The following is a 113,535-nucleotide window of genomic DNA, read 5'->3' as shown; positions in this document are numbered from 1 at the left end:
CAGTTGCTTTGAAAATGAAAAACATTATTTGCAATATATGCAAGTTGGGGATGTTCCACGTTAAGGGTCTAAGCAGGGCAGGAAATTTAAGAAGAATATTATGGATGGGCATGGGTTGTTCTAAAGCCTATTTTATTAAGGCCATTTATTTATTTATTTAGCTAAGTCATTACCTTCTCAATGTCCTGGTCAAACACATACTTTGAGCTTTGGCCCATGTCTAGATTGAATTCAAAGGTTCCTAGACAAACCAAACTATTAATTATGACTGTGATTCAACCTTATGCATTTCATAGCGTGTTCCTTATAAGCTTAGTTAGATTTTTACGTAAGGGGTACTCTTTTTGAGCTGAGAGTCAGTGAGGCTCATGATAAAATCACTTTTAACTTCCCTTTAAGAGATCCTGCGGGCCCCCATGGACATATAGGCCCACGATTAGTCAGGCAAGTCTTTTCATTTCAAGGGAGAGAGAGAGAGAGAGAGAGGGAGAGAGAGAGAGAGAGAGAGAGAGGAAGGAGGGGGTTGTTTTGAGCGGAGAGGGGGTCACCTTTTGTGCAAATATATCAGCCAAGTAGACTGCCACCAGCATCAAATTTCCGTGTGTGTGTGTGAGAGAGAGAGACACGAAGAGTGCGCTGGACTCATTTTCCAGAGTGAGCGAGCGACAGAGAGTGAGAGAGGTTCAGAAAGCTTTGGAGCGTTTAAAGAAGAAACGACTTGCTGCTGTGCAACATTTCCACTCTGTTCACCCTTAAAAGACACCGTAAATACATTTTCCCGAAAAAGTTGGAAACGCGGCCATGGACGGGATAACATACGGACGCACGCTGCTCTTGTGCACCTTGCTCCTCTGGGTATTTCAAGGTAAGTGTCTTTAGTACTTTCCGTTATATTTTAAACGGACTCACTCCTGATTAACTTTCCCATGCTGATGACAGCGTGCTGACAGGATTTCTATGCCTTCGGGCTGAAAATGTATACTTTCTTTTTTTTAGTAGGGGAGTCCGACTTTGAGATGTCCGCCGCTTAAGCCACAAACCTGTCTGTCGGCTGCGTGCCGCAGCGGCTTATTAAGTTCTGAGCTATTTCATTAAGTTTGCCGTGTCTGTAATTTATTGTTTTTTCCTGAGAAACCGTAACCGACGTATTTACAAATGAGTGAAGCAGGACAAACCGAATCTAGTGGAAACCGGATTTATTCCCGGTTTAGCTTTGCACCAGACACAGGTCGCGCAGTCTCGATGAGTTGTTCACTAACGGGATGTTGCGTGTTGCACCTTTGGCTTTGTGTGGATGTGCGGGAGTTGCATTTCTGCAGCTAAATGCACTTTTTGACTGCGGTACGTTAGTTTGATGTGCTACCCCCCCCCCCCCCCCCCCAAAAAAAACCCCGAAACCCGACAACAGCAACAACAACACACAAACAAACAAACAAAACGCCCCCCAACAAGAAAAAAAGATGTCCAAGTTCAGATAAAGTAGCCTGTAGCTGGAAGAGAATCTACAAAAAGCTTTAAATCCTCTGATCACTTCAGTGAATCTCTTACCCTGGAGTGAAAGTCATAAGCTTTTATTGTGAAGACCATGTTGCTCCTCTCTTATTCTGTCTCATTCACGTCTGGCTGCTGCGGTGCAGTTTCCAGCGCTTTGATGTCTGATCTGCGGGATTTTCTGTCTCCTGTGTTGGCAGTGAGCCTTACCCTAAGCACCCCTAGGTGCTGCCAGGGAAACTAAGCCAGTTTAAATGCAACTTGATTTTAGCCTTGCATGTTCTTTGTCAGAGAAAAGTTTAGGATTGTGATCAAAGCCCATATTTCAGAGAGATGATGTGGAGCTGCATCAGGTTTATAGCTGTTCTAAGTGTGGCTGAGGCGATCTCTCCTCATATCACTGTAATATTTCATTGCTTAATTTCCTTAAAACATCGACTACATCATGATTTTTTTTTTTGGTATTTCCCACATGCATGAGAAAGGTAGAGGTGTAGTCAAGAGTGGTAGCTTTTTGGTTGTCTATGGCAATAATAGACATTGTGGGTTCAGCACTTAAGATGACCTGAAGGATGATGGTTATCTTTTTGTCTTTTCTTACACTCTGTTTCCTGCATCACATCACAACAGTTGTGCTTTGCTGTCTGTTTGCCCTTTATTGAGCTTTAAACAGGTACCTACAAAAAAAGTGCCCTGTAATTAATGAAGTAAGTAGTGCATCACGCATCAGGCAGCTGTGCCGCATTGATTTAAAGGCTTGGCTCCAGGTGCTGTGCTCCCCCCTACCCGCCTGCCCCGTTCCCTCTGTGCCACGCCCTAGAGTTGCTGCTGGAAGGTCTGCTTAAGTCTGAGGATAAATCTTTCCTTTCCTTTTTTCCTTGGAGGTAAAGTTTGTCGAAGTTCTCTTTTTCTTTGTCTTTCTTTTGGCTTGGCTTTGTCTAATAATACCATCTTGTTATCTTGGGATTGTTTCATACAGACCTACATTCTCAAGTCTGCTGTCTCTTAAGTAGAGATTGTGCACATAGGAGAAGTTAAACTTTAATGCCAGTCAGGGCATTTCACTTCCACTTGCATTTCCATTTTCTACATGCAAGCAGTGCAAGCTCCAACTGTGTCAGTGGTGAACATGGACCTGAGCTAAATAGAACAGATGCACAAATATAAACCACCCGGTAGTCATATTTTATAGTTTGTTTGAGACTGTTCGGGCATGGGAAAAAAAGTTATCTACAAATGGTACAACCACTCATGATAGCCACAGATACCATGACAGCACCCTCTACTGACTGTAAACATTTTGACAGGAACAGTGAAGGAAGTGAGGAGTTACAGAACTTCAAAGTGTGCAACGAAGAAGGTCAGAGAGGATTACAGTCACTGGAAAAGTTGGACTATTAAAAGATATCATAATTATTTCTGAGGTTAAAATGTAAAAGGACAGTAAAATTATTCTTTTGGTAATGATATTTATTTCTACTTTTTTTCTATCACAGTCTGAGTGCTAAAGACGGATACAGTTTATAGAGGCTTAGGATTTATTTATTTATTTATTTTAGGTCTTACCATCTATGTGTACTGGAGCCAACGGGCACCTCTGCATTGGATGTGTTGGATGCACATGCTCTTAGTTTACTCAAAAGGAAAAAGGCCGTATGTATGGGCATGCCAGTAATTATTTAAGTGACACATGTGTATGTGTACTATGGCAGCCTGGATCACCCTTAGGTGCTCAGCATGCTGACGCCCTGAGTCATATTGACCCACTGACCCGTTCACTCACACATTCCTCCCGTAGGAATCAGCATTGAAAAAATTTGTAAGTCTGTTGGAAATTAGCAACACAATATTTACAGCTGAGACAAAAAAAAGCAATTAGAAAAAATGTAATTGGTGAAGTTAGTGTTTTGTGTTATTGCTTTTGTAAAATATAAACAGTAAAGTTGCTGAAGTTTAAGGCTGTTTTAAGTATACTTACAGGTTATAGCCTCCCACACCCCCCAATACCTCTAGAAGACACACTCTGTGATGCAGAGTAAAGAAAAGCAGAGTTTAAGTCAACAGTGCGTTCTTTGTGGTTGTGTGTATGACAAAAATGATAAGAGTATTTTTTGTGGGAATTTACTGTAAATGTTTGTCTCAACTTTTTATCTGTGACCAACCTGTGGTGTTAGAAAGAGCCTGTGGTGTTGGTGTTAGAAAGATGGTGGTTGACTTTCTCACACTATGCTTCCTGCAATGTCTTTCTCTGGCATCCCTAATAGAAACAAATGCAGTTTTCATGAATTAAAAAAAAAAATCAGAATCTGTCATTTTTAACCAAACATTAAGCTTTTTACCTTGTGTTTTCTTAAGTTCACTTACTTTAATGGATATTTTATTTCCAATTGGACCCTTCACGCCTCAAAAAGTGCCCTGTAATACAGTATATTTATAGTCAACAGTGGCTTCTTAGTTGTTTTGTATATGTCAAAAATAAGTTTATCAAAATTTGTTAGTGGGTATTTGCATAAGTTGTGTTAACACCATAGCTATGATCAGCCAGTGGTAATTTAAAGGAACATGTGGTCGTGGTGCCCATACTCTTTTCATCCTTTCTCATGCTGTGCTTCCTTATTTGGAGAAAAAGTTTCTTAAAGTTCTGTTGTCAGTGTTTTTGTGTTGTTTGTGTTGTAAAACACACACATTAAAGTGACTGTAAAGGTTTTTTTTTATCCTAATGAAAAGTACTGTGGGATTATGGTAAAAACTACTAAAGATAGTCAAGATGGTTACGAACAAGTGAAGAGAATCATTGTGACAAGCATCAGCTGAGTTCAAGGTGTTATCCCTTAACATGTACGGTCAGCCTCTTTGTCTAACACCACCCTAATTCCCACAGTCATTTCCTCACGTTTAATTTCTGTGCCCCCTGCCAGACCAGCTTCAAAAGTGCACCCCCTGCAGTGATGTGTAATTATTATGGTATTAGGTCAGAAAAAGAGCCATTTAGCCGCAAGGAGGTAGAATCTAGAAGACCTTTTTCACGGCTGTCCTGGGTCACTTGGTTTGAATTTTGAGGAACCACACGCTTGTATCCATTCTTAAATTTGTGAATCCTACAATGGATATGTTTGCACTGAAAGAACCCAAAAACATAGATACCTAGTTAATGTGCACTGCACTGAAGTCTGATGTTCAATACTGGGAAGAAGCAACATACGTATCTCAGTGTCATTTAAGCCTCTAGGGGTGGTGGGTTTGGAGTTGGAAGGCTGTAATTATGATGTTTGGGAATATATGTGTCTGTGTAACAGTAACGAAATAAATCACTGATGGAATGAGAGGCATACCTGTGGACGCGTCATAGCTTGCCCTGCGATGTGTGTGTTTGTTTGTCTTCACCTCAAATTCTATGGAGGACTTCCTTTCTCACTTTAAAGCCCCCTCTGACCACAATTCACAGGCAGTAATCCACATATAAACAAACAGTTAAAATGCGCTTTTCACCTCACCATCTCGAGACAGTTTTATAGGTGAAAAGCTGGAGACTCTTCACTGCCAGGTTGCATTCTTGTGCTTTAAATGGATTTGACTCAGTCGAACAACCTCTGGCCACAAATTGAACATTATTCAGTAAAAGTAAAGGGCACATTCAGGTTTGACTTGTGGTTGGAAGTCCATTTAGTAATCACTGGGTTTAGAGAAGGGAATTTTAGCATGCCCGCTAGTGTTTATAATTCGCAGTGAGTAAAACGTTAAAGCCCTTTGCAGCAGTTCGATAGGGCGCTAATGTTAGCTCGTGAGCTGGCACTCAGCCCTGATAGTCTACTGGGAATCTACAGATGGTAGACTGTGTGGTTAATCTTGGAAAAATCAGTCAGTAAGAACGAGAGAAGGATGTGGCTCGCAAATGTAATGGAAAAGTTTTTTGTCACTCTCATATATAACAAGAGTGTCAGAATGGCAAGGCAAAACTGTGATTACACACACACACACACACACACACACACACACACACACACACACACACACACACACACACACACACACACACACACACACACACACGCAAACAAACAAACAAAAGGTCTGTTTCTCCAGATTTGCTTTGTCTATGTTCCCATCTCTCTCACTCTATAATCATGTTTCTTATTACTTGTCTCATCTTTGTATTCCTCTGTCTGCTTTACATGCTGTCTTGGTCTGGTTGGTCTTTATATCTTGATCTTTATATATCTAAGTCCCTGCATTATGACTTATAAAGATTTAATGTTTCTTTTTTCTTTATTTTGTTGGTGAGGCTTCTGGTTGCTTTTACACCCATCTCTAGAGCTGTTATATGACAGATTTTTGGCCACTAGACACGTCCTTGTTTTGCACTTTCCAGTGCACTCATTTCAGTAATCATGTCTGTCTCTGTCACAGTTTGCATTTGAATATTTATTTCGATTTGTTTTAGTAGAAAAATATTAAAGCTACTACTTTATAATAATGCCACAAATATTAAGCAGTAACCAATGTAATCATATGGTTTGGCCTGTTTGTTTTAAGGCTTGCCATTAGTGGATGTGTAAAGAACGAAGGAAGGAAGCGGAGAGGAAGGGTAGGATGGAGACAGATCAAGGGATGGGATGAGAGATGATTACAGCTCACTATTGTCTTGCCACTGTGTAGTCTTGTTCTTCTTACCCCAGGGGAGGAAGTTGACAGCAGTGGGTAATTTCAAATACAACCTTGAAAAGAAGCACTTCCTTAATTGTGCGTCCTTGCCTCAAAATGTGTATATGTGGTGGCAAATTGGGGCTGGCGGTTGCAATTCAGGGTTGCAGCAAAATTGAAAATTCACACAAAGCTTTTTCAAGAGACGAGGTTAAGTGCTACCAGTCCATTTAGCACGAGAGTGCCGGAGCAACATGCAGATAAAAACCGTTATGTCTCACTGTGTTTGGGGGAGGAAGGTACAAAATAGGAGCAATGGCTTGAGCTCTTTTATATATCCAGTGTTTTAATCTGTGCCATAAAACAAAAACGAGCTACAGTCATTTGTTTCTGCCACACAACATGGATTCGCAAATCCTGTCCTGTGCAGTAGTTTTCGGCAATCAAATAGCAGCCAAGAGACAGATAAAACTGACAAAAGTGATAAAGGCAGAGATAGCGGGAGTAAGATCAGTCAGGCTGAGTGTGTCTGGATTGACGAATGCCAATTAGGAACGGGGAATGTCACGGAGAAAGCCTGCATCTGTGGCCAAGAAGATCATTTTCTTGGCAGTGGAGAAGAAATCCTAACCCCTGTGCCCCTCCAACCTTAAAGCCTCCATCTGACTGTTGGCTGGCAGAAGGTCCTCAGGGAGCCCCGCAAGCTGTTGCTTTTCAGACATCAACAGTTGCCTCAGCAGCAGTTGTTGAATGCAACCCCTCCAAAAAAGCCCTGTCACCCCCCTTCCTTCACACACTAACACTTGGGGTCCATTACCACCTTGTGTCTTTCCATACCACTGGCTTTGTCTGGTATGGCGAAAGGCGAGAGTAAAATTGTAGAACTGGTGCTGTGAATGCACTCGGAACTAAACTTGGTTGGTCTGTGGTTCATTGTGTATTTATCAAACATTTTAATAAAGGCTACTGAAAAATGAGGGTGAAATTTTACACACTTCATGTGCCACTAAAGTATAGTTTTCTAAATGTGGACAGAGACCTGAATGGACCCCTCTCCCAGGAATTGTTTCGAGGGTGGGGCTGCACTATAGTGGAGCCTCGAGGGATTTTTACTTCTTTTATCTGTATCACATAATGATAAGAAGGAGATGAGGGTGACTTGAAGTTCAGTAGGTAACTGAGTTTTTTCTATTTACTCAAACTTCTCCGGTGGTTTTCCCAAACCTCAATGAGTAATCTGTCTTTTAAGCCACATTTCATGCCCTATCACCCTGTTGCATCTGTCAGAACATTCTTGTGCCCCTTGAGTTTAATCTAGTTAATGGTTAAACACCAGTGGTTAACCTCTCCAGTATGATTGGTCACTGTTTGACAATGAGATCTTATTGCTTTAACTAGGCCATGGGGACCTGGGAGACTGGAGTAGTGAACATTAATCCTTTGCAATGGGAAGGAAGAGGTAAAGCAGAATGCGGAGGAGGGGGAGGGGGCTTGTGGAGGCATCTGTGGGTTAGGCTCAGAGGCGGTGTTTGTGTTACACCTCTAGCAAACACCTTTGTGGGTGTTTGGTTCTTTGAATTGGATGTTTTCTATGACTTCATGCCTTTATGTGTGAGAGCATGTTACCTGAGAGCAAGTCCATAATATAGTCACTGAACAGCTCCAGTGTCAGTTTCAGAGGCTTTGAGTTAAAGAATTCACCTGAGGACATAGTTGGCCTTTGTTTTATGGAGGCTTTACTTTACTAGAGCGAAGCTGAAGCATCGACCATAACACTTACGTTTTCTTTGCTCCTCTCTGCCTGTGTGAACTTGAGTTTGAAAGAGAAGAGTGGAGGAGTAACGTTTCAATGTCCTGACTGTTAATGTTCTCCGCAAGTCCCATCTTGTGGAAGTCTCTTTTGCTCTGTTGCATTTCTCTCTGGAATTTGGTTGTCAGTCTCTTTGCTGCTCTCGACTTTAACTTCTCTACGTCTCTCAAACTCATTAGTGTTTCTGATCCAGTAACCTCTTTTTTTAATATTTCATCCATTATCTGTCTATCAACCCCATCAGGACCTAATACATGCATCCTTTATCCTCCTGAGCATGTGTTGTCGAAACATCACCACAGCTCAAGCAGAATGCGCCAATAGAAGCAGCATCTCTCAAATCCGTGGGTTTTCGGTGCAGTGAGGAAAAGGAGTCATTTTTTCTATAACTGACATTTCAGCTAATGACAATATTCAAACCAGAAGGGGTTTGACTCGCTGAGCAGCAACTTTCTGATTTTGTAACAGTATTTGTAAAGTTGCATCAGTTTGGTGCAGTAGCAGAGAGCATTCATGCCCGTCTTTGTTGGCAGCGCCGAAACTGAACCGTGTGGGTTTGTTCCCCGGTTGCCTCCATATTTGGGTAATACAAGAGGAGTCAACTTTCATGTTTTCATTTTTTATTTAGTCTAACAGAAAAATGTCCAAATGTGTTCCTGGCCCATATGAATATTACATCCAAAATCAATAGCGTTCAATTGGGTTATGACTCCATCGGCTAAATGACTCCCCAATTGCATGTCTGTGAATTCTTCGGAACAACAATCATGATATGATGGATAGTTATTGTGGGTATAATGGCAGACTAACATAGTGCCTAATTGATTTAGTCTCTTGTTATTAAGGACTAAAGTAATTATATTCCTAGTAGTTTGCCGCAAAAGCATCTCGCATTCTGCCCCAGCAGGCATAGTGCAGCATTAAGACTACATTTACTTAACCATTATTCTTACTGAATTATTATCAAGCGGTTGGGACCTAAGCGTTCTATGCACTGATGCAGTAATTTGATGGAGCACTTGTGAATCATGAGACTGGGTATTTGGTCTTTGAGAGAGGCTGAGAGGTCTAGGATAGGAGTTTGGTGGACCTGCTTTGATCCCATTTCCCACTCACACCATCCTCACACACTCATACTCTTTGAGATTTGTCTCCGCGGAGAATGATGAAAGATATGCCAACTCTTCATGTTGATTAGCAGTCTAGGCGTGTGCACTGCTCTTTGCGTGTATGCGTGTGCCTGTGCATTGAAAGCTGTGTGTGAGGGTGGGATTGGTTAATGGCAGGGGCAGAGAGGACACATGTTCAATAATAAGGCCTGACAAAGAGGGACAGGCAGAGGGAGGGATAGAGGGAGGATGGGAGGATGATGGAGCATTCGGTATGTCAGTGCTTTTCATTTTCATCGCTCCCTTCTTCTTACAGCTAGAAATCAATATTATGATAACTAAAATATGCTCCCACATTGAACTTCATCACAATATGATCAATCACGTAACAAAAGCAGACTGCATACACAGAGCTAAGCATATAAGGGCTTATTTTGCTTGGAATTATTGATTTAAACTAGGAGTGCAACTACGAATTGATGCTGTAATCATTTAATTGCTATTTTAACTATAGCAATATTGAAGAAAGACAAAAAAAAGTTATGATTGCATCTCTAATTTGGATCTGTGCATAAAAGATGACATAATTTATCATCACTTGAATGATAATTATACTAGTGAATACAAATGAAGCTGCATATCTCAGCTTTTTATGTGATCTCTCCTACACCCTGGATTTGTAGACCTCTGTATGTGAACAAGTGTACTTAATCATCTTTTTTTCATACATTGTCCTGATTAGAGGTTATGTGACATGAGAGGTTTTTAGGCAGTAGTAGTAGATAGTAGTAGAGTAATAGCAGAGACAGAAGCTATGAGGCAGGGTAAGATACAAGTGTATTCCACTCAACCGTTCACACATGCTGTAGCTTTGGGACTCCTCAGAGCTTCACTGTGTTATGTATTTTACAAGGAGGACTCTCTGCACCTGAACAGTGCTACATTGTTAAGGCATTCCTGTAGGCTGTTGGAATGCAGGTATTAATACTGGGAAGATTACACACATAGCAGAGAGAGAAAGAAAGACAGGGAGAGAGTCAAGGAAAGAAAGGAGGCATGTCGAAGAGAGGAGGTGCCGAGTAAAGGGAGCAGAGGAAGGCAGCAGGGTTGCTCAGTGAAGTATGGTACTTACTGAAGTATAGTTGTAACTATGTGGGAGTTCATGTCTAGAATGCAAACCACATTAACAGAACTAGTAGATGTGTGTACATGTCACAAAGGGGAGAGTTCGCGCTGGGTGTGGGGCCAGACGTTGCTCTGTGTGTGGGCACTCGTCACTTGAAGCAGCTAAAGCTGTTAGAAGCATGTGAACATTACTGCAACCCCAACATAACTTAGAATCCGGACTTAACAGAAGTTATAAATAGGTGTGTGTGTGTGTTCAATCCCATGTCAATGGCAGTACCAGCTTGTGATGGGACAGTGGTGAGTTTGTAGGCAAGCCCACACGAGAATGCAGAAAGGGTCCTCAACGGCTTGAACAATCCCACTTTTTCTTTTCTCTTTCATTTTCATTCTTGATTCTTACTGGCTTTCCCCCCATTTGCTTCAACATAAGGAAAAAATTTCTTTAATCTTTTTTTCTCTCTTAAGGATGATAGCTTAACTTCTCTCTTTTTGATCAGTGATAGTTTATTTTATTAGACTCTGTCTTTTTTTTGATTTACAGTGTATCATACGACGCTGCAATGGTTGTGGCTCCTAGTTTACCAGCTGGTGGTATATGATCCAGCCTGTCAGAGAAAAAGCCTGTTCTCCTTGGCAAGGAAGTTAGCAGGTTAAAGCTAGCCAAAAATCTACCATCTATCACATACACCCTTTTCTGTAGCCCCTCACCCACATACAAACTCTCCACCTCGCCCCATCTGTTTGTGTTTGTGTGTATGTGTGCCTATTTGGCACAGATAAAGGGGCAGTTGGTGTAACGGTTCACAAGAGCACCAAAGCCCGGCCCACTATCGGCATGACAGGGCAAAGATAGTTAAGGCTCAGGGTGCTGGAATAAGCAAAGCTAATGCTAACTCTCTGCTTATATACACTTGGAGGTGCTTCATGCTAGGAGCAGTTTGAGGAGATCCAGACCTTATGGTTATGATGCTACCAGCCAAACAATGTCATGCTTGTCTTCCTGCTGCTATCAGCCTGCTCTCTCTTCTCCCGCCTTGGTTATATCCAAGTATCAAAGCAGTACTGACTGTCCTTCACTGAATAATCCTCCCCTTCTACCCACTTCTTCCTGTTTTCCACTCTTTCTTGGCTTTCTCCCAATGCACAGTTAGCTAGTTTAGCAGGAAGGAGGAAACTGGCAGTGGGTACAGGTGAAGCAGAAAGAACCGTACAGTCATAGACTTAAGATTTTAATTGCACCGGCTGTATCTTACGCTTTCACATTATCTCTTTTTTTTTAATCTCTCCTATTAGCCACCCAGGCCTTTTTGCCTGTTTCACCTTCATTCAGCTACTTTTATGTCCTCATATCTTTTCTTGCTACTGCTATCATCATTGGTAGTCCTTCAATTTTGTTTCGCTCATTTGACTTTTTACACCACATCCCAGTGTCAGGGCCTTCTTCTGCTGTTTCTCGTCATCTATTCCCACTCGACTATGTGGTCAGAGCCCCTGCAGTGGATTATCAGTCAGTTGACTCACAAAGGGCAGCTAAAGCCTCCAGTACAAACATGAGACAATATCCAAATGATTGGCTGCTTGGCTCTGGACCATGGAAACAAGCTGCCATATCAGGCTGAGCCAGGCTTGGTCCACAGGTCTGCCCATAGACCACATTATGCTGTAACACTGATACACTGTAGTGTTTTTCTTTGTTTGCTGCAACTGGCTTCTGGTGTAGCACAATCCAAAATGGAATAAATTATCAGATGAATATAGAAACTGTGATCGATTGCTTTTACATGCAGTTATAATGCGTATTACTGAGAGGTAGAGTTTACTATGCGAAATTCATGTAAAGTAATTACAGTAATGGCCAGGAAGGAAGAAAGAGGAAGACAGAGAACACAGAAGAGATTTTGTGGATGTAGTGAAGGAGGACATGCAGTGGGCTTGTGTGACATGAGGGGATGGATGGTAGGGAAAGCGTGAGATGGAGGAAGATGATCTGCTGTGGTGACCCCTAAAGAGAGCAGCTGAAAGAAGTCTGGTTTTTTTTCAGTAGTTAATAAGGGCATATTTAGCCACCAATGAGTCCAGCAAATGTTTACCTCCTCCATCTTTACTAAATAGAAAGGTTTCCCCAAATTGCTATAAACTCTTTTTCAAGTAGCTGTCCCTTAATTTTCTGTTAATTGACTATTCGTTGCAGCTCTAATTCGTGTATATAAACTATATTCTGTTCAGCTTCCATATGTTTCCTGGTATTTGTGAAATGTTAGAGGTGAAGCAACCAGTTGGTGTGATTCATGACAGGAAAGGGTGGTGAGCATCTGGGTGCTAGTATGCTGAATGTATACTCTGAGTATAAAACCTCTTTAATCTTAGGAACACACTGTCCCCAATCTTTCGAGCCATCTGCCTTCACTTGTGCATGGCTAAAACTTAAACTAAAGTGTTACCTCCATGTGTCTCCCTGCTACCTCAGCCTGTATCTCACAGCTCATTATTGAGACACATGGTTGGCCCCGCTTCCCTTCCAGCTGCATTTCTGCTTAGAGATGGATCGCTGAAGTCATGGAAAATTCTGGAGGTCTAATGACAGACAGCTTCCACGTCTCCTGTCCATCAACTTAGCTCACCTCTCTTTCACATTCCTTAGGTCACACCTGGTTAGTATTACTTGCTTCTTCAAGGATTTGACAGATACCCCCCTCTTTCCTCCTCATTCTACCCCTGCCTTATACCTGTATGGACAAGCTTTTACTTGCCAGTGAAAACCTCTCTCAAACACCCCATCATAAATGTCAAGATTTGCCTTTCATATGCTTCATTTTTCCTTTGATCTTTAACTGCAGAATGTATCTAATTATAGGTTTTACAACAGCATGCAGTTCTGTGTTTTTTTCTGACATACGGACTCAAGATACATTCTTTCAGAAAACCTCCCAACACTGTTAACTCAAAATATAATCATGAAAACAATTCTGAAAATGTAAATTGAATAGCTCCCTCGTGATCTTGAAAGCAGTTTTATCAGTAAAGTATGGATGATGACGAGTCGAGATCCGGTAAGGCAGCGTCATCACCTTTGAGTTTGTTTTATTAAAATGAGTTCAGTTGCGTTACGTCTGCTTTCCCCTCTGCTCTCCACCTCCCCCACCCCCATTCCCGTAATGAAAGGAATAGCTAACAGCTATGGATATAGCCAGAAGGTCGCAGATGTCTGGTAATATTCAGGATGTATTTCATTTCACCCCCTTCTCTTAATTTTCACTTCAGTTTAGCAATGGGTGATACATTGCGCTGATTTTCATTTCCCATATGTTGCTTTCAAAATTAGCAAAACATAAAAGCACTTTTATCTTTTTCCATCTTGATCGTGGTTGTTATCTCCAGTCCTTTACCCTTTGTTTGACTCCCTTTTCTCCTCCTTGTTCTTTAACCATTCATCAATGCTATCTTCCTTCTTCTAGCATCACATGTGTTCATGTCACTACATCACCTGATTCTTAGAGGGGATGGATGGTGCCAGGGTTGTAGAGGTGTCGATAGTTGTTCTTCAACACCCCTGAAAACTTACAGAAACCTCCTTCTCTTGGATGTGCACAGCAATCCTTGGCTTACAAACATATGATGTTTTATTTCCTCCATTATGCTAAACAACCAGCACTTACGATGCCCACACGGACCATCTGCTTCTGTAAAAAACCCAAAGCAAGCCTACTGGGTCAGAAAGCAGGATTTTCTTTCAGGCTAAGAGCTTTATATTGTAATTTAACAGAGAATGTGTTTTCAAGGAAAACAACGATAGTCAAAAATATATTTTCTGGTGTTGTTGAGGATTCTCAGACCAATATTTAATCACTGAAAGTTAGTGTTCATTAATATGACTTTTCTCCACACTTTAATTAAAGAAGAAGAACAAATCACTCTCCACACAGTCAGCCTCTGTGGTATGCTGCAGCCATGATTAAAGTGATACAAGGACACCCTGACACACTCCTTTCATATGCTTCATTTTTCCTTTGATCTTTGTATCTCTGAAAATTAGCTTCACATCTCCAGGCCAGTCTGGTGTATTTACTTTAGTGTTTTTTTCCTTCCTGTCAGCGTCTGTCATCTCTGTAATCTCTTCATGAAATCACTCGAGTCATTCTAACTTCATAAATGTTTTGTTTTCCTTGATATGGTATCTTGCATGAGAATTTGAGACAAACGTGGATGTTGCAAGAAGAGATGGGATGTTTGTTTGCATCTGATAACAAAATGGAAAGAAAGAATAGTTGGTAACGATCATTTACTGTCACACAGTGTCGCATGGCTGTCACATGTTTGCACGTCTTTATTTCCTGTGCTTCGTGACCCAAAGATACGTGTTGTCTGTACTGCTACAAATTACAGAAAAGTAACAAATCCTGACATGATAAAAAGCTAAAAATGATCAAAATGATCAAAAATCTAATGATTTATTTTTAATTATCTGAAAATAGTCAAACACACTTAAGCTTTTAACATTAAACGAATCCCCTCCCCCCCAGTTAGTTTCAACCTTTCAAAAATGAGCCTAATTTTAGATGATGACTCATGTGCTAATGTTGCTCTCATGCACGCCATTTTCTATCAAAAGAGAAAGCATACTAAAGACCACTATACTGATGAAATGTCTGTGGCAAACAAAGGCCTTGCATAATTGTACATTTATATGTATTGTGTATTCATGTTATGATTTGTAGTGTGTGTTTGCTGTGTTTTTGTGAAAAGAAGCACAACTCAAAGGGTCAGAGATCCATCTGGTGTGAAGATCTCATGGGAAGCCAAACACATCACACATCAGCATTTGACCTTGAATATGTACACCATTAAAAAGACGAAAAGGATTAATGGTCCTGTGTTTTATTCTGCGAAAAGCAGGCCACAGGCACCGTGTTATCACGGAGAACTGGCATAGAATAGGTCCAATCTGTTTTTGTGTTGTCTGGGTTATAAAAAGGGACTGCGAATGCTTTGTGGTTCAAAAGCATGGTAGGGGAGCAGAGTTTGGGTTAGACATTTTTCATTGACATTATTCCGTCTAACCTTCTCCCCTCTCAGCCTCTACTCACTTCCCATTGACCAACCAACATTCATCTGTCGCATTCTCTTTCCATGACAACACCCCGCTGATTTGTTCTTTCTTTGACTCTTCCAGCAAACTCGAGAGCCCTCACCTGTACCTCCCCCTCCCCCTGTCCACACATTAGCCCCGCAGTATCTTTGTTTTCCATCTCCTGGACCTGCAGGTCTGCGCACGTTGAGACACGTGTTGTTTTGTCTCTCTCGGGTTTCACACATTCCAGATATTATCTCCAGGCTCCAGTTAGCTTATCTAAGGAAAGGCGGTCAATCATTTGACAGACAATGATAGATTGCGCCCTCTGAGTCAAGCCTGATGACTCCAGATGAAAGGCCTGCCGAAGGGGTGGCCTTGTCATGTTGGACAGTCGTCTAGTTATCATTTCAAATAACTTTGCTCTCCTGTTGTGGTTACTTTCCGATTTATCTCGCAGACTCACCAGAAAAGTGTCCCCGAGATCCGTTCAAATTAAAATGAATGATTATTATTTAAATCTTTGCTTCATTTGCCTAATTATTTCATCTGTTGTCTCCCATTTCTTTTCTAATCACATCATCATCCAAGCTATGAATAATAATTTAATGAAGCATTAATGAAAGTGAAAAATGTACGGGGTAGCAGATTGGAATTTTATGAGGACCGGAATAATGCACCTTCTGAAAGTCTCTGGCGAGCCTTGATGTGTAAATGAGTAAGACATCAGTGGTGCCTAAGTCAGAAAAATGTCCAATTTATGAGAAGTGGCTTCATAAAAAAATCAGAGCTTGAAATTGAAATTATTCATGGTTGACATTTCCTCGTGTTTCATTCTGCCATTTTAATTTTCAGGCTCTGTCGTTACAACCTTGGTTTTATCAGGTAACTGGCCGACAGTGTTCTCATTGTGTGTTTATTTCTGTCCCTGTGCGTGCCACCGTGTATATATCCACCTCTAATCCAGCCTTGGGCAGTTTCTGTCCCCTATAGGCTCAGTGTCAGCAGCTCGACTTTGATGTCAAGCCACAATTTATTCGTCTGTCTCTGTGGATTCCCCTGTTGTCCACATAATGTCAGGCAATCAATAATAATGTGACCTACCTATCTACTCTTGACTACCCACTGCTCAAGTTATTCACCCCACTGGCTGCACGGTTCCAATCTCTGACCTGCCCCTGCCCCTGAAGAAACCCCATATTCCCAATACTGCTTTTACCAATAATGCCTGTCTAGCTATGACAATAACCTATGTGTCTGTTACTGTGGTAACATACAGCCCTGTAAAGCAAAAGCGACCCCCTGCTTCTCTTGTTTAAAAAATAGTCTGTTCCTAATGAAAACAGATCAAGTCTGGAAGAGTAAGAATGGACACGGGGAAGCATAAAGAAAGTGAAAAAAATCTAATCAAGAGATGAACAGCTGCTTGTTCATGAATATATTTGCCGAGCCCACCATATTCCCACCCCCACCCACCCCAACTCTTTCTCCCTCTGTTGAACCCCCACTGTATTTCTGAAGAGCTAATAGAGAGTGGGAGAAGACAGGTGTGCCATTATACTGCAGATTAGCAAAGAATGCTAGAAGGTTAAAACAGTCTGCCTAACTCAGATGTGCATTTGTGTGCGAGCTCATATTCCTCTGGAATTGCATTAAAATCAGTGTGTGTGTGTGTGTATAATACATGATCTGAATGCTTGTCATGATATGTATGCTTGCCCTGTCCATATGCTGAATGATATTTGAAATATGCTCACTGGGTGTGTAAATGTATGTGTGTGCGTGTGCATACCACATCTTTCTTCCGTCTCCTTGCCCTACCCATGTGTGGCTGAGTGCTAGGACCTCGCTATCTTCTAGTCTCCAGCTTATCTGCTTGCCTGTCTTGGAGTGTTGGTGCAGAAAATAGAAACTACTTAGTGGGAATTCATTCTTTTTTCCTTTCCTTGTTTGAAATATGTCCTTCACATGCAGCAAAATACCGTGCAAGAAAAAAAAAGTAATGCAGTGGGATGTGAACAGTGATGTGGAATGCTTTTAACTATCAGTAAGGCCTTTTTTCATTTTTATAATGAGTTATCTGCATGAGAAAACTGTTGGCATCAGTTTGACTCAGAATTCTATTTGGAAAAGCAGCCTGCATACGAATGAGTGTGCAGCTACTGTGTCTCCATCCATAAATATGTTGCAGTTAGCTATGTGTGCACATGGCCGTGTATATTTTCTCCTACCACCTAACGTCTTACAGTGTGGTTGTTAGTGGGTTTTTCCAGTTCCCAGCCTCTCAGCCAGCCTAACACTAGCCAGTCAGTCAGCCATGTGGTCCCTCTCCACTCTAATTAAACTCACCGTGGTTCCAAAGACACAACCTCTATGCCAAACTTTGTGTCAGCTGCTGCCAAAACCCGTGCATGTACGGGTGTGTCAGAATGAGAAAATGGAGAGGGAAGAGTGGTGTTATAAGCACATTTGCTTCTCTTTTTACTTAGTCAAGATGTAGTAGAAGAATGTGCCAAGGCACAGGAGGACCAGTGGAAGAACAAATGGAAATGTGGGAGTAGAAACAAAGAAGGATCTACAGTAGACAGCACATTCAAATGATTGCCTTATGAAGGAAAAGAGGGAATTTAGTGGATTTAGAAATCAGGGAGAAGAAGGAGGAGGAAAATGATGGAGAATAGTAATTAACTCTGAATTATTCTATCTTTGAGGGATCAGGGGGATTAATCGAGGCTTTGGTTTGGATTCTGCACCTTTCCCTCTGTTGCACCATGGGAGTCTGGTTCCTGTATGCAAATGCGTGTTTGTGTGTGCACACATTTTCTGTGTGCATGCCCGCATGTGTCGTGGTGTAGTCCAGAAGGCTTCATGTGTCTGTGCCAGTGGGCTTGTGACCATATCTACCAGCCACCCAGCCAGCCAGTGCTGGTGTGTGTATTGATGTGTGACTTTGTACCCCACACTTACTGAAGTTCATCCAAGCATTATAAGTTAATCCGCCATAATAGGCAAAAAAACAGAAAGTGGGGGTCATGGTAGGTAGGGTTGAGGGTGGGTGCAGGGCATTAAAACATAGTGAATGTGTGTTTCTTTGTCTCTGTGTATGCATAACAGTCTGCTATGTGTGAGGTATGTCAGTCAGGAGAGTGCAGATTCAGGGCTAGACACATCGTTTTAAATCCCAGGTTTATGTGCTGTTGGGACAGCAAGTGTTGATAAGCCAGTCAGGAAAACAGCACGTCATTCAGATAAAATCATGACTTTGGCTGCCCTAAATCAAAGCTATAAATCCCTCCAAACATGCTAAAAAAAATGTTTTTTTTTCTCAAGTGACTAATTGATCTAGTAAGTAGAGGTGAGGAAGACAAGTTAGAGTCTAGTGGTTTTGCTGATATACTGCATGGAGGTCAGCAGTGGCAGTGAATTTTGCCGTTCTTAAGGAAACAACAAAACATATAGTGTGCCGAGTCGAGAGTCATATATTCCGAGCACGAATTGAATGAGCTCACCTTTAGCCGAGACTCGCAGTACCTCTTAAACACCGAGTGTTTTCACTGTCAACATTGTATTAGTCTGTTTGTCCAGACCATGAAGACCTAAGAAGAGGGAAGAGCTGAAGGGCAGGTGAAGGGTAATTTTGTGATGGCTGAGGAGTGGAGTTAAGCTTTACCCAGCCTGTCTCTGAGCAGTGGTCCATTCTCTATATACTGTTTCTCACTATCTCTTGACCACTGCCTTTCTGCATTTCCTCATTTTCATTTTTTTTGTGGTTCTTCTAGAAATTAAGATTTTCAAGCTGTTATCGTGCACTTTAGTCAGCTTCCAGGCACAAAGAGGCATGTGCCTTTTAAAGCTGTCATTACCACACTTTTGGCTCTTTTCTTTCACCTTCACCCTATCTGCCTTCCAGTGGGTTTACCCATTCCTCTCTATCCCTCTATCTGCTCCTTACACGCAGACTTAACCAGCCTGCTGAGCACGATGGCCTGTTTTTAAAACACGGAGCAATGACTGGATAAGAAAACAGCAAAAGGATAAGGGACGCAGAGAAAGAAAAGAAAAGAGGAATGAATCGAGGCGTACTCCAGCGGCCTGTTATCTCATTACAGCGGTACCTTTCTTGTCATGCCCGACTGACTGACCCCCTAAGGAAGACTCTCACCCCCCTTATAAGACCCTCTTTATTCAGCAAGCGCACTCGTATTTCAGCTTGGACACAAAGACGGGCAATTCTCTCTGGTTTTTGAGCCGTCCACACCAGATTTGTGCATCCTGACTTAGCCAAGGAACACATTCAAACGTACACACAGGCACATAGAGCAGCCTTTTAGTCGGCAGTTATGAAATCATGCTTGCAGATAATGGAAGCTAATAGAGAGAGTGGATATCCATTTGTTCCACCATTTTCTCCCTATTCCAGCCCTCTCGTCTGGTCCCATGTGGGTATTAGGAGAGGAATTCAAGAGGGAACTGCTGTCAGCTAAAGTAGTGGAAATGGTGTGCCTCTCTCTTGCTTTTCTATCTCTTCTGCCAAAATGAAGGCTCATTAGAAGTGAAGGGAGGGCTGTGTCTAAAATGAAATGGATATAGTGCTATTCAGCACTCCTACAGACAGACAGAGCGAGATTGGGGAAGAAGACTGTGAAAGATGTGAAAGACTTAGACAGTTCTCCTAAAGTGGAGCAGAAAAGGTAAATGAACACCCCCTGAATTTAATCAGTAAAAGCAAATGTGGAGAAATCGTGCTAAACAGGCTAACTGCAAGATGCCAGTTTCATGTGAAAATGAAAACTCCTCTCTGGTGTTTTCTGTTCACACATCCATCCATCCATCATTCATCATCCATCCATCCATCCATCCATCCATCCATCCATCCATCCATCCATCCATCCATCATCCATCCATCCATCCATCCATCCATCCTCTCCTGCTTATCCAATCCAGGGTCACAGGGGGGCTCAAGCATATCCCAACTACCATAGGGTGTGAGGGGTACAGACTGGACAAGTCGCTAATCCAACACAGAGAGACAGACAACAATTCACAGAGAACTCACATTCATGCTTATGGGCAATTTAGAATTACCAATGAATCTAAGGGGTACCTGGGGAGAACCCAAGCAAACACCTGGAGAACATGCAAACTCCTCCTAGTAAGCAAGTTGGACATTTAATCTGACAGTTTAAGTCTATGATTTTAAAACCTCTGTTATCCACTGGTGAGGTCATTTGGAGTTTACGTTTAGACAATATGGTTGTTCCCATTGTGCAGTAACACATTGTTTGCAGCGTTAGTTTGTCTCGTATTACGTTGCACATATTTATTAATCACTGGAGCCTCAACTGATGTTAAAATTTATTATCAGAGAGGAGTGTTGTCATCTTCACATTACTGCCAAAACAGCTTTCAGGTTAGGAAAGCTCACAAAGAAGATTGCTACGCGAGCTCTAGCGTCTTGCTGTTATATACCCACCGTGTTATTTGTTGACTTCAGCTTGTGCAGTGTGTGCATAACCCATCCACCCAGGAACAGAGCCTTTGTCAGACCAACAAAACACCTGGGTACTACAATTCAGAAAGAAATGATAGGTGGAAAAAAAAGGTGACGGAGGGAGGCAGTGTTTGTGGAAGTCAGTTGTTGAGATGTGAAGGGCAGGCAGGTGTGTTTATGTGGGTCTGTTTCGCTGTTTGTGAATGTTACAGTATGATACCGTAAATAGGCTTCTGTAAATAGACCGTGAGACATTCGTCTCCGCGCTCAGAAGTAATTATATACACATGGGTTTTCAGGACAACCTGTTTTAGTCTTTACTGTGTGTGTGTGTGTGTGTGTGTGTGTGTGTGTGTGTGTGTGTGTGTGTGTGTGTGTGTGTGTGTGTGTGTGTTAGTTAATAGGGTCAACAAGAGAAAGACCCACAAAGAGACATGTTGGCTTTCACCTTTTCCTCACCGTACAGCTTATCTTGCTTCCCCTCTCGACCACAGGCTTCTGGTATCTTTTTTCTTGTTTTTTTTAACCTTAGTCAAACTGTAAGCCATTGTATTTTCAAGGACCCACACATATATATAAACACTGTAATGGCAATGTTCAGGTGGGGTTTTTCTTACAGTAAATGAGCATAAGAGCCACTTTATGCAGAGTATTTATCTGCAGAGTATGTTAGGAAATGACTTGCAGAATGAATTGATTAAAGGATTGAGAGAGAGGGGAAACGGGAGAGACAGCAGAAGCAGCAGCACTTTGTCCTAACCCTTTTAGTGAGATTAACTGTAGTCTTAATGTCTCTCCCCTTATTTATACTGAGTCAGCCTCTCCGCCCTCCGTCTCTCCTCTGTCTCACAATGTGGCCTGAGTGCAAAAGGCAGAGGTGCCAGCAAGTTTTCATTTTGGAGAAACAGCTTCTTTATCTGGAGTATGACATGTTGTGTGACATGAGTGTGTTCTTATTCTACTTTGTGTATCCTACATTTATACACAAGTAATGAAGAAACCAGGTTTAGAAGAAACAGATATTATTAGACATAGATATGGACAGAAAATGTGGGGAAAGAGGGAAGCTACATGCTGTAAGAGCTTACCTGGCTGGGGTCTCAGCTACTTTGGGTGGGTGGGTAGGTAGGGGGTTGCACCTGCTTGTGGTATGGAACCTAACCACTTAGCCCCTTCAGGTTGGCCTAGAAAAGCATATTCAATATTTAAAGCTCTACCTTATAACTTAAAGTGCATTTCTGGGCTGCAGACAGAAGTCTCGATGTCTCTGTGTCACAGTCGTTAACCTCAGCCATTGCTCCCCCTAGTGCCATTGGTATAGTTCATATGTAGGATGTAGCTTAACTTAACATAATCCAACCATTTTGTTTCTGCTAGCTCCAAACAGTGTGGATCCATGTGTGTTTTGGCTTTAATAAAGAAAAAAGGACGGACGGCGAATCCTGGGAAGAGTTTTCCTTTAACCTGTTATTTTATTATTTTTTTCAGTGGAACACTGAAAATGATGGGCCACAAGTCCCCTTTAAGAACAAAATGAAGCCTTGGTTTTCACTTAAAGCCTTGATTACCAAGGCAGCACTGTTCACGAAAACGGAGGAATAAATTGTAAAATACATTTGCAAAATGCTGAACAATGGAAACCTGATAAACCATGAGTAGTTTTAAACAAAGCTTACTTCTAAGAGTATGGTATTAAACTGTAGTTCTGCACACAATGTTGTGGCACCTCCCCTTTTGTTGAGGCTTTTCTCTGAAATATGTAAATGTATCACATTTAGATGTGAACTTATCATTTTAGACCACATTGCAACTCATGGCCATGTGACTGTACAAAAAAATATATAGTTGGCCAGTCATAGTTTGTACAAACAGTTATGTTTTTGCTCCGGATAAAGCTCTGCTCTCTGTTATGGAACTGAGGCAAAGCAGGCATTAGGCACTGAGATTTAATAAAAGATTCTAGTGGTTACATCAGAGGAAATGTGGGCTGGAGCTTGACTCTTGCTAGAGACTAAAACTCAGGACACAGGATAAAATCAGCCTGCTGTGAGTCACCCACTTAAATCACTATAAGAGCCGTACATCACTCTGCTTTTGCTGAAATCTGTAAAAGCACATACACAAACAGAACATTTATAATACTCCAGTTTGCCCCTCATGATTGTCAGTCGCTTGTCATTCATCCATCATCTTTCCAGGGCTGCCCCATCCTTTATGGGATCCTGTGAGCAATTTATAATCTTTACTGCCTCTCTCATCACTGAATGCACCTCATTAGGATAGCCTATTATGGACGCCAGCGACATTACTGACAACATATGCAAGCAGATTGCTTCTGCCAAACACTGCATATCATTTTGGCCCATTAAAGCAAGTCATTTACCTTAATAAATAGGTAGAGGCAGAGTGGAATTGGAAACACACAAGAGAGCTTCTCCTTCCCTCACTTTGTCTTTCTCCCTCTCCTGCACTTCATTTTTAACTCCTCCTTTTTCTCCTGCGTCTCCTGCTTTCCCTCTTCCTCGAGACCCTCCAGCTTTCTCAACTTCTCATTCAAACTTTGCACCACACTGCAGTCAAGCTCCTCTTCTCATTTTTTTCTGCATATCTCACCATTCCTGCCTCCTCTCTCATCCTATGTATACATTTTATTTTTGCCACGGGCTGTGTTTCAAGAAAGGACAGGAATAGCGGGAAAGACTGGGAGACGGTGTTGGGATGGGGGTGGTGGGTGGGGGACAGGGTATGTTAATTGGAACGCCTGAGGCAGGATGGATGGAAGAGGGAGAAGATGGAAAGGATGCCCAGATTCGGAGGCCCCTGAAACATTAAATATTAACACCTTTTCTCATCTTTGCCCTTTTAGTGACATCCACTGATTGGGTTCTCTCAGAGTCGATCGGGACACACATACACACCCACCCTCTCTTGCCTTACACCAAATTGAGTTCCCACTGAAAATGAAAGGCAGCAAGGAGGAGACATACTGCTGTAATTGGCGACCCTCTCTGTTTTGTGCCCTTTGATTCAAAAAGTAATGAAATCTACTTGATATTTTTATCCAATCTTGCACGTATTTCTTTTTTCCCCGATATTAAACCCCTAATGCGAATTCTGCTAGGAGCAAGACACTGGCCATTGTTGTGCTAACTCACTCTTAATGGAGTCAGATATAATGGTACAAGATTGTGTCAGCTAAAAGACATTAGCCTTATAAAAGAATTAGTCTGTATGAGAGATGAGTTTGGTTTTACCCAGCTAACTCTAATGGGGAAGGACACTCAGAGAATCCTTTGGTTTATCAGTGAGGTGATGTATCAAACCTACTTTTGCAGAAGCCCTTACACAGCACTTAAACTCACAAGACTCATGCATAATAGCTCTATTTATAATTTCTTTGTAAGATTTACTGGCTTTGTTCTAATTTTTTTCTTATATTTTTTTTTACAATTGCCTCTGCAGAAAGAGGCGTAGGACTGCAGTGTCAGCTCGGCACATTCATATTCTGCTCATGCCCTGTCTTTTGTAATTTTTTTTATATATATATAACATGGCTTGTACCTTCTATCCTCATCCTGATTTTCTCCTTCTGACTCACAGGCTCATGTCGAAGAGGACAATCACACCACCTCACACACATACAAACATGCTCTTATTGACCACATAGCTCCAAACTCCTGTGTTTGAAAGGGGCTGACTTCTCACCCCGTTGCCGGAGCAGCAAGACCGACAAAAGGGAATCTTCCAGCACACAAAAGAGAGAGTGAGGGGCCGACCTTGTAGCCCTCTTCACACTGTTTGTATTGAACCCCTAAACTGCCGCAAGATGACACGACGCACACACTAGTAAAGCTTTGATTTATCTGTCGTAACGGCACCCACTGTGATGCTACCTTTTTGCCCTCCACTCCAACCCTCTCCTACACACAGGCAGCTTGGAATGTAGAGTAATCAGACTTTGTGATGACTGGGGGCTCTGCATGTTGCAGCACTAAGTTGGATGCACCCATGATGCAAACAAGGCTAACTGCTATAAGCCTTGTATTTGGCTCAGCTGCATTACGTCAACATCAAGTCCCCGGGAAGATCAGACCTAAACTAATTTCCATGTTCCCTCCTTACTCTGTCCTCTGTCTCCCTTACTCATTTCAAATGAAGCTCGACCTCTGAATCCACATCAAGTGAAACGTGTTTTAAGTGCTAATCACTTCAGCGTCATTGAGAGCATGCCTTGGACTTCAGACGCCAAAGATAAAACAGATTTTAAGCAAGAAGGCTGATGCTGCAGCCCAAGAGAGGAAACAAATTAAGCTAATGCAAGAAAAAAGTTAATAACAGGTCACAGAAATCTTATTTGACATCTAAAATCTGTCTTCCCTTTACAGGCTCTCCTTTGCCTCCCCTCTCATAAAAAAGTTGTAGCAACCTGAATGTGTGTGTGTGTGTGTGTGTGTGTGTGTGTGTGTGTGTGTGTGTGTGTGTGTGTGTGTGTGTGTGTGTGTGTGTGTGTGTGCTTGGGGTGTGGGAGGGTGTGGGGGTTATGTTTTGCTGCAGGGTCCCAGGTGTGAATTGTACTTCTTCTTAGGTGGTACATCAGTACAAGCCCAGACAGGAAGACAGCAAGGCATCTTCCTATCCCGCATGTCCGGATGTTAATATATGGCATCTGAATATCCTGGATCCATCTATCTTCCTTTTAATCAAGACCCACTTGAAAACCCGTACAGATACAACAATCGATAAAAAACACGAGCACCCAGATGCACCAAGCAATGAAATATGAGCACTAAACATATTATTGTGTTTGACACCAATTAGATCAGATATCATCTTCGAGGTACAATAGACCTCTGCTATCGACCCAGAGTTATGACTAAGGAGGCTTTAAACTGGGTTGTGAACGGTGAGATGAGATTTACAAGACTGAAGGTAAATCTCTGGTTGCTGTAATTGGTACTTGAGTGCTGCTGTCTGTGTAACATTGGCTTGAAACAATCCTCAAAGAATAGTTTTTTGCCTGGGAATTCTTGTGAAGTTCATTACAGTCAATCCCTGGCTTTTTGTGTTTTCTTTCTTTCTTCTTCCTTTTTTATTAGGAGCTGCTGAAGAATTTCTATCAATTCTTTGGTGCATATTCACTGACAGACCATCTATTTTAATTTCGAAGCACAGTTACAAATTGCAGTTGCAAATTAATCAGGCATAAAGGAATTTGTTTAGAACATCAAGTTCTTCTGGGACTCTCATGAATCTTCTGTTAAGACACTTGAAATGCTTTCATTCCCACTTGGGGAAACGTCTTTCTCGTGGTATGTATCAACACAGTGGCGAACACAAGTAGCACAAAAAGAGCTACTTGCTCTGCATGCACTGCAAAATATCTGTGTTAGTACATCAGAGTATGAGATGTTTTGCCAAACTGATTTACATATATTGTGGTGAGAGCAGGGAAAGTAACAAGACATGTTTACTTTTTAGCGTTATAGGATGTAAAGCACTTGGAGAGAGAAAAAAAACACCAGCAACATTTATGGCCATATCGCTCATATAATAACTGTCCTTTGACCCCAGTATTGACTCTGACTTCACATTTTTTCTTCACTCTATTGTATTCATTCTTTTCTTCTCCCTCATTAATAAAGTAAACCACAGTGGGGAATCTAATCACCATCAGATTCATATCTGAAAGTCTTTCTCAAAGGTCAACACTTAACAGAAATCCCACATACATTGCAGCACTCAGTCAGATCTAGTATAGATACACTTATCAGTAGCAGTTACCAAGGAGACAGACTGAGAATCTGTGCTGTGTTTCTGTCTGTTTGACAAAAAATAGTTTCTATTTTTCATCACCTTGGTAGCTAAAAGTTTTACTTCCACAAACCTTGGGTTGCTTTTTTCTTTTTTTTTGATTGGCAGACTTCCCCTTTCTCTCCCTGCCCTGTCTATGGGGCATTTATGGTTGGTGTGTGGGACGTCTGTGTGGGATGTGTGTCTGCTGTGTGTGTTTTGCAGCAGCTGCTGCTCCCGTGCTGCACCTGTTCTTCTCTCATCAGTCAGGCGTTGACGACTCCAGGCCATACAAGGACCCACCCCGACTCTGGCAGCGTGACCCAGCCAGACCCCTAACAGACACGCACACCAACACTTACCACACACATATATATTGTGTACCCATGTCACAATACATTTAAACTCTTTGTATTCACTTTAGCTTTTTTATATCTGGCCCTCATGGGTAAGTTTCTGACATGGATTGAATTTGTCCGCCAAAATGAAACTCACCGAACAAAGTGAATTTCCAGAGCAGGGCCGACTGTTCCCTGGTAGCAGATGAATGTGAGAAGTGAGCGAACATGAAGGGCGCTGTAAACACACAATTTGAGTACGATCCAGTCTGCAACATTAACAGCCAATATCAGTATCACTGAGCTGAGGGAACCCTGCCACACACTCTGGCCTGTGTGCTGCTCACACAGTATTTCTGGTGATAGTGTCCAATTCTACTATGTGTTGGCAGCAATTTTTTTTTACCTCTTTTAATACAATTAATTTCCATCACTGATACAAAGAAGTGCAGTCTTAAGTTGTAATTTTTTTGCTTTCATTCCTTATTTCGCTTTGTGATAGAAAATGAGACTCTTGACTGAAGGTTCAGTTGAACATTAATAGTCTCTAAATACACAAAGACCCAACAACACAAGCCACTGTGTAGCCTACAGCTTAGCTAATGAAAAATGCATGTCTCCTTGGTAGCTACAGTACTGTACATTCTATGTACATGAATATGAACAAGAAGAGAATCAGCTGCAGTTTGTACAAAAAATAGAAGAAAAGTGTAAAGAGATGGAGAAATATTGCTTTCTATTGTAAAAGCTGCTGTTCAGTGGAAAGTGAAGAATTATAGATGTGGGTTTTTTTTAGTAACCTTGTGCTGTAGGTGACTCTGTTCTTATGACATTGATGGCAGTGTCTCCTGCTGCATGCTGTTTGCTTTGCCAACAGTCAAACACACTAATCCTGTTAGAGGCCAAGGATGTTTTGGACCACACACATTTTCACAAACACACACACCTTTTTCCCCCTGTTCCAACTTTATACTTGATTCCTGATGATCTTCCTGCACATTTTATCACAGTGTTGGCACCAGAGTTAATGTCTCTGACACATGTTAAGTGAAATGTAATACTGGCATCATCCATCAGTCCTTACCCAAGTAGAAAGGTAGGCAAGCAGGTGCTACTAGTAACAACAGGGGTATAGTGTCATCAAATAGTAAGGCTAGTTAGTAAATTCCAGTGATTCCCCTGTAGATTAGGCTAGTTTTGAGCATATACTGTCTCTTCTTCCACTTTCTTTTTCTCCACTCTCCCTTTCTTCTCCTGTCATTATTTTCTTTCTTCTATTCTTTTTGCTCTCATGCACAGAAAAGACACATAGGCAAGATTGTGCATTGGGTATTAAAGAATGCTCTTTGAGAATGAGGGATAAGCAGAGGAGTGTCGAATAGAGAAAGAGGCTCCTGGTTTGATGTCCAGAATGCGGCAGTAGGTGAAGCAAAAACAACAGAGAAAACGAGGACAGGAGAAAGAGGATCCAGCTGGTTCTTTTCATAATGAGGGGCACCCACTTGTGTGTGTTTGTGTGTGTGCCAGTGTGTTAATAACAAGTGTATAGACAAGAAGTAGGCAGAAAAACAAGTTGAAGAAAAGGGCAAAACGAGGCAGACACATAGCGTTTCACATTAACTTTTCAGTAGATGTGGGACTCTCTGGATATGCTGCACTCCACCATGATACTTTGACTGCAGACTTGATTTCTTTTTTTTTCTACACACAATGTGCTCAACTGTAGCTTTTGGGGCGGTTCAGTTGCTCATACATATCACATGCATTATAGATATACTGTAAGAGTAACTGTGTGTGTGTGTGTGCATGTGAGAGTGTGTGTACAGGTCACAGTCTGACCGTCTTGTTCCCATCTGTCTTTCTATCCGGTCATGCACCCCATCGCACACCACCTCACACACACACTTTCCTTCTCTTTGGCTAAATCCGATTATCTAGCCCGCATCAGTTAACGAGACCCCCATGCAGCTAGTACTCCCTCAGACAGCCCCCACCACTCTCTTTCTCTCTCTCACACTCACTCACACATACAGTGACAGCCAACTGCCTATGTTTCTAAAAACACAAACACTCTTGCGCGCACACAGATGCTGCTCTAGGCTCAGATTGGACAGAGGACTCTCTAATTATGCTTTAATTGCCTATCTCTGTCTGTCCAGCTGCCTCATGTGTAAAACACAGAGCAGGAGACCTCCCTCTGGACTCAAACATACTGTGAATGACACCAAAGGATGCATTTGAAAGAGAGCATGACCGAGAGTAAAGTGACAAATAGTTGGAGGCAAAAAAAGAGGTTGGCATAGGGAGAGGGGCAGGGTACCGATGAGCTCTTTTAAGCTATAATATTCCTTCTTCTCTTCCAGTAATCCTGGCTGGACTTTTTTGTTCTGGGCTTTATGCTAACGCTTTTACACAGGCTGTTTCGACAGATAGTAGCTGACTATTATAGTCGCATAAAATAAACAAATAGGGCTTTTAACAGTACTTGAAGTAAGACTTCAGTAGTGGTTATTTCATTGTGCCTAGCAAATTTATGATAGTGCTATAAAATTGTCCACAGTAATGTTACAATCACATTAAGGAAAACAGCAGTTTGAGACCATGACACAACCAAAATTATTGAAACTGTGGGCAATAAACTTGCAGTTTCTCTGCCTTTAAAATGGTTACATTAGAGACTGGGACTAAGTCTATAACTGCTAAGATGACAGTTAGTTGTCATTATAACCAGAATACAACCAAATGGCAAACAGTTGAGTTGAGTCTCTTGTTGTGAGAAGGCACGTCACACATGAGTTGTGCTCGCTGACACAAACGAACTCAGCTTGTTTGCAGAGTGTTGGCAAGTCTGCATTTATAAATTAGATGGCAGTTAGTTGCAGTTAGTCAGTCCAAGCTGGACAACAGGGACAGGCTGCCTTACACCAGGTCACACCAGATCACAATTTACTTAAACATTTTCGGGGATACTGCAGTCTGCGCCAAAGTGGTGGCCAGGCCAATGAGTGTTACCATCCTTTGAGCCATGAGACTAACGTGGATATTAGCCAACCAAATCGTCCAACCAGCTAAAGACCTGGGCTCTCTGTGGATCTGCCAGAAAGTCACTTGATTTAATGTGGTGTGTTTGAGTGTGTGTTTTTCCCATGCGCCACTCGACGGGACTCTTAAATCCTGAGTGCTGTCTGAAAGTGCTGCACTTCATTTACTCACGCATTCTCGTACATTTGCTAGTCTGCCTCGCTGTTTGTGTTGGCGCAGAAACAGTGGATTTCTCTGGGCCACATCCCTCTTACAAGCTCAGAACATGAGACTTGGTTTGTAAAACTAATGTTGGTTCATCTGAGAGCTGCTGAGTTGACCAACCAAAATATTTAGTGAGAGAGAGGGATGCTGTATGGGACTGTAGAGGAAAAAAAAGGATAAATATACATGAAAACAAGCATGGGGATAAAAATAGATCTAAGGCAAGTGAAAGAGGAAATGCAGAGGAAGTGAGTCATTTCATCAAAATGTCAGCACGTAACTGACCTTTGACCCATGTGGTGAATCACGGTATTTGACCCCAGTGGAATGTGTCCCACTAACAGACATGCAAAACAAAGAGCAAACACTCTGTGTCTGAGTACTTACTCCACCACTATGTTTATCTATATGTGCTCTCCATCTTTCCTTGCATCCTTTCCCCTCTCTCCTCACAGTAGACTCCTAACAAGGTGACCATCGCTCAGCTGCTCTCATCTCTCTTCAGACATTTTGAGCAAACACTCTTTCATCTTCTCCATCTGCATTTCTCCACGCTGTTATTAAAACTAGGCTGTCAAACAGCTCTGATCCCCCAGCAGTCCATACTCTGCACTCTTGGTGCTTTCTCACAACAAATGAATTATTCAGCTGTAGATTTTTTGGTCCAGAAATGGATGCAATAATTAATTTATGATATCATAAAAAATATTGGGGTTGGTTGTTCATTAGCCATATATATTCCTCCAATTTTAATATTAATTTGACTCTAGATCTGTAGCATCAGTACTGTGAGAAAAAAATGGGAATGTTTCTTAGGAAGTGTAGCTAAACAGATAAAGTCTAGACATTTAGATTTTTGGAATGTCATCCGTATAACTATTCTTGGCAAAATATTTTTATATGATATGAATCACCGAGTGTCACCCAAGTGACATTGTCATTTGTTTCAATGCATTAAAGCTTCACAATCACAGCAGTCTGCTGGCATGTGTATGACGACCGCTATATGATTTATAATAAAGTATTTGCTGCACTGACTTCATTAGCAGAAATTGAGCTCCTTTCCTTTCCTTTCTCGTTCTTTCCTTTCCTTTCCTTCCCTTACCTTTCCTTTCCTTTCCTTTCCTTTCCTCTCCAGCTCTCCATTAATATCCGTGCTTTTTTCTAGCCTCTCCTCTGAGGAATGTGTTCTAGTTGTCACATTGTTTGTCCATAGCTGGATGTGAAGAGAGTTTAAAGAGCTGTACTATTCCTTATCCCCACAGGAACCAGTCAGGGTCCTTCTGTTCCCAGCTGCATATTCTCGCATAAAAATCTGGGACACTGTGTGTATCCTAATGTCTCTACTGAATGTAGAACACTGACAGTGCCAGTCACCAGGGATTTATAGCTTCCCCCTTGGTCCCTTAACAGCTTCCACTCCTGCTGATACACCTATATGGGAGGACTGATACTTGTAGCTTGCAAGTCCTGCATTCATTAGCTACTGTAGTCCGGATTTAATGATGTTGAGATATACACCTAAAGCTTACACATTGGAAGTGGTTAAGAGATATCAGTTAAATACTTCTTTTAATGTCAGTTTTACATAGCGTATACGCTTAAGATAATAATATTTTGCTGTAGCAGATTGTGTAATTCTTGGTGTCAGTTGTCATCTCTGAAGGGATTCAACTATGTGTAACTCTTTATAATATTGTCTGCAGAGGGGGATCAATGCATGAGGGAATTGTTCGTGGCTACATTATGTGTTTCCACTAGGCATGTGGTAATCATAGACTACAGCTTTTTGTTGCTGATGTTTATGTGAGTGCTGACGAGTACAAAAAGCCCAAGGTGCTTCATGAAAAGGTCTGTTCTAGTGCTGTGTCCCTCACGGACATTACACGTCTGAGCCTGTTTCTTGTAACACAGAATTTGAACAATCAGAAGCCCTGAGGGTTTTAAACAAACACAGAAGCCTTCAATCTAATAACATATAGTGGTTTTATAGTTGCCTATCTTTGAGATGACTGCTGTGCAGTAGTGTAGCAGTCCAAGGGATAAATAATTACTGTAACTGATATGTATTTGAGGATTACCAGACCTCACCAAGAGGGCAGCAGAAATTACAAGAAATATTTATATGCAAAAAAATGATTTTTTCTTCAATCATACAACAATATTATTGCCGTAATATCACATTGTGTCTCTCCATATATTTTGTAAAATTCTGCTACATGTTGCATTTTGCAGTGATCCTTGTTCTTTTTTCTTTTTTGTGTGTTCTTTTCAGTCGTAAGCAGTGGAAACGTGAATGTGGTTGTGAAGCCTAAAGTGGAGGTGTTAAAGGAAGAGAATGCCTCACTGCCCTGCACAGTCACCCCATTAACAACTGGCACAATTGTTGAATGGTACATTGTAAGTAATTTCTAGATGTTCATTTTCTTCCACAGTTTTAACATTTCTAAATAGCAAAAAACAAAACAAAAAGAAAAAAAAGTGACATTAGAGCTATTTTGCACCCAAAGTTTAAAAGTAATGCTCTGTGAAAAAATACAATTTTCTTGTTCTTGTTTCATCTGACTTCTATCTTCTTATGTTCTTCCTTGGAACCATCCATTCAGGATTTGGGAACTAGAACACGTATAGCTTTCTGTCAGGGTAAGGAGAAAAAGGTTGACCCTGGCACCCCTCTGACAGATCGGATCAAGATTGGAGAAGACTTCACTTTGACCATTTCCTCTGTTAAACCCTCTGATGAGCTAAACTTCACCTGTCAAGTCACTGACCCTGCTGGGTCTCCAGATGGTACCACTTCTCTGAAGGTCTTTTGTAAGTTTGCCAGTGCCCTTTAGCCCTTTACTTGACCTCAAGGTTACTCCCTGAAGTTAAGTTTTCATTTAATTGTCATTGCCACTAATGTTTATGACATTAATATATGAGATCTGCATTAATGCATACTTTGATTACGAGGTAGCTTAATTGTATCTCATGCATGTTGCTGATTTGAATTTGTAAATATTTACATTACGCCCATTCTATATATCTTTAGAAAAGTTTTTATCATATAGTATAATTTACCAAAATTGTCCTTGAAGAATATCTTATTTCTTTCACTGCATGTAGTTTTTTGGAGCTTTCTCCAATACTTGAGATTACCATTTCCTTTTGATAAGATCTCCAGAGTTCAATTAACCACAACCTAATCACTCTTGACACTACTGATGAATAGTTCAATCACACGTGTCATTTCTAATATATCTCTCCTTTTAAAGAGTCCAGATTTATCACTAACATGCCGCCAGCTAATCATGGTGCAGACTACTCTGTCTTTGCCCCTCCAAAGCACCAAAATGAGTAGGATTCACTGGTATCTGGATTAAAGGGAGAAAAGGGGAGAATATGCATTGTGAGAGTGACAGAATAGCCTTTTGTTTAGTGATCAGTCCGCTTGAAGCTTTCAGGTTATCCATTAACATTTATGCACTCAGAGGCACCAAAGTTTAAAAAAATCTCATAAAATAAGCTATTAATTGTGAGAACACCAGTGTTCAACAATACCTCAATAGAGTGTTATTTGACAAAGGACTTTGAGGTGTACTTAAGGCCCACAGTACTAAGAAAACAGGCTGTCTTATAGAATAGCAATTATTCTTTGTTCCCATTTGACCATTTGACTCATTGGGGTTGAGTTATAGTGTGGCTGCCCTGGCTTAACTTAATGGGACTGAGTTATGAGGTCTCCAGTGGGTTAAGCTGCAATAGCCTGGGGTCGTTCTCTCAGGAAACTTACAAGCTAAACATTTTTTATTGGCAGAGTTGCTCCCACACAATGAATCAAGTCGTCAATGTGGATCTAAATTCATTTCTGTGCATCTGGCATGTGGGAATGACCAGAGTTTAAAAATACTGAGTAATGACTTAGACACAGAAAGAAATCTACTGTTTATTAATATAAGTGGATAACAGTTGCAAGCAATGATAAGCTGACCTTGACGTAAGTGAATACTCACACCTGTGGTTGAGTGTGTGCACCAGTGTGTGTCCAACATCAACATTTGGTTGATGTTTGGTTGATGTTTGACGCTTACATCAGCAAGTGTTAGCCACAAACTGCTTAATTTGTAGTGTGAATGTACTAAAACAAGAACCATTAGCAGCAGCGTTATATTGCAAGAGTAGTGACGGAGCAGGAGTCAAATGTAAGCATAGAAGTAACAGTTGAGCGTTTATGCGCACATACTGTTTGTAAAATGATTTTCATTAAGGGAATCATAGTGTTGTAATTGTAACTTGTGTTGTCCTTTTTTCTGTCTCAGCTGCGCCCGAACACCCAAAACTGACAACATCTCAGGCCATCACTGCAGGAATTCCTTCTAGCTCAGAGGTCTGTATGCGTTGTTTGCACATTTATCGATTCTGACCAAAAATACATACTCTCTGATAGCTTTTCCATTGTCGTTTGTTCAGGTCGGCACCTGTGAAACGAAGAATGGGTTTCCTCTTCCAAGAATTGTCTGGTTCAGAGATGCCAAACCCCTTCCTGAGGTCAAAGACAAACAAGAGAGTATGTGTTCTTTATATATATATAGATATATATAGATATGTATATATCTTCACCGTTTGCGTTCATTTGTAACCTGATCTGCTGCATTCCTTTAATTTTAGAACTGTTTTCCCTTTTTCCTTCCTTCCTGTCCGTCAGAAACATACATGGTTGCCAAACAAGTGAAGGAGACTTCGGGTCTCATCACTGTAACGAGCAGCCTGTACATGCAGCCCATGAAAGAGGACAAGGATTCGGAGTTTTACTGTACTGTAGAGTACAGCATGCCGGGGAACAAGATCGAAACGATGGATTCTAACCGCATCAAGATCAACCTAAACTGTGAGTGGTGGGCGCAGGCCGTTTGGGAGGGTATCCAGTCAGAGGTCTTTCCCTTCCCTCTTGTAGTTGGGAGGAATTGCATTTGGTTTATGAACTTTGGTGACATATTAATTTATTCCAGTTAGCAAGAACATTTTAAATCAGATATTTTAACCACATATAAATTTTTATTTGCTTCACACACAAATTAATTCATAATTCTTCTTGTGTAGGAAGGTCAATAGTACATTGTTTCTGCAATTTCTTATTTAATTATGTTAGATTCTGTATATATCTTTATTGTGCATCAATCGATCCACCACATGCCCTGTTAGAAAGTCAAAAGATATAGAAATATTCACTTCTGTCCTTATACCTACATCAAGGTGATGAGAATTATATGATAGAAACCCCATTTAGGAAAAAGACTCAGTTGGCTCAGGAGGAGGCACTGGGAAAGCATTTCTTCTGGAATGCATTACTCATTTATGATTGATGATGTATAGTGTAACAGTGAAATGTAACCACTGAAGGAATTTTCATCTGTTCCATGTCTGTTCTTCTCTGTCTAGATCCTTCTGACAAAATCTACTTTTCGCTGTTTAACACAAGTCAACCAGTCAAAGAGGGTGATACTGTAACCATGAAATGTGAGACTGATGGGAACCCCCAGCCTCCATTTGAGTTCACTAAAAATGTATGAGATCATTTCATGCACACATTTGATAAAGAAAAGGCAACATTTAGTTGCAAATTTGTTTCTCTACTGCAACCTCTGTCACCCTCTTGCTTGGTTTTTACTCGTAATTCCTGTTTTTTAATATTCAGGGAGAAGAGGCCCAAGGTAAAGATGGTCTTCTCATACTGAAATCTGTCAAGCGCTCTGATGCTGCACAGTACAAGTGCACAGCATTAGATTTCGAGATTGACTTTACCTTGGAAAAGACGATTGCCCTCACTGTCGACTGTGAGTAAGCCAAATACACATAAAGACACACACATTGCTGAATTAAAGAGGGTTAACACACAGAAAGAACAATGCATCTCCGGTTTGTGTGGTTCTTCCCATGTAGGAAGCCTTTCTTTTCATCAGTAAATCATAGAATTAAAAGGTTTCCATGGAATAGGCTCTAATGAAGTTCAGTCAGCCGGCTGATATCCAATTCAATTTTTCACACTTCATCTGTTACTTTAATGTTATCCCAAGCACACTGTTTAATCTGATCTTATCACACACATTAAGCAGTGATAACCTCGAAAGTGTATGGAATAGGCTTAACTTGGGCTCAAAATGGGCTTGACTTCAGAATAAGTGCATTAGCTTTGTACTGTTGTTTAATTTGAATTGGCACTTATTTAACACCTCAGAATGTGTAGAAGGTCTATAGTTTTCAGTCGACTCCCCCCCCCCCCCCCCATCTTATCTTTAATTGCTCTCTGTTTTCTCTCTGTCAGACATTGACCCAGTAAAAGTGACACCAGCTGTATCTAAAGTTGTCATGCTTGGAGACAAAGCAGCATGGCAGTGTAGGATCAAGGCTTCTCGTAATCATACAGTTCAGTGGAAAAAGGTGTGTTTCATCATTTTCTCAATTTTTCTTTCCTTTTTGTTGTAAATAAGTGTGCCACCCCCCCCCCCCCCCCCCTTTAAAAGAGTTGTGGTATTTGTGTGCATTCTTTCTGTTTTTCACATAAAATCAGAAACACCAACCAGCCTGGCACTATGATTGATTGTTTAGCTGACTTGAAGCTTGATACAGGTACAGAGTCAACATTAGGACAAAAGAAATCAATAAGTAAATAAAATCCTCACATTTCCAATAAGTTCTTTCTAAGCATGCTCAGTTTTTAAAATGAAAACTTGTCAGTGTCATACAGTAACAACATTCACCAAGTCAACAAGAATTCATTCCTTATTTTGGCTCAATGCACCGACCACTGTATTAGACACACCAGTTAATGCAAGTGTCCAATTAGCCCATCGCACTCCTTTAAATTAGTGCATGTAGACAGGTAGACATGGTTAAGACTACCTTCTGAAGTTTAAACTGAGCATCTGAACAAGGAAGGAAGGTGGTTCAAGTGTTTCAGAAACTGGTGATATACTGATTTTTTCACAAAAATATCCAGTCAGCGGCAGTCCTTTGGCTGAAAATGCCTTGTTGATGTCAGAGGAGTGCCAAATGTTCACATGCTCCCTAATATATCCCACTGGTGCTATGACAGAGAGATAATCAGTGTTATCTGCGTCACATCTGAGTGGTCATAATCTTATGCTTGCAGTACACTGCTACTACATATGCAGTTTCACTCTGTTGTGGATATTTTCAGTTTTACGGTAGCAAAAAAACCTTGTCTTCCTTGACACAGAAATTCATAGTGATAGCTACAGCATGCACAGCGTCTTTTCTGTCTTTAATATGTTTAAAAACATTTTTTTATTTACAGATTATTTGTTCTCGATTGTCTATTTCAAGGATCTGGGTACATTTAATACTGTAAAACTGCACATAAATATACCTTTGGTGTGTTTAGTCTTCATTCCTGTTTCTCCACTTGTGATGTGCAGAGTGCTCCTCCAGTGTTAGGTCTGTTGTTGTAACCTATGTATCTATTGTTGTGTCTCTTGGGTGTGATGGAAACTCGCAGGCAGCTGGTTTTCTGGGCAGAGAATGTGTTTGTTCTTAGAAAGATGAATTCCTATGAGAAGAAGTTGAGAAGAATTGCAAGAGACAGGTTCATCATGGAGGACTGACTTTGATTTGTTATCACTGCGCTTTCAAACAGTGTGTGTGAAGATTCCTTTTCTGCTTTCCCATCACAGTGGTGTGCCATCAAATTAGATATTGACAGCGCTGTTCTACTCACAAAAAAAAAGAGCAGAAGCATAATATTATGAGTCCAGTTCTTCTTCAGTGTGCTTGTGTTTCTGCAGGGCTCTGAGGTGCTGTCTCAGAACGGGACTCTGTCAATACAAAATGTTTCCTATCAAAATGCTGGAGAATATGTTTGTGTTGGAGCTGTTCCGTCTGTGCCAGGACTGATGTCCCAGGCTAGCGTCAACCTCACAGTCAAAGGTAAAAGTGCATGCACGAAACAAGTACACCCACACTCACAGGAACACTATAAAACTTTATCTCAGAGTAAATAGAAGAATTTAAGCCATGCTGTAGAGGCTGTCATGTTTCTCCACTGCTAAATCCGTTAAGGTAACTGTAAGCATTCTAGAGCCTACTATTTGGAAACAAAAGTGGAATTCCAACTTCATTGTAAGAAGAGTTTATATACTATAAAGGATGTTCAGCAAGGCCAGGCATTCTTTGAGCTCTTTGGCTTGACAAAACCAAAAACTCCAGGTAAAATGAGTAGTATCGAGATGGTCATATATCAACTTTCTCTGTTTCCTTCTCTCTGCACACTCAGAGAAACGGGGTGTTTCACATGTCACATGACTCTTTTTCCCTAAAAAAATGATCTGCATGTGTGCCACCTACTCAAGTCAGAGCCAATATCAGATGATGACGATAAAACGGTGATAAAAATCTATAAATAATGCAAAAAATATTACAATAAAATGTAATACTTCCGCACATAAGACAAGAAATTAATGCTAAATCTTGGAATTTATTGCACACTGCAGTAAAACAAACATTTTAATTCAAGTTAATTATTTTATGCCAAGTGTGCTCTTGGTGCTGATGTTTATTGCTAATGTAACAGCCAAATTAGATGTGCCGATTAGAGTCTCACAGCTCATAAAAGGAGACCAGTCTGTCAGAAGATCAAAGTGAAATAAAGTTTGTTAATTGAACAGTGTAAAAGAGACATAGCAGTAGGCAAAAAATACATGAATGGCTTTTCTGAGTACATCTACATTCTAGTGACAGTGTGACACAGATGTTTTCACTGCTGTAACTTTACAACTGGGCATCTTTCTTGATCTAAGGTACAGCTTAACAGCTTGCACATATTAAGCGCATTCCCCCAGCAGGGAATTGTATGTAAAGCATGCTGTAAATAAAAACATTTGTGAACACTCTGGTACTAACCACGTTATGTCTTCAGCAAAAGTTGCCACGATGATTCAGTGAGGTGAAAATAGAGCCTTTAGAATGACAGAAAACTCTGACTTTATGCTTGATATAGCTCACTAACTCATGAACTCTTGCTATGTACTACACACTGAACTGCTACCGCTATACCAATACACAAAGTATAATAACAGTGGTCAGTGCCAGAGTGTGCAGCGTATTGTTTTGGTTAGAGGAAGGAATTGGGAGCAGCTTGGAAGTAGAAGTTGAAAGGAGAACTGAGGTATAACTGTATGTGTTTAAGGTTATGCAGCATTGTTCACTTTGTTTACCCATGACATTCTCATTCCCTGTCCAGGAAAGCCAGTGATTGACCCTCCTGCTCCTGTGAAGGTGGGGAAGGAAGGAGACAAGGTGACCCTTATGTGCGTAGCATACGGTGTGCCTACCCCTAACTTCACCTGGCAGCCCTCAGGAGGAGAACAGGTAGACATCTGAGTCAAGCTGAGAGAAAAATGAGTCTTTACAGTTTACAGGAATCAGTAAAATGAATGTATTGGAACTCATTTGGAAATAATAGTAAGGCGTATTTCAAATGAAAAGCGCCCTGCTACTATTTGTGTTTCCATTAGAGTCAATATGAGAAGATTAAAGTGTTATGTTTCATAACGTATTAAGATCACTCTTGGTAGAGTACTGTGTAAAACTTCAAAAGCTCTACTAAAAAAAAAGCGAAAACAGCTTTTAAGAAACTTGTAGAGGGAGTACGCCTTCATTATTAAATATTACATAAACTGATAAAATAAGATAAAACGTTAATCATCTTTTTGAAAAATGTGATAATGTCAGAAACTAGTAGGGATGTTTGGAAGATTAAAAATGAGAGCACAACTAATAATTTTCATGAGCAGATTTTTTGTTTGTAAGTGAGAGGTAGAGAGAAATATCACATATGAGAAGTTTGTTTAAAATAATAGGAATGGGACTCATAAGACAAGTGGATAGTAATAATAAAAGAAGAATTATACTGCAAACTCATATAGGCAAAAGGCAAAGAAGGATTTTGACAAACGACACTAATTTACTTTGGCCTTTTTCCTTTATCTCTCTTCCTTCCTTTTTATCTTCCCCTCCAGTCGATAACAGTGAAAGGTAACAAGTGGGTGAGCACTTTGACCCTGAAAACCACTGCTGATATGATAAATGGCGGGGTGACCTGCGAGGTCGAAAATGAGCATGGAAAAGATATCACGGTCTTCCCACTTTCTCTCGAACAAGGTCAGTGTAACAAGCTCTCTTTCTCCACTGGGTTTTCCTCATTAACCTGAAAATGTGATTCAGTTAAAAAGTTGCGTTGGACATGCAGAACAGATGAAACCAGCGTTCGCTGTTTTTAGTCAAATTATATTTTAAAACTTACCAACAAAAAAAAAAGTTGCATAGCATAATCACATATTCAGTAATTAAAAAATAAGTGTTTGGAGATTGGCATATTACCAAATTAAAATGGAATGCACTGCTCATTAGTTCTTCTTATAAATACTTACATGGATGCAGTGAGGAAAACTGGATATCATCTTCAATTCTGTAAAAGCTGTTCACTATTGAAATGAAAGTTATGGCAAAAAAACCAAATGTTTTTACAGTTAGCCAGTTGTGGATATGACATATATTTTGTGTACGTGACCAAATGGTTAGTCTTATTGTGTGTGTACACAAAGGGAACACACAGAATAACGCCCAGAAATTGCAACGATCCGTGCAGCCACAACACTAAAACTCATTTGTATGTCATCTTCATTGCTATAGAAGTGTCTAGGAGTAACATTTAAGATCTAACACAAGTAGTTATGAGTGAAGAAAAACTTGTAAAATACATTATAACACATAATGATCTAAACTGACAAATTTCTTTTTTTATAATTTCATGATTACAAGTCTCTAAGGTAACACAGTGTGTCTTAATGCCATGCCAGTAACTTCTTAGCCTGCTAATAACATCAACTACAGTCTGATCTTCTTTCACCTTTTGTAAACTGCATCTACACCTTTATAGCTTGCTTCTTTCATGGTTTGCTTTTTAAAATGGGCTCTCACTAAAGTTATTGATAATAAAGCTGTAGCTGGTGCCTGAATTGCTGTTTTACATCTTCGTGATCTCGCTTTTCTTGTTTTTTTTTCTCCTCCTCTCTTTTTGCAGTTGGCAGCTCAGCTGAAGGTAGAACCTTCTCCCTCCTCCTCTTCCTCTCCTCCCTTCTTCTCTCAGGACTCTTTGTTGTACAGACCCTGTAATTTAGAAACTCCCCTCCATCCGCTTCCTATTGCCCCAGCCCTTCCATGTCACACACACACACACACACACACACACACACACACACACACACACACACACACACACACACACACACGCACGCACGCACGCACTCACACACACACACACGCACACACACACTCTCCTCTGCTGTACTGTAACCTTGTATATTTGCCCTCTTAACTACCGAACACTGTGGATATTGTACATTGTTATTCTTCTTCTCTTGTCACCTTTGTATAATGTCTGTCCTATATTTTGTGGATGGTACTAAAAGCTTTTGTGGCCCCTTGGGGACAATAAAGGATTCTATTCTATTCTGTTCCTTCCACTCTTCTCTTCGTCTCTTTACTGTGTCTATTTGGTCACCTCTTCTTTCCAGCTGCCTTCTTATTCCTTGCTTTTTCTGCTTTTCTCCGCTCATCCGGTGCTGTGTGTAGATTAAGTAACTTTAGCTAAGTATCTTTTTAGTGGTGTGCATTGTGTGTGTTGTGGTTGTTGCTTTGCTATGCTATGGGACTGAGAAACTCTTTTTCTCTTAAAGTGCTGCTTTCTGGAAACCCTGTGCTAACGTCAGGTCTGTATCGCTAACCCTATTGACATGTGTATGGTGTTCGTCTACAAATGTAAGTTGCTGTGTGTGTATTGATGGCTGTTTACACACACAAAGGTTTTATGTATCTGTGTTTACAAGAGTTTTTGTGTATCTGTACTTGTATTACTGTAGCTGAGAAGATATGCTTCTAGAGAAGTGAGAATGGATAGGTCCTGTATGAAGTATCACACAATTCAAAGACCAATCATGAATATTTTCCTTTTTGATCAGCCTGCTTATTTCCTAAATAATTTAATGTTAAAAACTAAAAAAGCTGCCTGCCAAAATGTTATCGAGCATATCCAAATGCCATTGTCTAATAAACAGGCCCCAAACCCCCACATTATGAAAAAGCGAGTAAAAATAATAATTAAAAAAGTGATAATTTAACAAAATAGTCATGAAAATATTCAAATTAGTTAAAAAATGTATTCTTTGGGAACATCAATTGAATTTTATAACTTCGGGATTCAGAGAAGACTTCATGCATCCTACTCATTTTCAACATTTTGGTGGAAATGTTCCAGGTTTCCTTTTTTAGCATACACAGGAAAGGAAGCATCTTTGACCTTGTCTGTAAGGACACCACAGACTGTAATATCAGGCTCACACTGTAGCACTGCAGTTTAAGTTAGAAAAGTACTAAAAGTACTCCTGCCAACATTTTCCTGGGGATATCAGAAAATCAATACTCAGAACCAATACACAATAACATTTCAAATGCCCCTCTGTAAAACCAATGAATAATTCACATTTTACTTGCTAATGATGTGTTGCAGGTGGGCAGATTTTTTTATCCCTTGGACAGTGACAGGAGCAGAAACAAATATAGTTTTCGATTATGACTGGATCTTAATAGGCTTCAGTAATCTTTGTAGGGTTAGTAATGTTAGCTTGAGAAAACTTATTATAGCATCATGTCTTCACAAGTACAGTAATACAAGTGTAGGTGGTTGGGTGAGTATGTTCAGTGTTGTTTCATTGCTCTCATTAGCTGTCTAGTATTATCTGCGTAGACATAGGCCCTGTTTTTGGGTCGCATCACATTTCAGTCATTGCATTCAAAAGATAGACTAACCCCACATCCCAATCCCCGCCCCTTATCCTCTGCCCTCCACCTTTCCAACTACCCATCCATCAACTGTCTTCACCTGGACTCCATCAAATCTCATTCTCTCACTCTCTATCTTCCCATTCTCTCCCTCCCATGATAACACCAAATCAAATCAATTTCCTTCCTCTTTCTCTCACCAATCAACCACCCCTAACGATGCCTCTCTCCCTACCACTGATTTTTTGAAAATCGAAAACTCTCCATTCCATCCTCACACCTCCTCCACCATGATCAATCCTTCCATGATTCCCCTAAACATCTGCCCTCCAATCAAATTTCCCCAAACTTTCCCACCAACCCTCCACCTCGCAAACCTCCCACCTGCCCCCCGACCCTCCCCCCATCCCTCCTCCCATATGTACTTCCATTGCGGCACTGTAGCTGGACAGGGAGGCTCCAGTGCGGTGGTGATAGCTGTGGTGGTGTGTGTTCTGCTCCTCCTGTTGCTGGTTGGCCTCCTCTACTGCCTAAGCAAGAACAACAAGCTGTCTTGCAGCAAGAAGGACCCGAAGGAAGTGTGAGTAGAGATCAGGGACAAAAGGGATGGGAGGGGGGATTAATAATCACATGAATCAAAAAACACTAAAAGTCAAAGTGCTTAACAAGTTGGAAAATCTGTAACAAAAAAACAAAAGTGTTTGGTTTGCTCATGCCAGAATATTTGTTAAAAAGACTATAGATATCTATTTGTATGCACTGACGATGTTGCTGACTGCAAAATACATCTGAAGTTTTTACAATATAGAATACCAACTTTCCTAAGCTTGTTTTCATAATCCTTTTTAATTGCAAATGTGCCATCTGTCCTGCAAGAATAAATTTTCTTTTAAATAATCAGAATATCCTGATTAGCAGCAAGAGCAGGGTTTCTTTTTCTTTATTTGCTTGGAGATTTGACACAATAAAGTACGATTTGTAAATGTTAAGTTTGCAGAATAGAGTTACAGGATACATACATTTCAGGTCCACTGGGAGAACTGCATTAATACTGCACAGGTTTATTTTGCAAACAAGTTGTCGGACTGATTTGTTCTTGTCTACATCCATTTGTAAAACTAAGCAAATATTCGCCCCAACAAACACTTAACTCCCCGATTTTTTCTTTTGTTTTCACTGTTTTTTCTCTATGCCATTTCTATTTCTAGGAACTCTGGAATGACGAACAGTAGCGTTGTGGTGGAGCTGAAGACAGACAAGCTCAATGAAGAGGATGGTCTCTTAAACAAAAAAAATGCAACAGAACAGGTTAGGCCTATAGAGCCATGAATGTGAATTGAGAATGGTACAGCTGACAGTTATAATGGCTGAGCAAGTAAACACTTGACCTCTACATTTTATCTTTCCTAAGAATTTAGGTGACTTTGTCTGATTCTGCATTCATGAGTGTGAGTCACACAACAGAACAATAGTGGGCAGGAGCAAGTCAAGGACAATTCAGCACAGTGGATAAAAACAAAGCCTTTGCATATTTTGAGAGACTGTTTGCATAGAAATAAAGGTTATTTTCAGCCAGTGTCTGTGGTCAGGCCTCACTTTTTGCTGGAAACATCAAGAAATGTTAGTGATGTAAAAGCCTCTTATAGTAATTTAAACGGGGTAGTGCCAGTATTCCTCTTTGTATTTTTAGCATCACCAAGGATGAGCACAGTCCTGCAGACATTTACTAACCTAAAAGAATCCTTGATACCTGGTTGACATGACCATGAGCGATACAGTCACCAGAAATCTCTTCACACAGCTCCGTCATTCTGATTGAGTGTCTAAAGTCAGTTTTAGTTCAAGGGAAGCTGGCTTGGAAAAGTGGTTCCTCCATCGTGATGTGGTGTGAAAGCTGCGGGGAGTCATCTAGAAATGTCATCACAAATATAGAAAATTTCATCTTTAAATTTACTGTAGTGGCATGTGTGACTTGAATTTCAAAGTCTTGTTTTATGTCACTTTTGAAACTGCTGACAGCAAACTGGATGACATTTCATAACTGCAAGGAGATATCAGGGACATTTACCTTTGCTTTTGAAATGGATATAACAAGAAGAGAAGAAAGATGTAAAAGTCTGTCTCTCCATACATAATCAAGTTAATATTTCTTTACTGAGATGCTATTAAAATATGAAAAGAGCCTTCGTGCCACAGATGCACTTCACTGGATTCTGAAAGTAAATCTCGACTTCTACATTTGACAAAGGATTTTCTTACAATGCCAAGTAAAGTAACACAAGTCTGTAAAAGTTTAATAACACAGCAGTGATATCTCGTCCATAAAAAGTGGTATTTTGTGATAAAATGTTGTGTATCTTATATTTATCTGTCAACTCCAAGTAATAAAGTTCTCTGAAAATACTGCAAGATATGAAAAGAAAACATTACAACATAAGGTGTCTATTTGGCACCAGTGCTGTGACTGTGGTTTTGGCAGTGGCACCAGAGGTTTCACTCCCAGTGCCTCACATGTACACTTTGTAAAAATAACTTGTTAATTTGCAGACCTCAGCCCAAGTCCCAATCTTTAACCTAAACTTAATCAAAAAGTAAAAGCAGGTGAAATCTGAAGTATCCTTTCAAACCCTCCAACCTCCTATTGAATACTTTGTGTGCATCTCTGCTGACAGAACAGCACTATTCAATGCCATGCAGAAGCAAATTTAATGAGTGTTGTAAAACCATGGGTTTGGTTTATGCTTTAGATTTAGATTTCATCCACAAACCAGGAAAGCTGCTGGATCTTTTGGGCACCTAGCTGTAGATATTTCTGATACAACGTTTATTCGACATTCAAATGATTTTACGCTATTGTCGTTGTTGTGCCGTGATCTAAATGAATTAATTTACCAGCAATTAACTGTTGAATAAGAAGAAAAAAAGAATATGTATGAAGAATTTAGGAAAATATGGATTATTTTTCCATTTAATTGCATTTGATGTGGACAATAAATGCATATTTTCTGGAAGTTGTCAAAAAAATAGGCATGTTTGTTTCTTGTTGTTTTTGCATATTGGTCATATTTATTAAGTTTTGTCATTTCTCTCTGACAGTGATAAAACCAGATGATGAAAAAGGCTCCCAGAAGGATGAAGCGAAGAGGACAACAGGATATGAAGACAACAGGGCTAATTTTTTTTTTTTTTACTAGACTGGTGATATTAAAGTTGTGGGGGCAATGAGAGGTGGAGCAGGGACATGGGTGTAGGTTGAGCGGTGTGGCTGCTCAGCATGTTCAGCATTGGCTATTCTTGTTTTACAACCTGCAATAGCCAAGTTGGGTGGAGTTTTTTTTTTTTTTTACTTTGCCTTTTTTTAAAGATAGAGTTCTTAGACCTCTATCCAACTTGTGCTGCCGCAGGTTTAAAACGATACATGTGCGAAATCATATTCTGACAACACTGGATAATTCATTAATTTACCAATCATGTCTTTCACTCCTCTGCAGAAAAGAGCTGTACTAAGAAGTATGATTGGCACATGCTTAAACACAGTGACAGAATCTTCTTTTTCGCCCCAAAGGAAACCTCAAATTCATTTTCTTCTAGTGTTAGTCTGCATTTAAGCATAACACTGAACAGCTTTTCTGTTTTGGAGTCTGCAGTTAAAATATCTTTCCTTTCTGCTGGTAACATTAGGCAAAAATACACCCGGCTGTTACTCTGTTTGATTCACCTCCCTAACAAGCTATGATGTACGCTCACATTTAATCCCCGAGCACACTGTTTGGCACTCGTAACTGTCGAGTTTTTGTTCAAAGAATCTCTGTGTTTGCATTAGTGTTGTTTAATTGCAGTTTTGCCACCTGTGACTGTTTATACATATATATATATATTTATATATGTATGTCTTTCAGTATCTCTAATTAGCTTTCAGTAGAAACAATCCAGGCTTTTAATAACACCAATTCTGTCTCTAAAATTGCTTGCCTTTTTTAATCTAGCTGAAAAGCAACCAAACAAGCAAGCTATTAGGTTGTACAAATTTGTTCCTGCCATTTGCAGCGCACTTGTATATTATGTCAGTATACCAACTGTTCACTTGTTTTCCTATGTGCTTGTGTTTTCCTCTGTAAATTCAAATAATGCTCACTCTGCCTATCAAGCAGGAGGAGTACTGTGCATGATGTGGAGTCCAAGGTGTTTGTGGTTACTGAGTTGCCAGCAGTAATGGCTACTATTTATTTCTCAGTGTTTCACAGCGTTTTGGTCCCCTACTTCAGGATGAAAGCTGGGGCCAGTGAAGTGAAAACTGAGGAACAGCACAGCACACAGTGGTTTTGCTCAGAAAGCCCAGTTTTCACCAGAAATTGGTGTAATTTGGTGAAATGGTTGACAATCTCAAACAGTAGCCCGCTGTGCTGTTGTTTTCCCATGACAACAAACTGGGACTTTGAGCAGCTGCGGTGCACTAGTCGCAGATTCACCTGTTGGGAGTAATCACTTGCACAGGCTCACTCTAGTTTGAAACAGGCAGGGGAGGGAGGTGTGGGAGAGACTGGGGATGTTCTTGGGGTATCTACCTTTTATTTTTTACCAAATGAAAGCTTTTCAGTGTCACAGCAGATGTGTCTGTGTTTAGGTACGATGTTTTTGTTTATCCCCTACACTGTCGGCAGGCAAAAAAAGGAAAACAAAAGCTTTGATAAAGGGGTACATGCCCTTTTACTTTGTTTTACACTGGAAGTATTGGCCTTGATTTATATTTTTTTTAAAAAGGTCACCTCAAACCACTCTCTGTGCCCACAAAGCTCATTGTGTTTTCACTGTCTGTCTGCTGATCTTACCAAAACATGTTGAGTGTTAGCAACCCTGTGGGGGCAGGTGAAGATAGATAGTTGATTTCTTTTTTTCCCACTTGTTTTATATCAAAATAATATGGTACAGTATAAAAGTTGTTTAGAAAGGGGATTGTCAATATTTGAACTACTGAGTTTTTTTTCCAATGTGTTTCCACTCGCTGAGAGAAGAGAATTTTTTTTTTTTTTAGATTCCATTTAAATGGTTTACTCTTCTCTCTTTACTGTATACTGTATATTTTGTGGTACATTGTTGTGACGTGTTGATGTATCTTTTTATTTTGCTCCAGCCATGTAGAGTTTATAATGAAAAAAAAGAAAAAAAAAGAAAAATTACCCCATTCACCCAAATATTCTCTGTGTTGTTATTCCTTTTTCTTTTCTTTTTTTTTTGCCTGTCCTGTTTGGATCTTTAGCCATCAGAATTGTTGTCTGAAGGCCAAGAAAGATGCCCAGAGGATTTACTTTACCAAGTGGATCATCATGGCCTTGCCATATTGGTCCATTTGATTGACCTTTATTATAATTATGTATTTATTTGATTTTCGGTTGTTACAGACGGGACAGACATGACTGGGGGATAGGACTGGGAGAGAGAATGAAAAAAGAGAGGGAGAGAAAGAAAAATAGAGGGGAGAAGAGATGGTGAGAAAGGGTGAAGAAAAAAAAGAAAAACAAACAAAACACGTGGATCACCTGTATGGAGATAAAAAAAAAAAAAACAGAAGAGAAAACAAACATAAAAAAGCAACATAATAAATACAACACCATCACAATAAACTAGCCAAAAGTAGATAACAGTAGATACTAAATATTACATGTTATTGTGCAGCACGCAAGATCGACAGCGCACAATGTGCTTCGTGGTAGCAGGCAGGAAGGGTGTAGTTTGTGTCAGTGAACACCCGTGTGTACACCCGTTTGCACACCTGTGTGGATCAGCACGCTTGTATTCAAAAGGTTTCTCCATGTAACGATCTGCTAGGGAGTGTGGACGCTATAGCCCCGTCCCCCAGGGCATGAAGCAGGTATGGAGGAGATCCAGGCCCCAGACATCCAAAGGCCCCAGCGTACGAGGGCCCAAGGTGGACCACCACAGGGGCAACCGTGCCACCTTCCTAGGAAGAGCTGAGGAGAGCCCCAAACGAGAGGTCACCCAGCAGCCACGGAGCAGAGGCCAGAGGGGGTTGCAGTGACGTGCCCGAGGGATCTGCCAGCAGCCAGCTGTGCCAGAGAGGACCGGGCCTCAGGCCCAGAGGCCTGAGGGCACCCCACCCCCCGGAAGGGGCCCAGCCAGGCCACAGGCGCCAGGCCCCGCCAATCGGCCACCAGGGGTGAGTTGGGACATACATGAGCGCCCAGCCCCAGACACCAAGAACCACCAACACACCAACGTCTGACGGCATCAGCCACTGGCAGGGAGTGTGGTGAGGGGAGAAAGGCCTCCATACCTTGGAGAGCCTGAGATGTTCCCAGAGAGGTGTAGTCTAAGACCCAAGCTGACACAGACGAACAGGCGCACGGAGACACAAATGTGCATTCCCACCCCCATATACACAAACAAATACTCGGCACTCATCTGACATGGAGACAAACACAGATAGGCACTGTACACACATTCACACTCCCCAAACATACTCTATATCCCAGGTCTGGGTACCCCCGCCCCCAGAGGGGCAAACCATACCCGGATCCAGGAGATGTAACCCTTCTCTCTGGGGTGGAGGAAAGCAGTCCGCCTCCTTATCTGCAGTAGCAAGGAGGCCCCGCATCCCACCCCTGACGGTTAACAGAACAGGGTGAATGAAGACCCCAAACCTTCCTCCACCCGCTCATATGTAGTGTTGCTGCATGCTGTTTTACAGTGCATTTAAAACACAGGAGGGCATGGTGCTTCCTGCCAGAGAGCAGCACGGCTCCTCCCTGTGTTGTTATTCCTGTCATTGCAACATGTTTCCAGGTCTTCCAGTCCCTTTTACCCCTCAGCTGTAAAAGGCTGATGGGGTATGCCATCAGCTGGACAGGTGGGCAGTGTGAATACCTAAGTGTGTGAATGCGAGGTGCATCATCGGTTCAAAAGTCTGAAAAAGGTTTTCTGAAAAACTGGGATGGAATAACTATAGGAGTTTGAAATTGATACAGTAGTGTCTATACCAGGGCTGCCCAATCCCAGTCCTTGAGAGCTACTATCCTGCAGCTTTTAGATGCATCCCTACTCCAACACAGCTGAATCAAATGGTTTGATTACCTCTTCAGCATGCCATCGTGTTTGGCAAAGGCCTGATAACAAGCCATTCATTTGATTCGGGTGTGTGGGAACAAGGATGCATCTAAAAGCTGCAGGACGGTAGCTCTCGAGGACCGGGATTGTGCACCCCTGGTCTATACGGAGGCTAAGGGCTAGCACTGGTGGTCACTGGTATTTTTGGAATTTGGATTCATCACCTTTTATGACAAAAGTAGATAAAAATTGTTTTTTTTTAAAAAAAAAACGTATATATGTTCTAATAACTAAGAAAATGTTTGAAGGACGCAGGTCTGGCCATATAACGTGCCAGCTAAAATCCTTGCACAGCATTGAACACCATCTCTAAAATATTCACACACCAGAAATCTAATTGCTCTTGATGTAATTCATCCGTGTGTTTTTTCTTGCACTTCCTAGAAGATGACATCTAAATTGATTCCTAGCTTGCACCCAATTTTAATCTCTTTGATATAACCGGCATTATGTAAATTTCCCCCACATTGATTGATTCCATGATTTGTTGTGACAGAGCAGACAAATCGAGGAAGCCCATGTTTTGCATCAATAACTGCTTTATGGATGAGCTTGCTGCCGACTTCATGATGCAGCATTCTGTCGACTCACTTTTATACTTGGGAACCAGTTTAAATGAATCCATCAATCATCAACCAATTGCGGTGCAGCTTTGTTTATAGATCAGTAGCACTTAGTAGGATGATTCTTATCAATAGCGGCTATAATGATATATCAAAACCAACCATTAATCAAGAGTGAGGAGGGGAAAAAAAATGCTGGTTCATTCTCTTCATTAAAAATCTCATCTCTTAGCTTTTGTAATAGTGTATGCTAACCTTGTATTACCTTTTGACAGTTTAGCCCAACACCGTGCATCTACACAGCCTCTGTGCTTGTGGGCCTATTAGCGCCATTGTTCTGACACGCACCCACTACACCACTCGTGTTCCATTAGGAAATTAAAAGTCTCCCATCAATGTGACCCGCTGAAATCCATCTGTGCTTTGAATACAAAGTAGCGAAGATGGAGACCAGCAGGATAAGAGCACAGGTCGACAGGAGAGAATTAGAAAATGCAAGTAAAGATGTCAGTGTCAGTTTGTGCTGATGTAATCACAAGCTCTAAAGGTCCAATATGGATTGACAGTATTGACATAATGCACATTTTTCTACCGTGCTGTTTGTGTGTGCACTTTGAGATCTTCTTGTGCTTTATTTTACAAAGAACAAGTGGATCAGTGCTTTTCAGTCTTGCTAACAATGAGGGGGGATTACGGTCACTCCACCCAGTGTCCTTTCCCTTTTCCCTTATCTCTTGCTCTGCCTGCTGAGAGTCTTCATGCTCCCTTCACTGGGTTTGGTTACAGTAGCTTTAAACTGATTTAGTAATTTAGTGTTGGCCTATTGAGGGATGACAATCACTGTCTGTCCCTTCTGCTTGCTCAGCCTGGATCTGATGGCCACTCGGTAGCATTGGGTTGGTCTTAGCACTTTGGAGGACTTAAACTATGGAAATAATTCACTGCTGTTACATTACTTCCATAAATATTTTGTTTTATAAGTTGCTTCTGTATTTTCAGTCAAAAACGTATATCTACTTTCACTTTTAATGACATATACATGTATATATATATATACATATAAAAAAATTTAAAAAAAACCAGCACGCCCCTGCGGGCGGTTTATCCTTCAAGCTCGGGTCCTCTACCAGAGGCCTGGGAGCTTGAGGGTCCTGCGCAGTATCTTAGCTGTTCCCAGGACTGCGCTCTTCTGGACAGAGATCTCCGATGTTATTCCCGGGATCTGCTGGAGCCACTCGCCTATCTTGGGAGTCACCGCACCTAGTGCTCCGATTACCACGGGGACCACCGTTACCTTCACCCTCCACATCCTCTCGAGCTCTTCTCTGAGCCCTTGGTATTTCTCCAGCTTCTCGTGTTCCTTCTTCCTGATATTGCTGTCATTCGGAACCGCTACATCGATCACTACGGCCGTCTTCTTCTGTTTGTCTACCACCACTATGTCCGGTTGGTTAGCCACCACCATTTTGTCCGTCTGTATCTGGAAGTCCCACAGGATCTTAGCTCGGTCATTCTCCACCAGCCTTGGGGGCATCTCCCATTTTGACCTCGGGACTTCCAGGTTATACTCGGCACAGATGTTCCTGTACACCACTTGGTTATGGCGTTCCATGTATGCCTTGCCTGCTAGCATCTTGCACCCTGCTGTTATGTGCTGGATTGTCTCTGGGGCATCTTTACACAGCCTGCAACTGGGGTCTTGCCTGGTGTGATAGACCCCAGCCTCTATGGATCTTGTACTCAGAGCTTGTTCTTGTGCTGCCATGATTAGTGCCTCTGTGCTGTCTTTCAGTCCAGCTTTGTCCAGCCACTGGTAGGATTTCTGGATATCAGCCACCTCCTCTATCTGCCGGTGGTACATACCGTGCAGGGGCCTGTCCTTCCATGATGGTTCCTCGGAGGAACCATCATGGAAGGTGGGCAGTCTGAGGTACACCTGTGCACTACTCATGATGTCAGATCAGCATCCTGATGTGGCACACCTGTGAGGTGGGATGGATTATCTCAATATAGCAGATGTGCCCACTACCACACATTTGGACTGATTTGTGACCACTGTTTGGGAGGGATGGTTATATTGTGTATCTGGAATGAATTTTAGGTCTCTACGTCCATCCCATGGGGAATGGGAGCAGTAACAAAGGTGTTGCGTTTATATTTTTGTTGAGTGTATATATATATATATATATATGTGTATGTGTGTGTAAACAGGAAAAACTTGGGTTGAGGTCTGGACTTCTGTTGAGCACTCGGTCTACAACAGCCATTCTGTTGTAGATTTGATGCTGTGCTTGTGATCATTGTGATCATTGTCCTTGTGATCATTGTCCTGTTGCATGGTGTCATTTGGGCCAAACTTTAGCTGCCAAACAAATGGCCTAGATTTGACTCTCCAGTACTTTGGTATACATAGGGGTTTATAGTCGACACAAGTTTCCCAGTTCCTGTGGCTGATGTAAAAAAAAAAAAACAAAAAAAAAAAGCAACAACACATAAATCAAATTGGTAAATCGTGTTTGTGCAAATGTGGTCAAACATCTCCACTTTGGCTTATCTTGTGGTTTGTTCAGATGCATATTTGCAAACCCTAGCCTCAGTGCTGCTATGTGCTTTTTAAAGAAGAAATAATTTCTCCTGACAACCTTTCCAAACAAGCCATAATTTTTGGGTCTTTTTTATGTTTCATTTTTATTTATTTATTGACTTATTTCTGCAGTTTCTCTGAGCCTTGCACAGCCTGATCTTGAAGTGTATTTGCTGTGGTGTTCAGTCCTGGGAAGATTGGTGACTGTCTTGAATGTTTTCAACTTATGAATGATCTTTCTCACTGTAGAATGGTGGACTTCAGATTATCTATAAATGGCCAAATAACCCTTCCCAGATTAATGGGCAACAACAGCAGCTTCTCTAGAGTGCTTGCTGACATCTTTCCTGCTTGGTATTATGATAAGACCCATCTAAATACTGCAGTCCTCCATCCAAAACGTCTGCATTTCCTGAGGTGCTCACACTTGCTGATCATCAGTTCATTAAGTATAGTTGATTTGCTGGTATTTGTTTTGTTAATTCCTATGGGTCCAGTAAGATTGTACTATTTTTCTACATATTGGCTTCATTTTTTAAAATAAATTGACATAAAAAGACACAGTGTAAACTTGCAGTGTTTTCTTTTTACCTGTATTTACCTTTGTATTAATTCCCTTATTTATTTACCTTCCCGTAAAATTTACAGTTTAATGTTCATTTTTATTTATCTATGCAAAACTCCTGCATTATTTCCCCCATTTCTTTCCCCACAAAGTCCCTTTTCTGATTTATTGTATAACCAGTAACCCATTCAAAATATGTCATAGTTCAGCTGAGAAACTGGACAGTTCTAGATGGAACCAGCATAGCCATAATCTTTCTTTTTTTTGGCAGGTTTGGTCCTCCATACCGTTACGGTATACAAAGACATAAACAGACATACACTGCGTTATTCAGCACTGTTGAGATGAATCCAGGATGAACAAGACTCCAGTGGCAACCTCACCGGCGATATGTGCTCCATCATCCTGCATAATCAGCAGCACACATGACCCCCCCAGAGCAATGAAACAAGAATAAGATCAGCATGTATGTAGAGATTAATAGGGGACTGCTTGCACCAAGGGAAGAAGATAATTGATAGCGAGACTTCAAAAAGCAAAGAGGACAAAGGGGGGGAGAAAGGTAGATGTAGTGAGCTGAAAATAGATTTAAAGGCAGGATGGGGTGGAGAGTGAATTGAAGGGAGGAGATGGTGTAGTAGGCAGTTACTGCTAGGATGAGAGGAAATGAAAGTAGTGATTGGTGATGAAGGACAAAACAGGATGCCTTGTAAAGAGGTCATAAATCTACATTGGCTCCAGGCTTTAAACAAATATGGGCTTTAAAGGAATAAGGGGGATAGGAGGAGGAAAGGAGAAAAAGCATGATAAAAATGAAAGCGCTTGTGTTAAATGTTTATCTCTCACAGTCCTAAGGTTTAATATCCTGTGTGGCCTGACTCTGTTTACTGTCTCGACGCAATGATGAGTCACAGAACGTAGAGCTGGTACCTGTGTATTAAGTGCGTGTGTGTGCATATACTTGTGTGAGTTTGCATTTATTTGTTGTATTTCTGATACGCATCTCACCAAGAGAAAGATTTGTTTCATTGATTGTATCAGCGAGCGTGCTATTAAGCCAAATAGCGGCAGATCCCCCGCTGCTTGAGTTTCAGCAAGCGTGTGAGTACGTGTCACTCAGCAGAGCCGGACCACCTGTGGGATGTTTAGTTATTAAGGCACAGCTGGTTGTATTTTAATTTTAATTGGTTTGGCAATTTTGTGTTTAGTGTGAGGGAATGAAGGACAAGTACAATAGACGGAGATGAATTTCCAGCTGAGTTTATGAGCTGAAAACAATAAATATGTAGAATCGATGTGTTTAAACAAAGGTCTATTTTGAAAATTTCACTTTCTCTATGTTTATCTATTTTAATGGAATGTTGTGCTCCATGAATCAATCCATAAGGGTCAAAGTTCACTTATATTTTTCCATGACAGCCTAAGTCAACTTCACGATTTAGTGCAAGTATTTAGACAGAAGGTCAGGACTATTTTTAAGCAGAACTGCTTAAACTATTGGTCCAAAATGGAGCGAGAGGGAGCGCCCTGAGACAACACAAATCCCTCATGTGAAATAACTAATGGCGGTCTGCGATAGATAGTCATGTACTCTTCCTCCTTCGGAAAAAAATATTTTGAATCTATAAGCATTAGAGTCTAAAAGCCTGGGGTCTGGGATGCATTTTGCAGCCCCAATTCACATTTTTCACTCAATTTTTCAGTTTAACAACTTGAACCATTAAGCATAATTTTATATTATTACCTTTAAATAAAAGCAAATGTTAGGAGCACACAACTCATTACTATGATATGATAATAACCCATTTTTACCTCAGATAATTTGTATGTGCTTTATAGAGGTATTAGGCTGCACATAATAGGAAAAATCATGTGCTCATGTTATCTCATTATTATAAGGTTCTGACCCCATTAATATGATATTACTTTTTAAATCATACATACTGCACTGTTTTTTTTCTCTGATCACTTTGGTTGTCACCTCATATTTAAGTACTTGGTGTATTAGTATTTAGCTTAGTGTTATTGCTATTCTTGCTTATTATTGTTATTACACATATTTTGGCTTAGTATTAGCCAACTAGTGAGATGAATGATTAACCTGGTGTATTGCTCCCTCTCTGTTGGAGGAGGGAGGATTCCAAAAGCAAAGAAGTTCAGATATCTCAGGATCTGATGGTAGGATGGAGTGTGGGGTGGAGTGCTGCATTGACACAGTGTTAACAGTAATGTAGGCCAGACCTTTGTAGTGAAGGGAGAGCTGAGCCGGAAGGCGATTTATCAGTCAATCTTAGTTCCCACCCTACATTCATGAGATTTTGGTAGTGACCCAAAGAATAAGGACACAAAAACAAGATGGCAAAAGGAGTTTCCTCTGTTGAGTGCTTGGGCCCAGCCTTAGGAGCTTGGTATCTGGAAGTGAGCTCATAAAAGGGCCACTGCTTGTTTGTGTCAAAAGAAGCAGGTGGGGTCGTTTGGGCATCATCCCCCCTTTAGAGCATGGAAGTCAAATTCATTTTACATCAGGGCCACATACATCCCACTCTGATCTTATTGGGCCACACCAGCGAAACTTCCATCGCTGTCAGCGTAAAGAAGCTGAACTGTATATTTAATGTTTAAGACATCTTAATATAAGAAAAAGTACAATTTCAACTTTGTGTCTCAGTTTTTCCTCCATGATTAAAAATGCTGCTGTAATAAACGAAAAATCTGTTAGCATGACTCTTTGGGCTTAAATTGTAAGAAATAAAAGTTGTAGCTGATTGATTAACAAACAAAGAAGCAAAAGCTTGTCAAAATGCACAAGGAGGAGGCCTTTATCAGCAGGAAAAGTTGTTAAATGTATAAAAATAAAGTTAAAAGTCCATAATGTATGCCTTCATTCACATTTTCCATCCAATGGACCAGATTGGAGTCTTTGCTGGGCTGTTTCTGGCCCGGGAGCCTTCTGTTTGATAGCTCTGCTTCAGAGGATCTCTGGGCACATCCAACTGGAAGGAGATCTGAGGCTAGGCCTACAAGTCAATGGAGAGGTGATATATTTCACTTGGCTTGCAAGCACCCTGGGATGCATCAGAATGAACTGCAAACATGTACCTGGGGAGAGGGATGTCAGGAGTACCCTGCTTACCCACCTACCACCATGTCCTGTCTTGGATTTGGATAAGCAGAACATGAATGAATCATCCAGACTTACTTTTTGTTAAAACAAGGCTATTACTTGGTTAATCTTTTTGGCATATGTATATATTCGTTGACCTAATAATTACATCTTTATCATCACACCAATAACCCACAGTTAGCCTCCATTTTAAAACCTATAAAACAGATTATCTTTAGAGTAAAAACTCATAATAAACTGCACTAAGACTAGTTTTCCAACACACTGAAATACTGAGTAATGTTTTAAAATACTTAAAAGGCAGCTCTGTTAGTATATTCTTACACATACTTGCTGGGGTTAAAGAACTGCTGAGAGCAAAAAAAAAAATCCCCTGGGAAAGAGTCAAGAGAAAGAGAGAAAGTAGGAGGGAGTGAGAGAAAGAAAGCGAGAGAGAGGATCAGAGAAGAAAGTTGCTGTTCAAAAGAGGGAGAACAGCCCGAAGGAACTGAAGAGCAGCTGTTGAGAGTTTCTCCTCTGAGAACTTCTTTACATTCTACAGGCTCCTCCCATCGGCTAACATTACAGCACGGCAGCTGTCTGGAGAGTAACGCACACACACGCGCGCGCTTGCACACTTGTGTTTTCAGTGATCGTCTGCACTTAAAAACACATCAGTGCACACAGAAACTGTACTTGTGTGTGCTAAACCAGAGCTTCTGATATGGCATACACACCTGGAGGGAGGTGGACCTGTATAGCATAATGAAAGACTCCCATTTGACCTTGTTGCTCAACACTCACTGCAGATACATATAGAACACACACAAACACACACTTTCCTGAGGCCAAACACGCAGTAAAAGTGATTGCTTTTGCATCACCCAGCAGCAGAATGCCAGCTTATATCACTCCATCACTCTCCTATATCTCCTCTTTCCATTTCCATTACACATGTACATGCACACACTCACACTGAAAACTGCTTGCTGCTCTTGTGTGTAAAACAATAATAGCAGTGACAATCAGAGTAACTTACACCTTATAATTACTATATGCTCTGCTGACTTACCGATGAAGCTTTGCAATCGTATCCAAGCATGTTCTCCTTTTCTTACACTCGTGTATTCTGTCTTGTGTATCTTGCTACCATATTCAAAAAAAGGATTTAGTGTGTGTGTCACTTTTTTTTAAGCAAGGGCAACGGTGTTGAGCGAGACGAGGATAGGATTATTTATACCCTATTTTCCATTTTCAGTCTCAGCCTGTTTTATGTTCTTTCACAGCTGTGACCCTTCCCACTACCTTTACCTCAATGGAAAAGAAAAAAAAATACTCACTTCCTAGTGAAGAGAGAGCCCTTATTATTACAGAGCCAGAGGGTCTCTGCCAGCAATGGAAAAGACAGGAGTGTTTATCACTTGCAGCTCCTGTGTCAGTGTGTTACCACTGTTAAGGTTTCTTTTCTCGCCATCTCCAGTTTGTATGTAAGTGCACTGTGAGGTCACTGGTATTTCTCCCAGCTACATCCTTATCAGCTTACTAGACCGTTCTACTTTATTTGATGCTGGATCACAGGGCACAGCTCTGCATAAGCTCACATATAGAGGGGGGAAAGGGCAATGTATATAAATGCAAGACTGAGGGTTTTTTCTTCTTTTTTGATTTGGGAGATATTTTGCAGATTCTCAAATATTATAAGAAGCGTGAGTTAGAGTCATTTATTTAACTTTGCATTCCACAGTTTCTCCTACCTGCTCCTTGCACTGCTTTGCCGTCTCATTTCTCATGCCACAGAATATAAATGCACTGTATATATTTCTTCCTACACATATTAGTCACAGCCTTTGTGCTCTGTGAAGCTGTCTCTTCTTAAATTTTGTAAACTGTATGAGTGTCAGCTATTTTTCTAACCACTTGCCGGGTGGGGTCTAACATTCCTTGCTAATTGTGTTTGCCCAACACCCCACCCTCCTCTCAGAGTGTGCATGCGTGTTTTTTCTTTATGCTTCATTGTGCAAAATAATTTAGAAAATTGCCAACAAAGCATCCGACCTTTGGCTGCGGTAATGAAAAAGGTCAGGGTCATATCCCTGGATGTTTGTCCCATCATGAATGTGGCACTGTGTCTATAAATCTGTATATTCTTTGCAACATTTGCTCTGCTGGCAAAAGATGTGGCACATTATTGATTCAATCTATGCCCAGCTCATGAAAGATTTTATATTTGCCGTTTTAGCCCCCAGGGGAACAGACTTTTCCAAATGGAAAGCTATTGTTGCACAGGAAAGGGTGCAATTTACCCTTGTGGCAACAGCAGTAGCAGTTTATATAAAATAAATAGAAGTCGGCTGTTATCGGTGATAACATGGCGGCACAGTTGTACAATAAAATCACAGGAAAACGCAGTCTGCTGCAAATATGCTGCATTATAGATGTGAAACACAAATAATGCTGATGTGATTGTTATTCTGTGACAGGAAATTTGCTTGAACTGGCCTACAATAACAGCCCAACTGAGTAAATTTCTATCTTTTCCTATCAGCAAAAAGAACCCAAATCAACAATATCTCATTCAGCATGTTCATCTTTTATCTGGCTGTCACAAGATGCCTGTTTTGTTGTTGTTGTTGTTTTTTAATCAGAAATCAAAACAGCAAAAATGTAATCCGAATGCACACTCAGATAATTCATTTTAAATGTTGTGGAACGTGCTGTTTTACATTTTGTGAGAGATGTTTTGCAGTTGGTAAACTTGTATAATTTGGGAAAGGATTTACTATATTTATTCTTACATTGGCATCTTTTCTTATTCTTTTTATAGTCTACACCTATTGGTTATTTGTTTAAATCAACTGCTACAGACTGGATTATGGCACATTAAGACATCTGAATGAATAGTAATATATAGCACATATAACTGGGGAAAAGGCCTCACCAAGCCATGGAACTTGTCAGTTAATAGATCCATTTTTATGAGTCTCTGAGAATGGCAGACTATTTTTAACAGTGGTTATAATTCCTAAGTAGTTAGAGGTTTTTTGTAAAAACCCATTGGATAAAAACTCAAAGTGTTCAATTACATATTGAGTGTTTGATTTAAAACCCATTGTGGATTTTACTACAGAAACTGTGTCTTTCTCCAACAAACTGTCAACTTAATGTTGTTTACAGCAGGACCACCCCCGTCAAAAACTCCTGAAATCACGAGTAACAATCATTTGTCGAACATGTCTTTTGTTAACTTTCAAAAATGAACACAATTTGTGGCAGTTCCAGTCCTCCGTGGATGTCTTTTTTTCTGCAGGTCGGGACTTTCCAGATTTGCGGTGATATATGAGTCGACTTCTTTGTGACAGACCTTTCAGAGAGCCGCAGCATAGCTCAGGGGAGTTTGTCGGGCTTACCTGGTGTTAACCATCGGACCATTATGTATGTGGTGCTGTGCGTGTGACACAGTTTGTGTGTCTGTGTATGTGGAAGGTATGAAATTACCTAATTGCTGTGGTATTCAGCAGCTCATACAATAACATGTTGCATATTTGTTGATGGATGTATTTTCTGCCTTGTTGATGTAAAGCGTGCCTTCAGGTAAAGCTTTTTTCCCTGTATTTCAAAGGCACATGTACATTTTCTTCCCTTCGGGACACACTTACAAACATGAAACAACACGTTCTGGTTTTCTACAGAAGTGTTAACAAACCTACCAGAGAAAGAATGTTGCATTAGAAATACAGTGGGGCAAAAAAGTATTTAGTCAGCCACCGATTGTGCAAGTTCCCCCACTTAAAATAAGATAAGATAAGATAGAACTTTATTAATCCCTCGGGTGGGTTCCTCTGGGAAATTCGACTTCCAAAAAAAGCACAGCAACGACCGAAGTTACAGTTACAGAATTGTTATATATATATATACACACACACACACACACACACACACACACACACACACACACACACACACACACATATAAATACAGAGACAAATATAAATAAAATATACAAAGGGGATAAATAGAATAAATAGGAATAAAAAATAAAAATACAAGTGAATTGCACATTTCAAGTATTGAGTCTATTGCACTGTTGACTATTTACAAAAGTATTGTACAGTGAGGTGAAGAGGCACTACAGCTTAGTTGTTCCCCCCTCCTTCGTCCTCCTGTTTCCCCTCCCTCTCCCCTCCAGAGAGGAGTTAAACAGCCTGATGGCGTGTGGGACAAAGGAGTTTTTAAGTCTGTTAGTTCTTGTCTTGGGGAGAAGCAACCTGTCACTGAACAGACTCTTCTGATTGTTTATGGCCGTGTGCAGAGGATGCCCAGCATTGTTCATAATGTCCAGCAGTTTCTTTAATGTCCTTTTCTCTGCCACTGTCACCAGAGTGTCCAGCTTCATGCCGACCACAGAGCTATGACAAATGATGACAGAGGTCAGTAATTTGCACCAGAGGTACACTTCAACTGTGAGAGACAGAATGTGAAAAAAAAAATCCATGAATCCACATGGTAGGATTTGTAAAGAATTTATTCGTAAATCAGGGTGGAAAATAAGTATTTGGTCACCTCAAACAAGGAAAATCTCTGGCTCTCACAGACCTGTAACTTCTTCTGTAAGAAGCTTTTCTGTCCCCCACTCGTTACCTGTATGAATGGCACCTGTTTGAACTCATCATCTGTATAAAAGACACCTGTCCACAGCCTCAAACAGTCAGACTCCAAACTCCGCCATGGCCAAGACCAAAGAGCTTTCGAAGGACACCAGGAAAAGTATTGTAGACCTGCACCAGACTGGGAAGAGTGAATCTACAATAGGCAAGCAGCTTGGTGTGAAAAAATCAACTGTGGGAGCAATCATCAGAAAATGGAAGACATACAAGACCACTGATAATCTCCCTCGATCTGGGGCTCCACACAAGATCTCATCCCGTGGGGTCAAAATGATCATGAGAACGGTGAGCAAAGATCCCAGAACCACACGGGGGGACCTGGTGAATGACCTGCAGAGAGCTGGGACCAAAGTAACAAAGGTCACCATCAGTAACACACTACAACGGCAGGGAATCAAATCCCGCAGTGCCAGACGTGTTCCGCTGCTGAAGCCAGTGCATGTCCAGGCCCGTCTGAAGTTTGCCAGAGAGCACATGGATGATACAGCAGAGGATTGGGAGAATGTCATGTGGTCAGATGAAACCAAAGTAGAACTTTTTGGTATAAACTCAACTCGTCGTGTTTGGAGGAAGAAGAATACTGAGTTGCATCCCAAGAACACCATACCTACTGTGAAGCATGGGGGTGGAAACATCATGCTATGGGGCAACAAAGGAGTGGCTCCGTAAGAAGCATTTGAAAGTCCTGGAGTGGCCTAGCCAGTCTCCAGACCTCAACCCCATAGAAAATCTGTGGCGGGAGTTGAAAGTCCGTGTTGCTCGGCGACAGCCCCAAAACATCACTGCTCTCGAGAAGATCTGCATGGAGGAATGGGCCAAAATACCAGCTACTGTGTGTGCAAACCTGGTAAAGACCTATAGTAAACGTTTGACCTCTGTTATTGCCAACAAAGGTTATGTTACAAAGTATTGAGTTGTATTTTTGTTATTGACCAAATACTTATTTTCCACCCTGATTTACGAATAAATTCTTTACAAATCCTACCATGTGGATTCATGGATTTTTTTTTCACATTCTGTCTCTCACAGTTGAAGTGTACCTCTGGTGCAAATTACTGACCTCTGTCATCATTTTAGGTGGGGGAACTTGCACAATCGGTGGCTGACTAAATACTTTTTTGCCCCACTGTATAAGATCGTAAAAAGGCTGAATGCATTGCTGTGTATCCATGGCAACGGCACCAGTCTAGTGCAATGTGTTTTTTTGTGTTTTTTTTTACAGAAGTGTGTGATGATTACAAGTGAACTCAAATGCAGTCCCTGCGGGGTTTGCCTTTTTGTATGCAGTGCTTCCTTTTTTGAGAAAAACAATTACTGAAATCCATGTCTGTCATATCACTGAATGTGTGGGCCTATATAGGTGTACTAATGCATTAGCAGAGTGATCACTGTTTGATCTCTTTCTTCCACGTCCCAGTTTAAGACAATACGTGATCACTAGATGCACTTCCATTACTTCATATGTGCAGTTGCAGCCTCATGCACAAAAACAAATATGATCAGTTATTGCTCGCTTTATTCTTTTCATCTGAAGAAAAGTTGGTTTTTATAACACAAAACCACATTGAGGCTTTTGTTTGTGCTCTTGTGCTCTGATAAACAAATGTGAAAATAATAAGTAAATTTTTAGTGCAGGAATTGTTTTTGAATTTTTTGCCAAAGCAGTGATGTAATATTGCAACTTGAACCCATGCTGAGCATATCCAACACATGGAGATATTGTTTTTCCTTAGAAACAGTTTTATATCGGCTTGCAAAGAAACTTTATTATTTGAATACATCTGAAACCTCTTCACTGGAGCATTGGCTAAATGATTTGTCATACCCTCCATCTTAGAATTTTAAATAGGTTTTCCCTGCAGCTTAAATTGGATTATTTGAGGCAAGATTTGGTCGCACTTTATTGCTTTTCTAGGGGAAAACAAATCGATAACAGTGTGAATAATAAATATCATTGTCTATCATTTTAGAGAAACAGTGGCTTTGAGATGGAAGTATATTTTACTGTTTTTGTTTGCCTATGTTGTAGCTTTTACTGAATTCTTAAAACTTAGCATTAAACTGGGTTTAGTCAGGAGTTGTGTATTTGCTGTTTTTGGGTCCTACTGCATTGGTTTTACCTTCTATAAAACTGTTTAAAAACAATGATTAAAGTTATTAGGGTGCACACAGATTTAAAAAATGATTATTAGGAACAGTCAGATTGTCAGGTCTTGTGTTTAGTAGTATTCTTTTAGCACTCTAGCCTGAATATTGAGTCTCTGCTTTTATGTATTCATTCATTTATTTGCAGAGCACTTTGCAGCAGCATTTACTAAACTGCTCATGTGCACATGCTCATTTAAATTCACAATAAATTCCAGTATAAATGTTTATGTATCTTTCTGTCTGTCTGCCTCTCTCACATGGACACCCACACACACACACACACACACACACACCCACACACACACGCACACACACACCAGGGTGGTGGTTTTGTGTGTAAGGGTTGTGTTTTTCAGAGGCTATAAGCGAACTCCCTGCTTCACTGTCATGCTAACAATGATGCAGGGAGTGGGAGAAAAGCTGAGTGAGGGATGTTGTGTATGCGTGTGTGTAGCAGGTTGGAGACTGATAGCCACAACATTCATTATCCCATCAGCTCCCTTAGTAGCACCATTCACACACACAAACATATGCATTAACAAAACATGATTTTAATCACTTATTCGCTTACTCATCCACTCTTGGAGACACGTCCCACACCTTTGCCCACACCACAGCCCACACATGGATGTGAACACACAGACACACTGCTGCCGCTTAGTGTGCCGTTGTAGCTATTAGGCCTGCATCATTAAAGCTCTTCAGACTAATTATCTCCCCCGATGAGCCGAAGGTCTCAATGGGGCGACAGAGAGAGATCCAGCATGATTGACTTGGCCTATGCTTTTCTCAATGAGCCATTAGTCTAGTGCAAGGAAACAAACACACACACACACACACATGTACACACACAGGCTTGTGCTAATGCACTCCATGTCAGCTTACCATATTCATTTACATCTCTGGGAAAAAGACCTGTCAGTTGTAAGGAAGCGTAATTACATGATGGAGGGATGTGAGTGTGAAGGTGTGTGTGCAGTGTGCACTTTCTCTCAGTTTGTGAATGTGCAGTTCAGTGCATGTTTGCCACTTTTTGCTTCTCAGGAGCCAGGTGCCACAGGGGAATGCAGAGAATGTAAGCTGGCGATGAGTGATGGTGACAGTTTGCCAGAGAAACAGTGCAAGGGAGAGAGAAGTCTTCCTTTACTCTACAGATATTGTACCCACCACTGATAAACTCTGTCACACCCCAGGAAAAAGATTCCCCCATATGAATCATTGTTCATTTTAATTCCCTCATTAATCAGTTTATACCACAGTGTTTGGGCAGTTGAAGATGATATTTGTTTTCAATGTGGGCCAGCCTTGCATGCATGAGTTATGAAAGCCCCGAGAGAGAGTAGGAGGTAAGGAGGACCTTTTGAAATTGGGAAATAATTTATAGAATGTAGCAGGGAGTATAGCAGGAAAGACAAGTGTAATGGTTAACTATTAATAAAGGTATGCATATTAGAGCTAACTGGGCTTAGAGAAACAATTCCACAGTCTGTTAATCAGTCAGTGATATTTATGTTACCTGGACAACTTCTGATTGTGTTGGCCTATTAAATTCTAAGTGGGAGAACAGGAAGGTGCATTTGACCTCTTCAGGCCAGGAAACTCCAAGATCTCAAGTATGTTTCTGTACAGCAAACAACTTTGCTACTTTTAAAGTTAGTTGCATTATGCCATGGTAGGAATTGGTTATGCAGTTTTATTTATGTATGTGTGTTTGTTTGTGTGATTTTGCAAATCCCAGTGATTGTGATACAAACAAAACTGAGAGCTACATAGATGACAAGTGGCTGCTTAGTTTACAGGCATTCTCTCTGGAATGAAACGATGTCATAATTACAGATATTCATCAACTTTTTATTTTGCCTCGCTGGATCCAAATTTGAATTTTTCCTTTAGTTTCTGACCAGGTACCTGCATTCACATCGACTCACTAATGAATATAATGCTAAACCTAAACATAAATGGTAAATATGGTCCTTGAACTGGATAAGCGGAAGAAAATGAATAGATGGATGCTAAACATCACAACATTAGCTTTGTGACTGTGAAGATGTTAGCATAATTACATTAGCAGTTAGCATAAATTACCATAGTCCCTGTCCCTTACCATAGTCGCTAGCATTGCTGTGGATTCTCTGCACTGTTAAATTCTGGATAGAATATGGATATTTGTACCTTAAAAGATGCATTTGGCTCTTATCCAGCATAATATTTCAGGCATTCCTGCTCTACTAGAGATTTATATGCAAGTGGTTTAAAGGAAGTACATTTCCTGAGGCTATTTGACCCATTAACAGTAAATCAGTAACGTTAAGGTTGATGTTGTTTTTAGCTGGTTGACCTTGTAATATATGCCATATATATATGGCAGCACGGTGGCACGGTGGTTAGCACTGTTGCCGCACAGCAAGAAGGTCCTGAGTTCAATTCCAACATCATCTTTCTGTGTGGAGTTTGCATGTTCTCCCCGTGTTTGCGTGGGTTCCCTCCGGGTACTCCGGCTTCCTCCCACCGTCCAAAGACATGCAGCTTGAGGGGATAGGTTAATTGGAAAATCCAAATTGCCATTGTGTGAATGTGCGAGTGAATGTGAGTGCGAATGGTTGTCTGTCCCTGTGTGTTGGCCCTGCGACAGACTGGCGACCTGTCCAGGGTGTACCCCGCCTCTCGCCCTATGACAGCTGGGATAGGCTCCAGCGCCCCCCGCGACCCTGAAAAGGATAAGCGGAAGCGAATGGATGGATGGATGGACCTTGTAATATCTCAACATGTTTTTTTTTAAAAAAAAACACACTTTTAACTTTTTAACTTTTGACCTGCCACATTTAGGGTGCAGTGAAGTAGTCATTAGCTGAAAATATTCTAATGCAAAAGGTTTTGTTAGTAGACGCTCATGAAAAATGTTGTATTATCTTTTCTGTTGCATGAGTTTACCGAGCCAAGCCTAATGTTTGCTTTTAATGACGTAAACCCTCTGTATATATGCCCGTTAAATCTTACTGAAAGACCTTGATTCTCTTTATTTGAAGAGAAAATTGAAGGTTGAAACTGGAGTTTACAAAGAAGGCGCAGGGTGTTTGCAAAAGCACATATGATAATCTGTTTCAGTTGACAGAGAGTTCAGGTAGCATCATTATTGATGCTTGGTGCTTCAGATCTTCAAAACACACCAGAAACCACGCCTTGTTTGGGGGTAGGTAGACTCCAAGCCTACAGACTGCATGTTATTTAGCATTCTGTGTAGAAAACCACCTAAAATATATTTGGTGTGAAATCCCATGGGGCTTGAGGTTTGCTATATTGAGTATCCAGCCTGAGGGAATAAGTGAAGTTTCTATTGTATCAATTACAAAGGCAATTAGTGACATAGCAGCTATTACATCAATTTGGTTTCAGTCAAATCCCCCAACATTACGAACAATGGCTATCCAAATTGAAAGAAAGAAGCAAACACAAACAGCGGCTTCAAATCCCCATGCAATTAATATCACACTGCTTTCTAAAGTGACATCTCAGCTACCAAAGTCAGCCCCCCAGTTTGCTTTCTGTGTCCCACTGAGGTGGGAAAAGAGAAGGAAGGAGGGGATGAGCAACGGGAGGGAAATTTTAAGAACAGATGGCAGAGTGGCCCCTATGTTCAACTGCCTGGGTGATTATGGACACAGCTGTCAGTCACTTCACATGTAAGTGTGCGTGCGTGTGTGGGTTTGATTTTGTGTCAGTACTTGTGTCTTTGTGAGTGTATTTTGTGTGTATGTGTGTGTGCCTGTAACTCCCCCATGTGTTCTCCAGTTTCTTTGTTCTCAGTGTGTCTTGGTAATGTTGCATTGCAGCTGCGTGTTTATGGCTGTACATATTTCTGAGATATTGGTGTCTTGACAGAGCTCAAATGCCAGATCAGAGTTCAGGCAAAACATTGCAAGGAATGTAAGATTCAGGTCACCTGTCCACACTTTGACAAGCTCTCTCTCTCTCTCTCTCTCTCTCTCTCTCTCTCTCTCTCTCTCTCTCTCTCTCTCTCTCTCTCTCTCTCTTGCTGTGTGTGCTTCTTTATTACTGGGCTTTACCCCCATCTAGTGGTGCTTCATGTTACTGCCTTTGGATCAGTTGCATAATGAGCTGCACACCTCATTATCAGGCAAAGTAAGGTTCACTTAATTGGATTTTAGTGTCATAAATGTAATTGCAGAGTTTTTAACATGTAACTGTACAGTTTGTTTTCAAAGTACAAAGTACATTTCAGTCAAAAACATAAATGTCTGCTTGCTCTTAATGACATTATGTTTACTTAATAGTTGGAAATTATTAAGTGTTAAATTGGTACAATTGCATGAAATTACGTTTGTTGGTCAGTTGTGGCACCACAGCTCCAGCAGTGAGATATAACAGTGGGATGGAGTATCATTATTATGACTAACAGTGCAATATGTACAGTTACAGAGCCAGCAAATGGAAGAACATTATAATGCATGTATAATCATGTCCCCAACCACCTGACAAATGTAATTTTAACATTTGCTCCTCTTTTAACTCCGTAAGAAAAATATATGGCTCTTTAGCTGCTAAATGTTCCACTATAATCACCAGTCGGTTTGTCTGCCTGCAGTTTAGCACAAGAAAGGTAGTGCAGTGTGAATTTATCAGATCAAAAAAGCTGTGTGCTTCAGTTTAAAACTACAGCAATGGGAAAGTGAATCAAATGCTATGGACTGTAAAAAACATAAATAAAAAAAAATGTTGATCCGAGGGAGCGGAACTGGGTTATAATTCTCTTTGGATGCTTCACTATGGGCACCATCTTTCATATTACACATTACAGAATTAGAACTGTCATTTACTTTGATCTATTATTGATATAAGTATTGACGAGCACAGCTTTAAGTTTATGATATTGAATCTGTTTTTTGTTTTTCACAGCATCAACATAACTTTCATTTTAGGGTAATGTTCTCCTCATGGACCAAAACAAACTCGCACTGTCATTTGTATAAATCACAGGTCCAGTTTACTGCTGCTATTACATAACAACAGAGGTGGATTTATGCTGGTGAACAACACTTAGCTGTGGAAAAGTTGCTGAGGAAATATATGTGATCATTTGTACCAAATACATATATATGAAATGACTGGAATGGGAGCTTCTGGACTGGATCAGTCACTGATCCAATCCCTAAGAGCAGGAGTTGTATTTATAATAGTGCTTTTATCTGCAGATAAATGTGTCGCTCTGCTTCCCCATTCATGCCATCATCCCTGGAGTGGTTTCAGTTGGCAGAGGTGATGTGTAGCCATCCATCACACGCTTGTTCCAAACAGTGTACATGCACAGCTTGGTGTCAACCCAGTTGACAGTGGGGTCAACCGGGTTGCTGCAGCTTTGGTTGTACCATTGCACACTCTGCAGCTGGTGGTCACACACCATCACACTGCCCATTTTCTTCTGGGGAGAGAACACAACTCTCTATTGGGGCTTTTTACAGGAAACAGATGCAAATAATTTAATTAAAATGAAATCCAAATTATCTGATACTGCAAGAGACAAATGACAAATTAGAGTAAGTGGTGCAACAGAAGTCAAGGGAATGAACATAGCTGTGTGAGTGGCAGCTTCCTGAGGTTCTGGCCATGCTCACCCAGCAGTTATCTGTGACCATGAATGGGCCCCAGTATACAAACTCAGGCAAAGTGTCCATGCAAGTCTGATCATCCACAACAGGTACAGTTATGCTCCTCATGTGGTGAGTGGGCTCATCTGTTTCAGAGGGACACCCTGGATTTCTACCAGGGTGAACAATAACAATGCAGTATTTGTGGTATAATCTATGCCATCTCTTATCAAACAACCTATTTTTTGACAAAAACTTCCTTCATTTTATTCAGAACGTCTACGGATTGCTTCCTATTTTTATGCATTGCCACTTCTCTCACAAAAGCATGAGGTCTAAACCTTGAGTAAATACTATTTTCAAGGTCTACCTCTTTTAATTAGTCCTGATCACTGACTGGGCATTTTGGCAGGCAATTATAAACTCCCCTGATTAAAGAAAGCCATGATTAAAATAGAATGTTCATGCCTTGTTAAAGCAGCGATGACCAGAATAATAATGAGCTTCATAACACATACATTCCCACCTGCTGATGAACCCAACATTCCCCCAAAATATACCCACTGAATTGTGTATCTCTCCAGATTAAGCCCAAATTTTGTGCTTTCTGCTCTGAAGGTACTGCTTGTTCTCTGGTGTACTTATTTTGAAGACAGGTTTACAAAGCTCAAGTAGAATAGAAAGTAAAGAGTTCAGAGAATCACTGAGTTACAAGTTACAGGGACATCACTTGCTCTACACTTGTAAAAGCATACGTCATTTTTTAAAAATTCAGCTTTTTGCATGAAATAGACAGATAAGAAATCACATGATGATTAGGAAGCTTTAAGTGTGTCAGTAGGTGGTTTTTGTGACCTTCAGACAGAAGCTATTTCTTTATTTGATGCTAAGCTGATGTAAGCTGGCTGTTGCTTTATACTAAGTGGACACGCTTAGGAGCTTAAGAGTCTTTTACTGTATATCTTTTCAAGAAGGTAAAAAATACATTTCCCCAAATATTTTCCTGTTTGTCTGAAATCAAAGACACCAGCGGCTGAGAGCTCCTCAGTCTCATATCTTGCTGTGTCTGTTTATGGCAGTTTTTCTTCACTACAGTTTATGGTAACAAGCCATGGGCCTAAAATGAGTACTGTTTACTTTTGAACCAACTGAAACCCTATGTAACATAATATACAGCTACAGAGAGGATTAAACTGTTGCACATCGATTGTATGAGGAGGCTGGATTGAAACAAAGTACTGACACTGTTAATTCATTCACAGATCAGGATCATGTTCCATATATATGAGTCAGATTTGGACATTGAATAGACCAGTGGGGTCTAGCAGCTGGCTTCCCTTCATAGTCTGATTACAGAAAGAAACACCAATTAGTTAATATGTCTTGTTTACCTAATCAAGAGTTCTTATCTCACTCTCAGTAAAAAAGTATATAGAAGCTCATTTCCCAAATTGTTTAAAAAAAGGAAACTCCTGGGACATTTAGCTAAAAAGCATATTTGAGGACCAGATTAAAAGGGGAAAAAACAGCTTATCTGCAGCTATGATAAATTCTTAATGAGGGATAAAAGCAACAGTATCACTTTTAAATCCACTTACACTGATTTGCGATAGTGGAGCCCTAACCACTGCCATGGCAAGTCTCCCCAGGCAAGCAACAGGTCAGAGAAATAGGCTGCAAATAGGCAGGTTCAGCCAGATGTACAACAACTTAGACTCTGGAGAGTTGAATGGTAGGGACTGTGAATGATCCCAAAGTAACATAAATGTTCTGCTCTGTGCCTTTGTCATGTTCCCCAAGACATGCAGCGGTTTGGTAGGATGTGCAAAGGACAGAAGAGAAAATCCAATTTATTATGCTCAGGCAGACTTCTTAGGCCACTGGCAGGAATAGGCCTGTGACTGAAGAACAGTGAGCTTTAATCAGACATGAACAGCAGGCTGATGAATGTGATTTAATTAAGCAAAATCCCAATTGGGATTTGCAGCAGTTCTGTCAGCATTATTGAGGCTTTTTAACACTGACTACGTAAAACCAAAATGACAAAGCTGAATACAATGACTGATTGACTCATCTGACACAGACAGATTACACGTCCTCTTAAAATTACTTTCCCATTTCATCAAATATAATTGTTTGGTGAAATGCCGCTGAATTCATTCACTGCCATTTCCACATTGGTTTTGAATGACTTCGATTAGTGACGATAATTTCTTAACAAATCCGACCAATAAACCAAAAATTATCTTTTTAATTTTAAGGTTTTATTTGGCAAAATCATTCACTAATAAATATGTGGCTTCACAATCACCCAAGGTTACTATGCAGGATATTTGTCAGATCAATAGACATGGCAGGGTCTAGACAGAGGCTGGGACATCTTGCTGTCCCTCAGGGGAGCTTCTGTAACCCGTCAAAAAGATCAAAGAGAAAATAGAAATGTCCTTTATAATATTTATTCCCTTTATTATAGACACAAAATTGGAAATATCTACCTGTGAGCCTGAATATATGGATATAATGACCACAAGGGAAGATTCATGCTATACATATTCTTTGCAGTTTTCTCCTGTATAGTCTGTAAAGGCACTTTGATCAGTCCTTATTTTATTTTTTTATATATCTGCAAGCTTTTTAGGGTTCAGTTGGAGGAACAGACTGCTTTATCACTTTCCAGCACCACTTCCTGCTCAGCTGTAACCTTTGTAACAATGTTATCAGTTCATTTAGGGTGATATACTTTCCTTCCTGTGCCAATTTGTTGCTTTCCTGAAAACCATAAAAAGACTCTTGCCTGTGGTTTATCACATTTTTTATTCAGATGTAACAGATTCTAGTTACAGTTTTTGTGTTCTTTGGTCAAGTTAATATCTTTTATAACATACAAGACCTGCAGGACAGGCTCTTTTGGCTCAGTGGGCAATATTAAAGCCATTTTTTAAGGTTAGGCCATGCTAAGTGGACTCTATAGCGGTCAGTGGTGTCATAGATAAATGGGAAAAGCTTTTGCAATAGTACAAGAAGTAATAAAAAAAGAAAAAGTAAAAAAAAAAAAAAGACAATACGACTGGATTCCCGCTTCTGTTTATAAATGGAATATTTATCATATCATTTCAAAACCCTTAAAATACTGCATGGCCTCTTGGGAAAACAAAATGTGTTTATAATTTTATTTTGTCCTTTAAGTCTATAAAAAGATATCAGATTTGTTTTATCAGTTAATAACATGATCATGTGTAGATATTTATAAAAATCTAAAAGATGGAGATCTCACACAGCTTGTTAATGTTTCATGAACTTTGTTTTGTGGAAAAAAATCAACATTCCAGGCAAGCAAATCACTGACTGATGAAATGTGAATGTATGTTTTGCAGACATTATAAAACAGCTTTAGAGGTATTCAATATGGTCAGTGTTATTCAGCTGTCTGATGTTTAATTAATAGGTACAGTTGACTTTTTTTTTTGTTTGACATACAAACATTTGATATGCATTTTAATTATCAATACATGTTTAAAGCAAGTGGAAACAGATTTTTTCCAAATAAAAGCTGGAATTGAAGTTCCTGCATTTGAAGCCACCAGCCAGCCGGGGCCTTTCTGTGAGGAGTTTGCATGTTCTGCCTGTGCCTGCATGAATTCTCATTGAGTACTTCAGCTTCCTTGCACAGTCCAGAGACATGTGTGTTAGGCTAATTGGAGATTGTAAATTCTGCTGGGAATCACTGCTCGTTTCTATGTGTTAATAACCCTGCAATTGACTGGCAACCTGTCCAGACTGTCACCTGCCTTCACCTTATGTCACCTATGATAGGCTGCTCCCATTATGTGAGCCTCAATTGGACAAGAAGGTTAAGAAAACTAATGGATAGAGGAGAAAACACTGCAGAATGCAGCTCCTTTCAAGCTCATCCACTCTGGACAGATCTGTATGCATGTTCAGTTGCAACTCAAGGATCTGAAACCATTATTTTAATATTAATATTTGTCTATTCTTTTTGTTCCAGTGATTATAGTCATTGTAGATGAACCAGGAGTGGTAGTGTTGGATCACTGTAGTCCTTAAAACCCACACAAATGTGTAATTTGTTCTGTGCTTCTCTGATGCAGTTTAGATCCTTTGCAACGACTACACAAGACAAGATTCTTTAAAGCAGATTTTTTTTTGCTTGGTTTGTTTCTGTTGGTAATAGCTTCAGAAGAAGCCGCATGTTGTAGATTTGTGCATTAATTAAAAATCACTTGCTCTTGCATCACTGATTGTCAGTATCCATAAAACAAACTTCAGAGTCTTTGTTGTTTATTCATCTCTGTCAATTTCCCGCCGCTCACATTTTGCATGTTGTTTCTTTTCATCCATTATTAATTACAACAGAAGCCTCTGTTCTTGTGCTGCCTGAGCCGATAAAAGTCTCGTGTCTCACTGCAGATTCGTTCAGACAAAATCACGACCTTTTGCATCACTGAGTTGAAAGATGACACCGATCTTACACAAACAGACGGGGGCAAAATGGGCTGAATTTACTACATCAAACACTTCACAAAAATACCATGTACCAACCACAGACACCTGTTTATGTTTTTTTCAGTATAAATATTTTATTTCAAGATATAACAAACTGAAATTTATTCAGAGATGCCATGGTACTGTGAGGAAATATCAGCATATCAGCAGGTGGTAGCAGATCTTAAAATGCTCCCTTTCTTGTGCTTGCCAAATTCTCATGTCCATTTTCTCATTCCAAGCTCTTAGTTGTTTTTCAAAGGGCTAAAGTCCCCATTGGGTGGTTATCATTATTTACCTCCAATGCAGTGGATTGAGAAAGTGCTACAAAATGCACCTCGTCCATTGTGTTAGAGAGTTTGACACTTGCGTGTGGGGAGAGTATCGCCAAGGACAGAATGTAAAATGAATTCTGAACCTTTCTTGTGTAGGTTGAAAGTCCTTACACAACCATGTAACGTTGTGGAGGTCATTGGATAACTTTTTTTTCACTATTAATGGTGAAAAATATGGTAAAGCTGGTCCTGTGCAATGCCAAGATAGGTGCTCATAATGTTGGAAGTTTCAGTGTAAAGATTCCTGTGGTAAAAACACAGAATGAGAGCAGTTATAGATTAAAATGAAAGTTTTTTTGAATTCATCTTAATATCAAAATGTCTTACTTTGCCTTCTCCTCCAGCTTCAGGCCTTTGATCTGTTCCAGGTAATCACTGGCAGTGTTGACCGCACCTGCATAATAGGACTTGACAGTATCTGTTATTTTTGTGATGGTCCCTTGCTCTTCCTCATCAACCTGCCTCGGCACACGGAAGCTTTCAGCACCTATGCAAAAACAGGCCACATTAGTTAGAGGGTTAAAGACACGAGAGGCAAAAAAGACAGAGAAGAAGAAAAGTCTTTCACCCTAATGTCTTCACTTAAAACAAAACTTCATTTCCTGCTAAAGATGGTATGTCAATGCATTCAATAGCTTTTCTATATCAGAATATGTGAAGTGAATTTCAGTTTTAACCAAAATGAAAAACAAAAACATATCATTTAGTCATCTGGTTTGTATCCATTTTCTTGAACTGAATGTGCTCATTATTACTCTGTAGAGATCTCGCTTATGTTACAAACAGGTTAGGATTGAAAAGCTTAAAGTTTTATTATCACTGATTCATAAAAACCTCCTGGTATATTATATATTTGTGTTGTTGGTTTTACTCTCTGAGGACAAACTTACTGAGTGCAAAAAGTGCAACAAGCACAGTGATGACCAGCAGCTTATTCATGGTCCTTGGATCTGTGAGGAAAAAAAACATTTGAAGCTTCCTTCTTTCCATCCACTAGGGTGAGACATTGTCCAAGATTTACCCACTCATCCAGCCGATGTGTTTGTTACATTAACTGTGCATATATGTTGTTTTAGTCCACTTCTAACATTAAAACACAGAAGATCTCCCCAAATCTCCCAAACGGTTAGGTCATCTTTTGGCTTTTTCTCATATACAGTGAAACAGCATGCGTCTATTTTAAAACTGCTCAGTAAATGAATCAAAAGTGTTGGTACTCACTCTATTCCTCTTCAGAAGTGACTGTGAAAAGAAAAAAAGTAAGAGGTAGTGCCGGCCCAGCTTGTTTATATAGGAGTGTAAAAGTGGTGACTTGTTGCTCTCAGAGCCAAAGTGCACTCTGTGGGAGATAAACCTGGACTGCTGTCAGCTGTGCGTTTTTTTGGAGTGGTTCATCATTGTGTCTTGATAAAGCAGATATTGGGATAATGCAAATACAAGGATAGTGAATAAAGCATGACAAGGTACTTATAACAGTGGTAGCACAGCTGTGGTTAGGAGTGACTTTCATAGTATAGACTGAAAACAGCATTGTAGAAGAATACTGACAAATAAATGTGGCCCAGTCAATTCTTTTCCATTGATAAGGTCAGTATCAGCAGACTGTTACTCCTTGCGCTGTTCACAGTCTACATAAGGAGGCACTTTAGATTTGTATAACAAGACTCAGTCATTCATGACACACTGCAACAGTCCCAAGTCCTTTTAAAATGGTCCAAAGTCTAAAGTGTGCTGAACACGTCACCCACACTGATTCTGGTTATGAAACAGTTAGGCCGCATTAATGAATATATGGTGTTGCATTGAAAACTCTTAAGAATTTATTTATTTTAGGGTTTTTTTAGAACAAAAAACAATCTCTTTCCACTCGTCTCTTCAAAAACCTTCAGGAAAGGAGAAGTTTGGTCACAGTTACATGCGGAAAACATTGAATCCCCGTCTTGATTCTTCTCAATTTGAAATGAAAATACAAGTCTAAAGCCGGCTGTTCATGTTATGTTGTTTTGTTCTCATGTGCTCTTTATTTCCTATTTTCCCTAATAATTATAACATAATTATAATATTCATTCTTGAGACAAAATCTGTCTTTTTAGCCTTGAGGCTGTGGTTATATATTAAAGTAAATATTGTGGCTCTGGGTAATAAGTGACAGTTTCTTGCTTGCCATCGGTGAACATTTGGTGAACAGAATTCAGAGTCCAGACAGCTTTGTCAATATCAGTCACATGCTTCTTTTTTTTTTGTTTGTTTTTTAGCCAGAGTAAAAACAATTTTATGAGGAAACAATTTCAAATAAAATTCTGACCTACGGAAATATTTGTGAGATGTTAGATCTCTTTTTGGAGAAGACAGAATTTGCCAGAATTCACGAGGGGACAGGTCTAAAAACATTTCAGTTTGTGCTGGGAATAATTGTTAATGTGACAAAAAAAAACTGAGTTAAGAGCTTTCTCCTGCGATGTCTACATGTTGATGGAGGCCTAAGTAAACATTCAATCCAATCATGTGTTCCAGTCTCACATGTCATGTTGTGTGCGACCCCAAGAACTCAGGTCAGTTGAGTGCAGCTGTGGGCAGCAGTGGGGTTCAAACTGTTTGAGAATTTGCACTTTTGATTCAATCCAACTGAATAAACGCTGTGATGGCTCATGTCGGCATGGTTATTGCTGTAGCTGAAAATAACGTTGGTGTATCATTGCATTATAAATTCAATCAGTGATTTCTGCTATCATGCCGTGAACGCAGGAAGAGTATTTGTTTGCTGCTCATATGAGTAGAATAAGGCAGATATTCCACATGTTCTTGCAAAGTGCTATTCAACAGGAAACCTGTATCAATATTCAAATTATGGAAAGTTAATTCAAATAAAAACGTCTGAGATTATTGTACAGTTCTCTTTAGTAATTCTAGGTTAACAATCAATTTATGTAAAGATACAAAAGACACATTAATAATGTGTTTTCAGTATTTCTGGCACTAAAAAAAGTTTTCATATGGGATTATACAAATTCACTACTCAGGGGACAGAGTTTGACTTATTTCAGGGTATTAATGATATTATTAGCTTGTGTTTAAAGCACCAGCTTTTCATTATATTTCCAGTTTTATCAAGGGGACAGCTCACTGCAAAACCACAGTGAGTAAAAAATAAACCCATGGTGTTTAATTGAGCTTTCTTTTTAAATTTATGTTGTAATAAATAATGTGTTTTCTTCATAATTAAAAGTATGAAATGTATGAAAAAACTCTATACATACTTTAAAAGATACATTAGAAGATTATGAAATAACAGAATTATCAAAGCCTAGAACTTTTTCCTTGTATCATAACAGGAGAGGATCTGAGTGTATATGAAGAAACATATTTCACAGAGTTTTCACTTCATTTTATTGAACACGCCCACATTACGTACACAGTCACACACAAACTCTGGTTAGTGTTTCAAACATAAAATACTGTACATGCACAATTTGCATATGTGGTGTTGACATGTTTTTCATGGTTTTAACTCTGCATGATTGGACAAGTATTTTGATTTAAAAGAGGCAAAGAATAGTATTTGTATTCTTCTTCTCCGGTGTAGTTACTATGACCTATCATCTAACAAGGGCTGCTGAGAGGCAGTTTGCTCCAGTTGGTCTTCTTTACTCAGCGGGCAGGACTTCGTCCAGGATTGATTTAGCGTGGTCAATGCCCCTGCCCAGGGTGATGCCAAAGTGGGGGCGCAGGTAGTGTTCATAGACACCCAGTGCTGCTGTACGAGCCTTGTCCACTAAGGGAATTGCTTCCTGACCGATAGCACTGATGAAAAGAGGAAAAATGGATGATTTTAAAAGTATCCATGATTAAAGAATTTACCAAATAAATCAACAAAACCATAAAAACTGTCTGTATGTGTTTGTGCTGAAATTGTGAAATCTAAACGTTAATTAAGTAGCATCTAATAGCAAATTATGTTTCAAGTAATGACATTAGCAGCTTACAAAGGTTTATTTTCTTTTGGAGCCGCCTGTGAAACATTAAGCGTTACTAGGATAGTTATAGGTGAAAACTTACGAGGCAACTTTCACAAAGGCTTGGTACTCAGGCTTGCTCTGCAGATTTTCAGCAAATTCCCTGACATCCTGTGAACGCTCATTGTCACGTAAGCCCTCCACAACGGGAGTGGCAGCAGCGTGCACCTTGTTGTAAAAATTCATCAGTCTCTTCATGAATGTGGCTTTGTGGGTGTTATATAACTCAACCATTTCTGGCGATGGTTCGGGAAGTGTACACAGGCTCATAGAGACTGGAAGGCAACAGAGTTGAGATTTTTAGAGAGAGAGATGAGAACTAGTACTATTAAAACAGTTGCAAGTAAATTCAATAATTACTGGTGTATACACATGTTAAAAAGAGACAACAAAAAAGATTAATTGTTGCACTGGGAAATTTCACTAAACTGTTTGGGGGTTAGTGTGTAAATTTTTATTTAAAAGCCAAATAAAAACTGTCCCACATATCTTGGCACCTCACTCTCAGTATCAGAGTTCCTTGGTCAGTATTTACATTTGAAATTTTTCTGCTACAGCAGCTCACTATATTATAAAATTAAGCACTTGTGTTGCATGTCAGCTACATATAAATACATGCAATATTCATCCATGGCGCAGTGTTCATTAAATCCCTGAGTGCAATAAAAGCATGTTAGACTGGGCCAATCAAACATCATTAAAAACAGTCACATCAAACTCAATTTAACTTAACTGTTACAGAACATTTAAGGTTTACAGGGTGACTTACCCTGCAGCACCAAGATCAGTGCAAAAACATATTTTGCATTCATTTCTGAAAGACAAAAGAAGAAAAAGCAAATGAAATTCACATTTCAACTTATTGAATTGTTTTCATATTTTATCAACTTAAGATCATGAACAAGGTGATTAAATTGCTAACATTTAAAGCAAAACTGCATTTCCTAAATATTTCACGAAAAGCTGTTTTAGTGAAATCTACTCTGTAGTTGCAGAAGAGAAGCTGCAAGGGCAGCTGCAGGAAGAAAAAGGGATTACCTGCTGTTGCGTTGGATGCACAGATCCGAGAAGTGACAGTCTTCTCTCAAACCGAGTTGTCTGTAACTCAGAGCGCACATCTGGACAGGAAGATATAGGGGGGGACTGCAAACAAACGTCATCTGATGAGCATACACACACATGCTTGCATGCACATGCACGCAAACACACACACACATACACCTACACAAAGTCCAGTGTATGTGACATTCTTTAAATACAGAATGTGGAAATATGGCTTAGTTGTTATGTAATCTTTCTGAAATGTACGTTTATCCTTATCCATATGGCAGGATGCACTGTGGCACTGTGGAAGTTGCATGTTTGCAGAATGTCATAACAATTACACCTCATTTTATAGAAAAAACTAAAGCAGCTCGTGTGTCTGTATCTGTTATGACAAAAGATAATGTTAACTGTATCGGCTCTTGATAATCAGCACTTTTTTAACAGCAGATTTTATAGTGTGTACTCAGATATTGGTGTCAAATGGTCAACAGGTCAAACATTCAGAACCTGCCCCAACGCATTGTACTGAGCAATGGCTGCTGGGCATTCTGCCCTCACCTTTCACCCTAATACCCTGCCAGCAATGTGATCAGTTCTCTTTTCAATAGTGTTTTAAAAAGGTTTCTCCTCTGTATATCTTCATCTCACTGTTTTCTTTTTCTTTTTAACCTTATTTTTCACATATCCACATGCATCCATTTAATGCTTGAGATTTGTTTTACTTGTCGATTAATGCACCTGTGTGTGACTTGTACTCACGTAATCAAGAAGACAAGCTTTTCAGCTTCGATTAAAACCAAAACCAAAATGTTGGTTAATCGGATTCAGTTGGTGTGCTCTTTGTTTAATAACAACCAAACAAATACAAAAACTCTAAAACCTGCAGCAGAGGCAAACAGATATGTTGTACGGATATTTATTAACAACTCATTTGATTTTTTTATGCATCATACATTAGTACAAGCCTAATGATAAACATTCAATTATGATCACTTCAGCAGTAAAGCCATGACGTTTAGTAAGAATACTGATTTACTCAGTTGAGTGAGTTAATCAACTTGAGTTGTGTTAAACGGTGTGTAGTGGCCGATGGTAGTCTGAATCCTCTCCCACACTGAGCTTTTGACACCAGAGGCCCATTCAACATAGCTGTCAGTCACCGGTTGAATGTGGTCTTCATAATAAGCACCAGCAAAGCCTTGTGTTAGTGCCCCAAGCGCCAGGATTTTATTTTTGGCTGCCCTGTGAGATAAAAGCAGCAAAGTACATATAATACACAAATAAATATGTTATTGTGCAAACATTTTGACACAATAAGTGAAATCAAACTAAATATTTTAACAATTCTGATAATTTACTGATCATTTACAAAGAGTTCTAGTCTGAACTTATGAATGAACTGCATTCAGTGGTCAACAGGGTTTTTTTTTCTGAAATACCTGACCCTCTCTGCCAGCTTCTGCAGCAGTCCTGGTGAGTCAGGTTCTTTTGTGGGCTCTATTTGGGCCAGAAGTGGCCCACATGCTGCAAAGAAAGATGCTTGTCAGTCAATTAGAACAAAACAAAACGTGATCAGAAATGACAGAATCAATACTGAAGATAGTATAAAGTCATACCTTGCATTAGTAAGAAAAGACTGAAAAGAAGTGCTTTCGTATGGGGCTGTCATGGAGAATTAAAAAAAAAACATACATCATAACACTTCATGATATTGTTATTAATATAACAGAACTCTTTGTCCGCACAGTCCATATGCAGTTCACATTGGATGCAAAAACAACAAAGTTCTCATCAGATTATATCAAAACATACTGGTTCTTTGTCTTTGACAGCTACAAGAAAAACACAGATTTCAAAATAAAATTTGTCAGTTTGTGCATTGTCATTAAAACTACCATGATCAAAAGAATATATTTTACCATTTCCTCTGGCTCTGGTCAGCAGGACTTAAATGAACCAAATGTTATCTAGCCACTTTATTTGTATTTGGTAACCTTGGCAATGTGAACATTGGTCCTGATCGGATGATCATTCATCAGGTTTTTTTTTTTCTTTGATTCACCGGTAGCAAATCAACAAGTCTTATTATGGTTTTATTTTCTCCCTAATTTGACTTTGAAAAGTTTTGTTGTCTTAAAAAAACCACTCACATCTGACAGGGCATTCAAAGACATTTGAGTTAAGTTTTAGTTGAGGTAGTTAGTTTTATACCTTTTTGAAAGATGGAACTTTTACTTGTTTAGGAAAAATTGGTTTAATCCATTTAACACAGATCTACCATTTACAATGTGTTATGATTTGTCTTTCATGTTAAGTATCACTGTGTTACAATATGAATGTTAGTAAAATCTAATTTTTTAAAATAAAGTCCCAAACTCTTGGGATCTTTTACTAATCAACCAAAGCTGAGTTCCACCACTGAGCAAATACACTTTGGTTTAGGTATCTCTATTTTTGGCAGACGTTGATATGCGCTGTATTTACAGAGAAGTCAAAGTCTGTCTTACAGCACCACAGATTTTAAGTAAAAATCTGGAGCAAAAGGTTCCGATAGACAAACATTTTCAGCTAAGCGAAGCATTTCTGTGGGCAGAGTCCACCATAAAATTGATTTTGTGTTGCAGTCCTCAGAGTCTGCTCTTCCATATGGAAACAGCTCAGCACTAATGTTCAGATTATGTTTCATAAGAGCACTGTACTCACAAACCTGGTCTTGCAGCTGTCTAAATATGCTGGATCAAAATTCTGTTGCCCTTGTCTTTAAACTGCTTTATGTTAAACATCTGGACAGTACAAAGAAAACATTGTGTATGTGTGTCCCTGAAAAGGCTGCAACTTAGCAAAAAAACAGAAGAAAAACTATTACAATGCAGAAAATGCCTGTTCATAAGGTACACCAAGATAAAAGTGATGTATAAACAGCGTTGCAAAAGATCTCACCTTCAAGAACATCAAAGCTTTGAAACTTTACCTGACATTACCTTAAAGTGAAACTAATTTCACAACAATTTCAAACAGGTGATATCAATTGCGTGCCCATGTCTGCACCAGCAGCTGACCTCTGTCAGGTTGTTCTCTTCAGGCAAACAGAAATCAATGAACTGGAACAACTTGCTGATTATTAACTCATCATAAACAGTGGCTTTATCCCAGGTGTTGTGAAATGCACAAAGCCATGTTGGCACTTGACCTTTGCTTCAAATTACTGACACAAATGGATTAATATCTATTAGATGTTACTTGGTAGCCTTTGAAAAAACTAGTCAGATTTTTAGTGGCCATTGGTAGACAAATACATAATTCTCCAAATTTACTTAGACATTCCACATATGTTAATAGTAGGTAATTAAAGAAGTTCATATAACAGTGTTTAGGCCTGGATTCTGGAAGTACTTCAAAGGTGGTTCACAGACCTTTTGTTGTTTTTAGAATGGACAAAATTGGAATAGCGTAGTTATGTGTTTCTATAAAAAACAAAAATAATCTGAGCAGACACTTTGAAATGATGTATCAAAACAATATTGCCTTTAGTCACTTGATACTCCAACCAGTTTTTTTTTCCATTTATCTATTTATTTATTTTAATCAAGTTGACAGTCTCTTGATTGAGATATATTTTAGATAAACAGGGCACGGTGGTTAGCACTGTTGCTGCACAGCAAGAAGGTCCTGAGTTCAATTCCACCCTCAGGCCGGGGTCTTTCTGTGTGGAGTTTGCATGTTCTCCCTGTGTTTGCTTGGGTTCCCTCCGGGTACTCCGGCATCCTCCCACCGTCCAAAGACATGCAGTTTGTGGGGTTTGGTTAATTGATTAATCCAAATTGCCCATAGGTGTGAATGCGGGAGTGAATGTGAGCGTGGCTGGTTGTCTGTCTCTGTGTTACCCTGTGAAAGACTGGCGAACTGTCCAGGGTGTACCCCGCCTCTCGCCCTATGACAGCTGGGATAGGTTCCAGCGCCCCCCACGACCCTGAAAAGGATAAGAGGAAGTGAATGGATAGATGGATGGAAAATAAATAGAGTGTGAGCAATAATCCATCTATGTATCCATCCATCCATCCATCCATTTTCTTCTCCTTATCCGGGGGCAGCAGCCTAAGCAGAGAAGCCCAGACCTCCCTCTTCCCTTGCTTGTCCAGGGGAGTACCAAGGAACAATGTTCTCAGTTCCCAGACCAGCCAAAAGATACAATCTCCAGCGTGTCCTGGGTCGGCTCCGGGGCCTCCTGCCGGTGGGACATGCCCAGAACACCTCACCCAGGAGGCACCCAAGGGGAATTCTTGTCAGATGCCCGAAACACCCCAACCAACTCCTTTTAATGTGGAGGAGTAGCAGCTCGGAATCCACTCCCTAATGAAGTAGAGATCCTTACCCAATCACTAATGGAGGGGACAGCCAACCTTGGGAAAAAGCTCATTTCTGCCGCTTGTATGTAAATCTGAGCAATAAATCACAACTCTGAAATCAATTTAATTTGTAAATCATACGTACAAATTGCTATTTGATTTAAGTTTTAATTGCTAATAAATTTTTAAAAATGTAATAATAATAATAATAATAATAAATAATAATTTCATCTGTTAAAATGAATCACACCTCTCAGGTTGTTATTGATTTTCCATGGAGTTTAAGCAACAAGTGAGAGTTTAAAAACTTCAATCCAGTTAGGATCCAAAGGTGTGCAAAGCATATGGATGGTCTTCTGTAATAGACAGGAAGCATTTAATTAGTGCTTAAATTTATTACAGAATTTCCTAGGGCAAGGATAGCTCAGTTGAGTGGTGGTCCCATAATCGGAAGATCGGTGGATCAAATGCACTAATCGGCTACCCTGAGGTACCGTCCTACACACTGCTCCCCGGGTGCCCAATGGCTGCCCACTGCTTCACTGAGTGAATGGGTTAAATGCATAGAGGAATTTCCCCACATGGATCAATAAAATATACATTGTTATTATTATTGTATGGTTAAAAACTGAGGATAACTTAAAAAAATAAAACTTGAAAAAAAAATCTTCAAAGATTACAGACTTATGTGTGCAGAGCAACATGTTATCTGAAATATCAGCCTTCATGCGTGAGAGTGAGCATCTTGTTGGTGAAGGGCTAGCTGCAGGCTAGTGATAGGATCTTGTCATCTTTTCTACTTTCAATCAAACCAAATTGATATTTCTTAACTTTTAACTGGAAAAGCCTCTGCAGATGGAGGTGATAATCTGATAATCACAGAGAGGAAAATTTACAAGGAGTGCAAAGAAAGGAACGCCTGAGACAGGATATGTTTAAAGCCAAGAGTGGCCTACCTGTGTATGTTTACTTTGAGTTTTAAAATATCAAAGTTTACTATATGAATAATTGTAAAGCAAACAAACAAACAAACCAAAAGTTGATGTTTTGAGTACATTAGTTTCCTGAGAAAAGCTCATTCTCTTCATCATTGACCTGCAAGTCTCCATGCCAGTATATAAAGTTTTAATAAACTAATACATAAATTAAAAAGCTTTCAGCTTTAATAATAAAATCAGCTTTATAATTTATGTCAAAGGGGTGGGATTCTTCCCACTCCCTTTCAACATGTAAATTAATCAGAACATTTTTTTGTATGTATTTTGTATAGTATTTTTTTTCTCTCTTATTTTATTTTCTAAATGTACCTGTAAATTGTTCACATGTTGAAATAAATAACCAATCAATCATCAATCAAAATCAGTTTTAATAAAAATAAATCAGTATTAGTCATAAAAATGAAAAACATACCTGTTTTCAATCTTAGAAGTGTCTTTAAAAAAATCTATGTGCATCTCACTTTGTAAGCACGCTGCGTTTCAGGAGGGTGGCCCAAACACCATGCAACATGGACAAGTGGTGACCTTGAGGCGTCTCTGCCCACTTTAGTGGTCAGCACTGATGTAGTTACAGTAGTGTGGAAAAAGTGTTTGCCCCTTCCCGATGTCCTATTTCTTTCTATGTTTGTCACATTTAGATGTTTCAGATCATCACACAAATCTAAATGTTAGACAAAGAATGCAAAATGCAGAATACTGGATAGAGACAAGCTCAATTTTATTCAGCAAGACTGTGTGCTGAAAAATAACTCTTAGATTAGAATTCAAAAACCACTACTTGTTTAATTATCATTTACAAGTGATAGTCACAAGTATGTCAAAAAATCTCAACAGTTGTTGGCTGTAGATATTTTATCTTGTGAGGTAAACACAACAATAATAAAGAGAAAAGCCAAACAAAACTAAGATCTTAAATCCGTGTTTCTAATAGTTTTAGGATTGTATTTGTGTGGGAATTCGTGAAGTCATTAGAGGAATTAACTACTGGCTTTATTGATCATTAGCTAAACAGAGCTATGACTTTTTGTCAGCCTAACAACAAAAAACCCAAGGTTGTCCTTATTGTCTTCAATCAGTGACAAGCAGAAAGATGGTCTAGCTTTACAGGTGCTTACTTATAGAGCAACAAACTCTTTTTCCAGGATAAGTGAGGATCTTCTACATTAATGAGACAGAATTTCATCTTCAGCTTTGGGTTCTCATTTAAGGCTGACAAGTACTTCTGATTTTACTTCTGATTTTACTTCTGATTTTAGGTTTTCTTTTTCAGAGGAGTATCCAGAGTATCCAGGGTCATATGCAGCAAGGATGTAACTGTACTAATAAAATAATCAATGTCTTTGGGAATAGTGTTTACGTAGCTTGTGTTGGCACATGGCAACAGTGGAGGAATTAAATCTATGAACTTAGTTACAGCACTTTCTGAACGACATTAATTGTAATGAAATGTATTCTAATGTATGCATTGATTAAAAAAACAGAAATATTTATCAAATTTAAATTGTATATTGAATATATTTAGATATGTACTTTCCTAAGGGATCAGTTCATTACGTAAAATAACATATTTCAGTAGTGATATAATTATTAACAATTGACGCAAGCTATTTGGGAGCTCCTTAAAATCTGGAGTGGTGGCCAAGATTTCAAACTGTGTAAAAAGAAAAAGTGATTTACTGCTTTTTAATAATTAATGACTAGACTGCACTGAATACTGAATAAAAATTTGTCTTTGTAAAGATTATGTAAATTGTTAAGATCAGACTGTATCTGAAAATATTTTTTTGTTTGTTTGTTTGCATTATTGTAACTTCTGTTGTTCATTGATTCAAGAATTGAGAAGTCTGACTTAAAAACATTTGCAATTGTATAAATTTTTTTTTTTTAACTTAAAAGTCTCATTGTACCACACACATACTTAATAAAAGGGGAAAGTAAGTTTTATTTTTATGCATCAGCAACAGTAAAACTTTAATGGGAAAAAAATCATTCTGCTGAAATATGCAATCGCCATTACTTACATGTTAGATGATTGCTTTTAAATTAACTGAGTGCTTACTACAATGCTGAGCAGTTTATCTAACAGACGTGAATGTTTTTTTGTTTCCTTTGCTCAAACTGTCCTTTTTGTCTTGTTTCCCTTTTTTTTCCATTTGTTGCTGTTGACTTGACCTACAAGATGCTACTGCTATAATGCCACAGTACAATCAAGAACTCTTTTAATCAGTGAATACAACAATACATACACACACACACACACTCACACACACACGTCATGTCATGTTTTCTTGCTTTGCATGGCCACAAATTGAGGATCACCCACAATTTATGTTTTAAAATATTTGCAATTTATTTATTGCACTTTTCAAAAAAAAAAATAAAAGATTACACTCTTTACAGGTAACATAATTATTTAGTCTGTGTAGAGCAACATGACATGTGAAATATCGGCCACCCACGAGCAGAGTGAGTATCTTAGGCTGGTTGCTGGCTAGCGACAGGTTCCTGTCCGCTTTTCTACTGACTCATTTCCCCGAATTTGGCTTTCATCTTCTCAAAGGCATCTGAGAACCAGTTCCTGGGCAAAATAAACACGAGTTAGATGACGTTGAATTGTGTGTGTGCCTATATGAATAAATCTTCTTATTCCCTGTATGTTAGAGTACCTGGTGCTGGTTCCAAATTCGCTGTTGTGTATATCATCGAAGGCATTCTTAGTTTTTTCAGCGAGGGACTGGCCAATTTCAGTCAATTTCTGACCAAACCTGTCAAATTTGTCCGTAAAGCTGGTATCGTCTTGGGCCTCTGTAGATGGAGGCATATTCAAAGAGAGGGAAATTTGCATCATGTGAAATAAGAACAGTATGACTGGAACAGGATATGTTTAAGGCCAAGTAGCCTACCTGTGTATGCCACAAAAGCCAGCATCAGCACGGCAACTGCAAGGTACAGTCTCATTTTTGCTGTAAATGACTGAGAATATAAAAGGGAGAGATTTTTGTCTTTTTTCACACATTTGCTGAGGATCACTAATGAAAGTGGAAAACAGTTAACGTTTATCTTTCTTTAAAAATTGCGCCTCTGCATGTCAGCACCAAGGTGACTGGACAGCTCCTTTTACTTTTCGTCCGTTATTTCTCTACTTTGAGTTTAAAAAACTGACCATTTTACCGATAAAGCACATTTGGTCATGATATTTTTATTAAAGAAAACAAAACAAAACAAAAAGAACCACAGACACACACACGCAAAACACAAACAAACAAACAAAGGTTTTGAATTATTTCATGCTCTTTGTCTACTAAAGTGCATGTCTCTGCAATCTTTAATAAACTTTCAAAAGATTCTTTTTTAGTCCTATAAAATACTATATATATATATATATATATATATATATAAATTAAAAAAATATACATACCTGTTTTTTGTCTCAGAAGTGAAAAAAATCAAGTGCCTTTAAAAGCCTATGTGCGTCCCTCTTTATAAGCGCTTGGTTTTAGGAGAGTGACGCAAACACCAGACAACACGTACGAGTGGTGACCTTGAGTCGTCTCTGCCCCTTTTATTGACCAGCACATGAGTTACATGAAGATATGTTGATTGTAATAGAGACGTGCTCAAATTTATTATGCAGCAAGATTGTGTGATATCCACCACGGTGATAAAAGAGAGAGAGCGAGGAAGAGAGAGAGAAAGAGAGAGAGAGAGAGACTCTAGATTACAGTCATGAAGTGATGTATTATGTGTAATTATTATTTACAGGTAGTACTCAGAAAAAAAGCATGAGAGACATTGAAAAGCATAAAGACAATATAAGTATGTGTATATATACTTTTGAAAAAATCAAATCACAAGGATATGAAGATATGTGCATTCATGGCAGAAACAGCAGCTTAGTAGATAAGGTGAGATATGATGTAGAAGAACAATAGTTCAATAGTGATATAATCATCACCAACTGACCATTTGGAACCTCCTTTGGACCTGAAGCTCTGGCTAAATGTTTAATTGTATCAAACACTTTGCCTTTAATACTTTTTAATGTGGGGTGACTAGACTGCAATGAATACTGGTTAAATCTGCCTGCTTTTGATACATGGTGCACGTTTTTTAACACAAACTTTCTCTGAAATGTCCTTTTTTCTTTCTTTTCTTGCATATTACATAATATTTTAGAGGTTGGAGCAAACCTTAACTGCTATCATTAAATAACTGTTCAGCAACTTTTTTTCCACCTCTACTCCTACGGATAGTGTCATAATAGCTCAACCCTAATGAACATTAACATTGATGTAACATGACATCATTTGTTATTTGTTTGGTTTTAGAAAGTCAAAAGCAGCAGATAAAGTTCTTCTTTTCATATCTGTCTTATACAAACCTCCCCTTGCTTATAAGAGGAGTAAGTGGACAAAACTATACATGCTCCAATTTGTCAGTTTGCACCGGAAAAACAGTACAGTTGAATGAACTGCAGTAATCCCTATTATGAGCCGAGTTAGAGCCAGGAAGTCTGCATCTACCAATTCAAAGACCTCATTGCTTAACATTTTGTTTTCACAGCAAGCAGTCTGATGCAAAAGGCCAATGTCCATTTGTTGCTGATGACTTGGCCTATAAGGTGTTACTGCTATGATGACTGGTCTAATTGACTTAAATACGACTTAACATGCCTCAGCATCTCCATCTCTTTTGTAATGGAGTGGCTGGTGGGCTTATTTATGAGCTTGAGCTTGCGTGCACAGAAACTCCTCTTGAATAATTGTAGGAGGCATAGGGCGTGAAAGTGCATGTCTTGTGTGCTCACAATTTGGAATAACAAGCTTACAGGAGGGCTGTTTTTGTGTTTGGCCAAGGCCCCTGTGGTGACTGATGTTGTGTGCCAGCTCTGAAGAAGGTGAAAAGGATGGTGAGAAGAGTGGGGGTTTTAAAAGGAGGTAAAATCTCTGCAGGGATGTTTTTGGGGTTACTAGCAGTCATGGGCTAGATAGCACCTGCTTTTTTTCCCTTCTTCTTTTCCTTTAATTCTTAGCACTTAGAGTGCAGACAGAGCCGAATTGCTGAGGTAGCAGGATGCTTGTGGTTTTCCTGTTTTTACCATCCATGACTGATCCTTTAACACAGTTGACTGTGTACTGTAGGAGTTTCACTTGTCTGTTCCAAATAAACCCTGGTTCCTGAAAGAAGTGATTTCACCGAGGATAAACACGTAGTCATATCATTAGTCACTCTTCAATGCCCTTTAGCACTGGTAGAAAGGGTAAACATGTTTTGAAGAGAAAAGAAACGGATTAAATCTAGTCAATTCAGGGAAAAAAACACAGAATAAAATAGATATAACTTTCTGTATCAGAGAGACCTGATGATTATTTTGAAAAAAAAAAAAAGTAAAGTAGAAAGTCAGGGAAAGTAAGTAGAGTGTTATCAAAGTTTTTCGTTTGGTGTGGCAGGAACATGGACAAGTCTTATACTTCTCATCAAGAATCCTTTTATTGTGTTTCACTATTCTTGTATTGCTTTTAATTTCAGGTTGTATTCACAATAATTTGTATTTTTATCAAATAATGTGAAATTTCTAAAGTCATTTTGTGTCGCGACTGCAGAAACTTAATCCTCAAAAATGTGTGCTCTCGAAGCACCGTTTATGTTTCTTTATGTGGCACGTATAGTTTACTTATTCTCCCAATAAAGAAAACACAGCTGCATCTTTGTGTTTCCTGGATTCAAGTGGAGAAGAAAATCTGAACAGGGGACAAATGGTGTCCCCTACTGGCCTCGGGCTCAAACTTCAAAGAGAAAATCATGCTGTGTTTAAACAGCCATTTTTACCCTTTTTCATTTAAAGGACCATTTCCAGCGTATGACAGCCAAAGCCACCTTTTTTCCTGTGAATGGTGCCTTTGAACTGAAGTTAAAAAACATAATTTTGTTCTTAAAATCCTCTTACACTACTAAAACCGCTAGTTGAAAAAGGTTTTGGACAAAATACGGGGAAAGATGGGAAAAAATAAGCAGTTTTCTATATATGTCAAAGTCTCTTATTCTATATTGGTGGTGGTTTACTTATAAAATAAATTTTAGGCAAGATAACCATCACCTCAATGGTAATTTAATCTGTGGCACAGAATGTTCCCAAATGCCTGCTGGGATCAAGAGAAAGGAATCTCAAGGGAGATTTTAACAAGTTTGGACTAGAAAAAGGTAAACTAAGGGATGTAAGGGGGTGGCTGAACAAGGAAGGCAAACCAAAAGAATCCTGATGCTTATGGTGGAGTAGAGGAACAGACAGGGAGCCTGGCTTTAATTTCAAATGTTCTTGTTATTGCACTTATCCATTATGATTGCTATGGAGGATGTAGGTGGGGGGATTTGGAACTGAACCCATCCCTTTTAACACTTTTACACCAGGAAGAAGTCACCTGTCAATCACAAAATGGACAAGTAGAGACATATAAGTCATCATGTTTTATGCGTTCCACCAATGAGCAATTTAGATTAGTCAAGTAACCTAATAAGCATGTTTTTCCACTGTGGGAGGAAACTGAAGCACCCAGAAGAAACTTAACCACAAGGAAAAGCAACACAGTATGACCCAGCTGGTCTTTGAACCCAGAACCTTTTTAACATGAGGCAACAGTGCTAACCCCTGCTTTATATAAGCCATTATATAAATACTCACATGGTCTTATGTAACCACTGCCAAATGTAACAATGTGACAGCAGCACAGGGGCGCTACGTTTTTTAAATGGCTTGATAATCTTACTAGTAAAAGCCATCAAGACCGCTATTCTTTTATAGATGATTTTAGACATGTTATACTTTATAATGCCATAGCATCATTATGCAAAATAATCCAGTTTCCAAGCATTAATTGCATCTCATCTACATTATAAAGCAGTAATGTAATTATTTAAAATAGTCACCAACAGCATCAGCTGTTTCCACTCATCAGGTGTAACTGAACCCAAAGTTAAATAATAGATTGCTCATTAATGTTTGATAAGAAAAACAGTGAAAGGAACTATTTTTTCTAGGTTCTTTATTTACTCAGCACTGTTCAGCACACTGCAGTTAAAGAAAGTGCACTTACAGAGAGCAGCATGGTGGGCATACAACATGTTAACCACACTTGTGAAGTACAGACAGGTGTTACATTTTACTCACTGATTATTTGCATCAAGTAATTTTACGATCCATTTCTCTGTGAAGTGCAACACAGAAACAACAATAAACAGGACTCATTTTTGTTGGTTCGGTATCACTTCTAGAAGAAACGAGATCGTTGTTCACTGCATTTATTGAAATGAAAGACATTGTTGTTATGTGCATCGGAGGATAACGGGATGAAATCTCAAGCTCAAGCTGAAACTCTGCGGTAATAACCAAACAAAATGTAGAAATTGAATACAAAAACTTGTGGGAATAGACCGATATAACAGTTAATTCAAAGTAGAAAAGCAAAGGATATTACAAATAATTGTTGTCTTTTTGCATAAGAAAGGTTGTTATTGACTGTGGTGCTTGTGTTCACTGATTAAGGGAGTCAATGAGAAAATAAGAAAGGGTGACTGTGCAGAAGGAAGAACACACCTGCTGACTGTTCTGCACCTTATCCTCCCTTGTCTCTCTATTCAACCCCCATATCCTGAACACTAGAACACTCAGTGTAAAGATCATCAGCAACTTTCTCCTTTTCTCATTTTACCTGGGTGTAAAGAAATCAGCAGTGTAGCCACTTCACCAACCATCTACCACTTTCAGAGTCTCTCTTTAGGCAGTGGTTGACTCCTTGATCTTGTCTACAATCTCCTCAAACTGCTCACGGATCTTGGTGGCATAGGGGGAGAACAATTCTGTCATCTCTTCAATCTTCCCCTGAACTGAGGTGCGCAGTTCCTCTGCAGTGGCCTCCAGCTGGGTCCTGATGCCCTCAGCCTGGGTCTCCAGCTGCTGACCCAGGCCCTCAGCCTGTGTCTGCAACATAGCAGTGATGTCACTCAGCTTCTTATTGGTGTTGTCATTGGCCTGCTGGACATAGGGCTCAACATGCTCCTTCACTGTATCCAGGTTCTGGGAGGCACGGGACTGGATCTCACCTATGTAGGTGGCCACAGTGCTAAAATAAGAAAGGAATGGTTCGATTAAAGTTTATATTTCTAAACGCAAGAGAGAATTCTAAAAGTTTCTGCCCAACTTACTTGCGAATCTCCTCAATGTCCTTATTGAGGCGCTTCTGCAGTTTATGGATGAAGTTGTTCATGCGGCTTTCGAGATCACCAGTGTTATGGTCCACCACAGCCTGGAGCTCACTGTGATACTCAGTGCCGCGCTCTTTGGCATCCAGCATGTCCTTCTGCAGTCTGTTGATCAGAAGCTGAACGTCTTGAGAAAGCTGGGCAGTGGAGGTCTCAGTGTAGGGAACCAGCTTGGTCTGAATGTTATTTTTGTATGTTTCAAGCTCTGCCATGGTGTCAGTGATCAGAGTGCTAGAAGCAGAAGAACAAGAAACACTAATCAATGTAAGTTCAGTGCAAGAAAAAACAAAGGAAAGTACTGATTAATTGCTCAGCTTCACTTACTCTAACTCCCTGCTGAGCTGAGAGGCCTTGAGGTTCTCCACAACTCCATCAGCATTTTGGCCCAGCTTGGCAATGTACTCCCAGAAGCGATCCACACTTTCCTCCCATGGATTTTTAGTGGCTTCAGCCTGGCGAACAGCACGGCCATTGCAGCCTATAATGGGCACACATAGAAAGCATGGATAAATAAAGTAACTCAAATATAATAAAGTGTGACTGATAAATACTAAACCAGCAAGTAAATCCACCTACCAGTGATGACTGCCAGAGCAAGGATCAGGGCTACAGCCTTCATGGTTGTTAGACAGTCAGATACACCTATGAAAAGCATAAGGAACGCTCAGAAAATCAGCAATACAATAACATTTACATTTGCATCTTCCACACTATTTACTGTGTTTTTATAAACTACGATATGGACTGGAAATTAAAAAAACAAAAAACAAAAAAAACAACGCGAGTTTTACGTTTAACACATATGTGCAAAAGTAAACTCAGCCAATAACTAAAGTGAAACTTCATAATTTCTAAGACTTGGCATCAAACAAAAGAGGACAGCGTGTTTCTCCGTTCTTTCTATCGTCTTTCACTCACCTGTGAGGTTGAGATTCCTACGTGCTCTTTAGTTGGTGACTGGGGGTTTTTATAGCCCTGGGAGGCTGTCTCTGCGCGTGTTGCGCAGAGAGCGATCGCGCGGGCACGCTCGCGCGATGGTGATGATGATGTTGATTTGTCTGCAGATAATCATGTTTTCTTCTGCCTAACGTGCCACCGAAACCTAAACGCTGTGCTTTGTTGGAGGGGGGATTGAGCAATCTGGTTGTCACGAGAACAAACGGGGTAAAAGTTCCACGTTCAACGCAACGACAAATATTCGTCACATTATTCAGTTTTCACGTTTTTATTCTTAGATTTATTAGCAAAAGCAGTATCTGAAGAAATAAAAAATAAAAACTTTAGAGTAAAAGTTTCTCCGTCAGAGATTTAATGCCCTTATTGACGTATAGATTATTAGTGCAAAATGAAATAGAAATAAAGCCATAACCTACACAATCTATTAAAGTAGCCTACTCATACGTTTTTAATTGTTTTGAACAGTTGCCAAAACAATTAAACCGTTTGTGAGCATGCAGAAACACAAGTTTTAGATAGCGTCATCGGAGTTTATTTCGCAAATCACTTGTATGTTTTTCCTTTTTCTAACCTTTTTATTGCAGTATTGCCATTTGGCAAATAGTCTCCCCCCCCCCTCTAGTGCTCATTGTAGGTTTGTTACAGATGCTTGAATAACTTAGGAGGCTGTTCACAACTTTGCATGTTTTCTTTGATGTTATCACCATGTGCTCCCTGAATACAAATCCTCATGTTTCGGCTCCAGGATGTAAAGCAGCCTTTCACAGATGCATTTCAATCTAAATACACAGACAGTATTGACACCTCACCTTTTCACCCCATATAGACATGCAACCCCCAAACACATGGCACATTTGCATGACAATCCTGCTCTCACATTCAACTGAATATAGTATGAGTGGTTTTACTGTTTGCATATCATATGCACCTCCATGTATTTTCCACTTTCTAGTTTCTAAATCTTTTTTTTTTTTTTCGTGCAGACATAAAATAAAACAAATATCCAGTAAGTGCCAGAAGGCGTTACCCCAACATGAGGAGCATGTTCAGACTCGGGGACACATTAGGTAACCCTCAACATGCCCGCTGTACAAAAGAAGGATTACAGGTAATAAATCCAATGAACAAAGTGAACATATTGAGCAAAAGATCTAAATTATACAGATGTGACAGAGGAAAAAAATAAAACATGGGTTTTATGTTGAAGGCTTTCACAACCAATTGTATTCTGAAAATTTCCAGGATTTTGAAACTGGTGTAAGTCAGAGGAAGTTTGGTGTAGAAAGAAGTTACTTACCCCTGCTTGTTAAACACCAAATATTTGTTTAGCAGCAGGACAGAACAGTCATGGGACATTGTGCATATTTTTCCTGCATTTACATTGCTTTAAAAGCTTTAAAGGTTTGTTGTTGCATTGGCTGTGAATTATTATTGTTACATTTGATAAAATTCACATATTTCTGCCGAACAAGTTGCAGGATGAGTTCACTCCTGCCCACGTATAATGACATTTGCCCTTCGGGCCTTGTCTTTTTTGTTGTCAGCCCATTTGGTTTTTCTCTTTTGTAATTAGGGCCAAAGTTCAAATGGGTTTGGTCAGGTAATTAACATGTTTACGTGATAACATTACAACATGATAACCCAAAGAGGTCAGTCTGTATAGAGGTATTTGAAAAATCCTTTGTTCTCCTTAAAAGGGGAGAACAATGAGAAGAAAGAAGTCATGAAGTCAAGGTTTAGGTACAGCTGTGCTAAAGTAAAGACCTTTTGATCCTTATTCCAAGACAAAAACGGGTATAGTGTATGTCACTGCAGGAGTCACAAGCTAAAATACTGTATGTTCAACTACAGTTCATTTGTTCAAACACAAAGTAATTACAACTTACTACCAAAAACATTGTCATGCAACATTTGGGATCTTATTTCCATGAGGAGCATGTTCAACAGTTTGTATGCAACAGTCTCCAACATTAGCTACTAAGACTTATTTTCATCTTGGTGATTACAAATACAGACAAGAGGCTTTGTGACTATTCTTGCAGAAAAAAATAGACCATCTTGACTATGCGTGTAACAAGTGGCCAGACTGCAGGAACTCAGTCTCATCCTAACTTTGCCATGCCATCAGGACAAAGATCAACAAGACAGACGGAGAAGTGAAAGAGAGAGAAACAAGAGGAACTATGAGGTAATACAATAAAACATCTGGCACATTCATCCCTACTGTAACGGCTTCTCCTTTTTTGTTTCACAGCAACAGACAGTTTGAACAAAAGTAACCCTGATGTTGTTCACTTGAATAAAGTTTAAGGAATTTGACTTTTTGGTTGGGATGATCTCACTCCATTAAATAGGCAGTCATCTGTTTAGATGAGTCAGTGAGGTTACTGCAGTTAATGCCTGTTTTCACGTTAAAAGCTATAAAACCACACAACCCACACAACCTCAACATCTGTGGTTTGAATCCCTGATAGGGGGAGTGGCATGACTGTAGCATGCTGACTCGAATCAAATGCTTGCAACAGCAGAATTTCCATAACCAAAAGTTACACTGCAGACTTCTGAGAGTGAAAGTGTAAGCCAACATTGCATTCAGTGTTTCAGGTTAAATTAATAAAGCCTCATATGTGGATCCAGCAACAGAGATCATACAGCAACATGTTCATCCTTGGTCACCAACAAAGTCAGTTGATATTATTGGGAAATAGGTTTATTTATTTATTTGTTTATTTATCACTAGAAAGATAATTACATTTTCATACTTTCATGCTGCCAATCACTAATTACCTCTACTGATTAAATAAATGAGTTATTGAAGTAATTCTTGGAGCTTTACACTGAGAAAAGTCATTCTTGCACTTTTGAACAATTTGCCAGTGCAGTTCTTCAGAGAGGGGTTAACCCCCCCTCATATTTAATTCTGAAAGCACTTCATGTGAAATGTACCAGCATGTGCTTTTCAGAATGACACAGCCTTTTTTTTGTCTATGTTGTATTTTTTTTTTCAACCGAATTCTGTGTCAAAGTGAACAAAATTAAAAGTGAGCCAGGAGCTCAAAACATTTTTTTGTTTTCTCCTATTTTTTTCTTCCACTGTCATACAGTTTTTCTTAAACCAAGATATTATGTTTTAATAATAGTAAGAATAATATTGTAAACTTTAGCTGATCTTGGAGAGTAACATTGTGGAGAGTCTGTGACAGCTTGGGGCAGAGCAGAGGAATGTTGTTTGCCACTGGGTAAGGCAGCGTGGGAGCAATCTGGCAGCGGGGATGGAGGCACAAAAGCGAAAACAAAGTGGGAGCTGGAGATGTTTATGAACTTCCAGACTTGCAGAAACAAACCTGAACATGCCCTGTCCAATACCCACAATTTTATCTAACAGGGGTGTGCCGGTGGGCCAAACCTTTGCAAGCAGCTACTGAACAAACAAGAAAGCTTAACCAGTGATTTTTGCTAAATGACAATGTACAAGCTTCCTTCCAGCTGTCCAAGTTGCCCAAATCTACAAGTAAAACCTCATACAGATCTATGTACTTTATAGCATGAAAACTTTTCTATAATAGCTACTAACGAGTCATCAAATCACCAGTCCTGAAAAAAGTGCTTTTAAAGCCAACTAACATGAACAAACCGCAAATCTCTTAGGTCATGATACAAATCTTTTTTTTAATTTTGTCTAGTTACTTCTTGTGTTAAAGTTTAAAGAAATATATTTTCCAGGTACCCACACTTATCTAACATCACCTTGACTCAAATAAGACAACAGGCTCAGAAATTATAGTTTTGCTTTCACTTTATTTTCTACAACATATGAAAACTGTTTGTGGTCACAGACCAACACATATTTTTTGTATGTATCAACTGTTTTTTTAAAACTGTAAATATATCAAACAACATCTGATTTTTTTTTAAATTCCAGATACCAGGAACATGTCCTTGGTATTTGGAATTCTTTAGATGCACTTTAGATGCACTTTTTTCTGTTTCATGTGAGGTGGATGTTAACTTAATTGGCTTTAACAAAGGATTCATAAAGGGAGGTGAGACGAGACTGGAGGTCCTGAGCATATGGGTCCAGCCTTTCCCTCAGCTCATCAACGTAGGGGGTGGCCATTTCTTTCACCTGCTGGGCTCTCTGTGCAATCTGACTCTGCACCCGCTCAGTCAAGGGGGCCACTTTTTCCTTGAAGTCTTGCAGATGCTGGTCCACCTTCTGCTTCAGGTCATCAGTGTAGGGACCAAGCTGAGTCTGCAGGTCTTTCATGCTCTGCTCCAGGCTGGTCTTTAGCTCTTCGCTCTTCTGCGTCAGGGTGGTCCTCAGGGCCTCAGTGTCCAGGGAATCTGTGTAGGTGGCCACCTCCTGTTTGAGCTGCTCAACCTTCTGCTGGACCTGTGTCTGAATGTTGTCAGTGTAAGGCTCGAGCCTCTCTCTGACTGTGCTCAGCTCTTGGATCACACGATCTCTCAACACATCAGCCTCTGTTGTGACTTTGGTGATCAGGTCCTGGGCTGTAGGTGGAAGCTGCTCCTGGAGGGTGACGGCATACTTGTTGGCAGCATCAACACTTTCTGTCAGGCGGGCACTAGATTAAAATAAGAAGAAAAAAAAAGCTAGTGAATACAAGGCAGCGCAGTTATATTTCTAGCTTATCCTGAATATTTTAGGCAATACTATAATTTGTTGTCTGTTAACATAATTAGCAAGTTTTGTATGATCTACCTGACATCCTGTCCGAACTGAGATGATCTAATCATCTTCACGGTTTCTTCAGCTGTCTGTGTAGCTTTGGCAACATAATCCCAGAAGGCATCAGTCACCACCTCCAGCTGTGGCTTGGGTGCATCAGCATAAAAAAGGTTGGCATTGCAGCCTGTTTAATGGAGACATGAATAAATTCAGAGTAGTGCAGATATTTCAGCTTTGTATATTCACTGGGATTTGACATTTATACAGGTCATATTCACTGATCACCAACGTTTTTCTTTATCTTGAGCGGAATAGTTGCTAATTATGTATATATGTTCTCATGAGCCAAAATTTATAGTAGAATAATGATTTTTCTTATACTCACCAGTGAAAACAGCTAGGACGAGCACAGCAAGGACCTTCATGGTTCTTAGACACTGTAACAAGAAAAGACCAGTTAGTTACCACAGCATGTTAACAACACAGTTAACAGTCAAAGAAAGATTCTTTTAGCTCTCCATCTTACCTGAGTTTGTTAGTGTATCTGTAAGTCCACTTGGTAGTGCTTGTATTAAACTGGTGAGGAACTGAGGCTTATATAGCAAGGCAGACAGCAATGATCACAAAGTCCAAACATTAGTGCTTTGCTGTCACCTTGCCTCACTCAGCTATCTTTGCTGACATCTTGTGCCAGATAATCCATGCAGCACGCCTCTTTGACACGAATACACACTGAGCGTATACCCCAATATACACAAGTACACATTAGTCATCATTTGTGAGTTGTCCATTAAAAAACAAGAAAAAACCAAGAACACCTATTGTCTTAAATTTAAAAACTACTCGAATGCTGTATTTTGATGATTGACCACTGTTAGAGTGATACAAAATCCATAAGTCTAACCTCAACCGACCCACACAGGCTAGTCTGTAATCACTTAGCTGATAGGTTTTTTCCAAGTCAGTGATAACTCTCTGCCAAGACAGATAGAGTCTATTGCTTTAATGTCTTTGTTGTCCTACTTGATTACGTGTACAGTAGGTATTTTATTGTCTCTCTTAGTTTTACATTTTGCCAGCAACACTGCTTCTGTGTCAGGGCAGTGTTCAGCAGGCCTATGTGTAAGTCTGACCAAAGGTTAGCAGACTTGAGCACTGTCAGCTTGTGAAGGCCAAAGTAACTGCTGTTTCACGTCAGACATGCCATAGTCCAATTGCCAGAAACCACTTTGGAGTCCCGAGTATTAATTATTTCATTTTTCCCTGTTGTTCTTCTCTTTTTCTCAAGTGTATGTGTATGAAACTTGAATCTCAATTTTACCAGAATTTTTTTTTTTGAAAATGGTACCTCTATAAAGTACTGTGAGTGCAGTTTGACTATTTATAAAGCTGAAAAAATTGTCCGACAAAAGTACAAATTAACGTTTCCGTCCAAAAATCCAATAGATCAATTTTTGAAAATGGTCAAACATGAGATTTGCATCATGGAAGCACAACCAACAAATCTGGAGAAACTGTGTGATGCTTTCATGTCAGTATGGACCAGAATCTCAGAGGAATGTTTCCAGCAGTTGAATATATGCCATGAGGAATTAAGACAGTTCTGTAGGTACAATAGAATCCAATCTAGTACTAGAAATTGGGTAACCAATAAAACTACTGGTGAACGTATAACAGCTACTTAAACAGTATATTGTGATTTGTTGGTGATACCTATGTCATTGTCTTCTAGGTCTTATCTGTGCAGACCTAGAAGTCTGCACAGAGAAGTCATATAATAGTAATAGAAAGAAAGTATACTTTATTGATCCCAATGGAGAAATTCCTCTCTGCATTTAACCCATTCACGCTGTGAAGCAGTGGGCAGCCATTGGGCGCCCGGGGAGCAGTGTGTAGGGACGGTACCTTGCTCAGGGGTACCTCAGGTTAGCCATTCAGTGGATTCAAACCACTGACCTTCTGATCATGGGGCCACCACGCTACCTACTGAGCTGTCCCTGCCTGATATAAAGGGCTCAGGTCTTACCAACAATATAAACAATATCAGCATCAACTGAAACTACCTGTGGGAGAATAGTTACTTTCACAGGTGTCACTTACTTTTCTAAGCTATAGAAAATAAAACATTTTTACTATGGATAGTGACATTTGGCATATTGTATTGTAACTGAATGTAGATTATTAACCTCTACCTTAATATTCCATTAGGGAATTCAAATATCAAACCGTTTCTACCTGTTTTTGACACTAAAAGCAGTACATTTCTCTTTTTAAACCTTATTGTTTTTCAATACTCCTGCAGGTCAATTCATTTTGCACAATTCATGATGTACAACATTATGCATACATCTCATAGACAGGTCTTATTTACAGAAAATTGCTTTTTGCGTGCTTCATGTAAATATGTCAGATGTGCTTCCACCCTTAATGATTGCTTGTCGTTATGATGAAAATTTTAAGTCATTCCAGAGAGTTGGAAATAACATTTACTTACTCTTTCTTCTAACAGTTTCTTTTAATAACTTAACATGCCCTAGTATCTATGCCAATCAAAGGAATAAGGTACCACTATGTCAGTAGCTAAAAAATAATGTACCTATGAAGTGTTCAGTAGAAGTGAAAGAAAATCTTATTATACATGATTATTTTGAGGTCTTTTTAAACCACAGTTTTCAATTTAAGAAACCATTTAAGCATCTCATACTACTTAAGTCACACTGACCCTCATACAAAGTCCACTAATCTTAGCATACCAAAGTTATCTGAAGTTATCTAGAGGCTGGTACTGCTGAACAGCAATGTGGGCAGTTAATAAGCCGATGATACCCTAAAGACTTTATAGAGAGGGGTGAGAGAAGAACTAATACAAGATTTATTGTTGAGTGATAAATGTATTCACATTAGGAGAATACTAAAATCCAGAAGTGCTACCACAATAGTAACCAGGGGGGGGGGAGTGGTGTTACAACACGGCAAGGACTTCTGGACTTTGTGCTCTTAACTATTACTGTCATCTGACATCAGTATATATACACGGAAGCACTGTTCCAACACACATACACTAAACCTCAAGAGATACACAAGCCCAAAGCAGGTGAGAATCTCACTACATTTTAAACAATATTTTAAGAGGCAAATCTAAAAGTTATGACCTTTTTAAGACTACTTAAAACTTAATCAGACTGTTATTGTTTTTCAGCTAGTTGCAGTCATGAAGGTGTTTATGGTACTAGTCGTCGCAGCGCTCTCTGGTAATTTCCAAGCTTCTTAATTATATCCCAAAAATGTGATTCTGTTGATCTGGACGTAGCATTTTCACTGAAAGAATCCAAGTGTCAGTCAGTTGGATGAGTCTCTCACAGAGACTAAAGAAGTCACTTGGATGAATGACAAAACCTTTTTCTCACTGAAAACGCTACGTCCAGATGAACAGAATCAACTTTTTGTGATTTCCTTACCTGGATGTTTGAGCATGCATCAAGACTTTCTGATTATAGTTCAACGTTAATGGCAATGGCAATAATTAACTGAACATCTGTACTGTTCTCACACCACGCGTGTTTCCATCCAACAGGCTGCCATGCCAACCTTTTCTATGCTGATGCTCCCAAGCCACAGTTGGAAGTGCTGACCGATGTTTTCTGGGATTACATTGCCAAGGCCACACAGACAGCTGATGATACACTCCAGATGATAAGAAACTCTCCAATTGGACAAGAAGTCAAGTAAGTTCTTTGACACACTGCACTAGCATGACTGGCCCTATGATGGGCATATGCCTCATGACTGTTATGGGGTCATTCAAGCCACTGATGATCTGGCAATCACTATCTGTCCTCTAGTGCCCGGCTGACAGAAAGCGCTGACTTAGCCAGCAAGTATGCAGTCACCCTCCAGGAACAGCTTCAGCCTGCAGCCCAGGACCTGATCACCAAAGTTACCACAGAGGCTGATGTGTTGAGAGAACGTGTCACGCAGGAACTAAACACAGTCAAGGAGAAGCTCCAGCCCTACACTGAGAACATGCAGACCCAGGTTCATCAGAGAGTGGAGCAGCTCAAGCAAGAGTTGGTTACTTATGCAGATTCCCTGGACTCTGAAGCCCTAAGGACCACCCTGATGCAGAAGAGTGAGGAGCTAAAGACCAGCTTGGAGCAGAGTGTAAAGGATCTGCAGTCTCAACTGGGTCCCTACACAGATGACCTGAAGCAGAAGGTGGACCAGCACCTGCGGGACTTCCAAAAACGTGTTGCCCCTATGACTGAAAAAGTCCATGTAGAGCTCACTCACAGAGCGCACCTGGTGAAACAAATGGTTGCCCCTTATGCAGAAGACCTTAAGGAAAAGCTTGACCCCTATGCCCAAGACCTCCAGGCCCAACTCATGTCCCTCTACCAGTCCTTTGTCAACACAAACTAAGTCACCCTCCATCTACTATATCATTTTCAAAGATACCGGACTTGCTGGTCTACCTCTGTTTTGAAGAAATACAATAATTGAATATCTGTCTTGTACTGTAAACAATATTGTGTTTGCACCCCACCCTCCACCGCATTATTTATGGATAAGTGCAAACATATTAAAACAAATCCCTGCACTTATCAAAAATGTAAATATTCCATTTTTATTGTGTTGTGAAGTTTGAAACTGTGACCCTTTTGTAATTTCACTAAGTTATCTGAAATAAATACAAAAATCTGGAAATTATTCATCTGGCTAACTTTTGAATCGACTTCTCTCTTTTACATAAAGTGAAACTCTAGAAAGAAATCTCATCGCGAAACATCTTGTTTCAACACAAACTATGACAAAGTATGATGAGAAGTGGTTCTGAAAGCACACAACAGTGAATTCTTCCATGTGTTTGAGTGATGCACAGATAGATGGAGGGACCACACGGGGTCACAAGAAACAGTAGTGTGTGTGTGTGTGTGTGTCTGTTCATGCATGTGTTTGCTTTTTCTTTCTTTCTTTTTTTCCCCCAGGAGGCAAAAAGTATTTTGACTCCAATGTCTTAACATGTCCTGGCTTCTGCAAGAGTTTCGGCTTCTAGTTTTTCCAGAGGCACTTTTGTTCTTCTCAGTGCTTGCCATTAAAACTACACATTACATATATCAACAGCAAAACTGAAAAAAAAAGCTGACCAATGTAATCCAAGAGACTAAGAAGTTAATCCCTTCGATTCAAAGAATTTAGGATTTTACATTGTCATGAAATTTGACATATTTTGCATTTATTGAACCCCCCCACCCCTGTTGTTGTAACTGTATAACGCCTGGTCTTATCCCTCTTATCTTGCCCCTACTGACAGTGCCAGCATCCAACGTGGAGGGTTAGAGTCCAATAACAATAACAACGCATTCACATGCACACACAACACACACAAAACATCTGTTTCCTGATTATTTACTACTGCTCTGCTTATTTTTTTGACTGATTCAATGGGTAATTTACTTGTATGTCTAAAGGTCTGTCCTACATAAATAAATCTAAATCCTTAGCATCCATTCTTCCCTAAATGCAGTTAGTGATAAGGATTGCATTCAATGAGAGACACGCTCCTCAAATTGCTCTAAAAGCTCTGTGAGACTTTTGAAATGCAAATCTGATTACAAATGTTTGTGTTTCAGCCTGTCTTTATACCTCATTAGCACTTGTGTGGGAAGCAAAAAGGACTATTCAGATTCTCTTATCAGTCAAATGGCCAAAAGGTATTGTTAAGGAGCCTTTGCTGGTATCTGCTCCCATTAAACTCTACAACACAGTCCACTAGGTTCTTTTTTTCTTTTTTTCCCCCGAACAAGACACATCTTGCCTTGCACACCACGAAAGCAAACGGCGATCTGATTTTGTTTTGATGTAGATAACAGGTTGTTACTAGACCTTTTCTTCTCTGCTTGACAAGCAGTGATAAGAGAAGTATCGCATGTCATTGGATCATTAGAAATGATCTCAGGTCATGGCGTTTGTTTCTCAATCATATGAATATGGCCATGCTTTAGAGCAGGGTTGTTATGAAGAGACGTTCTTGACAAGAAAGAAAAATGTAACACAACAATTTCACCTAGTACTTGGAATTTAGAATCATTTGAAATTGCCATGAGAAAACTGTTGTATGCAGCATATCATCATGTTCACATTTTCCATGCCAGTGTTTAAACCTCCAACTGTACCTCTGCTGGAAATGTTTTGTTACAGCTCTGGAAGTTTTCAGAGTCCCCTATAAATACATCATAAAACAACCTCGTATGTTTTTGTGGGTTTTCTTTTTCATTTTCTGCAAGTTTTCAGAGTATATTAAGCAAAACTAACTAAATGTGGATTTTTTTTTTTAAATAATTGAGGCAATGATCAATTATTTAAATATTTGATTTACCACTTTGTGAAGCAGTAAATGCAACTAAACATTTATATTGACCAGTCCTAGTCACCAGCCTAGAGGAACACATTCGATTCTGCCATGCTGGTGTTTTCCTGACATGGGCAGCTCGTCCAGAACCCTTCAGGTCATGGTTTTGACCAGAACATTTCAAAGCACTGACTTTTAGTTTTCTTTGCTCCGAGAGGATGTTGTCTTATTGTATGGCCCACTTTCTATCTTGAATTTCCTCCCTTTGTACACAGTCTAGCTTTGCCGTTCCCACGTGATGGCTATCAAGTATCTTGGTCCTGTGCCCAAGATGGCACCAGTGTGTTTGGCTTGCCATCTAGCCCTGTTCCTGTTGTGTTTGTTTGTGCTATTTAGGCTATTTTTTGTGTGCTAGAGTTTACTCTCTTTTAGTGTACACTCGCAAAACCTGTGTCTGTGCCTACACAAAAATATGGGATTTTGTTTTAACTCGCGGTTTACCGGTCTTTAACTTAGAGGTCTGTGATGCTGTATGGCTGGACCATAAGCCTGTCTTGTTTGAGGTTTCCCTTCCTTGTACTCAAGTTAATCCTCCTGCTGTTGCTCAGAGCGGTGGTATTTTTAACCCATCCACTGCTGGTCAGTTCTCTGTTGTTTTTCATCAGAACAGCAGCCTTCCTGATTCTATATGTAATGATCCAGAAGAGCTCAGCTCATGGTTTTACTCAGTCGGTGGCCCCCTTTAAGCTGAAGGGTTCAGGTCTGAATGAAGCCACCCGTGCTGTCAGAAGAAAGTGTAGGAGAGCTGAACGTAAATGGAAGAAGGATAAACTTCAGCTTTCATACCAAATATTACAGTATTACTGGAATTCATATCAGAAAACTGTTAAGAGAAAACATTTTGCTGCTATTATGCAGGCTAATTCCTGTAAGCCTCAAGCCTTATTTAAAACTATTGACATGGTCCTTCATGCTGTACAGACTGTTGGTGTTGACTCCCCTCAGGTAATTTGTGAAAACTTATCTTTCTGACTTTAAAAATCTTCTTAAAACATATTAATTTGCTGAAGCCTTTGGCTATCTTTAAGGGGGTGGCTCAATTTGTTTTAACATGTTTTATTTCATTTTATTCATTTAGTTATTTATTGTATTTTATCTTATTTTTCTTTTATTGTGTTTATTTGTATATGTACAGCAGTTTGTGAACCCTGGTTTTATGTTAAAGTGCTTTATAAATAAAGCTGTTATGGTATGGTAATAAATCTTATTTGTTCATGGTTTGTTCATAATTCATTTTCTGCTATTAAAATCAGAATATGTATGAATATCAATAGTACAACTTTTCTACATGACTGTCATTCTATTTGTTAAAATTACTCCTACAGGCTTAAATGCTTAGCCTACAGATATAATACTCAAATACATACAGATGTACCTCATACTTGGTCATTTTCCTTAAAAAACTTTGAAGTCTAATACTTTTGTTACATTGTTACATATTACTTTTTTAGGTCATGTTAATTTGTGAATTCTAAAAGAAAAAAACAACAACAACAGCTTTTCCAAGCAACTACAATGCCCCACGTGACACTGTAAACATGAAGGTTTTCTGTCCTAAAACAAGGTTACACTGCCATCGAGTGGTAAGGTTTGGACACACGTTCTCATATAATGTTTTTTCTTTATTTTCACTGCTTTCTACACTGTAGATACATACTGATGACATCAATTATATGAATTGTACCAAAGAAAAATTTTATAAATAAATATAAATATGTTTTATATTTTAGATTCCTCAAAGTAGATACCCTTTGCTTTTTTGGCATTGCTGCAAACCCTTGGCTTTCTCTCAATGAGCTTTATGATGTAGTCACCTGAAATGGTTTCAACTTTACAGCTCAGCCTTGTCAGGGTTCATTTGTGGAATTTCTTGTCTTCTTAATGGGTTTGGGACCATCAATTGTGTTTTGCAGAAGTCAGGTTGGTACACAGCTGACAGCCCTATTTGACAACTGTTAGAATTCATATTATGGTAAGAACCAATCAGCTAAGTAACGAGAAACAACAGTCCATCATTACTTTAAGAACTGAAGGTCAGTCAGTCCAGAAAATTGCTAAAACTTTGAATGTGTCCCCAAGTGCAGTCCTAAGATTCATTCAGCACTACGACGAAACTGGCTCACAATGAGGACCACCCGAGGAAAGGAACACCAGGAATCACCTCTGCTGCTGAGGATAAATTCATCAGAGTCACCAGCGTCAGATATCACAAGTTAGCAGTGCCCAGATAAATGCCACACAGAGTTCTAGTAGCAGACACATCTCTATATCAACTGATCAGAGGAGACTGTGTGAATCAGGCCTTTATGGTCAGCTGCTAGGAAACCACTACTAAGGAAAAGCAACAAGCAGAAGATATTTATTTGAACCAAAACACTCAAGAAATGGACATTAGACCAGTGGAAATGTGCACTTTGGTCTGATCAGTCCAAATTTGAGATCTTTAGTTCCACCCGCCATGTCTTTGTGGGATGCAGAAAAGGTGAATGGATGGTCTACATGCATGGTTCCCACAGTGAAGCATCGAGGAGGAGGTGTGATGATTTGTGGGGGTGCTTTGCTGGCAACACTGTTGGGGACTGTGCTGAACAAAAGAATGCGTAAATGCTGGTAGTTTGACTGCAAAAAAAATCTTTTCCTTATTCTTCAGAGTGGAAAATAGGCCCGAGTCAAGCTGCATCACCATAAGTGCACATGATGTTGATATGAAGCATTATTTTATTGGATCATTAATAATTATTAATAAAAGCTTATTTTATCCTTTTAATAATTTTATTTAGCAAATAAACCATTATTTACTAAATGTTATACAAATTTGTTGTTATTGTAAAATGTAAATAAAATAATGTTTTTAGTGGTTCAAATTTCTGGACTGCAGTTAGGTCAGGTTAAGATGCACACACATGTTGCTGTACTAAGATGATAACAAGTACAACAAGTTAAACTTGTCAAATTTACAAAGAATAAAGCTGTAATGTTAATTAAAAAGTAAAAAGTAAAACATTTTGTCAGTGGATAATAATAATTTCTTTTGAACATCATTTTGAATGCACAGAAAATAGGCAGAGTTTATTGGAACTGAATGTGTGCGGACAAAATAAAATGGCAGCAAATAAAAAGAAAACTTATTTCAATGCTTGCAATGATGGTAGTTCACCATATCAACATTACCTCTAATTTCTATTATTCAAAATTATACCAAAAGCCAGAATAAGGCCTTGCCTGTTAGATCTATTCTGTGTTAAACAATAAAGTCGGTCGCCTCTTTGTATGTTTGCAGATGGGTTCTTTCTGTTCTAGAACAATGCCTATCTTTGCTCTAACAAAGGGAAATAATTTTATCTGGGTGTTTCAACAGTGTTTTTCTGGGTAATGACAATCATCCACCACATCAGAGATGTTTGTGCAAATTACCAGCATTAACACTTACCATTATCCCCCTTTCCAGGAACCCACATATGGACATGAGCCTTTATTTATCTCTGATGCACATCTCTCATTCCTTTCACATTTTTACAGCCAGTGGTCTGTCCTTGTATTCTGTTTGTTTTCGGGGAGTGGGGGCAAGCATAGGCACTTGCACCTATGTTAAACTCTATTAACATGTGGGATAGTCTAAATCATGTGGCTCTAAAGCAGACAGACATACAGCCTCGCCTCTGTCAGTGCGCCCCAGGGCAGCTGTGCCTACAATGTAGCTGCCATCGCCAGTGTGTGAATGTGTGTGTGAATGGGTGAATGACTGAATGTAGTGTGAAGCGCTTTGGGGTCCTTAGGGACTAGAAAAGCACTATACAAATGCAGGCCATTTACCATACAATGCCTTAACTAAAAGGGAAGAAAAACAACAAAAAAAGCAAAAAACAAAACAAGTGAAAATGAGGATGTTGCTTCAAAGAATGTGGAACAGCTTGGTTTCAAAGCAAGATAAAATTATTTCCTTTAGGTGTCAGAAAGGTGAACAGACCACTGTCACACGCATCATTGGTTTTTGTTATTATACGGTGTCATGGCAGCTGCTACTGTGAATTCTGAGTGCATTATGTCTGTGAAGGTTCTCAGTCATCCAGGTCATCGTAGTCAAAGAAGCTTGCAAAGAAAAGCGTCTGGACTTCTTTAAGTTACTTGAAGATGTTTCACCTCTCATCCGAGAAGCTTCTTCAGTTCTAAGGTCAAATACCATTTGACCTTAGAACTGAAGAAGCTTCTCGGATGAGAGGTGAAACGTCTTCAAGCTATACCATTATGTTAGTCTTCTTAATCCAGCAGGAAACACTTGTAAAGACTAAACAAAAGATCTGATTAAAAACAATCAAAGGATTTTTATTTGTATTTGGGAAAATTCACAGTCACATATAAGTTCATTTTTATGAGCTATGTATACTTTACTTCTAAGTACATGTTTGAGTCCTGATTCCAAATGTTTAGAACCACATTTGGGTCCTCGATAATTTAACAAAGCAAAAGGCTTGAGGCATACAGACTGAAAAAAAGGGATTGGCCAGCTCTTGGATTTATGTAAGCATCTTGCGTGTATTTCATACAAGTGCCTCATGCATTAAAGTTAAGTGTAACTCTATATTGTAGAACATAATTAAATCAAGTAGGATCTATATGAAAATTAACAACTTAATTTGTTCTTGTTGAGATGATCTGACACAATCTAGTAAGAGTGGTTAGTTGCTGAACTCATGAAATTAACAAGATCACATGAGATTTCAAACTACAGCAAAACACTGAAGTTATAAGAGGCAGACAACTACACACACACCACGTGTATGCTATTGCTTTTTATTGTGGTTTAACCTGTCAAGGTTGAAAATGTAAAGAAAATTCTGCATCACACCTTGAAATAATAGCTTTCCTACTTTTGGTGATCCTATATTGGTGGCATGGTGGTTAGTGCTGTTTCCTTACAGTAAGAAGGTCCTGGGTTGAAATCCACAATTTGGTGTGAATGGTTGTTTGTCTCCCTTGATAGACTGGTGAGCTGGCCAGGCTGTACCCTGGTGACCTATCACTTCAGGGTTATGCCCTGGAAACCAGGGTAAAGATAGGAGGATTGTAGTTGTTGCAGATCCATTCACTTTTTATGGTAACCAGACTCTAGACTTTGTTGAACATTATGTAATGTGAAGACAACATGTAGTATTTAAGTGACCATGTAGTACCGGGGTAAAAGTTATTGAATAGTGTTGAAATAAAATGACAAAATTGTGAAGGATTAAAATATTCCAAGAGCTCAACTTAATTCATCTAAACATGTTTCAATCGCATTTTCTGAACACAAAATGTACAGGTTTATTGAATAGGAATAAGTTGTGTTGAATTAACTCATTTGTCTAAGTTTCTGCCAAAGCAAAACATTTGTGTGCAACCAATGTGCACTATTGAATCAAGTAAATCCAACATGGCCTTTTTTTCAGTGCAGAATAAAAAAGTACCCCTTAGGTTGAGGTTTCCAGTATTTCTGGTTTATCATTGCATTTCTGCACAGAGAACATGTCACAGTACATTAGTCAGCAGGGCATTTGTAGGCACAGACTTGTATCTGTTTTACAACTTCTTGAAAAAAAAAACCTTGTTATTAACCCGTGTTATTTGTTGAATCTGAAAAGTGTTAGAATGCTTGAATATTTCTGTTTTTGCCAACAGCCGGTTGTGGTTTAGATTCTTGCCAGTAATAGATTAGTCAGAATCTGGAAGTAAAAAAATGTGTTTGATTGTCTTTTAGACACATTTCAATTTTACAAAGCAGAACTGTGATAAAGCAGCCGATTTCTGAATGCTTCCTCACAGAACAACTGTCCAGGCTGAACATGTCCTTACTCAGTGTGTGGCAAACGGTTTTATCCTTTTATCATAATAAACATTCTCCTTATGCTCGTTATACCTAGTTTGTATTGCTATGTTGTTTTTTGAAGGAAACTTCTTGTATTATCTTTGACTATAATTAACAAGTTATTTTGTATGCTGATTACCCAGTAAACTTTTACTGTTTACTTTTTACACCCTGTTAATTGGCCATGCTTGAAGTAGATTACAAATCAGAAAAATGAGCTGGTTTTGTCTGTTACTGCCTAAACATTTTTATCATCAGATACTGTGTATTCTAAACCAAAAAGTGATCAGGTTTTGTTGTTTGGGGGGATGGGGGGCACTTGCACCTATGTTAAACTCTGTTAACATGATGAATATTTATAGATCCTTATTTTACTTTTACTGTTTATTTTTACTAAATCTGAGTGAGACCTTCCTCACGTCTGAGCTAGTCTAAACCATATGGCTCTAAAGCAGACAGACATACAATGCCTTAACTAAAGGGGAAGAAAAACAACAAAAAAAGCAAAAAACAAAACAAGTGAAAATGAGGATGTTGCTTCAAAGAATGTGGAACAGCTTGGTTTCAAAACAAGATAAAATTGTTTCCTTTAGGTGTCAGAAAGGTGAACAGACCACTGTCACACGCATCATTGGTTTTTGTTATTATACGGTGTCATGGCAGCTGCTACTGTGAATTCTGAGTGCATTAGTGTTAACTGTCGAAAGGGTGGTGTGATAAAGTTTAGAAATGTAAAAACATCAAATGAAGTGGTTCACAAGTGAAATATGACTGAAAATAAATGTTAATATAAACAAGGTTTTGCCTTTGTATGCAGGTTCTATAAATTATATATATATATATATATATATATATATATATATATATATATATATATATATATATATACACACACACAATTATTATTGTATTTAAGATTTTGGATTTTATTTTTATGTGCAGTTCACCCCTTACGGCCGTGTGTGGGTTTTCATTTTATTTCTTATTTTTGGTAGTCTGCACAAGTGTATACTTTCACTTGATGTATAATTTTACACACAGTTAGTAAAGCTGCAAGTTTCACACTTTAGACATTGACATTATGAAGACTCTAGAGCGGCTCTTCCTCAACCTCCTCCGACCACAGGTACAACATGCCCAGGACCCACTACAGTTTGCATACAAGGTGGGTGTCGGAGTGGAGGATGCTATCCTGTACCTCCTACACAGAGCCCACTCACACCTGGATGGGGGAAAAGGCACGGTCAGGATCCTGTTTCTTGACTTTTCCAGTGCCTTTAATACCATCCGGCCCTGTATGCTTCAGGAAAAACTGAACAGGATGGAGGTGGACCCCTGCCTGGTCGCTTGGATCTCCGACTACCTCACCGACAGACCACAGTACGTCAGGCTGAAGGACATCACGTCTGACACAGTGGTCAGCAGCACAGGAGCACCACAGGGAACTGTGCTGTCCCCTCTTCTCTTCACCCTGTACACCTCTGACTTCTGCTACAACTCTGAATTATGCCACATTCAGAAGTTTGCAGATGACACGGCCATCATGGGGTGTATCTGGGATGATCAGGAAGAGGAGTACAGAAGTCTGGTGAGGAACTTTGTCGCATGGAGTCACACAAACCACCTGCAACTCAACACCTCAAAGACTAAGGAACTGGTTGTGGACTTCGGGAGGTCCAGAGAAGGTCCACTGCCGGTTCAGATAGAGGGGGAGGAGGTGGAGGTGGTCAACAAGTACAAGTACCTCGGGCTGTGGGTGGACAATAAACTGGACTGGTCATGCAACACAGAGCACCTGTATAAAAAAGCCCAAAGCCGACTGTACTTCCTCAGGAGGCTGAGGTCTTTTAACATCTGCAGGAAGCTCCTGAGGATGTTTTACCAGTCGGTGGTTGCTGGAGTACTTTTCTATGCTGTGGTGTGCTGGGGGAGCAGCACAGCAAAGAGGGACTCATCCAGGCTGGAGAAACTGATCAGGAAGGCTAGCTCTGTGGTCGGCATGAAGCTGGACACTCTGGTGACAGTGGCAGAGAAAAGGACATTAAAGAAACTGCTGGACATTATGAACAATGCTGGGCATCCTCTGCACACGGCCATTAACAACCAGAAGAGTCTGTTCAGTGACAGGTTGCTTCTCCCCAAGACAAGAACTAACAGACTTAAAAACTCCTTTGTCCCACACGCCATCAAACTGTTTAACTCCTCTCTGGAGGGGAGAGGGAGGGGAAACAGGAGGACAAAGGAGGGAACAACTAAGCTGTAGTGCCTCTTCACCTCACTGTACAATACCTTGTGCAATACTTTTTGTAAATGGTCAACAGTGCAATAGACTCAATACTTGAAATGTGCAATTCACTTGTATTTTTATTTTTTATTCCTATTTATTCTATTTATCCCCTTTGTATATTTTATTTATATTTGTTTCTGTATTTATATATGTGTGTGTGTGTGTGTGTAGTTTCCAATATTTCTGGTTTATCATTGCATTTCTGCACAGAGATTGTGTCACAGTACATTAGTCAGCAGGGCATTTATAGGCACAGACTTGTATCTTTTTTACAACTTCTCGAAGAAAAAAAAGCCTTGTTATTAGCCGTGTTATTTGTTGAATCTGAAAAGTGTTAGAATACTGCTTGAATTTTTCTGTTTTTCTGTTTTTGCCAACAGCCGGTTGTGGTTTAGATTCTTGCCAGTAATAGATTAGTCAGAATCTGGCAGTAAAAAAATTGTGTTTGATTGTCTTTTAGACACATTTCAATTTTATAAATGTGATAAAGCAGCCGATTTCTGAATGCTTCCTCACAGAACAACTGTCCAGGCTGAACATGTCCTTACTC

At 39.7% G+C, this 113,535-nt stretch overlaps 7 protein-coding genes and 1 long non-coding RNA gene across 10 annotated transcripts; 2 read left to right on the top strand and 6 right to left on the bottom strand.

Moving 5' to 3' along the window:
- The first annotated feature begins 553 nt into the window (after positions 1-553).
- bcam (basal cell adhesion molecule (Lutheran blood group)) lies at positions 554-47,074 on the top strand. 3 transcript variants are annotated; one of them, XM_026183757.2, is made up of 17 exons: positions 554-865; positions 32,388-32,512; positions 32,719-32,926; positions 34,414-34,481; positions 34,565-34,661; positions 34,800-34,982; positions 35,534-35,658; positions 35,790-35,928; positions 36,417-36,532; positions 37,897-38,038; positions 39,351-39,478; positions 40,129-40,270; positions 41,193-41,210; positions 41,848-41,880; positions 43,394-43,529; positions 44,158-44,257; positions 46,046-47,074. In XM_026183757.2, exons 1-17 carry the CDS (start codon positions 802-804, stop codon positions 46,046-46,048), a joined length of 1,827 nt encoding a protein of 608 aa, XP_026039542.1. In that variant the 5' UTR covers positions 554-801; the 3' UTR covers positions 46,049-47,074. The 3 variants fall into 3 exon arrangements, with proteins under 3 accessions (XP_026039542.1, XP_080164575.1, XP_080164577.1); XM_080308449.1 differs by lacking the exon at positions 41,848-41,880; XM_080308451.1 differs by lacking the exons at positions 41,193-41,210; positions 41,848-41,880.
- A 26,800-nt stretch (positions 47,075-73,874) lies between these two features.
- apoc2 (apolipoprotein C-II) lies at positions 73,875-75,830 on the bottom strand. Its single transcript, XM_026185950.2, has 4 exons — positions 75,362-75,830; positions 75,031-75,090; positions 74,468-74,627; positions 73,875-74,384 (listed from the first exon to the last, which is right to left on the bottom strand). Exons 2-4 carry the CDS (start codon positions 75,077-75,079, stop codon positions 74,300-74,302), a joined length of 294 nt encoding a protein of 97 aa, XP_026041735.1. The 5' UTR covers positions 75,080-75,090; positions 75,362-75,830; the 3' UTR covers positions 73,875-74,299.
- A 1,673-nt stretch (positions 75,831-77,503) lies between these two features.
- apoa2 (apolipoprotein A-II) lies at positions 77,504-80,442 on the bottom strand. The gene is made up of 5 exons (XM_080308448.1): positions 79,960-80,442; positions 79,192-79,296; positions 78,923-78,967; positions 78,197-78,428; positions 77,504-77,941 (listed from the first exon to the last, which is right to left on the bottom strand). The coding sequence occupies exons 3-5, from the start codon at positions 78,963-78,965 to the stop codon at positions 77,785-77,787; spliced, it is 432 nt and encodes a 143-aa protein (XP_080164574.1). The 5' UTR covers positions 78,966-78,967; positions 79,192-79,296; positions 79,960-80,442; the 3' UTR covers positions 77,504-77,784.
- LOC145431950 (uncharacterized) lies at positions 80,433-81,232 on the bottom strand. Its single transcript, XR_013912282.1, has 4 exons — positions 81,120-81,232; positions 80,817-80,862; positions 80,640-80,724; positions 80,433-80,442 (listed from the first exon to the last, which is right to left on the bottom strand). It is a non-coding gene; the product is annotated as an uncharacterized LOC145431950 (long non-coding RNA).
- A 5,637-nt stretch (positions 81,233-86,869) lies between these two features.
- On the bottom strand, positions 86,870-88,345 carry apoc1 (apolipoprotein C-I). The gene is made up of 4 exons (XM_026184502.2): positions 87,963-88,345; positions 87,448-87,517; positions 87,211-87,349; positions 86,870-87,122 (listed from the first exon to the last, which is right to left on the bottom strand). Exons 2-4 carry the CDS (start codon positions 87,500-87,502, stop codon positions 87,062-87,064), a joined length of 255 nt encoding a protein of 84 aa, XP_026040287.1. The 5' UTR covers positions 87,503-87,517; positions 87,963-88,345; the 3' UTR covers positions 86,870-87,061.
- A 3,222-nt stretch (positions 88,346-91,567) lies between these two features.
- On the bottom strand, positions 91,568-93,881 carry apoeb (apolipoprotein Eb). The gene is made up of 5 exons (XM_026185512.2): positions 93,719-93,881; positions 93,377-93,442; positions 93,125-93,278; positions 92,744-93,031; positions 91,568-92,661 (listed from the first exon to the last, which is right to left on the bottom strand). The coding sequence occupies exons 2-5, from the start codon at positions 93,417-93,419 to the stop codon at positions 92,316-92,318; spliced, it is 831 nt and encodes a 276-aa protein (XP_026041297.1). The 5' UTR covers positions 93,420-93,442; positions 93,719-93,881; the 3' UTR covers positions 91,568-92,315.
- Positions 93,882-97,535: 3,654 nt separating this feature from the next.
- apoa4b.2 (apolipoprotein A-IV b, tandem duplicate 2) lies at positions 97,536-99,143 on the bottom strand. Its single transcript, XM_026184842.2, has 4 exons — positions 98,974-99,143; positions 98,833-98,884; positions 98,481-98,631; positions 97,536-98,343 (listed from the first exon to the last, which is right to left on the bottom strand). The coding sequence occupies exons 2-4, from the start codon at positions 98,870-98,872 to the stop codon at positions 97,767-97,769; spliced, it is 768 nt and encodes a 255-aa protein (XP_026040627.1). The 5' UTR covers positions 98,873-98,884; positions 98,974-99,143; the 3' UTR covers positions 97,536-97,766.
- Positions 99,144-101,442: 2,299 nt separating this feature from the next.
- LOC113032020 (uncharacterized) lies at positions 101,443-103,154 on the top strand. Its single transcript, XM_026184656.2, has 4 exons — positions 101,443-101,541; positions 101,647-101,698; positions 102,022-102,172; positions 102,290-103,154. Exons 2-4 carry the CDS (start codon positions 101,659-101,661, stop codon positions 102,864-102,866), a joined length of 768 nt encoding a protein of 255 aa, XP_026040441.1. The 5' UTR covers positions 101,443-101,541; positions 101,647-101,658; the 3' UTR covers positions 102,867-103,154.
- Positions 103,155-113,535: the final 10,381 nt, after the last annotated feature.

The sequence above is a fragment of the Astatotilapia calliptera genome, chromosome 11 (assembly GCF_964374335.1).
Source record: "Astatotilapia calliptera chromosome 11, fAstCal68.1, whole genome shotgun sequence".
Taxonomy (NCBI): Eukaryota; Metazoa; Chordata; class Actinopteri; order Cichliformes; family Cichlidae; genus Astatotilapia; species Astatotilapia calliptera.
Note: the sequence above shows the minus strand (reverse complement) of the source record. Positions and strands in the feature narration are given on the sequence as shown.

What these genes read in the sequence shown, in the direction of transcription:
- apoa4b.2 (XM_026184842.2), bottom strand. Translation starts at nt 98,872, where the DNA reads ATGAAGGTCCTTGCTGTGCTCGTCCTAGCTGTTTTCACTG. An exon ending in CGTCCTAGCTGTTTTCACTG is followed by an intron (nt 98,632 to 98,832) that starts GTGAGTATAAGA and finishes TCCATTAAACAG; the next exon opens with GCTGCAATGCCAACCTTTTT. An exon ending in CAGTTCGGACAGGATGTCAG is followed by an intron (nt 98,344 to 98,480) that starts GTAGATCATACA and finishes ATTTTAATCTAG; the next exon opens with TGCCCGCCTGACAGAAAGTG.
- apoc1 (XM_026184502.2), bottom strand. Translation starts at nt 87,502, where the DNA reads ATGAGACTGTACCTTGCAGTTGCCGTGCTGATGCTGGCTTTTGTGGCA. An exon ending in GGCTTTTGTGGCATACACAG is followed by an intron (nt 87,350 to 87,447) that starts GTAGGCTACTTG and finishes CTCCATCTACAG; the next exon opens with AGGCCCAAGACGATACCAGC. An exon ending in GAATTTGGAACCAGCACCAG is followed by an intron (nt 87,123 to 87,210) that starts GTACTCTAACAT and finishes TATTTTGCCCAG; the next exon opens with GAACTGGTTCTCAGATGCCT.
- bcam (XM_026183757.2), top strand. Translation starts at nt 802, where the DNA reads ATGGACGGGATAACATACGGACGCACGCTGCTCTTGTGCACCTTGCTC. An exon ending in CACTTCTCTGAAGGTCTTTT is followed by an intron (nt 32,927 to 34,413) that starts GTAAGTTTGCCA and finishes TTTCTGTCTCAG; the next exon opens with CTGCGCCCGAACACCCAAAA. An exon ending in CATTTGAGTTCACTAAAAAT is followed by an intron (nt 35,659 to 35,789) that starts GTATGAGATCAT and finishes TTTAATATTCAG; the next exon opens with GGAGAAGAGGCCCAAGGTAA.
- apoc2 (XM_026185950.2), bottom strand. Translation starts at nt 75,079, where the DNA reads ATGAATAAGCTGCTGGTCATCACTGTGCTTGTTGCACTTTTTGCACTC. An exon ending in TGTTGCACTTTTTGCACTCA is followed by an intron (nt 74,628 to 75,030) that starts GTAAGTTTGTCC and finishes GTTTTTGCATAG; the next exon opens with GTGCTGAAAGCTTCCGTGTG. An exon ending in AAGCTGGAGGAGAAGGCAAA is followed by an intron (nt 74,385 to 74,467) that starts GTAAGACATTTT and finishes TTTTTACCACAG; the next exon opens with GAATCTTTACACTGAAACTT.
- LOC113032020 (XM_026184656.2), top strand. Translation starts at nt 101,659, where the DNA reads ATGAAGGTGTTTATGGTACTAGTCGTCGCAGCGCTCTCTG. An exon ending in AGTCGTCGCAGCGCTCTCTG is followed by an intron (nt 101,699 to 102,021) that starts GTAATTTCCAAG and finishes TCCATCCAACAG; the next exon opens with GCTGCCATGCCAACCTTTTC. An exon ending in CCAATTGGACAAGAAGTCAA is followed by an intron (nt 102,173 to 102,289) that starts GTAAGTTCTTTG and finishes TCTGTCCTCTAG; the next exon opens with TGCCCGGCTGACAGAAAGCG.
- apoa2 (XM_080308448.1), bottom strand. Translation starts at nt 78,965, where the DNA reads ATGAATGCAAAATATGTTTTTGCACTGATCTTGGTGCTGCAGG. An exon ending in ACTGATCTTGGTGCTGCAGG is followed by an intron (nt 78,429 to 78,922) that starts GTAAGTCACCCT and finishes GTTGCCTTCCAG; the next exon opens with TCTCTATGAGCCTGTGTACA. An exon ending in GCCTTTGTGAAAGTTGCCTC is followed by an intron (nt 77,942 to 78,196) that starts GTAAGTTTTCAC and finishes TCTTTTCATCAG; the next exon opens with TGCTATCGGTCAGGAAGCAA.
- apoeb (XM_026185512.2), bottom strand. Translation starts at nt 93,419, where the DNA reads ATGAAGGCTGTAGCCCTGATCCTTGCTCTGGCAGTCATCACTG. An exon ending in TGCTCTGGCAGTCATCACTG is followed by an intron (nt 93,279 to 93,376) that starts GTAGGTGGATTT and finishes TGCCCATTATAG; the next exon opens with GCTGCAATGGCCGTGCTGTT. An exon ending in CAGCTCAGCAGGGAGTTAGA is followed by an intron (nt 93,032 to 93,124) that starts GTAAGTGAAGCT and finishes TTCTGCTTCTAG; the next exon opens with CACTCTGATCACTGACACCA.